A 144,179-nucleotide genomic window follows, 5' to 3' on the forward strand; every position below is an offset into this window, starting at 1 on the left:
GGTTAAACATTTCTTAGTAATACCATGTGAAAATAATATAGGAAACTAAAAAGCATAAGATAGATGATAAACACAGAAATATTTAAGTTATTTCTTTTGCTGGTATGACTCAAAGCCATATGAAGTCAACAGTAAGCTTCCTTTGGTTTGAATAGGCCTTGCACCAAGTTGGGGTGCCTCACAGGGAATTACACCACAAGGATCTTGGGACCTTGATAGGTGCCTCTTCTGTGTTAGATGATCCCTAAGACAGATCAAAAGGCCTGCACTATGTGCAAAAACAAGTTTTGAAGATGCTGTGCAGGCACCTAAAAAAAAATCTCTAAAAATCTTCTATAAGGGCTTATGATCTAATTATATTTATCAATATTTGTTGGTATAAAGCATGAGAATAGCCTTAAATGTTCTTTTACCTAGCCAAAAGATTAACAGTCAGCTAAAAATCTGCATGTATCTCACTCATAATTGAAACTGTGTACAATTTTCAGTACATCTAGTCTTTTAGCAAAGGCTACCAAGGTTACCGAAACGGATTTGTAGCTGTGAATGAGAGCAGGGCATAAGGAAAACTGGTCTGACTGTATTACCTGCTGAGTATCCTTTCAAGCTCTCCTGTGAGTCACTTTGAAATGGGAAATCTGATACTAATTCTGATTTTCAGGTTACTTGGAACTTCTGTGTATAGTAATTCTCTGGTATTGACATGCTGTACCACATTTTGCACTGGCTTTCTGTTAACAAAGATATCTTCTCTGTTTGCTTCTATTTATTGTCATCCCGGCAAAGGACAGATGTTTGAAGCTGCCACCCAGTTGCAGTCACATCGTGAAGTGGCTGTAAAATTCATGGCCTTGTTCCTTCATCAAGATCCAATCAGTCAAACTCCATCTGCACATGTAGCCAGTTACGAGGTACAGATCCAAGTGACAGCAAGGTTGAGTTTGTGCTTCAAATTAAATCAGAGACTCTGATCTGCTGTAGGCAGCCCTTGTCCCAATCATCTTAACTTGTTCAGTACTGAACTATTTTTGTCTTACTAGCCTCAAGGCAGCTGAAGGGTAACCCTGTGCCTTGCCTATTTCTGATGCTTTATCTTACAGATAGGGACTTTTCTTTATCACTCAGTCAGTTCCAGATGTCTGGATGTTGATTTCAATCCCAGGCTGGGGCTTTGTTGCAAATCAGTGTGATGGCCAAGTGCAAAATAGATTTGCCTTGGCATAATTCAGGTGTCTAACTCCCTGAAACGAGCAATAACGCTATTAAGCACAGTATTTTGAACACTGTACAGATCACACTGCACAATCATTTTAAATAATATTCTGTGCCGAAATTGTTGGGAATATGGTTCCTACATAAACTTAATAAGTCAGAATAATAGTTAGGAGTTTATTTCTAGTATTCTAGTTTTCATGTAGAGGGGATTAAAGAGTAACTATCTATTTGAGCCCTGTTATTCTCAATTATGAGATCTTATTTTATGCTTAAGTTGAATAATTTAATCACTCCTGTCGTTGTATCGATTATAGTGAAACAAGTTACAGATCTCATGTCACATATACTTCTACTTTGTTCTGTACTGGTGAAAGTCCGGTATGTAATTTTCTGAAAATCACAGAATTACATTTAAACAATAATTTAGCTTGAGTCTTAACCTGCTGAATAAGTACCTGAATTTCCTGCTGGGGTCCCACTTCAATGCAGGATTTTCTGAATAGGTCAATCTTAAAAAAAACCAAACAAACCAAAACCAAACCAAACCCAAACAGATTCAGAGGTATTGTGGCTTTTCTCTGCAGTGTGAACATCCACAACAGGGTTGCTTACTCAGACCACTTTTCACAGACTGGTATAGACTACACTTCCGCTACGGAAAATGAAGTCTCAGCTACTCATGACTTCCTGAGAACTTGGAAGTGAGATATTAACTATTGTTACAGACCTCTCCTGTGATTCTTTGGGAACTTGTGGATGTGTTTTTCTTTCAAATATGTTTTGAGAAAGTGAGAAAGAAGAAATTCTGTATTAACTACAACAGCTGACAATCACCTAGTAACATGTGTGTGGAAATTCAGACTCAATTTTTTTCCTTGTTTTGACACAAGTGTAATACCGCCATCTCCTATCTAAAAAAAGATATTTCAGATCCTTATTCAAACCAGATTTGTAGTTCAGTCCATGCCTCTCTATAAAGCTATGCTTCCTGATTAGAAAATCAACGCTCTGCTATTCGAAAGACAGTAAAACCACATGTCTTAATGATGGCAATGAATCTATTTTCCGTTAGGATTCTGGTTAAACTGTAATCCTTGAGAGCAGGATCTTATTAGCTCTTGCCAAAATCCGTGTTTCTATAAGGATTCTCGCTCAGCAGACAAGCAAGCTGATGCTTTGGCTGGAACTGGCTGCAGTTAAACCCTAGATGTAAATGCAGAAAACGTGGCTAGCTCTTTAACCCTCACTGGTCAGTGAAGACTTGAGCACTGATTCTCTGAAGATTTGTCTAGAGTTTGACCAGCTTTGCAGTTTCCTGCTTCAGCAAAGAAAAGCCTTTTTTTCCAAATCTTCAGGCACAGGTCACTAAAACAATCACAGTACTGAAGGCAAAGACTTTCCTAACCATTGCTGTATTTATCAGAGCCGTCTGCATTAAACAAATGGGACACTGGCTTGTTTCTCCCAGAGACTGGGAGGAGGGATGGCAGCTGAGCATGTAGGGAAAAGTCCTTAGTTTAAAAGGCTGGATTTCTGAAATGACAACTACTACATGCCTCTGCTATCAAGAAAATCACTCTTTATTAGGTAGCAACTAAAACTTAACTAGCATTCCATTAAGGCAACATGAATACAAAAGATTGACTTAGAACTCCTGGGGGGGAAGAAGTGGGTGTTTCTATAAATGGTAAAATAATTATCTTGGGGTATACTGCTTTCATTTTAACAATACACATTTTCTTACACTTTTTTATATTCTGCATTGTGATTTATTAGATTCTAAATATAAAAAGGGATCATATTCTGTTAAAGTCAGAAAAGGCTTTAATTATGTTCTAAATTAATATGGGATAGAAGAAAATATGTAATTTATAGCCTGGTCTTGCCTATATATAATAAATACTAGAGTTTCTGGCCAGTAAAATGAAGCATCTCCACCCTATATCACATACATCATGGTTTTATTTTGATACAATATGGACTTCAGTAACAATGACCTGCTTTCACAACAATGTGGAACAAAGGTAGAGCAGATGGAGAAAATTTAGTATGGTTGTACTTATATCCAAAAATAAAACATGTACACTGAAAAGCAGCAGCCCCAAACCAGTTTTGCTTTGTTAGGTCACTGAAAGAAACACAGGAAAAAATGCAGGCAGAATTACCAGATTTATAAAGCTTTCCTAAGATGTATAGATGTTAGATATTAGACTTCCCAGATGTTATTAAACAAGTCCAGGCAACATTTGTTTATCGCCTAAGACATAGTCTTTATTACCAGACAAAAGGCAGAGTTCTGGAGTTTCCCTTGCCTTCCTTCACCACTCTAGTTCTCCCAAGGCTGGTCAGCTCCCAGGCCTTTAGTTTTATTAGAACATTTGTCTGAGACACCAATGTATTGGATGTTCTGACAGTAGAACTGAAAAGAGAACCTGCTGGGGAACTGGGCTTCACACGGGTTGCAGTTCCCTCTCACCCTAGAGCTAGCAAAATCCTTCCAGTCACTTTGATGGGAGTGCTAAATCTCCGTCCAAGAGAAATGCAGGACTCTTAAAAACTTTTTTATTCATTGAGATAACTAATGCACATCCATAAAGGACGACAAAGGCTCCAAATGTAAAACTTGGTTCCATATTTTGACTGCTATTCCTAAAGCTTATGTTGATCAGGTCCACCTTCTTTTGTGTGGTGAGTTTTTTTTTAAATTCTCACAAGGTTCACTCTTACACTTGTATTGATTATATCTGGCCCATAAGGAATATTAAATGTCAAGGAGCATTACAGAAAATGTGCTATCTTTCTCAATTTCAGCCAGCTGTTTGATGTATAGCATTGGCAATTCAGAGCTCCTGCTGAATTTTTAAACCATTTGGAAAATAAATCAGAGACTTCAGTGGGACTTCTCTGATTTACACCATCTGGGAATTCGACCCCGAGTCTCTTAGAACAGGCTAATTGCCAATCAATAGGAAAAACTTTCAGTTGGTATGTGAAAAATAGCATTCAACTGCCAGTTCTGTCCCTGGCTTTTCTGGTGGAATTTTTGTGAAGCAAATTGTCTCAACAGTTTTAGTGGCTGCCCAGGTAACAGTCAGAAGTTCTACTCAAAGCAGCTATTATGACCTCACATGCTTTTGGGGAAGGAGGGAAGGGAGTAGGAAGCACACGAAAGGGTAAGATGCAGATACAACCATATGGGACATGCTGGGATCATTTCTCTCAGCAGATGGGCAGGGAAAAGCTAAGAACTGACTATCAACATGGAGCCCAAGGAAGAAGCCTGGGTGACTGTGTCAAATATATCCCACACACACCATGGGAGCTGCTATGGATCAGAACATGTCTTACTTAGCATTACAGTCTGCCTAAAATTAGTACCAGTTCTCTGATGCTAACCAGATTCCTAAACAGACACAGGAAAGATGGTGCCAGCAAAGCATGATCTGTGTAGGATGTCAAGGTATTGATGGTCAAGTTGTGGACCAAGTATATTACCAATAAATAGCAAAAGTCAAATATTGAACTTGAACAAGTGCTCAGCACAAGTCTGGCCAACATCTGTCTCCACTGAGGGTCCACAGTAGCAGGCAAGTATGGGCTCCTATCAGAGATACTGACAACTGTAACACAAGTAACAGCCTTGAAAGCATTTCTAACATGCTATAAATGGTTATAGCATTTCCCCAGAGTCAAATCTCAGCAGCAAGCTGTAGCTTTTTTCTTGACTCTGCTGACTATAGTCCTAACAGTTTATCTTGCTGACTTGACAGATTAGGCCTGTGACTGCATGGTATTTTGGGTAAAGCAGAACATTCAAGACCAAACAGAAGACTTATGATAACCTTAGGCCTGGTTTTCTATTTTACCCCAATGTCTGTGTGTATGAGGCTGTTGGTGAGCTGCTATCGTCAGACACTCTAAAACTGATGTGGTAACACAGTACTATTGTTCATTTCATCTGATCTTGTAAATAATTTTTTAGTCATATGGAAGATGGATGAAAATGACCATCTGAAAGATGGTACATTGGCATCTCCCCATCTTGGATTCCTACCTCTCAGCAATTTGGCTTGTGCAGTAGGTCTTCTGTCCTTGGCTGAGTCTGGAACAGCAGGCATACAAATGGCCCAGGTGGAATTATCTATTTTTAAGCTGATTGGAATCAGTAGAATTAAGCAGAAAATGGAAGCTGATCTGTAACTCTAAAAGAGCATCAAATCTCTCATCATAACCATTCACATGCTGAGCTTACATCCCATTTCACTGAAGTTAAAGCTTTATTCAGAGAAATCAGCTCCACCTGCATGAAGTTTCTGAAATATGTATTCTTGAGTAACAGCTGGCATAGCACAGTGAAGGTAGAGAGTGCTACACAGGCAAATAATATGTGCTGCTATTAAGGCTACTAAAATGCCAACTGGCATTGTGGAAAAATTGTTGTCATTAAATACATATCAAATATATATCATGGCTTTCTAAGGAACTAACAGTCCTGTGCAATCTGGTAGACTGTGAGGAACATGTTCCCTAGGCAGCTCTGTATTGCCAGGACTGAATGCTGTGGAGAGAGTTGAAGCAAGGGCAGTGGAGAGCATCGCTGTGGGGACAGGCCTCAACTGGATGCAGACTGTGCTCCCCAGGGCTCCCTGCTACCCAAGACTGCCTGCACCCTGGCCCAACTCACTGCCACCCTCCACTTGTCACCAGGTTCTTGGGCTGGGAGAGGAATGGCCATGACATGCACCTGAGCTGTGTCTAGATGGAATGTCTGAGCTGTGCAAAGCATCAGAGGAAAGAAAGGTTGGGGTAAGAGGTGACCTGTGACTCTGGGATTCCCTCTGCTCTGCAGGAAGTTGAAGCCCTGGTAGGTGAGTTGCTGAGCTACTTGGTAGTTGGAGATAGCTCCTTGACTGGTGTATTGGCAGCCAGCTTGGCTAATTCCTGCACATTTACCATTGCTCTTCAATACCTGAAGGACTTCCTCCAGTGCTGGCTGACAAAACACGGGGTACAAGCTTGAAGCCGGCTGAGGGCTGAGGCAAGAAAAAGATGAGAGCTTCTGGATACCAAATAAATGTGCTACTACAAAAGTCAAAAGGTGAACAGAACCCTGCCTTACCACAAACTACTGCATCCTGCAAACGAAGACATCCTCAAGTACAGCACAGGGAGGGCTCAATGGACAAAAGGTCCTTTCTTTGCTTCAGGAATCTATATTATTTCCTTTGGGGTCTTCCTTATGCTTTTTTCAGTGCTTGCAGTTAAAAGCACTGGCATAGTTCTTGACAACTCAGTGTAGTTATGGCAGCATACATCTGCTGAACTCCAGATCCTGTCTGTTCTCAGCAAACGCAGCTAAATCTGAGGACTGGTGTCAGAAACGGCCTATGATCTAGCTGTACTGTGTGTTTTAATTAATGAATTAATTAGTTCATTCACTAAAAAAAAATCATCCCAAAATCCCAACCAGACTTTGCCTTTCAGCAGTTTATCTGTCTTAACTGGTTTGGCTAAAATAGATCATATCGTTTCTTGAATGCTTTTTAACTGGGAAAAAGTAGCTTTAATTCACTCTGTCTCCCTTTACTCTGAGTGACTTAAAGCAAGTTGAGCAAAGGCTTGTTGTGTTTTCTAAAAAAGTGCCACACTAAGGTTTTAATATAGTCAGCCCCACTCACTTTAAATGCATACCTTGATCTAGTCGAGAGTACCATTCTCAGCTCTCCCCATCCAACTGCTCCCAGTTCTAGCTGCTAAAGAGGGAAGCCCTAAATTGCTAACCCTGTACCTGTGGAAGCAAGCCTCAGAGGACTCTTAGGCTCAAGATCTAGAAATCAAGTTGAAACTCAACTGAAAAGCATTTCCAAACTCCCTGTAAAATGAGGAGCTGTGGTGACCTGCCTCACTGTCACTGTCTGTTTGCAGACCAGCTCTGCTCTTGTACAGCCCACTCTACAGAGCTGTGACCAAAGCCTCCCTGGACACACACCTTCAGACATATGGCATCACTGGGAGAAGAGCTACGAACCACCCATGTGGTGCCTGCTTAGTTTTATTTAATTCCCAGTAATCAAACCTGAGTTATACACATAAAAGCACTGGGAGAACTGCTTTGTCTACTTGCTGAAAATGTTATTGCATACACAGAAAACAACATAAAGAAGTTACAGTCTATGAAAAGGTACTTCCTTATGTAGCCACCAAATCTATGGAATAGAAGTCTCCTTTGGCTGTAGCAGATTAGCTTTACTTACATGGTTTGCCTGCTTGTTGAACATAATGTGGTACCTGAATTTTTATGTAAAATATTTACATTTTTACGTCTGTCCTTTTTCAGGATAGGTTAATGAATAATGCCAACAATTTGATTTTGTTATCTGAGTGGCTTGGTCTCTCTGACCAGATCAATCAAATCTTTTCAATAAAGCTTCAAGACAAGTGTTAATGAAGAAAAATGTAAAATTTACTTTTAAGATATTTTATCTCCTTTCAAACCCAATTGGCTGTTTCCTCAACAGGTCCTTTGAAGAAAACTTGGTCATTAAAATATTAATTGGAAACAGAGAGAAACAGGCCATGAACAGAGTCACATATCTATTGAAATCTGCCTAGAGGAACGTGATTACCTAGTTTCCCAAATAGACTTTGTAGCACTGATCAATTCATTGCATTGAAGAGCACAGAAAGATAACCTTTCTAATCTTTGCTCAGTAGAAGATTTGATGGTGTAGAATGAACAAATATAGCAACAGTTATGACTTTTTCATATTATCTCCTGGGAAAAGACCACTTCAAAATTAAGGTAAATCTTTCTGGTGATTGAAAATAGAAGAGTGACATTGTCTGTCCTTAATCCAGACTTCACTATTGAGTATATATTATTACACAATACAGTCCAAATCCTTTTCCACGATGACTCCAGAGATAGGAAGAAAGAAGATGGCTTTCCAACTGTATTTGCTTTGGTACCTCAGAGTGCCATTGCTGCTGACCAGGGCTCTGCTCTCTGAGCAGTTCCGAGGCCCTTCCTGTGCTGCGGGGCTGTGGGCAGGTGCCTGGGCAGCTGGTGATGTGGCACAGCAACAGGGTCAACAAACCAAACTCCTCCACACCATCAGCCCAGCCACACAGGCTGAGGGAATCAGAAATGCAGCCCGGTTACTCTGAAATCAGAAATACAGCCCGGTAGGCACCTGTTTGTTTTGCTCATCCTCAAGAGAAGCGGGATTTGTACATCTCCTTGGCAGCTCTGCCCTGCTTCTTCTGGATGGGCTTTCAGAGTAATCAGAAAAGAACATTTCTGGGTCTGCACCAGCATATTTGCACATGAGCAAGGCTTTCATAAACATGCTAGGACTGTGCAAGCATCCCCATAGCCTATTGGTACGTAGCATTGATTGGCTGTGAGTTACATCTTGCTTGACTGAGGAGGTCTGGTGCACTAGTTCAAGAAGAATCCAGTAAAAAGTACAAACACTTACCGCAAGCCTCCATCTGTCTCACATTTGAGACTTGTACTGACATTTCGGAAGCTTGCAGCTGGTTTTCACTCTCTTACATCTCTGATCAGGGAGTTTTTACAAAGCACCAAGTGCTTCACTCTGCATACCAAGAGCACTCACTCCTCCTGGTTTCAAGTGCTGGGAGGAGGTTGGAATCGCTTTGTTTACCGTGCCAAAGAGTACATGCTGTAACAAGTAAATGTGGGCATAAGTGGTGTGCCACAAACTTCACTTCATGCCACTTAAGGAAGGACTGGGAGAACTGGCTTTCTGCCAGCCAGTATAAAGGTAAGGTAGCCTGGGAACAGGTAGTTCTCATAGCTCTCTCCTGCAAAGCCTTGTAAGCAGCAGATTTCATCAGAAACAGGTAAAAAAAACACCCTACCTGAATTTGCTTTTTTGGTTTAAGCCTGCTTCTATTTGAGCTGAGTCATTCCTAAGTTAAGGGTGGGATTCAAGTATATCCCACCTGGCCTCCAGCTGCTGTCGTGGAGGGACGTGGGACTTCTGTGCATCCTGTGTCATACCTGCCAATCCAATGGAGATTCCTGGTAAAGAACAGGGCAGTTAGAATGTACTGTATATAGACAAGCAAATCATCACACAGCCTTTTTACAACTGTTTGCACTGGGATTTTGGGCATTTTAGTCTGCATAAATTTGTATTTAGAAAAGAAATATCTGTGTCCTAATGCACAGGGACATTTACAAAGGTGGTTTGTTTTGCTGTGCTTACTGGTAGCTGTGCACTGGTACCAACCATAGCAAGCTAGGATGCTTACACCTAGTATGCACCTAGATACACCTAGATATTTCCAAGCTCCTGAAGAACTTCTGCATAGGTATTTCCTGGTGCTCTAGACAGCTACACTCCTTTAGCACATCAGGCTTTCCTCGTAATGTCTCATCACCACCTGACCCTTCTTGCCACGGGGCTGCTTGGAGATCTATTTCACTTGTGATTTGGTGGCATTCTCTGGAAGTCTCATCTATCTGACTGACAGAAGTTGATTTGCTAAATGTCCTTAAAGCATATCTCCTGGACATCTGATGGAGAGACAGCCAATACTGGTAAAACCCAACTCTATCTCATTTTATTCAACAGGCTAGTATTGCAGGAAATGTGTTTGAAAGACCCGTTTCCTGTTCTTGTTTGGCAGCAGACGCTTAAACCTTGTTCTCCTGCATTTCTGATTAAGCTTAGTGGATCTTGAGATGGTGATGCAAAATACAAGAAGTACTTTTGTTGAAACATTACATTTTTGGGAAAAAAACAGGGAGGTTTCATTCTTTGCAAATGTGACTTGATTATTTTCTCAGAAGAGAAAGCCAAAGAGGGTATTGAGGCTGCAAAGACCAACTGCTACAGGAAGGATGGGCAGCTGGGAGCCATGGGTGACCACGGGACTGGCTATTGCCTCACCAAAAGGACAGTCCCATGTAGGCTGGACATGGCAGACAGAGCCAGTTGCTCATAACAGGGCCCACTAGCAGACCCAGATGAAGCCAGTCAGGAGCAGTAGGAGATAAGGCTGGAGATAAGGTGACAGTGTGGTCCCAAGGGATCCACCCAGGAGATAAGGCCAGAGATAGGCCTGGAGATAGGCACTCCTGCAACAGCTCTAGGGCAAGGACTGAGAGCCCTGCATTGAACTGAAATAAGGCTCCTGAGTCATGGGCTTCGATGGAGGGATGGAGGCTCCAGGGAAGGCTGGGCAGGGTGCCTTCAGGGACATGACAGAGAAGTATTTAAACCCCTTTTGTTGAACGGTCACCAAGATATGGAAGATAAGGGCTTCAGGCACCAAATGAGCCATATCCATGAGAAGCTTTGCACACTATGATGTAGGATCCTAACGTCTTGGTGCTACAGGGAAAAAGATCAAAAAGTAGGAAAAGACATGTGCCATAACTGTGTGTTTACTTTGAGAAATGTAGGGCAAGAGGGTTTTTTGAAGCCTGCAAGTAATACATTTAAAATCAGATCCCTCCTGTGAGGGCTTTGCAGGTCATGGATAAAGTGCTGGATTAAGGCCTCTTGGAACTGCTGCGGCTTCAAGTCCTTAATGTATTTTGTGGCCATGCGAAAGTCTATGATTGTTTTTCATCTTGAAAAGGTTTCTTTATTCATAATCTTCATGAGATCTGCTGTGGAAAGAACTAGCACCAATTATTCCTAGTACAATTTATTTTTCTGACTGGAATATACATATTTATTAAAGCACTGTCTGCCTCATTTAACATTAAGATTGAATAGAGAGAGGTCAGGAACGTTGAGAACTAGAAATACGAGGAAAATGGAAAACAGATTTGAGGGACCCTCCTTTAGTAACAAGGTAAATTGAGCAGAAGACTAGCTCTTCCACACAGATCCTCTGTTGACAAGCTTGGAAAATGCTCCAAATCACTTATCTTCTAAAAGTAATGAACTTTCATTTGCTTATGCACAGACCCTTTCTTTTTAGCACACTTCAGCATAAAGCTTCTAATATTCTAAGCAGTGAGAAAAAAAATCAAGAGCTTTATGCACAGACAAAGCAAGCAACTTCAAATATACTTGCTTCCTTTGGGAAAAAAAATAGCTGAATTGTGTGAAGACTATTAAAAGATGTTCTAGAGGACACTGAACACCATTTCACAAATGTATTGCTCAGTCTGTCAAATTTATTTACGCATACACAGACAGGCCTGTTATAAACATTACAACATTGGTTGCTGCTCTCAACAGTGAGCACTGATAACAAGGCTGTGCTTTTGAGTTTTATGTGTACATTAATTCTCACCGGTCTGGCATAGCATGCATGAAAATAGCCATTTAACAGACCATAAGTAAGGGATACAATATCAAAAATAACTCTTGGAATTGACATCTACTCAAGATGTTGTCTTCCTACTAAATTAATGACAATAATAATGCTAGCAAGATTTCAAAAAGTCACATTCTTCTCTTAGAGAGATACACTTAGGGTAAAACATGATGCTGGCAGGTAGACAAACTGTGTTGCTACAAAACGGTAAAGCCCATTAATCTTTGTCGGCTCATTGTGTTTGCACATGCTAATGACAATAAAGAAAATGCTATTAATTGGAAGTATTTATATGAAGGTACTAAATTTGTCTTTTGTGCAGTTGAGCAATATATGAAAAGAATAGCTTTTTGTCCTTGTTAACACTACCTGTTTTTGACGTAAGAAAACAGCTTACAGTCTGAGCAGGGACTGCTCTATCCCTGTTAATCGACGCTTGGGGAGGGTATAGTTTCTGATAAATCTGATTTTACCATTTGTTCAACTTGTAAGCAGCATAGAGTAGCCCATAAAACAAATCAACAAAACAAGACTTTAGAAGTGAGAATGCGAGGTGGGTTTTTCTAATTAAATCACAAATAAAATGTCACTTGTCAAAATATACCTCCTCCCTTTCTTCCTAGGAAGTAGAAAAAAGAGAAAGGTGCAACAAGTAGGGTAAAAATGAAGGCAATGGATTAGGAATTCAGTTCTGTTTCCCCCAGACTGATGCCGTGAAGGGAACAGCTCTGGCCATGGCATAACCCCAGCTCAGAGCACCCACCAGTCACAGAGAAGCAACCCAGAGGAGGAGATGAGGTGTCGGTACCTAGAGCCAGGTTTGACCTTCAGAGCCAGAGCAGTGCTAGGGCTTCAGAAAGAAATCCACAGGCAACATGCAAGTCTTGGGAAAAAAAAAAAGATTGGAACAACTATGAGAGATCGTCATTTCCAACTGTGTTTTCCAGCAGCTATGTCCTCTTATTTCCAAGGGATTCAGATAATGCAGCCCAGATGCTTCTCTGGCTATTACTTTAAAGACTCCATTTTTTTTTTCAGTCAGGAAATGAAAAAATCCTTTTATAGCTGTTTCATTTCAACAAATGATTTTGCCTTCAGCTTTTAAACTTACAAGTAAATACAAAATAAAAAGGAAAAGTAATTTAAAATGACAAACAAACTTTTTTCCCCATTATGTTGTTGCAACTTTCTCTCTGCTTTTTACTGAGATTTTATGTTGGAAAAAAAGTAAACAATTTAATACATCTCAGAAATATGTTTAATTAAAGTTAGTGCTCTTTTTAATGCAAACCAGCTTTTCTAGCTGCTGTGCCTCTTGCAATTTAAATACTAAAGTCAAACTACTCTTTAAAATATTTGTTCAATGAATTCTGCAGAATGCTAAATATCACTTGGTTATTTCCACCTGCGCAGAGAGCCTTTAACATCTCAAAGTCACGGCTGTATTTTTTCTAACATTTACACTGTGGAATCTATGATCTGTATTTAAGAATTTATTTTACCAACCAGAAAATGCTTGCATGATCCTGTGGGCTTTAAACTTACTCCCTATGGTGTAATTTATATTGATATTGGCAATTCGGGGATTACAATACTGAAAACAGGAGCAAGTAATATCACCCAAAATTGAATGAGAACTGGAGCTACAGAAGTGGGTTGACTAACAGTCACCTGCACCTTTCAGTGATCCTTGCCCAAAGCCTAAGAAAAAATAAGTTTGAACTCTTAGAAGAAAAAGAGAGCATCTTTTTTCAGCCTGTCATCACAATCCATGCTCCTTTCAATACTTTCATTTTAAACTGGAAATAAAAGTAGCAAAATTGCCACAAGAAATCCTACTCTGATGATCCTACAAAGATCAAAAACAGAGAAATAATGTAATTACATTATAAAGCCTCATCTAGGAAAGTTGCCTGGTTCAGGAAGTTTAGATGAGTTTCAATTAAAGCCAGACATCTTTTTGCAAGCTGTACAAAGCTTCCGAATGTTCAAGTCTCTGAATTTTGTTTTATTTATGAAAATATTGTTATTTATATTTATGTGCATGTCTATAAACATCAGATTTTATACTTTACCCAACAACTTGGGCAACATAGAAAGTCTAGCCAGTAAAAAAGTCACAAAACCAGACTGAGTTTACTGCTTTGGATAGTATTGAAGGCTTTTCCCTGTTGGGGCTTGAATGCTGTTGAGTTGTCACTCTGCAAATACCTCAAAAAAATTCTCCTCTAAGGATTCACAAGCCAGCTGTTCCTTCCTACCACATATAAGCTGCAAAACTAAACAAAACATTGCTATGCCCTGCTGCTGTTGCATTTGCTGTTGCTTCAGCAAAACTATTCTTCGTCTTCAATTTTCTGCTTTACTTCTGCAAGAATTCTCTATATCCCCTGTCAAGAGGTTACATCCAGCTGAATTCAGTGATAGGCATTCACCCATCGGCAAACACATCTGCTTCTGAAATTCTGCTTGGCTGAAATATATTCCTGTGAGGTGAGCAGGATAATAAGGTTTTCTTTCTTGTAGTGAAGCCTTTGCGTGAGTCTGTCCCATGTTACTCTACAGGACTAAGCTAGCTGAGAATACCAGCAACAGCCACAATAGCTAATGGGCTTTTAAGCTCATCTGCATAATGAAAAATCTGTATTAATGTTAAGTAATTCACTTGGAAAAAATAGTGTCTGAAAGAAAATTTATTCCTCCCTTTGGAAAATAGTAAAATATGTGGAAAGTTCACATGATCACTTTATTGCCAAAAAGACTGGGTATCAGGCTAAACGTGGAGTGGGGAGGAGGGGGAAATATTATTGATTTATGAAATGTATCAATACAAAAGAAAAGTGTGGGTCAAAAACTGAGAAACTTTGAAAATGGATCTAGTGAATTCCTTGTGCAGTAATTTTCAGACTTTTACTTTCTGTACAGATATGTCATAGATACAGTTATCAACTGTGCAGGGAATTCAGCTTATGTGGCACTGCAGGCTGGCGGGGTCAGATTTCTAAAGATGGAGAAAAAACAGACTGTGCAGTGGGGGCAGGAGAACAAAATGAATCTCTTGCACCAGGACACATGCCAGCCACTCAGTACCTAAATTTGGGGGATTTTGCACACAAATGCCCCATCACTTCCCTCCATAAATGTAAATCACACAGCGTTCAGCAGTGCAGTAATAGTTTCTATTAGTCTTGCAACTGTCCACAAGGACAAAGATGGAATAATGACAAAACTAGAAGGAGTGGAACAAGAAAGAAGGTGTTTAAGCAGGTTTGGAGTGGTCCCCTTCAAAATATCTTACACTTTTGACCCTGAAAGGGCAGGAATAAGCAGAGATTTTGTCTGATAGTCATGGGTCCTGGGTAGCCTCCTCATTGTGGCAAAGAATCTTCAAACAGCATCCTGTCTCCCCACTTAGATGAAGCTGGCGAAGTTGAACTATGAAAGATTCTTGAATGTTTGTGGCTTTAGGCATTTTACTGCTGACATCATACCTCTTACTGACTTAAATGCACATTTTTGCAGTTGCTTCAGGGTATTCAGACACCTGCTTCCACTTTGAAGATGGAAATGTTATAAATGTCAAATACCCCTGCGATTATTTACATGCAAATTTCTATCAGTCATTTGCATTAAGGCAATCAAAATGATAAGGTCAGAATTCAGCAAAAGGTCAAAAGTCAGCATCTTCAGCCTGAAAATAACATGTTACTGAAAAGATTTGACCAAATCTAAGCTGAGCTTAGGTAGAACAATTTTTTGATATCACACATTCTTTTCTTAGATATCGGTTGTGAAGCTTCCAAAACTACAATGAAGTTGTTACATACTGCCTTCCTGTGGCTCCTGAAAATATTTTCACTTCAAGTTTCACCATAAAATCGTATCACTGCAAAGCAGTTGATCCTGTGATCTGTTTACAAAGCAATCTCCTCCCTCAGTTCGTGGCAATTTAACAGCCTTATTCCACTAAATTCTTTACATTCTAAATCTTCAGGTAGCTCTAGAGCCTGGTCCTACTCATAGTACAGTCAACTAAAAAAAAGGATGTTAATTTTGTTGGTACACGATCAGGTCCCTGGGCAAGGCATTTTATCAGCTTTTATTATTAGAACTGGCAATAAATGCAGTAACTAAATATACTTACTTGACCTCCTTAGTTGATATACATTTATTCTGATTCTTTTATTCCTTTCTATTAGCAACCTGTAATTTTTTCTCATTTAGTTGTCTTTTTTACTTTCCCATCCTATTTCTGAATGTTCTTTAATTCTCCCTTGTATGGTCAAGTTTTCTTTCTCCTCTTTCATAGGAAAAGTTGTAGCATAAGAGGGTGCTGGTTCTTTTCAACCTATATTTTCATTCTGCAGTAGTTTAGTTTTACATTGCATGAACAAACTCGGAGTTATTCACAATTCAAAGCAAGAAAAGATCTATTTCTGCTTGATTTTCCCTTGGAGACAGGAAGAGCCACTGAATAAGTAAATTGTATTTGCTGGGAACCAGACTACATTTTCCAAGTTAGCAGCAGTTCTCAGGAAATTAATTGCAGTAAATTGCTCAAGCTTCACAGGCCAGGGGGCACAGGGTAGCAAACTTAGTAGTAGCAATGAGAGGAGGGAAAAAATCTTTCTCCCTCAAGGAAAGAAAGATAGTTGGAGAAAAATAATATAAAGCATTTGCTCAGTGGAAGAGTTATATCTAGGAAAAACAATGCTAACAGACAATAAGAAATATCCATAGCTGCTGAACTAGTGGCTTCATATAACTGTAAAAAACCTCAGCTTTTGGGTAATGTTGGGATGTCATGAAGCAGGATCCCTGCATTTGCAATATTGCACACTCATCTGAGCAGGATCTTACCTCAAAAATACGTTAAAGCATGATAAGCAATTTAGGGAAAGAAAACATGAACCATAACTGAAGAGACCACCAAATGCATTAACAAGAAGATAAAAATGACTGAGTACACAACGATTCATGGTAAAAGAGAATAAAACCATAAGCTCTAATAAAAAATGATGTAGATACAAGGAAAGTGAGGATCTACCTTGTGTGATATCAAAGGCTCTAAATAAAAACTGTAGACTAAACCTAGGAAAAGAGGGAAAGTCTGATGAATATTAGGGTAAAAGGAAAGTTGTTAAGATTCTTTTGTTGTATGGAAAGTATTTGAAAAGAGTATATAAATTATCAAGGAATAGACCAGGTGATCTATTCAACTTTACCTCACTTGTAAGATTCTGACAGCTGTATTCAGAGAATTAAAGGTCATCAACCTCAATATTAAGGATACTTCCAATAAAAGAAGTTAATCTGGCACCTTGTCTCTGCATAAGAAAAATATAAAATATTTTATTGAATATGTAAATTACTATTGCCTGAAATATTTTAGAGGAGAAATAAAAGAACTGAAGCATTTTAGGCCATCACAACTCATTCAGTGTTTTTCTAATCCCTGCAGTGAGATGCAGAGATATTCACTTGAAACTCTAGTATTATTATCTGAAAAAAAAAAAAGGTCTGGTTGATTCACATCATCCATCTGAATTCTCCCATCTTCCCTTTGGAGAACTAATGGGGACAATGATGTTTATTGCCAAACACACTTCCATGTGCTGGGCCAAAGTCAATTACACAGAATTTAGGCTGTCTTAGCCTTGTTTAGGATCCAGCATGGATCCTATGCTGGGAAATGAACAATGAGCACTACCCTACTGATGCATGATGTAACTATTAACCCAAGTGCAGGCACAGAGAAAGCTATAAAGGAGATAAAATCAGTAGAGCATAGACACTATTTGCTAAGTGCCAGCTGTTAATCCAGGGTAGTGAGTTAATTTTTAAAAGAAGAGTTTTCTATAAGAGAGTGATGCATGTCCCTACAGCTCCCAGATGGACTGCACCTTGCTGGGACATGGAACCCACTCTGGGAGCAATGGTGAGGATGGTGCAATCAATTTTTCTTCCTATGCTTGTCTGTTGTCATTACCTATTTTGCTACATTTTATAACTCCCGCTTCCAGATGGCAATTTATAGCTTAGCTGAATGAAAAAAACCCCAAGGGTCATTTTCCTCCCTGGTTTGTAGATTTACTCTTTCATTGTTCTGTACAATGTGTCTTGCAGCAGCAAAAGTGTATTGTGTTTCCAATGCTAGTGAAAAGGCATGGGCAGTATGGCAGGGTGATTTTTCCCAGGCACACTTTTACCTTGGGTGTAGTGCAGAGAAGAGACTGAAGAAATATCACCTCTTTTCTTGCCCCCTCCCACTTTATGACTGGCTGATACAACAAAGAGACACACATCATATGGGAGGACAGCCATCCTATGTAGAACAAGATGCTATCTGCCACTGGGTTTCTATGGGACAGTTCTTTTCCTTTGCTTTGCTTTAGTGTCAGTTTCTGAAAGTAAATTAAGACAATTGTTCCTCTACTTGTGAAGTATTTGAGGCCAATCTTTGGGTAATAAATCTGTAACACAACCTATTTTTGAGTTGTTTCTTTGGGTTTTACCGTGGGGAGAATGAATGAGTGCTTGGCCATGGCACTCCAGAGGCACTTAGGATCTGACAGCATTCCTGATTTTCTAAAACTAGATTTCCAGCCCCACTACTGTAACTCTGAAAGCCAAAGGGTTTGAATGTGTGTGCGCTTGTATGGATGAACTTCTTAAGCTACTGGTGTCTGCATTCATTTTCATTGAGCCATTACATAATTTTATTGAAAATTAGGTTAAACACTAAGTATTCAGTTATGTAGTGTCTTGGACACAATGTAGATGAGCCTTTAGCCCAGATGGTCGCTGCCGCAGTGGATCCCTAGCACACCTTCAGACTGTGCACTGACTCTCAGAGTCATTTTGCGTGATGATATTCACATTGTCCTTTATCACATCCTGAGTAATGCAACATAGTGCAGAAACTGCTTCCATCTCCTAGGGAGTGAAATGGCTTTTCATTTTCTGTGCAAATAACTGACTATTTAGGTCTTGAATTCATCTACATGCCTTTCCTGTTATGCGCTAGAGACCTGCTCTCATTAGGTACCATCTGCAGGCAACGGAGAGAGACAGGCACTTCTGCAGGGTGATTCCTCCCCCCTCACTCACCCTTCAGGATTTGAAATGAACTTGGGAGGTTCCTGCAGAGCGAGTCCTGCATTCCTAAAGTAGGCACCTCAGCTAAATGGCTGGAGTTACCTGCGTAAACTGCACTGTGGCAATCAGTTCTTAGAACTTTAACCATTTATGTGTTTGATCTGTGGATCCAGGTACGTGTCCATGATTTACTCAGCCATTAGAAGGAGAAGGTCTCTCCTGGCAAAGATGAATCTACAGGATAGATGTACATAGATGGGATGAGTCATGCTCTAGGGCTTTCTGTCTCTTCCTGTCAATGATAAAGTGTGTCTGGAATAACTAGCTTGGGGCAGGGACCTAATTTAAATGGCTGAGAGAAATTCCATTCTAAGTGATAAAGAAAAGTATCAATTTAGCAGCTTAATAGTAATCTTTTAGCTTATCCAGTAGGATAAAATTGGCAGCAGGATGCAAACTTCACTGTAATGTTGTGTGAGTATCATCCAGAGTTATTAGGCTCTGATTTGCCTGGAGAGTGGATAAATAGCTCAGCCTTCATTGTCATTAATTCAATTTATTACAGCTGTACTGCAAATTTTGTGACAGTCTGAACAGTCACTATATGATTTTTATGTTGTGCAGTAGGTAGCTAAGATACAAACTGGATAGGCTGGAAGTGAACTTTCAACTTAATTGTAGTGCCATCATCGAGGAAAAAAATAAATGTAACTGTAGATCCTTTGAATCCATTAAGAGAGGAGATGAATAAAGGACCAGTATTCTTTACATCTAGGATAAAGACTGTAGTTTTCAGAAATCACAGAATCACAGTATCTTAAGGGCTGGAAGAGACTTTGAAAGATCATCTAGTCCAACCCCCCTGCCAGAGCAGGACCACCTAGAGTAGGTCATCCAGGTGGGTTTTCAATGTCTCTAGAGGAGGAGACTCAACAACCCATCTGGGCAGCCTGTTCCAGTGCTCCATCACCCTCACAGTGAAGAAATTCTTCCTTGTGTTTCTCTGGAACCTCTTATGCTCCAGCTTGTACCCATTGCCCCTTGTCGTATCACTGGACATCACCGAGAACAGCCTGGCTCCATCCTCCTGACACCTGCCCTTTACATATTTGTGAACATTAATGAGATCACTCCTCAGTCTCCTCCAAGCTAAAGAGCCCCAGCTCCCTCAGCCTTTCATCGTAAGGGAGATGGCTCCAGGCTCCACTACATCATCTTTGTGACCCTGCACTTAGTTTTTTGGGTCTTATGTTTCCAGAGTTTAAAATCCTGTCAAAGTCCTAATAATTCTGTAATCATATTGTGTGCAAAGGTGTATAACTGGCTGCTATACTGAAAAATTTGTTATAAGGCTACACAGAACAGCCTTGGACAAGTTGTGTAGTCTTGGATGAGTTCATTTAGACAACCAGAAAAAAACCCCAACAGCCTATATTTTTAAAGATAATTCTGAGTGGTGTAATGTCTAAGTACTTATCTTGAGACGCTACCATTTAAATTTCTGAATTAGCTTTATACTAGGGCATTGTAACCAGCTTTTAATGCTTCTGAAGACAGATATGTGGCACCAGAGATGCTTGAATTACAATGTTGTCTGATATATCTGCAGCCAAGAGGTATTATGTATTTACATATCAACTGAAGTAAAGAAAAGAATTCTAAGTCAGAGATGTTTGAATACTGCAGAATTCAAAGAATGCAATCATGAACAGGTCCTCTGGAAATCATCAGCAGTAGCTATAACTTCCTTGAAAGATTTTCTCAGCTCCTCTAGGCAAAGTATTTTACTTTTTATCTACCTGCTCTTACTGCTACAGTTTTCTAATAATCAATTTAAGACTTTGTTAATGTGACTGAGATTCATTAGTCCTTGTCTAATCCCTAGTAGACATGGAGAAAGTAAGCATTCCTTCATCCCTTATAATCTTTTTCCCATTTAATGCCTATAAAAAGTATTACAGTATTTTCCTAACCATCTCTTTTAAATAAATTCTCTTCATTCCTTCAGTTCTACTATGTCGTGTTTCCTAGCATTGATTCCCACAGTCTTCCGAACCTTTGGTATTTTACTCAGTTGATTTCTTCCATCTCAATATAAATCTGGCCTAGATGAATCAGTTGCTCTGGAGAAGTTCTTTCAAAATGGCCACAAGGCAAAACTCAGCTTTATCTCTCTGCTATAAATCGGTACTGCATGTTTTAGCATTAGTCATGAAACACTTCTTCCTGTTCGAAGCAGGATCAGAGCAAGTTGTTAATTAATTGACTCTAAATCTATTCCTGAGATACTCAGCAGTGGTTTACAGATAATTACATGTTAGAAAGCTGTTTGAAGTATAAAAGGTGATGTACTGAAAATGGCTGTGTATCCTATGGTAATTAGAAGTGATTGGCTTCTTTGAAAATTGATTTTGAAAACAAATTATTGTTTCCCTAAGCATTCCTTGAAAAATTACTGATAAAATCTCACTTTAAGAAATAGGAAATTAACGATTGTCTAATCCATTATTAAATTCCTCTTTCATCTGGGTGTACATGAATTCAGAAGTAATAAAACAAGAGAGAAAAATATACTTCTTAACAGGTTTTTTTCATTGCAAATATAATACTCAGAGTGGAATTCCTACACTTTTAGGATTTCCCCAGTTTGCAAGATCTGTTTTTTCAGTAAACTGATCATTTCCTTTATGTTTAGGGAAAAGCCATGAATGTCTTAGGTGAGTCACTCTAAGTTTGTTCAACGTACAAGGAAGAAAATAGCAAAGATCCCACAATCTAAAACAAACCTACATAAAACTTTTGAACTGTTTATCTTGTTCTCACTTTCCGTTTGCTTCAAATCGATTTGATTATAGGTGGCTTTGTTAGCAAGTTCAAGTACCCACAGTTAGGGTCTGAAAGATGGAATTGGAAAGAAATAATTCTCTCTGTTTTATTCAGGCATTCCAGAAGTTTTTATATCATCTTTATATAGACAGTTTCCAAGTAAAGTCAAGCATAGAAGAAACTGTAATGGTTTTCAATTGACTAGTTGGAGAGCATAAAAAATACCCTCCAGAAATTATATTTCTATATTGCAAAGAAACTATTGAAAATCAAATGTATTCTAGACATGAAATTTTTATGGAAATTGCCATTTCTCAAAGTTATTCCTTTAGGGCCTAAAAATACTGGGTAGTGCCATGTTGAAGTGTCATGTTATTTTTATAATGCACAACAACATTTTAAGGATGTGTAAGATAAATAACTCATGAACATTGACGCTGCTACCCTGAATCACCATTTCACTTGCCACGAGTCTTCCTGAACTTATTTTGGCACCGGTGTGTATGACTCAAAATGGTTCTTTTATGTCTTTAGTATGTAGATTGCTGGCCTGGGAAGCCACTTACCTTTTTGTACTGCTTTGCAATCCAAATTAACTGTTACCTCTGCAGCTTTCAGAAGTCATTTAAATTCGTTTCACAACCAGGTGAAGCAGTTCAGAGGCAGTTTAGAATGCAAATTTTCTTTATGACCACATTCCAGCTGTGTTAGGTGTGCAAACTCATCTGTATGAGAGCTGGCTGGTAAGCAACTTCCAATCTCAGCCCAACCCCTCCACCTCCCATGAAAAGCCTTGGCTTTTTGTTTGTAATTCAAATTCATGTAGTAATCTTCAAACAGAATGATTATGATCTACTTTAATTAGCATTTTTCTTAGAAGGCTTGATAAATTGGACTCTTATTTTTTTAAGGTAACAAACAGTGAGATCTTTTTTTTCAAGCATTTATTTAACTGTGTTATTGTTCTTAATACGGAAATCACAAGTTAAATTCCCTGGGTCTGAGTTCTGTCACTCTGGCAGAACGAAATAAAGAATATCCTCTGGTACTTTGTGCAAGAAGGACAGACTATTTCTGATAGATCTAGCTAGAAAGAAGTATCAATCTATTTCTGATTTCTGCAGAAGTGGTATGTGAGCCAGTAACAGGTAAACAAAAAAACCCAAGAGAGGCCTCTGGAGCCCTTGAACTTCTTTTAGATCAGTGCAAAAATTCATCATAATCTTTTAGTTCCTACATTTCAGAACTTCTTTCCAAAGAAAAACCTATCAATCAAACACAATGTAAAGTACTGCTGGATGGGAACTGTTTGATAAAACTTTTTTTTTTTGACAGAAAAGGCCAATATTATTTTAAAAGCCCCCCCTCCCAAAAGAAAAAAAGGCCCAAAGTGAAACTAGTAGGGAATATAGGGTTCTCAAAAAAGGTCCACATTGACTAGTCAAATACTGTTTCCCATAGTTGGAAATGTGTAGTGTCCAGGTAAGATATAGCTGAAGCTGATTTTGACTGAGAGACGCTGCCTGCATCCATGTTACCTGTCCTCTCTGCACATGTAGGGAGCTTCCAGTTGAGAGACAGGAGGGCTGGAGAGAGCTGTAACACCTTCAGTCACCCCAGAGAGAGCTTTGGGAGCTTATTTCCAGGCTATATCATTCCTTCTCTCCTGCTCTCTTGTCTTCCTCCTTTTACACAAATACACAACCTGTTGCAAAGCAATAGCCAGGAAACAAAGCCTCCTCCCTTGTGAGACATGCATGGATCTTTGCTTGGAGCAATGATATGCTTCTGTGTTTGGGGTGAAGGCCAAGATTATTTAACAGATAGTTTATTCTTGATAAGTATCATATGCCTTGCTTTCTACTGTGCATTATTCTCAGTGACTATGATTAATAAAACCACTAGCATTTTATTAAAAATGGGGATATGGAACATTAGGATGGATTTTGCATGTCTGCCACATGCATGACGTTCGGGTGGATTATATTTCCATAACAGAAAAACAAGGTGCTGACTCATAAAATACGCTCTGGCACAAAAAGAAAAAAAAAAAGTAGTCTGGCAGCTGAGAACAAGAAGACAGATTTGCTGGGATCCAGTGGTCCTGGCACATCAAACATCAAGAATTTAGGAGTACAAAGATGACTGGTAAGTGCTCCTTGTGCTCTCCAGTATTTCCAATGGCAAAGTGGCAGGGTGGTTTGTTTTCTTTTCTATGCTCTTATGGTGAGGATGTGTGCTTCTCTCCCTTCTCCCCAAATGAGTCTGAACCTGTTCATGTGGAAAGGGTTCTTCTCCCTTTTGCTAAAAGGCCCTATACCAAATGTCTGCTGTATTAATGAATGTTGGCTCAGTGGTATAAATTTGCATTGATGCACTAGAGCTACCTGAACTGCAGGGATTTCCATCAGGGAGAAACTGGGACTTAGATAAGCTTCAAAAGCATCCTGTGCTATTGCTGTTGACTTAAGATGAAGTTTAGTTCCCAAACCTTTTTGCACTTGAGCTGGGTGAAGGAAGGCTGTCTCTCTCTTTACTTCTTTATTAAAGCTGCTGCTTTCAATATGTGCACATGACACACAGGAATATATCTTTGTTGACACATACATTTCACTCAGTTTGCTTTTAGCTTTCACATTTGAAGATGTAACTTGAAAGTGCCTTGGCATAGACTGACATAAAAGACAATGAGACATGAAAGGCAATCAGGTAAATAAGAATATTCTTATTTACTAATTTTTTTTAAGTGTCTGTTGTCACAGCAGCTTGGCAAGGGATTAGAAAGATTTAAATGTAAATTAGATCTGTCATTCCCAAAACTGAGTTTGTTACTCAAGACTGTAAGGGAAAAAAAAAAAAAGGGCCTTTAAGAGCCTAGATCTGAGTCCTGGAAAGCACTGAGTGCAAGACAAATTGTAGGAGGCTGCCCATTGTAGGATTTCTTTGACCTACACAGAAAAGCACAAGTCAGAGGTAGCTTTGCATATGCAAATGTGCTGGAAGAGGAAAAATCATAACTAAAGGATTGTGGTGCTGTGTCGAAACTAAAACCTCTGCATGGAGAGCAACAGCTCAGCTGCTCTGCAAAACTGGGTATGGGGTGCTTTTGGGCTCAGAAGGTGCACTGCAGAACTGTCCCACAAAGAGACAAGCTCAGGCTCTAAAAGTAGTCCAGACAAACTAAAAATGTCCTGTGCCAGATAAATCTGTAGCAGTTTTTAATGCTTAACCATTTTTCAGATACAGGCTGATGTCTCTGCATTTCATTGTACCATGCGGGTAAACTGCTTTGTTTGGAAATAAAAGGAATCTTGTCTTAGGGCTCCATTATGTGACACAGACATGCCCACAGAGTAAAGAGCCACACTGGTCAGTGGGAGTTTTCAGAATGACTCGAACTGCTGTAATACAATACAATACAGGGATTTGGTGCATTCAGGAGATACTTCCACCTGGGAAGTTTGTGCATGCACTCTGTTCCAGATGCGAACTCTGGGTAAAGCCATAACTCTACAAAAAGCAGTTTGAATTCTTTAGGCTGGAGATGACAAAGTACTGTGGAAAAGATCTAGAAAATCTTGATTAAATAAGAAAGTGGTAAATCATGACAAAGACGTGATAAAGTCATGTCTAAAAGCGAAAGCAAATCCCAGGTGCACACAAGACACGGCGAACATGCAGGGTGCTAACCAAAACCACCTGAGCCCCCACAGCTCACTGCAACACTTGCAATGCTGCCTGGGTCTGCCTGTGGGGGAGGGCAATGCATGCCAATAGCATGAACCTTGAGAGTGAGTGAGGGAAGTCAGCCCCATAGTGTGAAAAGCTGCAGGAAAAGCATCCCAAGGGATGGAAATTGGAGGGCAGGCTCTGCCCCATGAGCACAGTGGGTGAGCACACTATCAAATAGGTCCTTCTGCCTAGAGGATATGGAGGTTAAAGTGAGCACTTTGGAAGAATGAAGGTTGGGGACGGAGGTGTCACAAGCTGTGCTGGAATAGAGGATGAGAAGATGTCAGTGAAGGGCAGGCTTAGGAGAAGGGGACTCCTGTGTGTGCAGGGTAGGACCTGTGTGTGACTGTGGCTCAGAGGACAGTTTCTGAGAGTCATTAGGAGTGCCTTAATGCCTCACTCTGCTGAGAGATGAAAAAGTGGTAGGAAGGCAGGATTCATCTCAGTGGAATCAGACTGGCAGGAGAGCAGCAGATGTGTGGAAATAATGGGAGTGAGATACCACAGTTTAAGCTCAGCCTCATTTTTTGCCTACATTTAGAAGCTTTGGGCCACCTCTGCCTTTGCACATTACACACCCTATTTTTATTTTTTCTTTGTAGTGTTCAGTGATATAAACTAGGTGCTATTTGCACATCTTCACCAGCTCCTCTTCCCATCTGGGAGGACATCTCTTCTCTTATTAGCTGCCAGGTGTGGTTTTTCTATTTTTTCATCTTCTCCTGCTGCCCCACAGCCATCAGGAACATCTTCCAATTTGTGTTATATCAAAGTGTAATCAGGAGCCACGCAACAGCCATACTGTTACGATTTGGAGGAGCACAGAAACATTTGGCACCAGGTTATTGGGTTGAATCCAGCTCATTCAGTAGCAACCAGAAATTGTTAGGGTCTGCTGACAGGCTGGCAGCTGTGAGGCATGACACTGGTGGCTCTTCTCCAGTTGCTAATGGACAGATGTCCACATCATAAAACCACAAAATTAACGCTTTTTCTGTCAGCCTCAGCAGGGCACACATTCAACAGGGAGCAAAGCTGTTCTTAATGCTGAGGAGTGCCCACAGAGAAATCTCGGAGTACTGGAGTGAGTAATTTTCAGACCAGTTCCCTGTTGGGCTTGTTTTGGGGATGAAAACCTGTATCAGCAACTGTGAGTTTTGTTTTGAAATAAATTGTTTGATGATAAAAGCCAGAGATGTTGCTGGACATCTGAGACAAACTAGTAGGTCAATGAGGTGTGAAGAATGATTTGGTCATAGTTCTTTGCACTTCTCCTTTTTCTTTTGTTTCCCACACCTCTGCAGACTCATTTCCATATCTCCTCAGGCTCCTTGACTTTGTTCTATTTCACACTATCACTTCCACCAAGCATAGTAATGCTTCCTTCAAATGTTGAGGTTTATTTCACCTATTTATTTAATACTGCAACCAGCAGGAGCTGGCTTCTTCTGCAAGGGAGCTCGCATTTGGATAGGGAAATGAGCATCAGGCCACACACAACATGAGCAGTAAAGATGCTGGATGGGCTTCTGACTGTAAAGGTGCTGTGGTGTGGATCCTGTAGCATAAAGATGCAACGTTACAGGAGAGGAAACTTCTGCTGCAGATAAAGTGTAAAAGCCCTGTAGTCTACAGCCAGGGCTGAAATAGCAATGGGTTTTCCTACCATGAGTCTCCCAACAATAATTTGACCTCCATAGTCTCCTTACTGTTTGTTATTATCCTTCTTCTGTCACGGAAAGCTGTCTCTGCATTTTCCATGAAAAAGTATGGTATTCTCTTTTACAAAAATAACAGGTAGGTGAATTCCACTCAGACAAACCCACATCTTAGCATTAACAATTAAAATCCCCAAGCTTTATTTATTTTTTTTCTAGGCTGCCAATTGATATTGTTTTAAGACTCTTGCATAAGATACAGTAGCCTGTTACTGAGGAATGATAATGTGAAAATACATATTTTGAAAAACTCTGTTCCATCTTCTTTCTTCATCATGGCAAACTGCTTTGGAGTATTTTTTCTCATAATTTTAAAACAGCTTTATAAATTCTTATTTGTAATGCCATTTCTTCTCATTAGTTTTATTCTAAAAACGATTTATCCTCATATATACATATAAGAAGAACATGTCACAAAGTACCAAAGACTTAGTAAAAATATTACACAAAGAAAACATGACATGTGACATTTAAAATGACAGAAGTGTTTCTATACTGAAATGAAAGTCTTGAGGCTGAAATTGATTCCAAAGACAAAATTGGTTTTATATGCTGAGGGAGAAGAGAAACAGTTTTTAAATTGCCATATTCTAAGTATAACAGAGGGTCTACAGCTCAAGGAGCTCTAACCGTGGTGCTGGCTGCGACTTCATTGCTGAGGGAAGCCCTCAACTCAAAGTGCTGTCTGAGCAGAATGAGAGCGAGGAGTTTAACCACAGATAGTAGAAAGCTGTTTAATTCTCCTTATGTGGGTGTTAACATACCCTGCACCTGAGGAGGGGCTCTGTGTTCTGACAATGCGGAACGTGGGCTTGCTCCCTCCTACCCCATTTCTGCATAGCCATCAAAAAACATATCACCTCTATTGGTCAAATCACTGTTGCATCAACAAGCAAAATCAAGTCACATTATACAGTATTTATTACTTTAGAAAAAAAGGGAAATCTTTCGAAGCATTTGTTTAGTAGACTATAAAACATGGTGTAAGATCTCTCACAGGCAATGTGCTGTTGACAGGAGACACCTTTCATCAACTACCCTATAATTATTCATTTGTTATTCACCAAATGACAAATTCCAATTGGCTAGGCCAGAGCCCTGCCTTTCCAGACAAGGCTAATTATTTCGTCCACTCACCCTTCCATTCATTCCAGAAAGCCCTGACCTGCAGAATCATGTAGGTGAGTATTTACTGCTTATTTTTACATTGCTTAAATGCTTACTATTTTGAAACTTAAATCTGAGAGAGGGAAGACAAATTCTGGTAGAACTTTCCATAAAGATTGTCAGGAATTGTAAGGTGTAACAACTGCTGTTATGATCCATGTCTGATCACCTGTTTCTCTCTTAGCATATTTGAACTTTTCTTTTCAATGCAAGTGATTCACTGAACTATTACAGACACAAAAGACTCGTTATAAACTGCAAATTTATAGCTGTCATAGATATTGAATAAAACGCACATCTCCCTACCAACAAAAGCACTAAAGTAACCTTGCTTCAAATAATACTTGTTATTTTAGCTTTTTAGGTTAAGTTGTAAGTCCAGGGATTTTTTCTCAGGAGATGGGAATAGGTTTCATTTACAGGTAAGAGCAGGCTAACAGGAATTCTTGTTTCTTTGGGAGTCTATTGGATAAATATGCATTGGGAAGTTTAATATGAAGTTATTTGTCCCTAGTGAAGGCTTCTAGTCAGAGGTGAAAGAAAAGACACTTGAATGTTTTCAGCCCTTCAACTCAGTTAAATGATATGGTGCAGTGTAATAGTTATTTTTTATATGAAGCCACAGATGGGCAAGGCAACTGCCAAGATATCCGAGGCAAGAGGTTTGAGTCAGAGTTGCTTATAAACAATAGAATGTACACTGGGCAGTCCCTGCAGAGGTGTGGGTTGGCATGGGTCTCTACTGAAGCTTCCAAGGAGGAGAAATCTGAGAGAAGGTGAGCATGTGGGCAGCGAGAGTCAGCCCTGAATGGCACATGTTGCCTAAGTCCCAGCTCCCGTGGCATGTGGTTCAAACTTACTCTCTCAACACACTAGACGTTAAGGTCTTTTACCTTTAAAAATTCATTGTGTCTCAGCTTCGTTGTTCAGTCAAACTTTGTAGGGGTTGGCCAGTTACTTAGGTTAGAAATGGTGATGAGGTCAGGTGTCCTGGCTGTTTGTTGGCAAGGATGGCACCAGTTTTGACGCCTTAGCTGTTTAGTTAGAGCCTCTTTCAGCTTCAGCTCCCTCACTGTAAATCCTTTCCCTAGGCTTTCTCCAAGGGTTATGCTAATATGCATGCTCAGGCAGGTTCAACTGCCTCTTTCTTCTTTTCAGTTGAAACTGTTGGTTCTTTGCATAGCCATTTCCCAAAACAGTGCTCGATAATGCTAATGTCTCCTTTATAAATCACCAGTGCTCTGCATAGCTTTGAACTTTGAGCTTTGTTTTGAGACTTTGACATCTGCTTTCCCATCTCTTTCACTTATCTCCAGGGATGGATAGCAATTACACTGGCTCCTCGGTATTAGCAGGTTTATCAAAATACAAAAGACAATGAGGATGGTGAAGAAACAGCAGGTGAAAAGGGACACAATAGGAAAGAAATATTATCTTGAGAGATGGTTCATTTCTTTACTGCAGTTTCATATTTTCCTCAGATTGTACTTATTTATATGCAGTCATGTGGGAGAAAGGAATATGGAATGAATTATAGTCCCAGGGGAGGTCTTTTAAAAAAGAGAGCATTCAGGTATAGCACAAAAGAGCTTGAAACTGCATACTGTGAAGACAGATGTTAATATATAAAGTGGTACTGAGGTTAATAATACATATTTATTTCCAAGAATAACACACTCTGAGGACCCCCTTACCTCTGCCTCCCGTTGCTATAGCTATGAAGTGTTGCTACTGAAAATCCAGGAACAATTTCATCCAGGCAGGTTGGGTTTCCTCCAGGGGTATATCTGCTCCCCTGCTTTTAAAAGGGAACACCACTATCAGCTTTCCTGAGAGATCCTATTTTTCCAAAAAAAGAGGACATAAATTTGTGGCTGAAACAGTTTCACGTTCAGAACTGGCTGCTGTGTTAATTTGAATGCCAAATTACTTCCAAGAATTAAGCAAAAACCTGTCCCATCTCTTCCGCAGTTGTTCTCCAGAGCCATCATCTCATCTCTTTCAATGACACAGCTACTTTTGCACAGTGTAGACCATTTTTTAAATATTAATCCCTAGACCAGGGTAATGATTTGCTGGGTGAAAAAACATTTTTAACACAGATGGGAAATGCTATCTTCTTTGTCCAAAAAAATGTATTGCAGTTACTCCTGTGCCACGTGAAGGCTTAGAAAGAAAGAACATTCCACATTTTTACGTTCAGTTCAGACTTCTGGTTTTCAAAATAATGCTCCTATGGGAGGTGATGGTCATATGTGTTTATTAGCAGTGTATTATGATCGTCCATATTACGGGCTTTTTTTGATACTGCCTGTAACCTTAGTGAGATGGAATACTTTGCAAAGTGACAAGTGATGGACTCTCTGTCTTGTCCCTGATTCCTCCATAATGGATACTGTCATTGGAGAATCTGAGTTCTCATGAGCCTAATTATATACAATACAGCAAAGGAAATTTTCCAATACTCTTGGAAATGTGTTCAGACAGTTTATTTGGCTAACTCACTAAAAACCAAACTAGAACACCAATAAATGGGCTGTTAGGATATTAGGATTATTTACAAAATTGAGAATTAGAACTTGCAAGAGAGAAAAAAAAAGAGAATGAAGAGGAAAGACTTTTTCCTACCATTTGAAATTAATCATGGAACACTGCAGTAGTCATAGTAAGTCTATAAAAAGTAATTGGGACATATTACTAAAAACACATAGCGGACTCACATTTAAATAACTGAAGAGTGGTTTGACTAAATCTTTTGTACAAGGGGGGCTGTCTACAACCTGGGCACTCAGCCCCTGAACTGTACATCATTGGCATATTTTGATTTTATCCACAGGCAACAGTCAGGAACGTCAGCACAGAAATTTGTTTCGAGGTTCTCCTCGGGCTCCATTTGTCCTCATGCACTCATTACTTTGTATTTAGAAACAGAACTCAAGAATGGAAGTATGCAATGATGAGTGAGATAGTTTGGTGGTTCTTGATGATGTCAGCCACCACACTGGGGTGTAGTTTGACAGGCATTTTTAAAATCAGACATGCTGGCTAAACTAGCCAGTTTTGCCAGTTTGTGTACTTAGTCATAAAAACACCTTCCTCTTTTCTTTTGGCAGGGGTATTTCTAACCCAAACAATTCATTATGTGGCTTCATAGTTGCCCTAACCCAATTGAGAAGATTATACTGTAGCGAGAGTGTTAGAAACCACTGTCAAAATAAGTGCTTACCAAATTTTCTGACTTTACAGACAAGTGCAGCTTAACACATTCATAACAACAAGGCTACATCCTATGCAAAGACCAGACTTCACACTTAATGTTTGATACATTGGACTTGCCATCAACTGTGCAGCACAGATGGTTCATACTTCCAGAGGTGGACCTTCATTCTCAGCAGCTTCTTATTCATCACCAGTGATAATGTTGTCCTCACCATACTTGCATGTGTTTATGTTAATTGACTGCCACTGCCTTCTCTTTTAGAAACACCAAAATGATCCAAGTGGCCAATGCAATATAACTACAAGGTTGTTCATCCCCTTCTTCTATGGCTGTTTCATGACTCTGACACGTGTTTTTAGTTAATAAACAGCCTCTAGCCTAAGCACCATTAAAAAGAGCAGAAGCATTTAAATCTGTTCTCTTGTTCATTACGAGTCTATTACATTGATGATCTCAGGCTTAGAAGGGTTCTTATGTGCTGTTTTTCAACTAGATACCACAGCTCAGTAATACTCATTTTCTCCCTTAGAAGTCATGAAGAGCATCCTGCTTTTTCAGTGTTCATAGTAAAAAAACAGGGGAAGTGTGAGATTTTATGGACTTTTGCTTGAAATTCGAGAAGTGTGTTTAAGCCTTGTTAACAGAAGAATGTCAGGTACTGCTTGTGCTTACTGGCTTAAGTTTATTTTTAATGCTAGCAGATCTGACTTGACTAAGTGAAAGTGGAATTCTTCTAACATTTAGTGGCACTTCTTGAACATAAGGCAAAAAGCATAATCAATGGTTTTTGATGAGACACGCCACCTGGTTGTGGCACGTAACATTAGTGTGAAGTTCAAGGGTACAGAAAGTACTCCTCTACTCTTTCTTGTCTACTTGTCTTTGGCCAAGTGAGGCTTTTTTTTTTTCATGGTCACAAGGCACAGCCCAGACCTATGAATGTGTAGTTACCAAAACACAGGACAACGCTTGCATTTTCAGTCATGTGTGTTTCTGCAGTCCAGTTTTTGCTGTGAAAAACAAGGTAATAATTAAACCAAGAAAATTCATATGATTTCCTCTAATACCTAACCTTTAGAAATGCCAAATTTGGGAACATGTAAAGCAGAAGCTGCTTCCCTAGCTAAGGGCATTTATATCCATCAGTATCTACTCCTAGTCAGGTAGCCCCAGAGCAATTAGTGTTAATATATTGTAAAGATATTGACTTTTTGACAAAGACAAGGGCAGCTTTATGACTCATTCCACTTAGACTGACGTTCAAGGAGACTGAAAAGAGTAACATTTATCAGAGCTGTCATTGTTCGGCTGGGCCAAAGACAATCATTTTAACTGGAATCCATTACATAAAACAATTTATTAACTTATACCCAGCAGAGCACAGCTAAATTTCCAAGAGAACCATTTGCCAACAATCAGTTGAAACAAACTTTGCAAGATTACCCAACAATAAATGAGTTCCAGCTAAACTGGCAAATATAGTATTCAAAACAATGCTTTCCTCTTTTCCTCTACATCAAATCAGCCTATTACTGAAATCCACTTACAAAAAAAGTTTGCAGGAACAAAGAATAAAATTCGCCCCCTGTACTTTTCTGAGGGTAAGAAATCTTTTAGAGCCAGAGGCATATTAAAAGTTCAACTCCTATAACTCCTTTCTGAGGTGATTCCACTTGTTATGCCAAAGTCAATTACATTGCTGTCCTTGAAAATTCCAGTGTATCTCAGCTCTTGATATGTGATAATTTTATTTCATCTTAATAAGCTGCGTTTGCGTAAATTACAAATATTTCCCCCCCAGAATTTCTGTATTGAGTTATTTTAGTTAGTCCTGAAAGTTTCAGTCTGTACCATCTCAGGGAATATCACTTTGGATATACGTAGGCACCAGCAAGAGGGGGGGATGCTCTGTTGCACCTCATAGTTACAACAGGGAAGGTGAAGGCTGGGGTCAGCCTTGGCTGCAGTGATTATGAGATTGTGGAGTTCAGGATCCTGAAAGATGGAACAAGGCAAATGGCAGGATCACAACTTCTGACTTCTGGATAGTATGCTTTGGTGTCTTCAGGCATCAGTTTGATAGGAGACAGCCTTGGAGAATAGGGTTCCAGGAGCTGGTTGATTTTCAAGAGTCATCTTTTCCAAGCTGAAAAACAGTCCAGCTTCAAATGCAGGAAATCAAGCAAAGGCAGGAGGAGCTCCTGACAAAACTCAGACACAAAAAGGAAGTGCACATTAGGTGGAACCAGGGACAACTGAACTGGGAGGAATACAGAGACACTGTCTGAGGTGTAAGGATGGGGTTAAGAAAGTCAAAGCCCACTTGGAGCTGAATCTGTTAAGAGATGTGAAGGAAACAGGAGGGGCTTCTACAGAACTACTGGCAGCAGAAGACAAGGGAAAATGTAGGCCCAGTGCTGAATGGGGCAGGCAGGAGATCCTATGGTGAAGGACATGCAAGAGACAGAGGTACTCAATGGCTTTTACACCTCAGTCTTTACTGGGAAGACTGGCCTTTTGGGATCCCAGGCTCCTTAGACCCTGGGAAAGACTGTAGGAAGAAGAGTTACCTTCAGCAGAGGAGGCTCAGGTTAGGAAACACTTGGACATGCACAAGTCTATGGGGCACAATGGTATGTGCCCAGAAGAATGTGCTGAAGAAGGTGGCTGATGTCATTGTAAGGCCACTCTTGCTAATCTTTGAATGGTCATGGTGATTGGGCAGGGTTCTGAGTACCATAAGAAAGCAAATATCACTTCTGTCTTAAAAAAGGAGATAAACTGACAGTGAAACAGAAAACTGTCTGAACTGCCAGGCTCAAAGAGTTGTGATTAATGCCAGGAAGTCCAGCTGGAAGCCTGTTTCTAGCAATGTATGCTAAGGGTTTGTATTGGGTCCAATACTATTTAACATCTTGATTAATTATCTGAACAATGGGACAGAGTACTCCCTTGGCAAGTTTGCAAACAATGCAAACTTGGAAGGAGTGGTTGATATCCCAGAGGACCATACTACCATTTAGAGGAACCTCCACAGGCTGGAGAAACAGGCTGACAGAAACCTCATGAAGTTTTGAAGATGGAAGGGGATAAAACTGGGCCTGTTATGAATAAGTCCAAAGGAAACATGCCAGGGCTCATAGGATGGTGTGATAGTGAAGACTCTGCTTTCTCAGTGGATACAAGGGATAGACATATAATTAGAAATGAAGAGGCAAGGGTTGTTGATGATTTAGAAGTCAGAGAAACACCTGAGAAACATCTGGTAGGAAATGGCCCACACATTCTACAAAGAGGTGTTGAGATCATTATCTCATCTGAAGTGCATCTATACCAATGTATGGAGTATAAGCAACAAACAGGGGGAGCCTGAAGCCATGACGCAGCATGAAAGCTATGACATATTGGCCATCACAGAAACAGTGGGATACCTCCCACGACTGGAGTGCCACAATTGATGGCTAAAATCTTTGGGAGGGACAGACAAGGAAGGAGAGGGACTGTGGTGGTCCTTCATGTTAGAACTTAAGTATAGTGATGATGGGGTTGAGAGTATTTGGATCAGGTTAAGGGGCAAGGCCAATAAAGCTGATATTGCTGTGGGAGTCTGCTATAGACCTCCCAATCAGAGAAGTGAAGTAGATGAAACATTCTATAAACATTTGGAAGAAATCTCATGGTCACTTGCCATTGTTCTTGTTGGGGACTTCAACTTCCCAGGTATCTGCTGCAAATACAACACAGCAGAGAGGGAACAAAAGAGGAGTTTCCTGGAATGAGTGGAGGATAACTTCCTCACACAGTTAAGTGAACTGACCAGGGAGGGTGCCCTGCTGGACCGCTTGTTGGTGAAAAGAGAAAGTCTTGTAGTGGATATGGTAGTTGGAGGCTTTCTGGGGAACAGTGATCATGACATTATTAAGTTCTCTATACATAGAGATGTTAGGAGATGGGGCAACAAAACTGACACTTTGGACTTTCAAAGGGCAGACTTTGACCTGTTTAAGAAGTTATTTGACAGAATCAGGAGTCAGTTTTGAAGAGCATAGGAGTCCAGAAAGGCTGGATACTTTTTAAGAAAGAAATCTTAAAGGCCCAGCAACAAGCCATCCCCATGTGCCATAAGATGAGCTGGAGGCAAAGAAGATTGGCTTGGGTGAATAGGGAGATTTGGATTAAAATCAGGGAAAAGAAGTGAGTTTATGGCCTCTGGAAGAAGGGGCAGACCACTCACAATAAGTACAAAAACACTGTTAGGTTATGTAGGGAGATAATCAAAAGGTCAAAAGCCCAGCTAGAAGTCAAACTGGCTCTAGAGGTAAAAGGTAATAAGAAAAGTTTCTATAAATACATTAACAATAAAAGAAAGACCAGGAAGAGTCTCTTTTCCTTATTAGATCCAGAAAGAAATTTGGTATTAGAAGAAGAGGATGAGGTTGAGGTGCTTAATACCTTCTTTGCCTCAGTCTTCAGTAATAGCAGTGTTTCCACTGCCCCCCAAGTCAAGAGACAGGGGCGAGGAGCAAAATGTCCTCCCTGCAATTCAGTAGGAGATGGCCAGTGACCTGCTGCTTCACACTGATGTGCACAAATCTATGGGGCCAGATGGGGTACGTCCTAGAGTGTTGAGGGAACTGGCAGGGGTGCTCGCCATCTTTATTAACAATCTGGATGAGGGGACAGAGTGCATCCTTAGTAAGTTTGCAGATGACACCAAGCTGGGTGGAAGTGTTGACCTGCTTGAGTGTAGGGAAGCTCTACAGAGAGATCTAGATAGGCTGGATGGCAGGGCCAAGGCCAATGCCAATGCAATGAGTTTCAATAAGGCTGAGTGCTGGGTCCTGCACTTGGGCCACACAAGCCCCAGCAGTACTACAGGTTTGGGGAGAAGTGGCTGAAAAGCTGCCAGGCAGAGAGAGACCTGGGAGTGTGGATTGACAACGGCTGACCATGAGCCAGCAGTGTTCCCAGGTGGCCAAGAAGGCCAACGCATCCTGACCTCTAACAGGAACAGTGTTGTCAGCAGAAGGAGAGAGGTGATCATTCCCCTCTACTTGGCTTTGGTGAGGCCGCACCTTGAATACTGTGTCCAGTTTTGAGCCCCTCTGTACAAGAAGGACACTGAGGTGCTGGAGACGATCCAGAGGCAGGCTACCAAGCTAGTAAAGGATTTGGAGGACATCTCATATGAGAAATGGCTGAGAGATCTGGGTCTGTTTAGCCTGGAGAAAAGAAGGCTGAGGGGAGACCTATCACTTTCTACAACTACCTGAAAGGAAGATGTAGGGAGGAAGGGGTTGGTCTGTTCTCCCTAGTGATGAGCAATAGAACAAGAGGAAATGGCCTCAAGTTGCACCAGGGGAGGTTCAGGCTGGATATTAGAAGGGATTTCTTTACTGAAAGGTTTGTTAGGCATTGGAACGGGCTGCCCAGGGAGGTGGTGGAGTCACCATTCCTGGAGGTGTTCAAGAGATGGGTGGACGTTGCACTTAGGGAAATAGTCTAGTGATTGACAGGCTGGACTCTATGATCTCAAAGGTCTCTTCCAGCTGAAACAATTCTATGATTCTATGATTCATATAAAGCAATTGCAGAGCCTGCATCTTCAGAGGAATAACTCCATGCACCAGTACAGGCTTGTGAGTCAATTAGCTGGAAAGCAGTTGCAGAAGGTAGTAGGTCATGGTGGACACCAAGTTGTCTAGAGTGAGCAATGCATCTTTGCAGCAATGAAGACCAACAGGCTCCTGGGTACTATTAACAAGAGTATTCATCAACAACAGGGCAACAATAGGTTTATTCCCCTCTATTTAGCACTGATGGTGAAATACCTGGATTGCTGTATCGCTTTCTGGGCTCCCCAGTACAAGAAAGAAATGGACATACTGGAGCAAGCCCAGCAAACTGCTACAAAGGTTAATAAGGGATTATAACGTTTGTCATATGAGGAAAGGCTGAGGGAGCTGAGACTGTTTAGCTCAGAGGAGTGATGGCTTTTTCCTGCTGTCATATCTGGGAAGCTGGAGAAGGAACATGAAGCCCCATTTTCTACAAGTCTTATCAAGCAGATGCCATGCAAATAAGGCACTGCTCTTGGAGCAATTTACATGAGTAGAGGCATACCTTCTTTCCTGTGACTGGAGCTATGATCTAAGTCTAGCTTATAAAACTGCTTCTTGGCACGGTTTCTTTAGTTATCACATCAGCAGCTGGGGAATTATAAAATATCTGTATGAATGTTTATATATCAGTCCATCTGCTGCTTTTATATCAAGATCTTGTTTTCCTAGTGTGACTGAAGGCTTTTGGAGGATAACAGTAAAATGGACAACTGAAGACTAGGTGAGGGAATTCAAAACAGAACCAAAGAGCTAGAAAATGAAAGAAGATCAAACTTAAAAAAAAAAAATGAAAGCAATAAGCAGTCATCATACATATCTCTTGATCCTACGGTCTCAGGTATCTATGATTTCACCATTTGTTAACAGCTCTTGCCCTTTTAGACTGGTAGTTTAGTCTTCAAACCATTGGTTTCCATTTCTTCAAACTTGTTCATTGAAGAAAGAATAAAGAGCTTTCCTGGAAAGGAGGAAAAAAAAAAAAAACTAAACTAAACAAAAAAGTGAAGAACTGCATTAAAGCAGAGCTCAGCTATCTGTGAAAGGAGATGGAGAACTCTGCGGATATGCACATTGCACTGTGGACACAGTGTGGCACAAAAAGTATTTGTTGAGGGAAAGGATGACAAAGCCAAAATCTTAGATGAAAGTTAGTGCTGATCTGTGGAAGAGGTGCTGATGACATTCCTGGTGAGAATGAAGAATGTGCTTTAAGTTCCTTGACTTATAGTCAGAAATTGGACTCTGACAGAAGTGCTGTCATGCTTGTCAGAGAAAACTATTTCAATTCTAGCTGTGTTGTACATTGTTCCTCACCACCTATGCTACACTTCACTGCTTACTTGTCTTTCCTATATCTGCAGGTGACATCTGAAGGAATATCTGATACTGCACAGATGTACTTCAGGCTCCTTCTACTTGCACTTCCTATTCCAGAACTATAAGCTTCTGTTTTGAAGACAAATTTCTCCCCTGCTGCTAAACCTTCTTCCAAGAATCCTTGCTATTGCTGCTTTCTTGCCAGTCTTTCAGCTGTGCATGCTTGTGTCTTTGAGTAGCTGGTTTCCTTGACATGCACTGGCACCTCTAATCCAGTAAAACTGAACTGGCTGTTGTTCCCTCCTGAGCTAGGCTGGGATCTGGCAAAAGGAATGGCTCGCAGCTCTATGCTTCTCCACTTGACACAATGACCAAGAGCTGGTGACATGCCCAGGGAGAAACAGAATGAAAGGGAAAATATCCCTACTGTCTGTTGGAATCAGAAATGATGGATGAGGAAGAAACAAATTGGGGTCTGCAAAACAGACTTGCTGATCTGGGAATCTAAGTGAGTTCTGGTATTTCTTGAAGATCCCTGTAATGCAATACCCTTCTCTGGAGAACTTGACTCTTATCGAGATCTCCTCTTTCAGTGTAGCTTTTCCATTTGTCCTTCATTTCTCAGAAGAGACAAATTGCCCTCAAATGAAGACTTCCAGAGTCATTTTTAGAGAGTGTGACATCTGTGACCAGTGGCAGGATCTAGTCCATGTATTGACATAGCTTCCCTTCATTGTTTTGATCCCTCACAGGTCCAGATTTCAGTCACACTGCTCTGTCTCCCCTCCCCCCTCCATGGTAGTTCCTTTCATCGTGTTTTCCTTCCATAATCAAAGCAAATCTGGAGTTTCCAGTAGATTCAGATGTGATTAAACTCAGTGAGCACACAAAGGGAAATTCATTGTACTACTTCTACGAGAATCTCTGCTGTGAATCTGGCTTGAGGCTTGAATTAGGAAGATTAAAGTCTCCATCAACTTCTCATTATACTGTCAAATTGTTCTGGGTATGTAACAATGTAATGGATGGAGGAGTTTGGCCATTTGATTGAAACAAAAGTATAATCATTCAACCATAGAGATGATGTAAAAAATGCAAATGGATAATAACTGCAACCTTTTGTCTGTATGCACTGTTGGTGGAAGAGAGGACTACAATTCTGTTCCCACATAGCTTATAAATCTTACACTAAGTAGTCACAGAAAAGACAGAGGGAGAGAGATAATTCAAGTTGCAGGGAATGTGGTTTACACTCCCAGCTGAATTCACTAAATGCAAAGCAAAATCTTGTTTGCTTTTTTAAATCTGTCCTCAGAGATTTTACATTGCCAGCCACCCTGTGGCTCACTTCATGATGACATTTTTGTGCAAACTCTTATATCCTCCTCAGATGTATCTATCTACGGCCTTATCATGAGGCCCGTATGGAAAGTGACAGATATAGGTTGGAACCATTTCAAAATTTGGGGGAAAATGCATTCAAATGAGTTACCAGAGGAATGCTTTAGCTACTGGGCTACTATATAAATGTTTATGACTGCATGGTTTCTACCACCACTACCTACAGTATGTTCTTGAGTAAATGTGTGACTACTCACTGTGAGTGTATGGACAACCTCATCTTTCCTCATGAATTATTTTACTGGGCAGAACTGGACTCTGGGATCACTGAATCTGTAGATGACAAATGGCTTCAAGCAGCATACAGATGGTCACATACCAAAATGATATGCAGCTTTGGAGCCTGTTTAAAAGACCTCTGGAACATATAGTATCTATACCTCACCGAATTAAATGAGGAGTGTACATGGATTATTTTCTTGCATGTGTATAACAGTCTAGGTTCTATTTTTGTGCTATTTTGTATCTTCCCTCCAGTGCTCTGTAAAATTCATGAATTAGACCTAGAACTTTATGAAGAACATAAAGTTCTTGTGAGAAACATTACATACAGATTAGTGTTGATTAAGAGAAGACACTGTGAGATTGCCCATATTTACATATGTCACTGGCACAATCAGCACTACAAGTGAGCACACTCATTCTGATCCATGACTCCCTGGATACCATTCCACTGTCACTTTTAGTAACTACTTTTAAATATATACAATTTAATATATATAGTTTATTTCCTCTATGATTTCACATTGTGCTTTTCCTTCAAAGGGGAATTTTACTCAAATATTATGATATATTCAAAATCACAAATGGTATTTGTTTCATGGTTAGAAATGAAATATTTATCATCTCTTACTTTATCTACATTTGCCTCTTTTTCTGCATTAGGTCCCAGAAGCTGTGAAAAAGTCTCCTGCAGCCTGAAACAACAGAGAACATCCTATAAAGGACACTCCTATTTTATACCTAAGGAATATTGCTTAATAGGTGTTAATCTGAGGAAATATATTACATGGTAAAACTTTTGACAAGCCTTCTGAGCACCTAGAGAACATTTAATTTTTTTGTCTGATCAGAAGCACCTATGTCACTGCATATGCTGCAATGGAAACTTTAGGACAAATTCAAAGTTTTGGTATCCGTGTTACCTGTATGTATCCTAAAGCATTTGGTATAGTGTTTGCCAGTCTTCTAGTTTCTTCCTGCTCATCTCTGAACATAAGAGCTCGTCCACTTGTTTCCAATTCACCTTTCCTTTCTATTTGGAATGCTCCTACAGAACTTTGTACTGAAAAGACTGGAGTGCAGTTGGACATGAAGTTTTTTTCTCTCATTGGAAGCACACTGAAGACATCAATTGGGCAAAACATCACTCTTTTCTACCCAGACAGACTTGGCTATTATCCTTACAAAAATGAGGTCACAGGAGAGGCATTCAATGGAGGACTCCCTCAACTCTTGCTACTGGAGAAACATTTAAGAAAAGCCAAAGAGGACATCCAGTTCTATATTCCTTCAGATGAACAGTTTGGATTGGCCGTCATTGACTGGGAAAACTGGAGACCTGTGTGGATACGGAACTGGGGATCAAAAGACATTTATAGACAAGAATCCATCGAACTGGTTCAGCAGAGAGACCTCAGTCTATCAGAAGCTGAAGCCAGGACTATAGCTAAAATGGAATTTGAGGCTGCAGCAAAATCAATTATGTTAGAATCTTTAAATCTGGGCATAAAAATGAGGCCAAAACGTCTGTGGGGATACTACCTTTATCCAGACTGTTATAACTATGATTACAAACAAAACCCACATAATTATACAGGAACCTGTTTAGATATTGAAATAGAAAGAAATAATGAGCTTAACTGGTTGTGGGAGAAAAGCACAGCACTTTATCCATCTGTCTATCTAGAGACAGCCTTAAGGTCTTCCAGAAATGCCCAGCTCTTTGTTCGCAACAGAATTCAAGAAGCCATTAGAATTTCACATGTCTCTAATTCTACTCATCCCCTTCCAGTTTTTGTATATACACGTCCAGTATTCACAGATGTCTACGAGGAATATCTCTCCCAGGTAAGTGGAACTAGAGGTTAAATATTTCATATTTAAGTGGGAAGAGATTACCAGGTGACACTTATTTAACCAGTACACTAACTTGTATCCGAAAAAAAAGGTCTATACATTTTGTACAAAAAATTAAATTAATCCATTAAAGAAATTGGATTGAATGGAACACTGAGGTCTATTTTCCAATCCTCTCATGACATTTGTCAAAGAATGTTTTATTTTCTGAGTAGTCCTCACATGTAGCAAAATATTACAAAGCTAGAGAGCATATTTAGTACATTAAGTCTTCGGAGAGAAATACAAGTAACCTCTTCCAAAGAGAATCAGTAAAACTGGGCTGGCCCTAATGTCAGCTCTTCAGGTTATAAGAAAAAATTATAAAAGGGAGCCTTTCTTCTCCTTAAGAAAGAGTTTAAAAAGCAGTAAGAAAATTATGTCCTTAGTTTTACTCAAGTAGCTTTCTAAGTGGTATTTCAGTATCTCATGGGTTAGTCAAAATTAGACTCTGCTTCAGGTCTAATCAATCTTATCATACTTCTGGTTACACTTACCCCTTCACCTTTTTATATGCACTCACCCTATCAGAGATACAATCAATCTGGGGAATCTATTCCTGGTCATTCAGGTGATAAGGAAGAGGAAGTGAGAGTTTGTGGTCTTGGTGACTGAATTCTAGCTGGTGTCCTCCTGCATTCTGGGCAGAGTATCACCAGGCATTGTCCCCAGCTCTGTGGATACCTTCAGGGAGCAAGGAGTGCTGTCAGGGTCCCTGCTGGGTTCCTAGTTAATCATTTCAAGTCTGTAACCTTCACATTCTTCCTTTTCATGTGTTGTGCCCCGCAGTAAGTTGGGGTTTTCTTCCTTGTTCTTTTTCTACCCATAGTCCTATCCTATTCCAGAAAGGGCCTTAAGATTTTTTTAGGCCTGGGCTAACAGTTGACCCTCAAAGGAGAACTGAAGAGAAGCAAATTTCCCAAACCAAACTCCGTAAAATGACAGATAAATTCTCTGGAGAAAAGAGATTCCTGTAGGTGAAAGCTCTTTCTCTTGCTACTTTTCTGCTTTAGCAGTTTTAGCACTTTCTGGTAATCGAAACTAAGTTTAAAAAAACAAAACAAAACAGATCAAAAAGCTGTGGTTTCCAGCATTTGCTTCTGGGAGCACTACTGAAATCAGTTACTACCAACTCTGAGCTGCCAGAACTCAATGCAGCAAAATAAAACTTAAAATGGTAGAGGAGTTGTATGTCACATGCCTAACCACTGGCTTAGTTTCACAGCCTTGTTTCTCTAACCAGATGACATATATAAATTGGATATAGTTGGCAACATTTCCTGGCATCACATGTGCAACCCAATCCCAGAATAAAATAGCGTAATTGAGAGGAGAATGTTTTCATCGTGTTTAATTGCTTGCTGCCTTCAAAACATTTTGGATATGTAATTTACTATATGCATCACACCTTTTGTCCTTATGTTATATCTTACTTATATTAGTTTGATTATTTGCACATTTCCCCTCAGGATGACCTGGTTAATACCATTGGAGAATCTGCTGCACTGGGTGTTTCTGGAATTGTGATCTGGGGCGATATGAATCTAACACAAAATAAGGTATGCCAAATTAATTACTACAAGACAGTTCTAAAGAGCAATAAAGTGAAAGGGATATAAAGCATTATTATTACATACATCATATATTCTACTTTTAAAATGATGACTCCATATTGCCAGCAGTCTTCCCTAATAAAAAAAAAACAAGCACATTTGAGGCTTATGAAAATTGTCATTGACCACAGAACACCAGTTTAATCTTTCAAAGTACCAGGGTTGGCTCTGAGTAACTGGACAAGCTACCATGGTAACTGCAGGCAAGTTATCACTTGTTTAGATAATTTAATGAAAGAATTCCTATGTCTTTATTACACTACAGACACAAGGTAAAAAAAAATGGCTTGTGCTTGCCCAGGACAATTTTTAAAAGACCCTTTTGCTTTTTAGAGTGGTCCTCTTAGCAATAATATTTAAAGTATTAGGAGTGAGTGTGAATTTCAGCTCCAGGCTGTTCTATGTGTTCTAAGTAATACTTTCATTGTAAGAAAGATCTGAGTCAGAAGAGGAAAAAAAATCCAATTTATCTTAGAAAGTCAAATACATCCTTTCAGAAACATTGTTAGAGGCTGTTTAAATAAATCTTTTGAACTAGCTCATTCATATCTAGGCAAGCTAGATATAATAAACTACTGTATGAGAAGACTCTTCTGAAGTCTTCTAAGAGCAAAGAACTGAAACTCTTTAGCACTGCTGGGCCTCCTGTCACAGAAAGCGTGGCCAAACAAACCTCAACAGCTCTGTATGAGTCAAATTCTCAAAAGCATTCCACGCTGAGTTTTCATATGTACCTGCCTTTGAGAAAAGGTATCAGTTGCACCTGAGGCTTTTTTGCCCACTACCTATATACCACAACATATATGAGCAATGACTTTTATTGCTTGATTTTTGAGATTCATATGAGCATATAGAACTCTCTGCAGCCCAGTCAGGCTATATATTTGTGCAGTAATTGCACCTTTTTTTAACAGCTATCACAGTCAATAGCTTTTCAGCAAGGAAATGTTACTGTGAGCCTCACTTCTGCAAGAATTGCACCAACCAAAATTTCTAGGCAGGTTTTCTCTTTTATATATGTAAAACTAAAACCAAAAAACCTACATATACCTCAGATTCACTGAAGTGATCTCCATGGGTGTAAATATTAGTTGTACCTGTAGGCGGTATTAGGCAAATGCCCTAAGGAGACACAGCATCTGAAACAAAGAGTTCTCAAAGCCTCCGGTTATTAAACTGCACCAACCATATAGAGAATGTACGCCAGCTTCATGGTAAGTTGGAATGATCAATTCTTTTAGCATACTTTCAGCATACTTTCAGTTTGACCATCCTCCTCAAATGCTTTCTATTCAAAACCACTGCAAAAGCTCTCTACTTCAGCAGGCTAGCCATTCAGGTCAGAGGAAAATTGAAGAGTCTCACAAAGATGATTTGATAGAAACATAATTTGTTCAGGTTGAAGAAGTGAGGGGTTTTTTTCCTCAAGATCCTTTCAAACCGTTCAACACATAAAAAGAAACTTTGATCCTTCATATAACTTCTTTAAATGCATCTGATTCAAAATGCTACACGAAATATACAGATAAAATGAAAGCCTGAAGTCTGAAGTCTGCTTTCTGATATCAGTGCTTTTCATAATATTTCCAGCAACTACACACCATAAATCTGCTTGAACTACATAGCATCTTCTCAGATAAACTTGCTTCCAACAGTTATTATAAGCAACAAACTATTAGCTATAACTATGAGCAAAACCTAAGGAGAAACATGTATAGATACCCATTATGGTACCATTATTAGAACAACAGCATTTTAACGGTTTCTGTACTAAACTATGCAGGTATGATGTTCTTTTCACAGAACACGTGTAGAACTCTGGACAACTACCTTAGAAGTACTTTGATCCCATATCTCATCAATGTCACAATGGCAGCCAGAATCTGTAGTCAAGTGTTATGTCAAGACTCTGGTGCCTGTGCACGGAAAAAATGGAACTCTAGTGACTATCTTCACTTGAACCCTGAGAATATTGTCATTCAAATGACAAAGGATGGAAAATACACTCTACAAGGGCAACCAGCATTTCAGGATCTGCAAACATTCATAGAAAAATTTGATTGCCACTGTTATGCAGGGCGGAGTTGTGAACCCAGAGCTGATATAAATGACATCCATTACCTTCATGCTTGCATTTCTGAAGATATTTGCATTCAGATATCCTCAAATTCACTTTCTAATATAGAAGCCTCTGAAGAAAAGATCCTGTCTAACAGAACTGTATTTTCAATAACCTCTCAGAGTAAGGCGACATTATCTACACATCCTGAAACAGAAGATTTCCAATCTACCTTTGAAAATAATATGCTCAACGCAACATCTGCAGAATATAACACTGTCACAGCTGCCACTAGATATGATTTCGAAGCAAATGATACTCGTACTTTCATAAGTTCTTCATGCCATCAGACAAGGATGTTTAATCTATTCTGTTTAATTCTAATTTTGAGAATCTTAATATAAATGACCCACAAAAATGAGAATATTATTTTCCCCCACTGTGTTTGAAATTTTAAAGGTTTTATTTACAAAGAAAAATAACATCTTAAAGGCATATGTCTTATCTGTATCAGGTAGCATTTTTTATTCCATAGGTGACACTTCAGCTTGAATGTATATCCTCAGTTTAGTTCTATAAACTACTATTTGTGCCAAAGATATACTGGTCTGTATATATCAATTATACCATATGAAAGGATAATTCTGAATAATGAACACTTTTTTACAGTTTACATTTTTAATAGTTATATTTGGAAAAAAACAACAAAAAATATTGATAATGACATTTTGCATACTTCAAGTTAAGCCAGTTCAATATATCTCAACCCATATTCCATCAAGTCTCAGTAGTCAACAGGTTTGATCCTCTATGCAGGAATTAATTTCATTCCATGTGAAAATTAGCTCTTAATTTGGCTTTACTTTAGATCTGTGGGACTTTGCAGCATAAAATTTATCTAATTAATGTACCGTTTCTCCACTTTTCACAGTATTTACAGGGATACCATGGTTTTAATTAAATATATTAATAACTCTTCAAAAGGTTGTAGATTTAATATAAACATTGACTTCAAATATTACAGCTTCATTATTAAAAATTTAACTTCATAGAATCATAGAATGGTAGGAGTTGGAAAGGACCTTCAGAGATCATCTAGTCCAACCACCCTGCAGATGCAAGTTCACCTAGATCAGGTCACATAGGAACACGTCCAGGCGGGTCTTCAAGACCTCCAAGGAAGGAGACTCCACAACCCCTCTGGGCAGCCTGTGCCAGGGCTCTGTCACCCTCACAGTGAAATAGTTTTTTCTTATATTTAAATGGAACTTTTTGTGTTCCAGCTTCATCCCATTACTCCTTGTCCTGTTGCTAGATACCATTGAAGAAAGGGATGTCCCAACCTCCTGACACCCATCCTTTAGATATTTGTAAATGTTAAGATCCCCCTCAGTCTCCTCTTCTCCAAATTAAACAGCCCCAGTTCCCACAGCTTTTTCTCGTATGAAAAACGTTCCAGTCCCCTGATCATCTTGGTGGCCCTGTGCTGGACTCTCTCCAGAAGTTCTCTGTCCTTCTTGAGCTGAAGAACCCAGAATTGGACACTACTCCAGATGAGGCCTCACCAGGGTAGGTGGCTATAGTAGTTTATCCTTCCTTTTTCTCTTCTTTCCCCCAAGCCCTCTCTATTTCAGATGTCATTTCCTTGGCTTTGAGTTATTTTGTCTGGCCAGTACTCACATCTCATCTGATCTGCCTCTGTGCAGATCTGCCTCTAAGTATAGGCACTGGTCCCCAGTCCTAGTTTCTCCATCCAGACAGCCGTGGTAACTGGACAGGGCTGTCCATGCCATTTGGACAAAAGCCTGTAAGCACTGGGCTTGCTCTATGCATGACGATGTCCTGAGCAGTCTCTTTGGTGGAAACCAGCCTGCTCCTTAGCAAAACCTAGGAGTACGGGTGCAAGATGAAGGACCCGAGATGCCCTTTCTTCACTTCAGTGCTCATGATCTCAAATCCCAGGATCACCTTTTTGATTCAGTCTGCTGACAGAACTAAGACTCAATATTATTCCATTGAGAAAAGCAGTGTGAAAGTAGAAGTACCTCAGAAGAAAACTACTTCCAGTATCGTATCTGGAGTATTGTCAGTTTATGCATTTAGAAGCAATTAACTGCAGTATATTTGATAAAATAACCTTTTCAAATAGTTAGATCGATACTTAATAAGCAGCTGGACTTCTGATGGGTGAAGAGTGGCTGCTGGCATGGATACATTAAAGTTTCCCTAGAGCTAGGCATGATCTGAATAAATAAATCACCATCTCCCACAGATAGTACCTGTCTCACTAACAGAAATATTTGGCATTTTAATATAGTAGCCCTTTATTTACAGAAAGTTCATGCCTTACTCTTGCAGAAAACACATATCAATTGCCTCTGAATTTTCAGGTTGTTAGTCATAACAGATGCGCAGAAAACCAGATGAAGTCTTTATGGAGAAATGGAGAAATAATGTTTTATGGCTTTTGGACAGTGAGTTATCAAGAGGAAGTGACAATTTTCTCATCACAGTTACAGTGTTGAGTCCACAAGTCAAAGGAACTTTTGCCATTAATGTTCTAAGTATAATCATCAATAAAAACATATATTTAGCAGACTGTACAGCAAAAAGAAGGCCATCTAGTTTTGATCACTTCTGTAAAAATATGTTTGTTTTTGTTGCAGCTTTAATATTGATTCATTGATCTTTGATAAACAAAAGACATGGTATCCTAATTCCTATGCCACAGGTCTCTCTTCTTCACCCTGCAATTGTGATAACTATCAAAAGATTTCTAAAATCTAGAAACATTACTAGTAATACCTTAGCATATGTGGTATGACTTACGTGAAGTTTTATTTTTTCAGTAGAATGGTTTAACATGGCTAAAATTTTAAGTTGGCACACAGAGTTCTAGTTGAAAGGCAACACACCGCTTTGTTAAACATTTGGCATTTTCTTGAGGTTAGGTTCGTTTTTATCTAGTGCTCTGAAAGACAATGAATTGGCAGCACTTTGTGATAAGAGAGAGTTTGCAAGTTCACAAAATCTACAAGTCTTGCCATAAATATTTTTGGCTATCAGTCAAGTAATAGCAAGCAGAGAATTTGTGATGGGGAAAGTGTGAAATCACTAGACAAGGAAGAATGACAAGAAATGAACTGCAGAAGTGGAAGAGTGAAGCAGTGGGGAATGTGGCAGACCAGTCTCTTCCCATTCAACAGTTTTTAGCCACTTGGCATTTAATACTGATAAACCTTTCCCCTAAGGCCACTGTAAAGATAAAACAACATAGTAACAGACATGTTAGATGAGACCTATCCATCTGGTCCCATCACTTTTTTCTTGAGAGCAGCCAGGGCCAGAAAAGTAAAAGGAAGGTGAGAGGAACACAGACTATTACAATAAACTGTCTACAGAAATGTCTTCCTAAGCTTCATGCATAAACAGCAAGTTGCCTTGTGCTCCAATGCACAAGGCTTTACCAATCACCTTTTGAATGTTCATTTGGGATATCTGTTACCTACATGTATCTGCAATTCATGCTTTAAATCCTACAAACTTCTTGCCATAGCGAGATTCAGGCCAGCTACATGCTGTGTAAAATCACAACATTTTCCAAATATATTATTTTGCTCGGTATTATATTTGGCTTGCCTATATTCTATGCCAAAGAGTCACGATGGAATCAGCAAGTGTCTGTGGAGCAAGGAAGGAGAAAAAAGAAGGAAATGCCTTGCATTGCTGGTGACTATGTTCAAAGACAAACTTGTATTCTCCTAAAGCAGACTCCCCCAAATATTCACTTTCCACTCACTATTTCAAGTAATCACTAGTTGTACAGTTTTAGTTTCTTATGTTCTTGTATTTTCCAAAAGATTAAATACTACAGGCATGTTCATTTGACATAGCTTGCCATTTGTTATTTTGTATTTCTCCCTTCGAGGTAGAATTCAGGCTGGCAATACTTAGGAAGCGAGAAATGATAAAATGGGTTTGATTAAATGGTTCAAATGAAAGTCTTTAACTACCTCAAGTGCCCTCCTTCAATGTCTACAAAATTTTGTTAAAATTGTAATTGAATTTCTGCTTCTCTATCTGAAGAATCTGGATCTGGTTTATTGTGTTGCTTATTCTGGGACACCCAAAGATTTTGGCACTTACAGAATCGGAACAAAAGTGAAGTCATGGTCTAGTCCCTGCCTTGCAATTTCTTGCTTCTCTATATTAAAAATAACACCGTGGTGAGAGATTTTGAGACACAGGCTAACAAAACCACTTTGTAGACAGCCTAGGATGTGACTAGCATCCTATGGAGCCCATTAAAAATTGCTTTAATGCCTGCATCACACTGTTGTAAATATATCAGCAAAGAATTGTGTGGAAGATTTCAGACCTGTGCAAGATGCGCTAGACAACTTCCAGACACAGATTAGATTTGTACATGTACCTATCCATCACTTTTCAATACAAGCAACAAGACAGCAAAGGCAGTGACATAATTTTAAAACATATTCTGTTAAGGAACACTGATGACCTTTTTTAAGAAGATAACTAAATTCTGTCCTTCAGGCATGCACACTTACAGTTTCCTTGAAAAGTTTTTCACAGTGTGCTTATGCAAGCCCCTTTGCACTGGCAGATAAGCATTCTGCCAATACAAACCCATGTTGATTGTATGGCTTAAAAAAAACACTCCAAAAGTACTGCTTTATTTAACAATGACTTCATCTTTCTTAAAGGTATCTTGGCTTTTTTTTTTTCCTGTCCTACTTGCATATGTGGCTGGAAACAGATTCAAAAAAATTATTGGTCAAACTTCACCCCTTAACACTTCTAAATGTTTCCCAATGCATGGCTATCCCAGACCCTTCTGCCTGTTTTTCAGGAAAGACTCCACTGAAATATAACCCGGCATCATGGTATTTTTCTTTATGATGGTCATGTAAAGCTACAGTACTTGAGATCAATCCTAAGTTTTTTTATCAGTCAAGGATTGGGGGCTTTAGAGAATAGTTCTTTTGTAAAGGTGTTCTACATGTTTTGCAGCCACTTTTCACTGTTGGTAGCACTCAGGACTGCAAAATCTTCCTGCATTTGCTGTCCTCTTGTTACATATGAGAAAGTAAAGGGCAATGAGATAAAGGGTACCTATCAATACTAGCATCCTTAAGGAAATAACTTCAGATTTTGTTATGTTCACTAATGCATTACCACCATAATGTTGTATTGATTATAGTTCTCCTTGGACGGTAGTAATTAGATGACATTTTTCAGTGTATGCTTGTATAACCCTTAGTTTATAACTGGTAAGTTATTTATTGATTAGTAATCAGACACAAACAGACAGTATGAAAAGGAATTGTGAATCACTACTTTATATATTCAGCTTTCTGTGCACACAATTCCAGAGTGTCTTGTTTGGTGTTACATATCTGTGCACACCAGACAACATGCAGTCATGCCTTTGTTTTCATCTCAGAAAATATATTTATTCAACAGAACTTCCAAGATCCTGCAGGAGAAACATACCATATGCTGTCAGTCTCCTAGAGCACGCTGCTCCCTGAGGCTACTAGCAAGTTCAGACAAGATGATAGCTTGCCAGCGTTAAGTGATGATTTCCTGAGGCAGGGACCTAACAACCACCCATTTAAAGGGAGGCTAAGGGCATCCTGTAGTCCTGTAACAATAATACTGTTAATGTCATAACGAAGCACATAGTACCTTACTGCTGGGACAGTCAGTAATTAAGGGCACCAGAATAATTACAGACTTAGGCTGCCTGTAAATTCTATGCATTGTTTCAGTCTGTGCTGCAAAGTATCAAAATTAAGTATCCAAAATACAGAGTTCTTGAGTTAAAAATCTTAATCTGCCTCACTCTGCCAGTGTAACAGTCTTCGCAGAAATCCTTTTTCACCTCCTCCTTCCGCTGGAGCGTGACAGATTTAAGATCCACGCTACCATGTCTCCGAGGCTGCAGCCGGCAGAGGGCACAGACAAGGCACAGACGCCGGCGGTTCCACCAACGCTTTGACTGAAAACGTTCAACAGTCTTTCAAACCAGCAAACCAGCTGCTCGACTCTGGCCTGCAGACAGAAAAGACAACTAGTCTCTCGCTAATGCAGTGCCTCATTAGCAGAAAAGATGTACAGCTTGTTCTACAGGGTTTTCTTCCCAAACATCTGGTATATCAGAACAGACCTGAAAATACCAGAGCGAGACATCCATCACCTCTTCTCATGCTCTCTGGAGGTTTCATTCAGCTGAAGGCTTCTCATTCAGATCTTCAGCTGTTACTAAAATCCACGTTTAAACTATAGACCACAGAATTATAGAATGGTAGGGCTTGGAAGGGTCCTCTGAAGACCATCTAGTCCAACCCTGCTGCCAAAGCAGGTCCACGTAGATCAGGTGACACAGGAATGTGTTCAGGTGGGTTTTGAAAACCTCCAGAGAAGAAGCCTCCGCAACTTCCCTGGGCAGCCTGTGCCAGTTATCTCTTTGCCAGTACTCTGAACTAGAGGTGTTGATTCCAAACATCTTTTGCTGACCGTATATTTATAGCATCATCACCCTCGCTATCAGAAATGTAAGATCGATTGGTACTTTTTTTATGGCATAAACAATTCTCTGTGATGGAGTAACCTGCTTTACTATCACTTCAGAGACAGAGCACATGGGGGACTCAATATACTGGGTGCTTCATGGCCCTGTTACATTGCTAAACTGGTCCTCACGTGAGTAAATATCAATAGACAAGACGGAAAAGTGAAATACTTTGTCAGTGGTTGAATGTTCCCCTGAAAGATTATGTGGCTTGTCTACGGTCACACAGGATAATGAACAGTGGCCTTCTGTGCCCTAGCTCAGGCTTTGAGCTACAGGAGCAGATGTCCTCTGAGCTGCTAATTGTAGTAAGGTACCAGTATATTTACATTCAATATTCTATTACCAAACTGTCTGCAAAATAAAGAATTGCCTTTCATAATCTTATAGCTTTGCAAAAGGTACAACAGATTTTGGAACAATGTAACAGATCTTGAACTGGACAAACCCTCCAAGTCTGTTTAATATCTTCTGACCCCTAGACACCGTAAAAGTCTTCAGTCAGTGTAAAGCCAAATCAATGGTTTAGAATTTACCTGCCCATGCTCTATTGGCCTTTTATGAAGATATGACTGAAATGTAACTTTTCAGAATATGTTATGGTCTCTGCAGTGTATTGTTTCTTTAAGCTTCCATTGCTATGAGCCTTAAGCACTACTACAAAATTAAAAAATTCTCACAAAAACAGAGACTGCTCAATTTTATGTGATTTTCCCCTCCATGCTGTAATCAGAACTTCACTCCCAGAAATCACTCTCACAAACAGGACTGTTTTTATTCCACATAATGCCAGCAGGGTGATATGCAGAGATGGGAGAAATTATTGTATTTTTTAGTTTTAAGGCAGCCAGAAACACTCAAAACTTAGTAATTGCTTTGGCTTAAGCAAGATTTTAAAAACAGGAAGATACACAGCAGAAAAAGAATAGTGTTGTACCTGTGAATTATTTCTTGGTCCTTTATTCATCCAACTAGGATAATCCATTTCTTCATCAACTTTTCCACTTTTGTGTCCAGTCATCATCCCATTAATTTTAGCATAAATGGTGACTGGCTGGTAAATTTGTGACTGCTGGTGAGGTGAGAATGTAGGTATGTATTGAATGACCAGGAAGCTGCTAAGAGGCAAGTAAAGCAGCAGAGTTCTGCTACACTGTCCCTCAATGCAGGACCTGATCAGGTTCCCATCTATCACCATGCCACCAATTTTCAAGAAACTTAGAGAGTCGTGCTACACTTTGAAACTGCTAAAAGGACCACTACTCCCTCATTTTTAAGAGTGGCATCCAAAATTATGACTAACCGAAAACATCAATACTAGAGAATCACATTAGGAGAAATGGACTACCTATATGAAGGGCAGCACCTTGTATTACTGGGGAAAGGAATCTTTTTGTTTGTCACTGACCACTTAAATCTCTCTGTATTCCTTCATATTTTATACTAGGAGAAGCAATGAAAAACAATTCCCTAACGTTACCATTCAATAGCAAGACCAGCTTGAGAGTCCAATTTCCTTCTGTAAATGTTCAATTACATTTACAAGAGTAAATAAATGAGTATCTGTAAAACAATCTTAGAATTACACTGAGTCATGTTTACTGTATCTATAATCAGGGCATGAAAAAGCATAAATGTTTTCACCTTTATAGAGCTAGCCCACAACCAATTTACAGCTAGACAACTGCTCTTGATGGCATAGTCACAAGAACTTACAGTTTTTGTGGTCTGACTGACGTAACCAGGGACGTTTGTCACAAATTGCATTCACTGAAATCAGTAACATCTCTAGAAAGTGCAAGAAAGGGAAATTTCAAAATGTTTTGATGAATTTGGTACATTTCAACAGTAGAAGCACCCGTAATATGTTTTTGAAGTGTTTTGTTTCTACCTGTATGAAAGTCCCACATCAACCAGTACTACCAGCATTGTAACCCACACTATGTATGATTTCAGTGCCAATTTCAGAGACTCTGGGATCCAGGTTAAGTGTTAGCTCTGTATTTATGAGGAAAACTAGCTTTTTTCTGTGTGGTAAGACTACATAGATTCCTGGCCGAGTGGCATATCCCGTCATTGCCCACTATACAACACCATCGTCACAAGCATCCCTTGTTGAGGAAAGGAAGCATGCTAGAAGAGTCTCTGCAAAACTGTCACGAGAGGAACCCACATAAAACCACAGTAAGCCCTGGGTGAAAGCCTGTCCCTGCACGATGAACAATTCGGGAAGTTTCATGGGAAGAGCCTAGGTCCTACGGGCAGAAGTGCATTACTAGAGGTGGAACACTGATCCTATCATGGAGACCAAGCCCACCAACTGTAACAGGCCAGTGCTGCAAACGCGGCCCTCAGCTATCCTGTGTGGGGTGCGGGACGGCCAGCTACCAGCGGCACAACTCCAGCGGAGACTCCATTCTGACACAGTGCCGCCGGTGACCCTCCCGTCTGTCGCGGAGCCCGGAGCGGCCCCGCAGCTCTCGCTGTCAGTGCCTACACGTGCCCGCCTCAGGCCCCTAGGTCTCGGGGCCGCCCCCCGCCCGGCCCCGCCTACCCCGTCGCACGACAGCCGCCCCGCGCGCCCCTCGCTGCGGCCGCGGCTCCATCACCTAACAGGATCGACCCCACCCGGGCCCGCCCCGGCCCTGCTGCCTCCCGCAGCGCATCCCCGCCGAGCCCCCGCCCGCAGCCGAGCCCAAACCCCTCCCCCGTCTGCAGCAAGTGGCTGCGGGAGAAGGGCGGCGGCGCCGTCACGTGAGAGCCGCGCCTGGCGCTCGGCTCCCCGCGCAGCCTCGTTGCCGCCGACCCCCGGCCCCGTCCCGAGCCCCGCCGCCTCGTCTCGCCGCGCCCGCCGCTCCCATGCCCAGCAGCGAGGCGGTGCCGCTGGGGCTGGGCGCCTGCCGTAGATCGGGGGCGCTGGGCGGGATGCTGGCGCTGGTGGCGCGGCTGCTGGAGTGGCTGCGCTCGCTTTTCTGGAAGGAGGAGATGGAGCTCACCCTGGTGGGGCTGCAGTACTCGGGCAAGACCACGCTGCTCACCGTGCTGGCGGTACGCTGCCGCGGCCCGGCTCGGCTCGGCTCGGGGCAGGGGCAGGGCAGGGGGCGCTTAGGCCGGCGGGGCTCGGGGGATGCCGCACGGCGGTGAGGCGGGGGCGGCCCGGCCGTCCGGCGTGGCCAGGGAGGGCCGCTTCCCCCGGCAACAAGTGCGGGCTTTGCCTCCGCGGCCTGTGGCAGAGCCGCCGCCTGTCTGCGGAGGGAGGGGGCGGGGGGCGTGAGCCGCCAGCTCTTGCACCGTTTGCAACCCGGGGGATTTCACAGCGGCCTCAGATGGGTGTGACATTCTCTGAAGAGAGAGAAAGGTCTCCCGTGCCTGACTGCAACTCAGAGGAGGTTCCTGGGCACGTCAGGAGTTGGCTTTTCACAGCCCGTGCATCCCTGAATAATTCAGAATATGTTGTGCATCCTCCAAGGCCACAATTCCTCTGTCACAGAATTCTCTCCTCCTATCAGTTCCATCAACATTAACACTTACCACAGTTCCTTGATGGTTCTTTCCCAGCATTCAAGTCTGATTTTTGGCATTCCCTTCCCGTTGTAGTGATGGCCTTTCAGCCTTCTTCCTCTCCCATGCTGATACCTACCAGGATGTTTTCCATTTTGTTGTCATGCTGAAATACGTTTCTCATCTTTGCTGTGTTCTCTGCCCTTTGACTTTTGGGTCCATCCCAAATATCTGTTTTCCATTGTAAGATGGAAACAGGTACATTTGTTAAATATGGTTACTACAAATCATGAAGGGCACATGCCCTTTTCAGCAAGGTGATCACTGTTGCGGTGTATTGCATCTTCACCTGCCGCAAAATAAAGGTTTCCAGATGTTCTTTAGTACTTATCTTGAGGTTACTAGTTCAGAAATGGAAAACAGACTGGATGATGTATGGCCCCAATCAAAGAGATTGAGGCCACGATGGCACGAGTGTGTGGTATTATTTGCTTTTGTATATGATTATGAATTAGTGGAAAAATGAAGGTTATGAATTCACAAGTGGAGAGAAAACAGGACAAAAAGGAATGGGATAGTGAAAGGGAACAATAGAAGTGTGTTTTGTGGGATATCAGCAATCAATAAAGAGAAAATACCTGTAACTAGTCTTTTAATTAGCTTGTTAGGCTCCCAGGCAGTCTTGGTGATACGGGCCTCAGGACTCTTCCTGCCTACTGGAAGTGTTATCTCCCAAGGGTGGGGTTTGCTTGAGGAAGAAGGAAAAGACGTGACAAATTGTATTGCTTCTTGGATCTATTTCATTAACAGAGCAAAGAAGAAAACAGCATTTCAGTAACAGTGGTGTGAACTACAGTCCATAGTTACAGGACTGCATCTAACTGTCGATTCACCCTACAGCACCAATGGAGTAGCATCATCCATGTTTGTCCCTCTCCTGCTAAAGTCTTGGATACCAGAGCACTGCTGTTACTGCAGACCTGGTTTTGCCAGCAACTCTTTTGCTTAAGAGTATTCCACAAAACATCCATGTTTTCTGACTTAGGGGGTGGCACAAATTGCAGATTTTGTAGCTTTTGCATCTTTTAGTCTGGAGATGAGATGCCATGATAATCACCAAGAAGAGTGCTTGGAGAATTTATGAGTAAAGAATTTGGATAAAGCAATGGATAGTAGCTTACTCTTGAATACAATTGATATGGGAATGGCAGGTAGATTGGCAACTCTTATGTGTGTTTGTGTGTATTGGTTGAAATGTGAAAAGGGGAAATAACAATTACAAAATAGTAAGTACTTAAATGCAAACTGCAATGGATCATAAAAACAAATAATAGGAAATTACTGTTTTTCCACTTGGAGTAGTATTCAGAGACCTTATCATGCTAACACTGAATATATACTCTTTGACACAGTCTCTTGTATTTAGTCCTCTGCTAGCAGTGGAAACCTTGAGTATGGATGTACGCTGATGCTATGGAGTAGAATCTGGCCCATGGTTATTGATATGGTAGGGCGTAATTACAGTGTTCATTGTCAGATCAATATTCAGCACCATTTCAGGAGGACATTGCAAACTTTTTAGGTCAGTTGTTTTCATCTGCGTCAGAATGTAATCTCTTTTTTTACTGAGATGTGACAATAAACTTGTTTGCACGTCTTGAATATTCACAAAAATAGGTAATTTGTCATGTAAAACTTCCTGAGCAAGCAAAATGGAACAGATTCTTTATGGTGCTTATAGCACTTGGAACGAAACACAGCAATCAGAGTTTTTGAGCTAATGTATGCAAAAGATTCGACATACTGCTTTCTTTTCTTCATTGTGTGGGAAAATAAAGAGCTGTAAGCATAATACTTTCTCTGTAGCTGGTTCCATTCAACCAGAATGGAAAATTTTTTAGAGTAAAGACTAAAGACCAATAAAAGGAACACTAATTCTTTGTGTTCTGTCCCCAATAGCAGAGCAGTTATGATGAATGCTTTTGATTTTTGTCTTCCAGTTTAACATATTACATATGGTGTATAATTTGCTGATAAAAGTGGGGTCCTACCTTTCTATGAGTTTATTTAAACAGTAGGCTCCTGAGTATGCTGGCTACTTTTCCAGGCATTCCTGTTCTTGAATAATGATGCTTCATTCTTAGGGTTTGTGTGTCCCTATGTGTTCTGTTCTCCACAAACAGATGTACTGCATATTTTAACAAATTAGTCCAGTGCTTGCTACAGGAGATGGCTGCTGCTTGGCTTTGTCTTACTCCATCCAATTAAAAACTTCTGTCACTGCTGAGTACCCGTATCTGTAAGAGACTGCAGGTCTCTTGTCTTCACCGTTTTTTCCTACTGCTGTTGACAAGTCACCGAAGCAAGGAAAAAGGAGGAAGGAAAGAGACTTTCAGAAAAAAATGATGGGGAAGATGTATAGTACACAATTTAGCAAGAAGATTCCTCTAAGTCACATTAAACAAGTAATTGATGGAAGTTGTTTCTTGCCTAAGGGATCTAATTCCAAACCTCAGAATCTCGTGAGAAGATCAAGTAAGTGTATGCTTTTAAAGTCACAAATTAAAAAGAATTAATACAAACTGAAGGCACAGCGTATTCTCACTCTGCTGTGAAGAGGAAAGTTGCAGAAACCATAGAGAGACTACCAGCAATAGCACAAGGGGTCGTTGTTGGCTATGTCTGCACTATGAGGGCACGTAGCTACTCCAACGCACCCTGAAGCTCTGATCATCCGTTTCTCAGATGGCAGTGACCTCTTGGAGCATGCCTGCCACCCTCCTTCTCCACATACCTGGATTTTCTTCCAAAAACCCCCAGGTCACATGGGATGATGAGCTGGGTGAAAGGAATATGGCAGGTAGATTTGGAAGAGCAATGGCAAGTCGAGGAGGTCCTGCTCTCCTTTCTGGATGACTGGAAAACAAGGACGGCTAGTATGTTGCAGAGAGCACCCAGCCTGGGGTGTTAACATCACTGTTAAATAGTCCTCTGCATATCTTAATGCACCACACCTGGGAGACAGGGTGTCTTGTTAATGATACTTTTGAAAAGGTGGTTATCTACTTTGATCTTAGTTTCACCTTTCGTCTCAAAAGCTGTCCTCTAGTGGGTAGATGTAAGGTTCCTGTTGGCATGGTGACAGGCATCTGTTGTGTAAAAATATTCCTCTAAACTGGGAAAGGTGGTAGCACTTTAGGTTTATGGTGTGCTGAGTTAGTACCTTGTGTTTTTCTGTCTTAAAGGCATTCTCTTAGATTCCACAGCAGGAATCCTGTCATCTTCTCAGAAGGAAAGGGTCTGTGTGTAGTACTCTGTATGAGTGCTCCTTCATCATTTACTGTATTTAGAGTTATGTGTAGAGTAGTGGTAGTGAGAAACTTAGAGGAGAAATCCTGGTATACTCAGTTTTATCATATTGGGAGTTGGACTAGATGGGCTTTAAAGGTCCCTTCTAATCCAAACTGGTCTGTGACTGTGTGTTTTGAACATGCTGGTTTTTGGTTTACTGAAGGATCACGTGAAGGCTTGTTGAAGTCTCGTGGTTTCTGGGGTGATCTTTGTCGTTGAGGAGGATAAAAGATCATTTAAAGAGGCTGAAACCAACAGTCTTCCTTGGCGTGACAAGGCGTTAATTGAAGTGCTAGCCAGTGCTCTTGCAGAAAATATATGTGATTGTACAATTAAAAAACCTTGTAAAATAAAAAATTTAAATTGTAAACAATAAACTTACCTGCTGTGTATCAACTTTTTAATAATAAATATGTATTTTTTTTTGTATCCTAGTCAGGGCAGTTCACAGAAGATATGATTCCTACAGTAGGCTTCAATATGAGGAAAATAACAAAAGGAAACGTTACCATAAAGGTAGGTGTGCATGTTTGAATTAATACAGAGTGAATAACTAATACACCAAGTGAAGCTGGGAATGTGAAAGCATAGGAAATTTCCTTTAAGATGATAAGATCATTTATCTTTTATTCTAGCTAAATTTCAGCTTTTTAAAAACCTGTGGTCATGTATTTCTCTGTTACATTAATCAGTTTTATTTCATTATGTCTGTGCCAGGCAGAAGCTTTGTTGTACTCTTCTCAGTTACAAAGGTCATAAAATTCAGAGCTATTACGGAAGCTGAGTTGGTTCCTGGAGATGCCTCTCTTTTCCTCTCCTTTGGTTGATTAGTCTAGATTGAATTAATAACTTCTGTCTAGAATTAAGGGAGTGTAGGGTTTTCTTTTACCTTAACTTTTCCCTCATTTTCCTTCATTTTCTCTCTTTTTGGCCTCAGTTCTAAAGATATTGTTTTTTATCTGCTTTTATGTGACTCCTAAACCTATGGAGGATTTTCTGAAATGACTTGTGCATATATGCAGTTATTAACTGACTACCCATTCTCTCCAAACAGTGATCAGATAATTGACTTCTGTGGTTTGGAAGATGTTCAAACTGAAAAAAAACCTCTAAACCTACAATGACCATAGTTGTATTAAATACTGTCTGTCTGTTTCTAGGCTTTGTGTTTTACTGTAATTTTTCAGAATTTCACGTGAACATAGGGCCTTCAACTGTACATTTCACTTCTGTATCTATTTCAGTGTTACAAGCTTGCAGAATAATCAATAAGTTCTTTCCACAGCTGTTTCTATGTTACGGTGCCTAATAAGCCATTTTTTTAAAAAAATATTGAAATAGAAAGTCTAATGTCAGCCAACTATTTCCTTGTATCACCTCAGCCTTCCTTCTTGTATACCCTCTTGAAATTCATGTGAGGTTGGGCTGAAATCAAAACTTTTGATGTTATCCGTGATTTGTTCAAATTTTAATTTCATAGGAAATTGTGGCAGATTGTCAAAAATAACTGATGGTCAGTACCTTAAAACTAGGTCCACAGTAGAGATTAAAAAAGGGCTTGAAAAGGAAAATGGAGTGAAATGTAAAATGGCAGGGTTGGAAGTGACCTTGAAAGGTCATCTAGCCCAACCTCTGCAAAAAAATGGGATCACCTAGATCAGGTCACACAGGAATGTGTCCAGGCGGGTCTTCAAGACCTCCAGAGGACACTCCACAACCTGCCTGGGCAGCCTGGGCCAGTGCTCCCTCACTCTCATAGTGAAATAGTGTTTCCTTAAGTTTAAATGTAAAAGGAAAGTAGAAGAGAATCATTATTGCCTTGTTAACCTCAGCTTCTTTACTTCTGTGTGATCGTTATAAGAACATGATTAGAGCCTACTGTGGGAGACAAATCAGACCTCACTCTTATCACAGAGCAGGTGAGCGAGGAAATGTTTTCAATTCACCCATTTCCTGAAAGGTAAATGATTAATAGAAGCCTAAACTTCTTTTTCAGTATAGGTGAGGTGCATGTGTTTGTAAGTTTTAAATAAAACCCAAACTGTCACATGATGCAGTGCTGAATGCAAGATGTCCAAGCTCTTCTTTGAAGTAAAAAGTCAAGACTAACATTACTTTACACAGTGAGTAGCTCTCTGAAAACACGTGAGAATTTATATGATGGTATGAATAAATCTGCATCAGTTGGACTTTATCTGAGGAAAACATAGTTGACCAGAATCAAAAGCCTCTCAGCACTAATTCTTTCAGCCAACCCTGTATGATCAGTTTATTTTTGAGACCCAGGACTGGGAGGAGTGAAAGGTAACTGGACTGGTCTTTCAGGAGACAGAGGTAGTGCATAAGGTGCATATGAGTAACAGTTATGCAGCTTTTTCTTGTAAATGGAAGCTATTATTTCATGATGCTTTCTTTTACTCCCTAATGCCATGTTTGAAACTGGTGAAAAAAGATGGATTTCACTGATGAGATTTCAATTCTTGTCCCTTCTTCACCTGTATTCTCAGTATATACAAGATCATGTTCTGCTGGTTCTTTTCTCTGTGGCCAGCTCTGCTTGCAGTAGTGTGTACACTGTGTGGAAGGTAAGGCTGGGCAGTGTTCATGTTGCATAATAAGCTGTATGTATTGGCAAAAAGCTATTTCCTCTCTTACATTGCTATGGAGTTTACTTCCAACTCTTCTCAAGCCCATTAGTGTCTCCTCATCAAACATGTTTCCCACTTCCACTGCCTAGTTTCTTTTTGCCTCATACATTTGCATATAGACAGAAAGGCCAAACCCTCAAGACCTTATTCATCAAAATACTTGCTCCTGTTCCTTACAGAGGAAGCAACAAATGTCCTTGCTTAGTCCATGAGTGAATTTGTCAGCAAATGAGATAAAGAAAAAAAATAAAAAGATTCTAGTCTTGGGTGCCTGTGTTGAATGTGTCTCAACAATGATCCACGTGTTGCTTAACAAAGGGTTCAACTTTGCTATAGAAAGGACATTTTTTCAGCCTAACAGTAGCTTGGTACATTTCCTGTTTATCTTTTTCCAGAAGAGTGCCTTTTTAATCAAAAGCAGGATTTCTGAATATTTTTTCATTTCGGGTCCAGATTCCACTTTCCAAACAGAATCTTTCCTATAAAGGGAAATAAAACCCTCTTTAAAAATGTCACAAAATAAGCTTTTAATATATCTACTTCTCTGCCTGTGGTAGTGCTTCTAAACCTCAGTGGGATGTTACTCCTGAGAGACAAACTAGACTTAGCATTGGGGAAACCTAAAGGGGAGTCAGGCCAGCCTAGTGGCAGTTGCAGACATTAAAGATTGGCTTCTACAGTCAGCTTAAGTAGATCGTGGTGTCAGGTTTTACCCTCTGCTTTAATCCTGGCATTGCACTCTTGCATTCCTTTTCTGTCAGCAGTGGTGAGGACATGGCGAAGCGGTAGTGCCAGCACAGTGTGGGAAAGCAGTATATAGACAGGCAAAATGATGCATTTCAGGGGCAGCCTGGATAGATTGTCTTTGGTAGCTGCAAAAACCACCACACTTAGAGCACAAAATCTAGGAGAAAGCAGTGTTTCTGTTTGGTGAGAAAAACAGAGTTTTCCTTCATCCTTCTGCTCTTGTAGCTGCAAACTTTTAAGCACAAAAACACTGCCTGTTGCTGGAAGGCTGCTAGAATTAAGTGTTCAATACGCACACATAGACTGCTTGTGGATTCAGATGGATCAGTGGCAATATTTGAAACAAATAAATGTTTAATGCCATGTTGTTAGGATTTATGAACTTTAGATGGTGTTTTCTAGTCCTTAGGATTAATTTGTGATTCATGTTACTTATGAAAGAATTTATGAAGAAGTCAATGGGTGTTGATACCAAAACAGTCTGATTGATGTGCTAATTGTATAGATTCTTTTCTCCCCTAAGATTCTGTTTATTATACTCAAATTAACATGTACAATAGCTTTGTCAGCACATCAAATCATGTATTTACAAGAATATCGGAGACACTGCCTTGCAACTGTGAATGCATCCTAAGGCCATCCCACACTTTCTTGACCACTTACACATAAATGTCACTGGTCCCATGCTCATACACATCTGTCAAAATTGTGATTAGCAGTGTGAAATGAAGTAGCAAATGCAGACTCACAGGCAAAAGCTATTTATTTTAGTTTAAGTAGTCAAACTCTCCTATGTTTTCACTTATTCAGATATGTTTTTTTTCCCCCCTTACTGTTCCTTCAGGCATGCAGGTGGTCTTAGTCCTTCTGCCTGGGCCTTCCCATCTCTTTCAGAACAGTACATTTGTACTGAAAGAGTACTGTCCACTTGAGCTTTAGCAATGCTTTGTAATTCATCCAGGAGAGGATTCTGTTTTAACTATTTCTAAATGTCAGTTTCATATGTTTCACATCTGCCTTGATATACCACCAAAGTCCATGAATAAAAAAGTCACTGCATTCAACCATATTTCATAAATAATTGCCAGGAATAGTTCCTTTTTTTTTCTGTTTTTTGCACAGACGCTATAAGGCCGTGATTAAGAGTTTGTATAGAGAAGCATAGGGATAATTGGAGTGCTATACCAATGCTGCTCAGGATTGTAAAACATGGAAGATAAGCAAGCTGTTGATGGTTCATTCAACTAGACAAACAAACTGTTTACAAGCGTACAGAGTCTTTAAATTATTTTTAGAGACAAAGTAGTTCAACTAAGTTAAGGAAATGACTGTAAGTTTGTACTTAAGTTGTCTGTACAAATGATTCTGCAAGATCAAGTTCATGCAGGGAGCAGGTCTGTGAGTTTCTGTGGAATTGTGCCTTGTTTTACACTTCTGTCTCTAAAGTCATGTTATATATATAGTTGTTATAATAGAGTTTTTAAGGATAAGGAGATAATGCTCAAATTGTGGATTAGTTTATTAGTTTCAAAAATGATACTTGGTTTGGAAGCCAGTCTGCCCAGGAAACTATTTTTCCAACAGCAGTATATATAATGTACCCTAACTTTAGTGAAAATTATTTTGATAAAATTCACAACAAAACTGATGGTTATCACTTTTTTGCTGACAAGGAGACCCTGACTATATTAATCTGGGGGTTTAATTCCAAGTCATTTTTTTTTTTTTCAGTGATTTGACTTTTTGGAATTTCTCTGATTTTTGGATCAGCTCAGTATTAGTAGTCTTTTTGCTTTGGTGAGATTCACTGTCCAGTAAGCTAGACAGAAGCTAAAAAATTCATTTTAACAACCCAAATTTTGAGAGCCTCAGAGGACACTGCAACTTCAAATATTTGTGAAGCTCCAACTGGTCAGCCTTCAAATCTTGTAGTTACAGTCATAGAGTAGTCTCAGATATAAAACAGGAGAGCAGTCCAAGACATGCATACTCACAGGCAATGCAGCACTGTCATTTTCCTTTCTCTTGCACTTCATTGTCTTACAAATAGCACTGTCAGCCAGTTTCTAACCCTCTCTCTCACTGGATCTTGCAGTCGAGAGGGAGCAGGGGGCAGGCAACTCTTGGGGCCGGGAGCTTCGGGGCTGGGCTGTGGCCACGCCGGCTGTGACCACTAGAGGCCAGCGTCCTTCCACAGGAGCTGGAGGGCGAAGCCAGCTTCTTGCTACTTGCTCTGATGCGGCAAAGAGAGGGAGGATCCCGGCTCTGTACATTCCTCTTCCAGCCTCTTTCATTGCAGCACTCCTCTCTCCTCTTGATACTCGAGTTTGCAAGTCTCCAAACATCCTCACAGAAACAGAATCCTTCTGCTTTGTAGTGCTTAATTCTGTTAGACACCGGCAGTTAAAAGCCATCTTACCTGTCACGTCATTATCTGTATGAGCTTATACAACCTGATTTTGATAGTAAGGGGGCTCTTTTTCAAAAGAGCTGCTAGAAGTTTCCCCAGAATCTGCTTGGGCCAGTGCTAATTGGTTCTAAAGGTGGACCCACCTCTGACTAAGGCTGAGCCAATTAGCGATGGAGGTAACGTCTCTGTGATTAATGTATTTAGAAGGGGTAGAAGTTGCTGTGCAGATGCTAAACTGCAGCAGAGTAAGGGGGCATGAATGTGAGAACAACATCTCTGCAGGCACCCAGGTCAGTGTTGAAGGAGGGGGAGGACATGCCCAGGCACCTGAGCAGAGATTCCCCTGCAGCCTGTGGTGCAGCCCATGGTGCGGCACTGCCCCTGCAGCTGTGGAGGCCACGGGGGAGCAGAGATCCCCCTGCAGTCTGAGGAGGACCTCATACTGGAGCTGGTAGATGACTGAAGGAGACTGTGACCCTATGGTAAGCCCACACTGGAACAAGCTCCTGACAAGACCTGGGAAGTGAGGGAGAGAGGAGCCCTCGCCAGAGCAAGTTTGCTGTCAGGATTTGTGATCCTGTGAGGGACCCAGGCTGGAGCAGTCTGTTCCTGAAGGACCATCTTCCCTGTGGATGAGGCCCATGCTGGAGCAGTTCATGAGGAACTGTAGCCCATGGGAAGGACCCACATTGGAGAAGTTTGTGGAGAACTCTCTCCCATGGAGGGGACTCCACACTGTACCAAGGTAAGTATGAGGGGTCCTCCCCACGAGAGGAAGGAACGTCAGAGACCATCTGTCCATAACTCCGTTGTGCTGCTGGGGAGATGGAGGTAGAAACCTGCAAAGGATTTGAAGCATGTCTCGTGAAGAACAGCTGAGGGATCTGGGGCTGTTTAGCCTGGAGAAAAGAAGGCTGAGGGGAGACCTTACCGCTCTTTACCTGAAAGAAGGTTGTAGTGAGGAGGGGTTTGGTCTGTTCTCCCTAGTGACAAACAACAGAACAAGAGGAAACAGCCTCAAGTTGCACCAGGGGAGGTTCAGGCTGGATATTAGGAGGAATTTCTTTACTGAAAGGGTTGTCAGGCTCTGGAACAGCCTGCCCGTGGAGGTGGTAGAATCACTGTCCCTGGAGGTGTTCAAGAGATAGTTGGATGTTGCACTTAGGGAAATGGTCTAATGGTTGATAGGGCTGGGACAAAGGCTGGAGTCGATGATGTTAAAGTTCTCTTCCAACTGAAACGATCCTGTGATTCAGGACCAATATAGGAACCTCACTGACACTGAGAACAGGGCGGTAGATACTCCCAAAATCACACATGTGATGCTTCTGCTAATACATGAAGATTTAAGATTTGCAGCACTGTAGAGACACATTTAGTTTGTGAACTACTCAGGCTTTTTGACTTGCATCTCTACCTGTTTATTATCCATTTTATGCTGTGCTTTTAGTTCGCTCTATCCAAACAATAGTATTCTGAACTTGTGTGTGTGAAATTTCAACTGCATTGTTTCAGACCATCCGTCTAGTTGATCTGAATATATTAGGACTCTAATCTTTTCTTTTTATCCATTCACAGCTTGAAGTTATCTGTTGCTTATATAAACATATGTTTTATTCCAACATTCTGTTGGGACACCTGGGAACCATAAGTGCTGTCCCTGGTTAGCTCTCTCATCGGCAGCTTTGCCTCACTGCTAGATACTGGTAATCCATCAGGTTTGCTCATACTTGAGAGATAGAGGGCAAGGGGGACACATGAGGAGAGTGCTGGAGGGCAACAATATGGGGTTAAATCTGTCATGAGATAATGTCTGTTTCTTATCTAATCTACCAGTATTAGATTACTTTTTTTCCCAGCATACACACTGTTACACATCCTCCTTGCTTTTCTGTGTTGAGCAGATGCTGGTTTTGCTTTCATGGTTGTATGTTCTTCAAGGAAAGCAAATTAATAATCACTACAGTAGTTACTGATCAGCTGTTTTGAGCTATCAGTGGCCTTGTGTCTTGTCTCCTTGCCTTCAGTCTTCCAAAGACAAGTTCTGCCTACAACTTACAACTTCTGTATGCCTACCTTCACAAGAATCTCTCGGGTTTTGATATCTAGAGACTGATTCATGATCATGCGAAAAGAAGGTACAAAGGGTTCGACGTAGTCATGCAGAATCAGGGCTTTCATAGACTCAGTACAGATGCTTAATCCCTTCCCTAGTCCTGCTGGCCACACTATTTCTGACACAAGTCAGGATGCTGTTGGCAACTTGGGCACACTGCTGACTCGTGTTCAGCCATCTTTAAGTCAAGACTTCCATTTCAGGGAGGACACAATATTGAGGCTAGGCTAGACTGGATTGGTTTCATCTGTTTAGAGGTGTGTTATGTCTTGATTGAGAAGTTTACAGTCTTGTCTCTAAAGCTGGGTTCAGTGATACTCTGCTGCCCTAAAACATGATGTGGAGGTAAGCAGCACAAGGTTCTGAGAACAGATTTTGTCCTGTGTTCTTCAGTGATTAAATGAAATAATTATAAACTGTGAAGTGTGTATATAGTGTTTTTTCTGTCTGACATGAGTAAAATACGATACCTAGTTGCAAAAAAAAAAAAATCTGGAATTTGTTGCCAGTAAGGAGCGGCAGCAGGGTTTTTGGAAGGACCAAGACTAATTTCAAAGAACATAATGTCCTGCAAAGTGTTGCCTGCAGAAACTGTAGCCATGTGGCATATATTTTTTGGCTTTAGGAGTAACTGTAAGGGCATTTACAAAATACAGGGTAATAGGTAGTAACGTATTCTGGCTTCCATAATAGATTGCATGACTGATAAGTAAGACTCTATGGTTTTGTATCCACAGGGCAATTCATGAAAAAGTTTAAGGTTATTTGATTTAGCTCTTTTTATTATTCTTGTTTATTAGATGGCTAAGCTTAACATTACTTGTTGAAGATTCTAGTCTAGAACAGGTGACTATTTAGGTTTTGTCTCCCCTGAGCTTAGTTGTGTGCAAAGGAGGAAGCCAGCCTGAACCAATTGTCTAGACTCATTGGAGAGCAGTGAGTGCTTGGCAAGAATGATTCACCTGGTTGGCAAGGTAGGTAAGACTATTACCTGTTGTGGATGCCTTCTGAGCTCTTCAGTACCCATGAGAGATTTCAGTCACTTGGATTAGATGCCTAAATTTTAGGCAACTGGAGGGAAATGAATCCCATGTTTTCCAGTTACTCCCTGTCATTATACATTGAGTGAGCTGTGAATGTCATGGCTGTGTTTACTCTGTGTGTGTGTACATGAGCTCATTAGATCTCGGTGGACAGTGTACAGTGTAGCTGTGTACAGTGTGGTGTTGGATGTTACTGGTGCTACCTTATTCTGCCTAAATGTGGTTTTTTATGTTTAGAATTTCCTCACCTCTTTGTTCAGGTTAGGTTTTATGGCTGATATTTTCTGTTTCCAACCAGAAAGATATATTTCTGTGTCCAGGTGTTGTAGTGTTGGATTCAGCTTGCAAATTAGGATGCCTGAATGTGAACAGTTATATGTCTGCAGTGAGGGTTAAGCTTCTTTTATAACACTCAGAGGAACTCTCCTTGGTACCATCAAGCCTAGAGTATAATTCTGTCTTTGTAAAGAAGAAGTTACATATGGTTAATGGAGTAGCGGTCTAGGCTTTGTGCACCCACATCAAGATACAAATGTGTCATCGTACATACCTCTGTCCACAGGAAACACCCTACCCAGCATGTCTGGGAAAAAAACCAAACCATAAAACCCCACTAAAAACCAGTATCTTGAAAATACTACTTTTCTCGTCCTGCAGCCCTCGTATTAACTGTCAAGGCCTCCCACAATATAAGCTAATTAAAAGAAGTGCAACAAGAGTGTTAATGAGCCTTTCTGTAACTGAAAGCTTTGAAAAAGCTTTGAAAATATTCAGCTGCGTTTTTGCTCAACTGTCATGGTACCTCTGTGCAAAGGAAAAAAGATTTGCTTCTTAAACATAGCTGGTAGCTGCAGTGTTAAGAAGGAGCCTTAGAGCAACATGAAGTATGGAAATGGAACAAGATATATCCAGAGAGATTCCTGGTTTAGAATATTTTGATTTAACAGGTATGGTAAACGATGATTCTAAAGTATAGTGATTAGTTCAGTTTACAAATTAAAACACTGCATTATTTTATGAGTCTAGACCTGCAAGCACTATAAGAATTACTACTCTATAACAGTAGACAGGAGCGAATAAAACAGTGATTTATAAAATGCAGTACGAATAAGATGCATGCCTTTGAGCCTAAACAACTCCTTGAGATTTAAGTCTCTGAGGCAATGGTATGGGCCATTGCTGAAACTTCTCTGTTTGATTTGATCATTCAGTATGCAGTTTTCTGATTCTTATGATCAACTGGCCTTCTGAAGATAAAATTACCTCTTAAATATTGAAAAAGTTTTCATCCCGAGGGACTGAAAGCCATGGGAACAATTAAATCATGTCTCTTTTTAAAAGCACCCAGACAAAACAAACTTTTCCTAACTAGCTGTATATTCTGCTGTTAAGGTGTAGTCTCTTAACCTCTCCCATTTCACACCAAAAGTATACTTTTTACCTGCTTATTATAGAGGAGGATACAAAAATAGGTGATGTACAAAACATACAAGACAGGAAAACTTCTTTCATAGTAAGACCCCTTTTCTTCCTGGATGCTTCTGGTATTCCCACAGTGCTGTCTATTCAGTCATTTACAGTGGAAATGATTTGGGGCAGAGATCTGCATTTTGAATAAAGTGGTTAACTCTTGCCATTGGCTATTAAATGTGATAAAAAGTATTAGTTACTGTTAGTGCCATTTTAATTTCATAGGCAAAGAGGGGAGGATTGTTTAAAAAAAATATTTAATGTGTTTCTTTTCTCTCTCAATTTCAGGCAATTACAACCTAATATGCTGACATAAACTGAGTTCCCAAGCACTGTTAAAAACACCTAATATGTCTTGGGTCCTTCATATTGTACTTTAATGAATAGCTGTAAGCTTTATTAGGGAAACTGACTGGAAGTGACATACCTTTCCATAGTTTCACGGTGACTCTTTGCTAATGAGAATAATGCTTGTTCCCTAGTGCAGTTTTATATAATACAGTATATCATCAAATAAGGACAAACCCAGTAATTCTTTATCTTTTATCACTTATTTTGTGAGTAGTCCAGGCTACATCATCTTGCAGAGTTTTCCAGCAACGAGGAATTGTTGGTCTCTGTTGAAAAAGGTAAAAAATTAGAAAAGGGAAAATTAGAAAAAAATTGAAATTGGAAAAGGTAAAAAAAGTTTGAAGATTGTTGGAATCTGTTGTTCTCCAATAATCTAATCTCACCGTTGGACTTCCCTGTCCTCTTTCCCATTTTATCTTCTCTGATCTACCAAGAAAATAATTTGGTTTCTTTTTCCAGGCATACAGTTGTACACTAGATGGTTACTGATAGTTTCAAAGTCTTGATGAATTATTGGAATAATCCAACTGTAATACTGAACTGTGTACTCATGTCTTTCAAGCTTTTAAAGTAAAAGGTTTCTTTTATTAAGACTTTGGAAATATGTCACTGCAGATAATAACTATTTCCTAGTTCATGGTCAGAGGTTCACCCAACTCTTTAACGAGTGAAAATTTTGGTCTTATAAAGGGAATCAAAGATAATCTAAATTGAAGTGGTACACTAATTTCATACTAGAAGGATCAGTACGATGTCAATCAGGGAATGATTTTAATGGTGAATTGGGAATTATTTCTTTCTGAAATATGAACATAAAGTGTTGGAAGATTACAGAGAAATTGGTATGTAAATATGGTTTATGGATTGTGGAATTAAAAATACCATTCACAGTAGTTGAAAAACTCCTTATCCCAAGAGTCTATTAAATCTTGCTCGTTTGTGCATGTCTTTGTTGACATGGCAGGTTTAATATGTTTGAATTCGTAAAATATAAATATGAAAAAACATAAGAAAATTTTGCTTCTGTGTAAGCTACTTTCAAATTTACTTTGTGCTGTAATGGATATGCCTCCTAGATCTGGTGTATAATGCCCATTGTTTTGATACAAAATCTGATTACAGTAAGAAATAAATACTTGTCTTTGACGTAGAAACAGATCCATTCCTTTTATTTTTCAGTTTTCATTACTATTTTGGTAGGTGTATCACTTGTAACACAGCTTCTTTGGTTGCAGCTGCAACAGCTGCATCATCACACAGCCCTTGCCTGCGTAGTGTAGATCCTCTCCCTGGTATTTTGATCTTGGAACAGGTTTGAAACAAGATTGTTGTCATCTACCACAAATACAAAATTTTTGCAAGTAAATTAGAATAACTAGCACCTACACAGGACATAATGTGCCAGCCTTTTAGTGATAAGGAATTCAGTGGAATTGATGGAGAGTAATAGCATTTATAGGTATTTGTAGGATTGGAGCTTTATAAAATCCCAAGCAGAATGTGGTCTTCCTTAAGATTCACTGAGTATTTGCTTCAGACCTACCCTACACTACTGTTTTCTTTCTGGTTCTGAGCAGTTAATCCATCTATGTTTTAAAGCATGTTTGCTGAACAAGCATGTTAATGGAGCTCACTAGATTGTATCATTCTTTTGTTGGACTCAATCTACTCTCTGTCCAGCTTGTTACTTAGTATTCGTATTTATCCTGCTGAAGGCCTGATGTGTTCTTCATTCAGATCTCCCTGGCCCAATTAAACATGCGACTTCATAACTGTTTTCATAGAATCATTTTGATTGGAAAAGACCTTTAAGATCATCAGATCCAACCAATAACCTAGCACTGCCAAGCAGTAATGCTATTCTTTCTGTGCTTTAGGCTCTGTGTTTGCATAATTCACTTTGATATCTGAATAAGACTTTTCTTGCAGTGAGCGAGAAGGGGTAGAGTTCACCGCTAAGGTGACAGGACTGGCGTGGCCTGTGGATGTTCTTGTCCTCTTCCATTGACTGAAGGGGGCTGAGAAGACCAGTCTTTTGAGGAAGGTCACTTAAACTGCCTACATCTAAGCATTTTCAATACAATCTGCATGCTGCAAATGAGAGTTCTTCTGTTTTATTAGTACTGTGTAGTTAAAAAATGTTTTAGGGTGGTATATTCTTACCTTTTCCAGGTATGGGACATTGGAGGGCAGCCAAGGTTTCGAAGCATGTGGGAGCGTTATTGCAGAGGAGTCAATGCAGTTGTGTAAGTTTTCTTGTGTATTGCCCACAGAAAATGTGTTTTGAAGTATTTATTATTAATACAGATACACTTTTCTTTGTGTCCACATCCATCACATAAGAAGACGAGACACGACAGAAATAATGTGTTTTACACAGCCATCAGCCCAGCTATATAAGTAATTGCACCTTTCAGGCCATTTTTTCCCCATAGCCTTTATTTAATTCTGTATCTTCTTGTGGTAATAACTGCAGGGCTTATACAACTCAGGACTATTTTAGTGCTGTTGTCAATGTGAACACTTTTGTCACATTTCAGATGTTTTAATGCAACTCTCTACAAGTAATAGACAACACCATGAATAACTGTATTTCCATTTCAGTTACATGGTGGATGCAGCAGACTTAGAAAAAGTAGAAGCTTCCAAGAATGAGCTACACAGTTTGATAGATAAACCACAATTGCATGGAATTCCGGTAAGTGTTTTTGTTATTATTCTTACCTAAATGTAGACAAGATGACTGAAATCCTCATGAATTGGTTCCTCTGGACTCTTGAAAAACACCAGCTTAAATATGGCACAGCCTTGATGCACTGAGTGCTCTTACAAAAATTATTGTGACATTTTTTCATGTTACTTAATATCAGTGTTACAGTGTGTTTGTACATTTCCTAGTCTAAAGGTCAGAAGAGATTCAAGAAAAAAATTTTCATGTGTGGCATTATCAGATAGTAATTATTTCTAGTCAGTCCCCTTGTTGACTGGGTTTAAACCAGAGACCCAGGTACGTTTCTGGCAGTGTCTGAAGGTGCGTGATATTTATCCTTCTGAAGGTTGGCAGATACTAACATCAAATCGTGTCCTCTACTTCCAGAGATTGTGGAAGAGGTTGATTTTTGCTGTATCCCAACTTTTTCTTGACTTTTTAGTTCTCCAAACTAAACTGTATGGAAAAAATGCAAATATGCATCTGTTCTCCAGTAGGAAGTGTCAAAGAACAGTATATTCTAATGAATTTCTAGTGAGGTATATGGAGGTGGAGACTAATCTTATTTAATTAAATGTAATGTGCCAATTTTAGAAGTAATAGAAATCCATCAGATTAGCATTGATCTAGCTGACATCACTGGGCAAGAGTTCTTACTTTTGATCATAAGAAAGAAAACAATGGCATGTAAAAACTAGGAGGAAGTTACAACTTTTTAGCTCTTGCTTGGCCCCTTTTTTGTAAGTGAATTTTTGGGCACTTGGCAAGTGATCAAATCTACAACTCTACAGTCATGTTATTCACGGTAAGTGACGTTGTCTGCCCTTTGTAGTCTTCACATCCTATTTTACTTTGCATTTTTCCTTCCTGAAATAATAGGTCTCTCATATCTTCAGAAGTATTTGATTAAATTCCTGTTATAATATCAGATTTCAGTTGCCCAACGTGATAAGCAGAGTAATTTCCAAGGTGCAGCAACATATTTTTTACTTATTTTTGTTTCATGGGCAATAGCTAGTATTGAATTTCCTTCAATTTATTATACTCAGACTTTGATGTTACAGACTTTAAGGTGGCTTTATTACTCTGAAACTGCAAGTAATGAGTTTTAATGTGTTCCAGATTCATGGGAAATAATGGGACAGTCTTGACTCAGAATAGTAATGCATCTGGAAAACAATAATGGAGCCATAATTAGAAAAAACCTTCCATGGCTTACTTTGTTTTAGAAATGTGCTCAACCTATTAATCTCACCTTAATTTATACTTGAAGCCTTAAGTATTGCATAGGAGCTCTTAAGGTACAGCATCTATTCAGTAAATTTTCTGCTCTTCTCAGATTTAATTCCTAATCATTTCCCTTCTGATTTCTACCGTGGGTGCTCAAAGGGGAGGGAGAGGAATCAAGACATTGATTTGCACTTGAGTGATACATGGTTGGAATGCCTGGCTGTTCAGCGTATCAGTGTTAAGAAGCAGGGGAGCAAAACTGTAGAGAAAATTATGTCAGTATCTTAGGACCCAGTCACTACTTCTGGGACTCTACTTTTGATTAATATTACTCTGATCCTGTAGGTTGAATGTCCATTGTTGGCTTGAATGCATCTGATGCATGGTGTCCTGCAGGTTTAATTGCATGCAAATTAACTTGGTGTAGTCTGGCATCATCCCATAATGCTATTTAGAATGGAGAGATTCATTCCAGAGGAGACTTCTGGTACACTCAGAAATAGTTATACCCAGTTTTCAGAGGATGCACATCCAGAATCTGATCCTGTCTAGAAGCAGGATCTCATGATGCTCCCACAGTCATTGGTCATTTTGAGCATATCTGCTATTGTGTTCAAAATACTTGGCTGCAAGATCCAAAATGAGGCCAACAAATGGTTAAAACCAAAAAACCTCTTCTGTTAACGTGAATATGAATTATTTCTTTCAGGTGTTAGTCCTTGGAAATAAAAGAGACCTCCCAGGTGCACTGGATGAGAAGCAGTTAATTGAGAAATTGTAAGTAGCTGATCTCTGTAAAAAGCTGAAACACTGTAAAATTTGATATGTAAGAGAAAGTGTTTAGTAGTTTATGGCAATAGGAAGCTATAACATTGCATTTTACATTCTCAGATACTCCACTTTGAGCTCTGCTGGCAGTTGAAATTGCAATCTAGGCTGATAACTGACTGCAGTAGATTTGAGCCTCTCGATTATTATTTCAGTTGTATAAAGTTGTTTCAGGTAATCCTGTTTTCCTATTGCTGAAGATCTAACTGCTATAGATAGTAATAGGCTCACTTAAACTTTTCAGAGTATGTTGCAGTGGCAGTTTAATGCTTGAATAGCATTAGAACAGAACCTTTTCAAGGTGCTGTCTGTAAATTTAAGCATTTCAGATATTTTGGCATGTATTCAAAGCATGTGCTTATGGATTACTGAAACTAACTTAAATTGATACGGTGTAATGGTGATTGTAAAGAAAATGTAAAGTTTTATAAAACTGGCCAGTATACCAGTAATTTTTCAGAATAGGATTCTGCATATCAAATCACATAATTTTAATCAATAGGAAGTGAAGAAGTGGAGTGAGTTTTGGTAAAGAAGGATGTTGCAAAGGCTAAGCAACTAAACTGGGACTTAGGAAACAGAGTCAGAGAATGGCTGAAGTTGGAAAGGATCTCTGAAAGTCATCTTGTCTACACATCTGCTCAACCAGAGCCACCTGGAGCAAGTTGCCCTGGACCATGTCCATGTGGCCTTTGCATATCTCTTAAGTGTGGAGACACGGCAACCTCTCTTGGGCAGCCTGTGCTAGTGTCAGTCACCCTCAGAGGTTAAAAGTGTCTTGTTATATTCAGAGGTGACCTCCTGTGTTTCAGTTTGTACTTACTGCCTCTTGTCCTGTCACTGAGCACCATGTTCTTTACAGCTGCTGCACAGATACTTGAGCACATTAATAAGATCCCCCCTGAGCCTTTTCTACTTCAGGCTGAGTACTCCTGTCTCTGTTTCTTAAAATGTGAGATGCTCCAGTTCCTTAATAATTTTAGTGGCTCTTTGCTGATTTCTCTCCAATAGCTCCACATCTCTATTGTACTGGGGAGCTCAGAACCAGACACAACACTCCAGATGCGGCCTAACAGGCCAGGCCTGAGTAGAGGGGAAGGATCACCTCCATCAGCCATCTGGCAACACTCCTCCTGATGCTGTAATGGATACCATTACTCTTTTTTGCCACACTGCTAGTGTGTCAGCCACTCCCCCTAGTTTAGTATCATCAATGAACTTGCTGACAGTGCCCTCTGTTCCCTCATCAAGGTCATTAATGAATATATTGAACAGCTACAATCCTAGCACCAATCCCTGAAGGACTCCACTAGACCCTGCCTCATTGATCACAAGTCTCTGCCTTCTTTCCTTCAACCAGTTAACAACCCACCTCACTACCTGATCATCCAGCCCACACTTTCTCAGTTTTGCTGCAAGGATGCTGTGGGAGATGGTGTCAAATGCTTTACTGAAATCTAGATAAACCACATCCATTGCACTGCCACCATCTGTCCACCTGGTTACATCTTCATAAAAGACTATCAGGTTGGTCAAACATGACTTCCCATTGGTTAAACCATGTTGACTGCTCCCAGTTACCCTCTTGTCTTTCAAATGCCTGGAGATAGCACCCAGGATAAGTCGTTCCATCATCTTTCCAGGGATGGAGGTGAGGCTGACTGGTCTGTAGTTGCCTGGTTCCTTCTTGCCCCTTTTGAAGGTTGGAGTGACATTTGCTTTCTTCTGTTCCTCAGACACTTCCATTCTCCATGACTTAGTGAAGATGATGGAGAGTGGTTTATTAAGCAGTGACTTCCACCAGCTCCCACGGTACCCACAGATGCATCCCATCAGGGCCCATGGATTTGTGTACATCCAGACTGCTCAACTGATCCTTAACACAGTCTTCATCAACCAGACAAAACTCCTCTGGTAACCTGACTTCCTCTGGAGTCTGGGGCTCCTGAGGAGAGTTTCCAGCAGTATAGAGAGAGGCAAAGAAGGCATTCAGTAACTCTGCCTTCTCTATATCCTCTGTCACCAGGACGTCTGCCTCATTCAATAGTGGGCTTACATTGCCTCTAGTGTTAGTTTTATCTGCAATGTATTTGAAGAAGCCATTCTTGTTAACCTTGATCTCCCGTGCAAGGTACAACTCCAACGAGGCTTTAGCTTTCCTAGTTGCCTCCCTACATAACAGTCTTATATTCATCCCTAGTAACCATCCCTTCTTTCCATGATTTATAGACTCTCTTTCACTTGAGTTTGTCCAGCAGTTCCCTATTTAACCATGTGGGTCTCCTGGTTCCCTTTCTTGCTTGATTTCCTATCCACTAGGATGCTCTGATCCTGAGCTTGGAAAAAATGATCCTTGAATATAGACCAACCATCCTGGGCCCCTTTATCCTCTAATACCCTGTCTCACAAGATGTCCCTTAGGAATAGCTTGAGAAGGCCAAAGTTGGCCCTGCTAAAGTCAAAGGTTGTGATCCTGCTTGATATTCAATTCCTACCACAAGATCCTGAACTCCAGCATCTCATGGTTGCTGCAGCCAAGGCTGCCCTCAACCTTCACTGCTTCAAGCAGACTCTACTTGTTTGTGAGTACAGAATCCAGTAGTGCTCCTCACCTAGTTGGCATATCCACCATTTGCATCAAGAAGTTATCATCGATGCACTGCAGGAACCTCCCAGACTGTAAGTGGCTAGCTGTGTAGGTCTTCCAGCAGATGCCTGGGTAGTTGAAATTCCCCATAAGAACCAAGGCCTGTGATTTTGAGGCTGCTCTCAGCTGCTTGTAGAAGGCCTCATCAACTTCCCGAGCCAAATTTTAGCTTTGTGAATCCACGCTGCCTACTCCTGATCACCTTCTTGTCTGTTGCATGATTGGAAATAGTTCCCAGGATTAGTTACTCCATCACTTTCCCAGGGATCAAGGTGAAGACTGATTGGCCTGTGATTTCCTGGGTCCTCTTTTCTGCTTTTTCTGAATATAGAAGTGACATTTGCCTTACTCCATTCTTCAGGCACCTCTCTCAGTTGCCAGGATCATTGGAAGGTTATAGAATGACTTGACAATGACATCAGCTGGTTTCTTCATCACTTATAGGTGCATCCCATCAGAAAAAAACTGTGGAGTTTTCTATGTCCAGTTTGCTTTAGTGTCCCCAGACCTATTCCATCAAGGGTACAACTTCCTTGTACTCTAGACATTCACCCTGGTCTCTGGGGCCTGGCATTCCTGAAGGTTGGCCTTGGTAGTAAAGACAGAAGCAAAGGTGTGGCATTGAGCACTTCTGTCTTTTCCATTCCCTGTGTAACCATGTCCCCTGTCTCACTGAGCTGTGCTCACATTTGTGCCTCTCATTTGTCACTTATGTACTTACAGAAGCCTTAATGCCTCTGACATCCCTGATGAGATCCAGTTGGGCTTTGGCTGTCCTGTGTCTCTACAAGCTTGGACGGTGTTTCAGTATTCCTCCCAGGCTACCTGTCCCTGTGTCCACCTTCTGTAGCTTCCTTTTTGCAACTGGGTTTTGCCAGAAGCTTGACATTCATCCACTTAGGCCTCCTGGCTTCTTTTTCCACACACATTAGGATGGGCTGCTCTTCAGCTTAAAGTTGATGCTTGAATATTAACTGTCTTTCTTGAGCCCTTCTTTGCTACAAGACCTTATCCCATGGGACTCTTCCAAGCAGATACCTAAACAAGCCAAGTCTGCTCTCCTGAAGTCTGGGGAAGTCACCATTTGGTTCTGTTCTTTGTTAGAGTTTCTTGTGTCATCTCAAGACTCTTTCCTTCTTGGTGCCTCCACTCCCCATCTGCTCCAGGAACATAGTTTGTTTCCTGTGTGTCTGTTTCGCTTGTGTGAGGATTGGTAAATGGAAAACTTAACAAAGTGCACAGAAACTCTGATGAGGATTGAGAAATTCTCAAACAGAAGCCAATTAAGAATCATTTTATTCCCAAATGTAGAGGCTTCCTTTCAGTAGGAATGAGATCTGATATATAGGAGTATATTTAAGTGTGATACAGTAAAAATACTGAAGATTAATGGTGTGATCATTTGAGTACTGTTATTTGATTCTAAGAGTTATTAGAGTTATTAGAGACAAAACCTCTGAATTCTAAGTGTAAAAGGCAAATGCTAAGACACGGTAACTTTACTTGGTTGCTACTGCAAAATGTCATTTTCAGCTCATGTATTTCTCTGATTTTGTTTCTCACAATTACATCGACTTAATGAGGGAATCTGAATTTTTGTGAAATGAATTTATAATTTTTTATTCTTTATGGTTTAAGAAATAGTGGTGTTTCTTGTATGCAGTGCCATATTTTAATAAATAATACCTGATAGAATCTAACCCAACCCATCTAAAAAGGCAGAAAACATAATTTATTGGAAGTTTCTGTTGTCAATTTTTATGGAGTTATAACACTACATATTTTACTTTTTTTTTTTCTGTAGAAACCTTTCAGCTATTCAAGACAGAGAAATCTGTTGCTATTCTATTTCCTGTAAAGAGAAGGATAACATTGGTAAGCTTATTTTTCTTACGGTATCATCAAAATATACTTTACTTTGTATCAGATGTTAAAAATGTTAATGAGATTTGAGTATCTAACATATAACTGAAAATCTCAATGCACTTACAAAGATTTTCTTACAAATATAGCAAGAAATTGTATTTCTTTTAATACAGAATTATGTGTAATTTAAAAGTCAGTTGTAGAATTATATAGTTCTGTGAAAATGGTAAGAAATTCATTTGACAGGGGCCTTGGAAAACAATATTTAAAACCCAGAGTAATTTAATCCTTCTCAAAAACTATGTGTTGCTTTTGAAAAATAGTAACTGGATAGGAAGACCTTCCAATTTTACAGGTGATGTTTAAAACCTTGAGTCTCTATACATGATTTTACTTTGTAAGCAGTTCTTAAATACATGGGGCTGTATGGTGGTGTTCCTCAAACTGAGGCCCTCATGCTTGTATCCTGCTGGAGATGCACAGTGTAGCCTGAAGTCAACGCGAACCTACAAATACCCCATTAAATTGCCTCCCATCTGCCTTTGCTTTTGGCCCCTCTCTCTCTCTCTCTCCCCCCCCCTCGCCCTTTTTTCCACTTTGGTGTCTCATTCCTCTGTTACATTCTCCCTTCTCTTCCCTTCATGGAGTGGGAGAGAGGGGGAAGCACAGGCGGCGCCAGCAGCAGCAGCTGCCTGTGACACCCTTCTTCCCTGCACACTGCTGAGACAAGTATCCCTCCTGCTGGGAGGGATACAGCCTGGGTGGATATTTATAGCTGTTTCTTCAGGAAACCAGCCTCATTAGAAGAACTGGACAGCTCTGTAGGGTCAGCTGCATGAGAGACACAGGGAGCAGGAGGAAAGCCAGTTTATCCCAGCAGCAGGGGAAATTTCCATCCTAGGCAGAGAAGACTAGGTAGTGGAGGTGGTGAGGAGACACCTGGGCTTCAGGAGGCTGGGGGAGATGTCAGCTGAATGCAGGGACGTATTAGACAGCGAGCACTTCTCTTGGAAGTGGTGTACAGCTTTTGAGTACGTTGGTTTGAGGGAGGCCAGACCCAGATATGCTGCAGCTTTTGGTGCAACAGCTGCCTGAGTGAGGGAAATACACAGAATGTGCTGTTACACTAGGGAAGATTACACTTTGAGATACAAGGACTGAGGAAGACAACATGGTCATGGTTCCCGCATAGGGGAAAGGCAGTTAAAGTGACTGAGATTTTAGAAATCCAGTGCTTGATTCTCATCAAATTGGCAAGGTTGCAGTGAAGGATCTCAGAAGTGGTATTGTGACTAGAAACTGGTAAAACCAGCTTAATTTCTGAAATGATTCTGGAGAAAATTGGTTACCTTATATGGATACCTTGAAGGAAAAGAGGATACAAAAAAAAAAGCATGTTAAAATTTCCAAATGGCAAAATAATGAAAATAATGTTCACTACTGCAGAACCATGTAGATCACTTGTGAGAGTCTTGGGAATAATGATGAAAAACACTCAAATCTGTATCTTCCAGTGTGAAATTGCACCTAGTAAGGGAAACCTGATTCCTAAATATTTGCCCAAAGAAATAACAAATGGAAACAGACTCCATATATGATCTGTGTTTGACGTGACTGTGCAGGCATTACTGGAGCACTGCATGCCATGTTTTGAGAAACTGAAAAGAGGCTGGGCACAAACCTAGGGAGGTCAAAGGACTAGAAGATATAATTTATAATTAAATACTATAATGAAAATATATTTAGCTTATTAAAGTGATGAAACTACTAGGCAGTTAAGGAGAAAACTGGGAGCTGTCTTCTTCCTCTGCATTTTTGATTGATGTCAATGCAGTTGAATTAGATGATAGTCATTTTTCAGTGCAAACTGCAGCCTAGCTATCTGGTCTCATCAGGAAGTGTGGGTGTAAGGCTGCCAGTTTCTGTGTCCTGAGACTGTGGATGATTAGTATATAGTTATTAGCTTTATTTTAGATGCCGTGGGATGCTTTTGTCTGCAGTTTCAGTGCCTAAGCACGTCTGTCAGGGATATTCATGACATACTGTGTTGAACCTTAGGACAGATATGGCAACAAATTTAAATTCGAGGGCTAGAGCTGTTGCTGCTCCCTGACAACCTTCTTACCTCCCTGACAGACGTTACTGGCTTGATGCAAAACCATATGGTCTGCTTAAGAGCTGCTGCAGTTTGCAGGTCAATGCATTAGATTGTATCAGGAGAGGTACCAATTTCAGCTATCAAATTTTAGTCTAGTGTTGCCTGTCTTTCGGAGACCTTGGACTCCTATACTCTACCTATCTGGCATCTTAATGCTTTGTCAGCTGTTTTTCCTTCTGGCCCCGTATTTCTGCCTTTGTTCTCACATTGCATTTCATTCCATTCTGGATTTTACGGTTCATCTTAAATATTTGCTTTTCCAACACTTCTTCATCTAGGGCTTGGGGAATTTGATATGGGTCATCATATTTCAAGAATACAGTGCACATAGTTTTACAACAAGCAAAAAATAACAGGAAAAAGTCCCACTTGGAGTCTTAAGTACTGAAGTTTTAATTAGGTGGGAATGAGAACCTATGGTTTCTGGGTTTTGTTTGAGGTTTTTTATTTGTATTTACCTGCTAGTGTTCTGCTGTTCCTTTACATTCTGAAAACATCCCGTTGAGCTTTTAATTTTGTTTTATCTGTCCCGGCAGACATAACATTACAATGGCTTATTCAGCACTCCAAGTCAAGACACTGTTGAAGAAAACTTTTGCTGAAGATAACTCTTTCCCAATCACTTAAGTCTCCCATCAGCTATACACAAGTGGAAAGATAAAGAATGCAACTGCAAACTACCAGGACTCACTTTGATTGTATGTTAACAGAAGTAAAACTGAGTTATATCTTGTCTGTCTATCTTGGTTCTTTTTTAAAAAAGTCCAGATACTTGTCTGCCTAGGTGAAATTCCTGAACGCCTTAATACAAGACTGAAAGAAATCAATACTTTTTGGGGCTGAAATATGTTAAGTTTGTGCATGTGAATTGTCAAATACTTAGTAATTTTTTTCTAATTTGAAACTGAATAAACTGCACAGTAGGAACAGATATGGCTGGGGTTTTTTAACTGTATCACATAATTTTTCATACAGAGTGTTTTCCCTGCAAACACCTGCATTTATTTATCATTAATCAATTAAAACCATAATTCAAAACATCCTATTTGAACAAAATGCTGTTAATCACAGTGCTTTCAAATACTCAGATTGGTGAGATGTTATTTCCAAAGTCATATATCTGTAGTTACTTATTTTTTTCCAATCACTGATGTAGATGATTCATACCAATATTCTTTGGGAATTCAAAAATAAAGCAAATTCTATACAATCCCATCTGTCCCTGTTGAGAGGGGACAGAATCTGGAATTGCAGTGGATGCTTTTTTGTCTTAAACAGAGGAAGAGGCAGAGAGAGAGAGAGCACAAGATCATGTGCATCTTTTCTGACGTGCTCATGCCCCAAATTCGTGGATTTCCTAAGCATTTTTATTGTGAATGAAATAATTTTCACAGTGTTTCTGGACTACTCCTTCCATTCCTGAACCTTCAGATTTTTCAAATACATAGCATAATATAGTGGGGCTCTGAAGTAGGATTCTTTCTTTTTGACCAGATTAAAGGAACAATTAACTTTTTGAATTTTGATGAGTTTGGAAATTCTATTAAATATGAAGAGTTTATGTCAAGAAATAGTAGATAGATCATAGAATCATGAAGTCACAGAATGGTAGGGATTGTTCTGTATTCCATCTTATGCCCATTACCCCTAGTCATGTTGCTGGACATGACAGAAAAACGTGTTGCCCCTTCCTCTTGACACTCACCCTTTAGATACTTACAAGTGTTGATGAGGTCCACCCTCTGTCTTCTCCAGGCTAAACAATCCCAGGTTCTACAGTCTTTTCTTGTAAGAGAGAAGTTCCAGTCCCCTGATCATCCTGGTAGCCTTCCACTGGAGCCTCCTGAGAAGTTTCCTGTCCCTCTTGAGCTGGGGAGCCCAGAACTGGATACTGTACTCCAGATGAGGCCTCACCAGGGCAGAGTAGAGGAGAACCTCCCTCAACCTGCTGGACACACTCTTCTTAACGCATTGCAGAATGTCATTGGCCTTCTTGGCATGTTCTTAAATGTTCAGTGGCTAAGTGTTTGAAGGACACTTGCAGATCTAGGAGGGATAATTCTGGAATGGTGGTCTAAAGCTGTGGTAAATTAACCGATTGGGATCTCTAAAGGTCCCTTCCAACCCTACCATTCTATGAGTGTATGAAATGAACCAATTGCTATAGTATTAAAAAGTCTATAAGTAGTTTATGCAGTTCATGTAATTAAGTGTGTGAACTGTAAAAATAGCAACGTATTTTGTCAGGTCTGTTTGAGGATACTTTTCAGCTAGCAGCTCTGAAAAGCTTCTTAAAATATGCTGAACAGACTTGATAAAATCTCAAGTGGCACAGGAATGCTACTATAAGCATGATAGGTAGATTATAGCACTTGTTCATGAATGTTTGTGGTATGACCTGCAAAAGTCTGGCCAGAGGGCCTAGTTTTTCTATGGTTACATGAAAGTAATTTGACTATGCATTACGTCTTGAATGCTCATAAATAAATAAATAGTGGATATTCTAGAAATAAGATGTTGGAAATAACCTTCCAAAATGTGATATGAAATCCATCTGGTGACATTTTCTTTGCTGAGAACCCACCATTAGGTGGCTAACGTGGTGAATTTTGAACAATAATGTTGCTCATGGACATTTGAAGTAGCAGAGCCTTTGTGAAAGGCATGGGAATTCCAGTCCTGATGCACATGACACAAGAGAACAGCCACTTCTGTACCAGTGGTCTTGTTATCTCTCCTGGAGTTGTGCTTTTTGACAGTACTGCCTTATCCTTCTGAGCTCCTACTACGGCATGCAAGACCATGCTTCTGGCATAGGAGCTCCGTATCAGATATTAGTGCATCCCTTCTTAATCTGGACCTCATTTGTCCCTTTTCTGCAGGCAGTTTGTAGGGGTGGATGCAGCCTGATGAGAACCAGCCTGTTTTCCAAGACCACTGGTGAAGAAAGCAGGGCTGGTTCCTATTCTCCTCTTACTTTGCTTGGTGTAGTATTTCCCTGGGAGATGACCAAAGAAGTTAACTTCCTATATGTGGTATGCACATCACCAAGTACCAATGCTAGTAAAAGACAACCTGTGCAGGGAAAAGGTTAGGCTCCAAGTAGGCTGAATGAATCTCTATGAATAAAAGGTAAGAATGAGCAATTTTGTTATTAAAATCATCCTATTATGCAGCATACACTTTTTTTCCCCTTCTCTTTGTGACCTTGTATCCAAACCTAAGGCAAATCAGCAGACTGGCCTCGCTGTTCCCATTTGAAACAGCCTGTTTTTCAACAGCTTGCCTTCAAGTAATTTTTCAGAACGGGCTTAGCTCAAGATGAGTGTTTACTGTCACACTCAATAGCTTTGTGGGAAAGATGAATTGCAGCTGACTGGCAACTCTGCCATCCTATTTCTGAGACTGCATATGGCTATGAAGTGTTACAGAGGTCTACACCACTGCAGACAGTATTGCAGCAATGTTATTTGGACACGTCACAAGCTGTCTCTGCAGAGGAGCCTCTGTGCAGGAAATGTCCCTTTGCTCAGATGGCAATATGTAATGTGGTGCCTTGCATGGTCCCATATTACATGTGCTTCAGAAGCAGGGAGGGCATGGAAGTGTGTGGAGTGACCACACGGGTTGATTTCTACTTATCGGTGTTCCTGAGAAGCTGACTGCAAGAAGTGCAGCAAAAGCTGCAGCTGTGCTCTGGCTTTGCTGGGAGATGGCGAGTGCCATGGTGTGCTCAGTGGTCCTGAGCCCTAGGCCTGCGTGATGGTGGTAATCTGGTGTACATGCACAACAACCTCCATACTGTGGGAAGAGGGCAGCATTGGGAGATGTGGACAGTTGAACTAGGACTAACGTTCAGTTCAGGCGCAGCTTGTAAACCCGAGACCCCACAACATCAAGAGCCCTAAAACAGCATGAGTGCAACAGTGATACACATGTTCCCTTCCATTTTTTCCCCTTCTCTTGAGCACAGGGACAGCTTAACTGTCACCAAGGGCTGTACAGACCACCAGGTGCCAACCATCTGTTTCACTTCCAGCGCATTTCATTTATTTATTTATTTTCCTGCTGGAGATGTAATTTTCCCTGTATTTCTTTTCCATTTGCATTGCACATTGTGGAAAGCAATCAAAAAAATACAAATCAAAGTCGAGATTTTTATCAAATGCACTATAAAACTGTCTAGGGTTATTGCAAAGAGCAGTGACACGTACATAATTTGTCCCTGAATGAGCTATTTTGTAAAACGTTGGTATTTTAGTCCCCTGAGCAGCATGCTGAGCTGAATGCCTCTGTTCTGGGACTTAGGACAGGGTGTATGTACCGACTGTCACAAGACTTTTGAGCAGGCTGATGGAAGGTATACAAAAATTGTGTGTAGTGACTGCAAAACGGTGAAGCTTGTGAAACAACAGACTGTACCTTGAGTGACATCTGCTACAAGGCTCTTCTGCCTCTTGTTACGACCCAGAGTGGTCTGTAACACACACACACCGTGATTCTGCAAGGGCCTACATGACAAACTGCCTAGCTTAAACCATAATGTCATGCCTAAAAAGCATGTAAGGGAATATGGGACATGGGCCAAGTCTGGCTGTTGGTCTGCACCACCATTTCCAGACCAGTTGATTCCTTGGAGCCAATATGTGGCAGTGTATGCAGTACGTCTATGCAGCACTTCTGCCTATGGATTTGTCTATTCAAATGTCTTGGAAGAAGCAGACATGTTTATACTTTTCGCTTCAGAGATCCTGGGGCACACTGGCAGAAGCGGTGGGATCTCTGTATTTATGTGTCAGGTCTAAGACACTGGCACCTTTTATGGGGACTCCCTGCAAATCTAGTGTAGAGGCAGGATCATCAGCATGAGGTGATGCAGGACAGGCTATGTCCTTACATCTTCCTTACTTATGGGGAAAGGATACTTATGGACAGCGAATGAGAACAATATCATGTGTTGTCAAATGTGATATGATCAAATTTTATCCCCTGACACAAGATGGTATTGCATTATGGTCTGAATCAAATGATTCATGTCATTATGCAGTCAGGCTAGAGGCATAGTCTGACCATTACTAGTAAACAATGAAAACAATGTTACAGATTCTCAGAAGCTATAGTCATCTAAAAGCCACCAGGACATGGGACAGGGTGAGAGAACTTCCTTCACTGCAGAAGACACTGAAATGGGACACCTATGAGGGGTAACACACTGCTCCCTTAGCATGGACACATCCATGAGAGATGGAGTCTCCCATGGGCTCCATGACAGACTGTTAAGACTGGACAGAGATCTTCCAACACAAGCCTTTCCAGATTGTGTGTGACTTACTGGCAGTGGTATTGCCCTCAAAAATACTAATCTCTGCCTTTCGTGGTTGGCCTTCTGCCAAGACAGCCATCAAGACTTGTAACTTAAGCAAGTGACCTCATACTTGTCTGTCCTGGCTTTAACCCTTGTCCAGGAGCTGTTTGCAGTACGAGCAGGATTTAGCACCTTTCACATGGCTTGGCATGTGTGAGAGCCAGATTCAGACTTAGTGAATTACAAGGTAGGTCTGCGAAGGTCTTGCATTCATTTTTGTGCTTTTTTTTTGCACAAAATGAACAGTCTATTCTGTTGTTTCCATTCTCTCTGCACTTAACTGTTTCCTGACAAAATGGACATAGTCCATAGAGCCTTCTCAGTGCAAAAGTCACCTTGAAAGAAAACATCACGTCCTACTTCTTGAATGCACTCTGTCTTCATTGTGACATCACATATAGGATGCCAAGAAAGAAAGGGAGTTAGGAACTGAGCTAACAAGTAATGCTGAAAAGGAAATGCAATCCGAGTGCTATGTGCATGTGAGAAAAAATGAGCTTGTGGTACACCATCAGAGACAGTCCCTTCACCAGCACCAGGTCTGTCAAGGCTATTGATATGCCTCATGGCATAGCCTGAAGCATTTTTGTTCTCTCTCAGAATGTGAGCATTATGCTGGAAAGGTTGCTATATAAGTGCTTTGCAGATATATCACATTCTGCCATGGAAGAATGTGAAGATTGAGCAGGCAACAGATCCTGTTTTAGTAGCACTACTTTGACACAGCAATCTCAAAATGGATAAATGAGCTTCACAGCTGACCCATGGAATGAGCTGATGATATTGATGTTCTCAGCCTGAATAGAGAGAGCACTTCTTTCTCTCTTTTGCTTTGTCTGCATGATCAGTTGAGTGAGAGCTGCCCATGTAACATAAGCATTTGCAAGATGATTAGCAAAATGCTTCTTGGAAAGCAGACTTTCCATGGAGGAAGGCCCTCATAAACCAGCCTGGGAATGTGGATAAGCCAGGTGGGAGGTAGGTGCATGGCAACAGGCAGTTGAGATTAAGAGGTGCCTTATACTGGCTCCCATCACCTGAGTTCCTCTGAAAAGGTCTTCAAGCCGTCTCCTGATGACCCAAACTATTCTGCCCTCTGTTTTTGATGTGGTCTGAAGTAATCAGCACTTGGAGTGAAAGTGGAACACTTCTATGGGGATTGTTCATGGTCATGGTCTCTGTAGCCTGTGTCCAGCATGCCAGGAAGTTTGGCCTGAAGGAGAAGAGTGAGAGCAGAGTGAGAAGAGCAGACTGAGAGCTGGGGCAGAGCCAAGCAGCAGGCAATGACACTGCTGCATGCAGTGTCCAAACCCACCACTTTCCTTAGCGTTTTCTCTACCTGTATGATTGTGTCTCCTATGCCAGCTGGCTCTGGCAAATGCTTCCTCTCTTGCTGGTGATGTGGCTGCTGAGCAGGTCTCTACTGGTCAGTGAGAAAGGGAAGAAGACTGATGCCAGCATAGCCATGTGGCAGCTAAGAGGACTGGGGTCAGCCAGCCTTTCAAGGCTCAACACTTGCTGAGCCTTGCAGGCCTGCCGACTGGAAAGGCAAAAGGGCAGGAGATGTGCAGCTTGTTAGCAACCATCTGTGGATCTGATTTTCACTTGAGAGGGAGAGAACAGGATGAGGAAGGCTATTGCCCTACTGTATGGTCTCCCTCAGAGTGCCAGACTCTTCATGGTATGCTTTGGCAAGTCTCCTTGCAGAGGCCTGTTGCTGACATGGGAGCCTGCTCTGGCTGGTGAAGGAAGGGTCTGGAACCACTGCTTGAGTCTGAGAGATTTTGCAGAAGCACAGCTTTTAAAATGGTGGACAGGTATCCCACAGCATCCAACAGTACAGGCTCTGCTGTGCTGGTGTTGAGTATGGACTATGGCTTCAGCCCCTCTGGAGGGAGCTGTATCACCATAAACATTTGAATTTGCATTGAAAAAAACATTCAGAAGGGTTATCCACCTCTGCATAGATTTTGCCAATGGCTCTCCAGGGCCATGATAATGTAGAAAAGAAATGAGACCTTCTAGCAATTAAAATATTTCTTTGGATGCTTAAGCCCTCATTTGAAAACTGCTCCTCTGGTTGTGTCTGCTTTTCATGTGCTGCAGTGTCCAGCACATCCTGTGATGGAGTCAAAGATTTGCACTCAGAGGTGAGGAAAGAGGGAGGTGATTTTTCTGTCATCCCTGAATACCTAATCTGTGCTGCCACAGACAACTCATCCCTGGAGCTCACAGGAAGGCATTTAGAAAACGCTTTTGGTTTTTGACTGAGTGGACCAGATTGCACCTTGTGCACATAATTTTTCAAAATGGTCCCCAAGGAGGGTAGCTCATCTGCCTTCCAGTGTCAAAAACAGAAGCGATGTGATACATCTATATAGGTGGTATACTTTTTCAGGAATAAAGTATTTACAGATAAGTGCACTTAAAGTAAGTGGGCTTGTTAAGCAGCATTGCCTGACTCTTTCATTCATTATCTATAGATTACATGGAAAGTGTTTTCGCTGAAGTGGAAAACAAGTCAATACATTTCCCTAATATGTCCTTCAATGTAAAAGCAGGCACATGCACTGCTGGCATTTAAAGCTATTTATCAAATAAAGGACAAGGAATAGGAGTTTGCAGAGTGCCACTTGATGTGAAGGCTGTATGGTACAGACATACTGGACCAAGAGCCTTGTTACAGAGATTCAAGAATAAAAGACCTTCCATGTTTTGGATCAGACTGTTCCCCGCTAATGCTGATAGCTTTACAAGTAATCCCTAAGCAATGTTCTCCCCCTTAGATGCTATGCAGAGGTTGTCCTCCAATCTGAAAAACAGACTGGAGTAGAGCCCAAGACAGCCAAGACCACTGATGCAGCATCTTGTACCCTCACTCCACCGTTGTCTTCTCCCCCAGGTTTGTGGCAGTAGAACTTGAATGGAATATTTTAAAACACTCAAGTAGCTGTATTTTGGTTTTGGCAGGTGTAGCAAAGCCTAGTTGAGAGATACTGTGTGTTTCCTCTTCTTTTTTTTGCTCACATATGGACACATAAATCCTCGGGGTAAGTAGATTTCACATAAGATAAAGAGCTACTTCTGTGCCCAGAAGCACAGTTTTTTGGCTAACAAAGAGGTGATATGATGTCTCTTCAGTTCAGAAGACAGCACAGAAAGGTGTATATTAGTGCATGATGTGACAGACTATAGATTAGTTACAGGCAAAAAGGATTTATTGACATCCGTTGGTCAATATGTTGGTCAATGTGTAAGTGTATTCTTAAAAATATAGCTAAAATGAGACCTTTAGGAAAACAGTCATTCACTTTCAGACTCAAGAGAGAAGCAAACTGGGTTTGAAGACCTTATTTTACCTTTATGTTTAAACATTTGACCCAAATCGAGGAACAAGCTGTCCAGAGGGGTTGTGGAGTCTCCTTCCTTGGAGGTCTTCAAGACCCACCTGGACATGCTCCTATGCGACCTGATCTGGGTGACCCTGCTTCTGCAGGGGGGTTGGACTAGATGATCTCTAAAGGTCCCTTCCAACCCTACCATTCTATGATTCTATGAAATCCACACTCTATGTTTTCATCCATACACAAACCCAAATGCACATGCAGCTACTTTGAATGTACAAGTGTACATCTATGTATTTTACATTAGATTGTACATGCAGGTGGCTAAGTGGCTACTTGCCTATTGGAATAAGGTAAAAATTAATCAGATTTTTTTAAAAGGATAAGTTGTCAGCCACGAGGAAGAAAAAGTCCAACATGTCCTGTCTTCTGTAGAGAGTAATGCAGATTAACTATTTTTGCTGTACTCATGCTCTGCGGAGGTCTTTGTAAGAGTTCCACAAAGAACCTTTCCAGATGGTCCAGGTACATTTCGAAATCTATGATACACTGTGCCACAAAATTTAGCTTCCAGATCACATTAATTAAGAACCTGTGATGCTACTCCACATCTGACAGCCTTCAATATGTGCCATCTTGGATCAAAGTCCCATTCCTTGGCACTCCAAAGCTCATCCCGTTTCTTCGCTCTGCCCATTTCTTTGGTGCTTGATACATGGCAGATGGAAGATGCCTTGAGCATCCTGGAGCTCAGTTTTAATCTGAAGACCGCCACATTAAAATATCTTTCATGGTTCTTCAATCTCAGCTTCCATAATGAGTGACAGAAAACAGTTTTATCATGTGCTTGTTTATCTGTCAGTGCTGTGCAGAAAACTCCACCAGTTTGCTAGAGGACCTCCTGAGGTGCAGAGAAATGGCCTGGTCAAAAAATCTAAGTTTTACTTGCCACGAGAAAATGCATCATTGAGAAAGCTGAATTGCTGACACAGTAAAGCAATTTTGCCATGAAATGAAATGAAAGGGAATAAAATATGTTGTATAATGAACTACTTAGGAGCACTGTCTTCTGTTTCCAGGACTTGAGAGTTTGATATTTTTTTTAGTTTTGCTTGTAAGGAAGCCAGATATTCCAGGCAGTAAGCCTTTTAACCTTTTTATTTCCTCAGGTCTTGCCTCTTTGACTCTCTACAGTTGTCCTTGCACTCTGAGATTTTCTCAATGTTTGTGACTGAATCAGTATTGAGCCTCTGAAACCTTATGAATTACAAGGTTCAACCTTAGGGTTTAGCAGCTGCATCTTTTGTAAATGTGCTAAATGAAAGGATGTGAAATAAAATATATGTGTTTGCAGATAGCTTTTAATTAATACAGTGATGCTTAAATATGTGTCTAGCACATAGAAGTGCCTTGAATTTTACCCACAGCTGTCAGAAAATGCACATGAGCTATTCTAGATATTATCCATATAGCTACTAATAAACTATTTGTTGGGCAATCTAGGAAGTAAAGGCATCTTATCCAACAAAAGATAAGGTTAGCATGTCCATGCTGGCTTGGAGGTAGACAAGCATAAATGTGTGTGTTGGAAGAGGGAAATCACCTAACATGTTCTTAACCTTCTTTAACATCTCAAATTATCTTCATTTTCAATTTTTTTCTTACAACTTGAAAGTCCTAAAGCCATCTTTCATGCATTTGACAAAACACAATCACATGCTTGATTTGCATCAATTACACAAAAATCAAAACTGAATGGTCTGTAAATGCAGGTAGAACTGTACCTTTAATGCTTCAAGGATGCAATATTTAACAAAGACTACTCAGAAATATTTATAGTGCTAGAACCAAGCATTCTTTCTGAAGATATTTTGGTTTGGAAATATAGGAACGGACAAAGAACATGGAATATGTTTAAGAATTACATTTTAAAGATACTGCTAAAGAGATTAGCAATGAATCCTATATACATTTGGAATTTTGTTGGTTTAAACCTCCTCCTGAGTTATTTGTTTCAAGACAAATTATAATAAGGTCATTAAAGCTCTTTTTGCCTTTATGCTTACATGATCATCGTGAAATATATTACAAGTGACTTTATAGGTCTCCATGGAAAATGAAAATTAGTAGAAAGTAGGGAACAAGGAAGCCTTTGAGAGGGTGACTATCATTCAAAAGGACTTTGTTTTTCTAACAATTTTCTTCCTAGTGTGTATGAATTGTTTTCTGTTGAGAATAAAGTCAAAGCCGTCACACTGTCTTACATGTATTGAAACAAAATTCAAAGTTGTCATTCAGTCTATGTTGAACTAAGCATAAAAGAGGGAAACACTAAGGAAATAACGTTGCAGTATTTGAACTGATTGCTAATTAAATCTAGCATAACTGTCAAAATAACCATGCAGTACATTTGAGAAATGAGACTTAGAAGTCACATGTAAGAAGTCTGAGCATCAGACTTTCTCAATTTACTGAACCTATAAACTAATAAATCAATGTCTTTAAAACAAGAGATGAAAGATGAAGGAACAGCAAGAGGTATTTTCACATTGTACAAAAAAAAGTGCATTGATGTAGTGGATAGTTTTAATTACATTTACTTGTTGTACTTTAAGACTTTAACAGAAGATTTTTAATGAGTGCAGTAAAATTTTGCCATTAGTTTTTAATGCAATTCAATGTGTGACGCTGAGCTGTTATAAATCAGTGAAACACCACTGAAGTCACTGGAGTCATAGACAACGATGCTAGAGGCTCAGGACCCTTATTTTGCATTAAGTGCAGCCAATCTGGTCTATCAGACAGTGTAAACAGCAAAACATGCTGTGTAAAACCTGAAGTGTGGGAGTGGCACCTTTTGGGGAGGAGAAGTGTAGGTCATTGTTGCTGGCTGGGCTTTGCTGGTCCAGGGGCTAATGAAAACTGACAGATTATTCCTCGGGAAAAAAAAAATCTCCTCACAAAAATAACAACCATGCAAATTAATGTGATATACAAAGGGGGTGAAGATTTATGTGGCTGTTTCCCTCATTCCTTTCATCTGACTTCCTTTTTTTTTATGCTGTTCCCTAATGATGCTCATTTGTCTACTTCACTTACCGCTCACTGCCCGCTCTTCCTCCGATCCCAGTGCTGTATGCCAGGGCTGTATTACACGGGGCTGCACCTTCCTGGCCTCTCAATCTCCACTGTTTTGGGGTTTTCTGGTGACAGTTGAGCTGTTGCACCTGAGGAACCTCTTTTACCTATCTTTTCATGCCACCTCTCTGCCAGAATTCGTCTCTTCCCACTGTAGGTGGTTGGATGCATGTTAGCCCTTCATTGCAGACTCAGTATTGCATTCAACAGAAACGAGTGGCAATTTAACATACCAGGCTGTGAAGTGGCAGACCCATGGGTCAACTGCCTTACTGCCTCCTCAGCTAGCCTCTGCTTGCCAGGCTTAAACCCAGCAGAAATGGTGAGGGCAGAGCTGGGCTGATTAGGCTTCAGCCCAGGTCTTTGGTCATCACTGAGAAAATTCCTACTGCTTTTAATGAAAACAAGATACTGACTTGAGATTATCCATAAGACTCAATTCTGCTGGGATAATTACAACAAATAAGAAGATCCACTTGAGCAGAACATGAGTCAAGCCCTCATTTCTGTCCCATCACGTTGTACACAAATCTCTGCTGAGAAACGATACAATCATCTTTCTCTACTTCTGTCTTCCTTCTTACAATCCTTCCCTGCCACCTTCTTTCTACTGCATCTGAAATGACATGCAGGCTTCTTAGAAAAAAGTCCCTGTCTTTCCATTTAGAGTGCAAGATGTTAGCTATTTTGAATAGCTGTGAGATGGTATGTCACGGAAGATGTGTTTTCTGCACTTAACTGGAGAGCAATTAATCCTAGAGCTCTCTCCTTCCTTCTGGGAATGGTACTATCAGCTACTTCCTGAGGATGAGAGGCAATTGGCAACAGGCAGCATATGTAATGAAGTGAGAGGGATGGTGAATTTCTCTGAAGATAATGATATTGAGCTGTGTCTGTTTGAGAAAAGAACAAAGCAGAAGGAAGAGAAAGGGTGGAGAACTGAGGAAAAGCAGGCAATTGTCCACTTGTCCCTCAAAGACAGCGTTCAGAGAACAGGTCACCCCAAATACTGTTCCAAAGTCGTTGGTTAAGGACCTATCTGCTCTCAGTCTAAAGTAGAAGAATATTTGTAAAAATTACATGTATGGGTGTACACACACACAACTGTACATATATACGTATATAGAGAGTACGATAGATGATGCACTTATCTAAATACAAGATATTACATATTAATGAGCTTCAGCCTGAAGTTTGAGCCTTTCACAACACAGTGTGAAGAGTTCTTGTGGTGAAAAACATCAGCATTTCATAACTTGCTAAATTATTTACTCAGATATGGAATAACTTACAATTAAATGCTCATTTATTTTAATTTCTGCACATTCATGGCTTTGTACTTTGAAAATAGCATTTTCTACTTTGTGTTTAGCAAAAAAACCCCACTTTAATTTGCTTTCACCTTAGCCTACCATGAAATAAAGCTATTTTTAAGGTCACTTTCAAATGTCAAGCTATCCTTTCCTTGCATATGTTACTTCCTTTTGAAGTAGGAGACTGGGAAACATAACAACTTCTTGACTCCTCAGAGCATTGCTCCAGATTGGGGAGTGTTTAAGAATGATGGACATGTTTCTGTATTGGCTGCACAAGTTGGTGTGAAAATTATTGGTGTGGGAGTCTGAGGGGAAGATGTGTCTTCCTGTGACAGGCAGAGTTCAGGGAAGCTGGCTGACCTATAGCAGAGTGTGAGGCATGCATGTGAAAGTGCAAGGGTTTTCAAGGTGTTAGAGCAATCACGCTAGTAGATGTCTGAGAAGGCTAGTGAAATCTCCTATTGCATAAACTTCAAGAATTTGTCTGCATTCACAAAAGATTTGGGAACGTGCAAATAATTCTAAGCAATTGTCATTACTACCTACAGTAAAGACCTCCAAACTCTTCCACAGACTTGTGTCCACTGTCTTTGCAAAGACTTCCATTAAGTGTTGGATGAGTGCAAAAAACCTCAACCTATCAGGTCACAGAAAGAAAAATCTTATTCATTAATCCCACCAAATCCACAGGATTTGGTTCTAGAAACAGAAACATTAACAATCCACATGTGTGGAATAACATTTACTTGGGTCCTTGGCAGGTCTGCCGCAGGGAAGATGACCAGAATCTGCAGGTTATAAAACCAGAACATGTGCACAAATTGCACAAGCTTTTTACAATTGAATACTATTTGATTTTGAAAGTGTCAGCAATGCAGCATAAACTGTTATGTACACCTTTGAGATTGTTATGTGACAGTTCCATGATTATTACCCACTTGATTCAATCTTTTTCAACATGTGATGATCCTTTCAACATACATATAACATGGGGGTGATTTAGCCAAGAAGTCTTTTCTGTCTGGTGGAAAAACTTGTTTTCATTGACTCTTAGAGATATTTGTTTTCTGCTCCATTTATTAAGTTTCTGGCCTAGATATTGCTAAAATAGGTAGCTTTGGGGTAACAAGGAAATATGTACCAAAGATATTTTATGTACCAAAGATATTTTATGTACCAAAGATATTTTTTACCACTCATTTGCTCTAGCTGGGGTTACACATGGTGACAGCAGATCAAAGAAAGCTTAGCAGAAATTATTTTTCAGCCACAGAGAAGTTAAATTTGCTTTGTAAGCCCATGGATTGCTAGTTTTATTGCTTATTTTTCTTTTCTACTTTATATTAGAAACTGAACATTTGAAAAATATAATGCAAAACTTAATCTGAAGAAATTCTCCTGATAAATGCGCTATACCAAAAGCAGTAAGCACTGCAATGTGTGCCTTCTTTTGAGAGGAGAACAATAAACTGAGCTGTTTTGAGATAGAGTTATATATATATGTGCCAAAACAGACTGCATCCTGCTCCTTATAACGCAGTCAGCATTAAGCATGGATACCATAGCTTTATGTTTGCAAACTATGAGAGTTGAGTGGCAGAAGGATAATTTGGTTATCCAGAAACATTTCTTTTTTCTGTTTGTCACCATCTGATGTACCTTCATCATTCTCCCCTGAGACTAATAGTGAGATTTGCCATGTCCTTTGTGTTTGTGAAAGACCCTGAGCTGAATTTCAGGTATTGCAACAGCATAAATCTGCTTAAAACAACATAAATCTCTGGCGAGGTTTAGGGCTACTTCTTTCTTTTTCTCTTTCTTTCTTTCTTTCTTTCTTTCTTTCTTTCTTTCTTTCTTTCTTTCTTTCTTTCTTTCTTTCTTTTTCTTTCCTTTCTTTCTTTCTTTCTTTCTTTCTTTCTTTCTTTCTTTCTTTCTTTCTTTCTTTCTTTCTTTCTTTCTTTCTTTCTTTCTTTCTTTCTTTCTTTCTTTTTCTCTTTTTTTTCTGTAGGCTTTCCTGGGCTCTGCTTGGCAGTTTGTTAGTGTGTATGCTATGTCCATTATTGAACATACCATTAAGTTTGCTGAAATGCCACCTCTTCAGTGAAAAGAACAGGAGCCAGCACTCTGTGGTCCTGTGTTTAAAATTTGGGAGAAACAGGGAAAAAAATTAACTCTTTATACTCGATGGAAAGTCTGCTCTTCGTTAACTGAACTGGATAAAATAGCAAAACCAGGGACTTCACTATTCCTTGAAAATATTAGATTATTTTTTAATACAGAATCATAGAATGATGGCTTTTATAAAATACCATTATAAAATGCAAGTTATCCCATCTTGCAACACTAACTAGGACCATGCAAACTCAAAGAAAGGGAAAGCGAATAGCTTTGATAGAGCTGACTTTGCAGTGTGACAGTGAAACACACTTTTGGTGTAGGATGTAACTGATTGCGAGACAGACTTTATAGAGCAGGTATCAGGCAGATCCTGCTGATGCTTCAGGCGTAATGAGATGAAAGAGCCCACAGGTTTAGGATGGATCGATGCTATCTCTGCTCACGCCATTTCAGACAAAGCAGTTAATCATTTATTTAGAATGCCTCTAGTACATTTTGGATAAACATAAATAAAAAATGTTGGGTGTCTCTTTTGTTGCCATTTTGCAGACTGTAATCATCAATGTATTCATACTAACAACCTTCCCTCCACCTGTTGTATCATGGTGACATTGACATCCTTTAGTCAGAAACAAGTTGGACAAAGATTCATTTTTCTGTACAGTTCCTACCTCAGCATCTTCTATTTTGGTTTGTTTGGGTTTTTTTTTTTGCTCCCCATAGGGATCTGTAAATTCTTTGAATAGCTATCAAGACTGCATTCAGGATTTTGGAGGCCATGGGCACAATATTCTTGAGATGCTTCCATCATCCCAGACAGGTACCCTGTATATGCACAGCATGATTATATACATGCACAGTAAAATCCACTCGGAGTCTTAGAACATATGGCATAGCAACATCTGTCTATCTGCACAGATGGAGCCAATGGGGTGATTTATCTGTTCATGTGCAGTGGCCTCTTCTGAGACGCACCAGTCAGTGTGGCCATGGAATTAGACGTAAGATGCTGGCTGGGATGAACAGCCGCTCCGGCAGTGATTAATGCATCCTGGTGACCGTTCTGAGCAGGCATTCAGCCTTATCCCAAAAGATAACATTAGCACTCTGTTTCTTGCATATAAGAAATCTAGCATAATAGGGACTCAGAGCCAGGTTAACAGATGTTAACACAATAGAGGGAAATACTGACATATTCAGACAGTCTTGAAAGTCACCTGGTGATAGGAATCTAGCCTAAATGTCTCTTTCTACAAGTCTTCTCCTGGGGATTATTGTTTTATTAAGAGACTGAAGAAGGGAGTGAAGTCAGCTGTCTTAAGAGTATTTCTTTTATTGCTTTAGTCAACTATCTTCCAACTGCCTTACTTGGTGATCTCTCATACATGCAGGGAGATTTTTCATGTCCTTATGGTTTTATCAGAATAGAAGTAAAAATTACATTATTAAGAATAATAATGGCTATTGCATTTCAGGAGATCAATATATATTCCAAATCTATTTGTTTCCAATGTGTTGAAAATCGGTGAAGGATATTAAATCTCAACGAAGTAAGAACAATAAGCATATAGGTGAATAATTGTTGCAGATTTAAATTCTAATACTTTTTCCTCTTACAGTCTTCCCAGTTGTGCAGATTCTCAAGAAGATGCAACGAAACCCAGCACTGTACTTGGGTTAAATAACTCTTGCCAATATTCTTTGTAATCCACAGCCTGAAAGCTTAACTCCTTCCAAACCTTTCTTCTTTACCTGAAATTATTACGGATATTCATATCAATTTTATAAATATTCATTAATTTCCTTAAGTTCAGCAAAGCCTTGTAAACTTAAGTTCCACAAACTAGTGTTGTGGGAGGGCCCTTAAAATCTGTGCATCTCTCTCCTATCATGGAGAGCTTTATCTGAAAAGCTACTGCATGGTTCAAAGACCTGGACTGCTGAGTAGGGGAGTAGGTTTATTTCTGATGGGAGAAATGAACAAGTTCAGTTTTACTATAAAGCTCCAGGCATTATAGACAGCCAGGTAATATCCTGACTCTGCTTAAATCACTGGCAAAGTGCCTGCTGACTTCAATAAGGCCAGGATTTCATCCACAGCATCTTTAATAATCTGTGTCAAAATTAGATCAATTCTTTGCTGTGGGTGGGAAGACGTGAGATTGTTTTAAAATGGAAAATGGACAAGATGCCAATAACTAAGAGACATCAGAGACTTGAGAAGCTTTCATTTGGGAAACGTCTTGAGATAGTCTTTCATATATATTAAAAATGTTTCCTCTTTCCTCAGCTAATTACTGGGAAAAAAAAATTCTCCTGGTAGCTATATTCAATGATCAGTCTATGAGACAAAATCAGGTAGTCTAGCACTAGTTTTGCCTGTGCTAGATTTTGGTAGCGGGGGAGCTACAGGAGTGGCATCCTTAAACAAAGAGCTGCCAGAAACTTCCCCTGTAGCTGATAGAACTAGGGCCAGTCAATTCTAAGATGAACCCACAGCTGACCCAGGCCTGGACAATTACTGACTGAGGTAATGCCTCTGTGAATAACGTATTTCAGAAGGAGGAGAAGTTGCTGTGCAGTTGCTAAACTACAACAACAACAGGGAGTGAGAATGTGAAAATACCTCTACAGACCCCAAGGTCAGTGGAGAAGGAGGCGGAGGAGGGTGCTTAGGCCCTGAAAGAAAGGCTCCCGTATGACCTGTGGTGAGGACCGTGGTGAGGCAGCTGTGTCCCTGCAGTCCATGGAGGCTACTGGGAAGCAGAGACCCACTCGCAGCCCATGGAGGAGCCCATACCGGAGCAGGTGGATGCCTGAAGGAGGCTGTGACTCCATGGGAAGCTCACCCTGGAGCAATTTCCTAGCTGGACCTGGGAGCCCATGGGGAGAGAGGAGCCCACACCAGAGCAGGTTTGCTGTCAGGACTTGTGATCCTGTGAGGGACTCAGGCTGGAGCAGTGGGTACCTGAAGGACTGTTCTCCCGATGACCCATGCTGGGACAGGGTGTGAGGAGCTGCCCCCCGTGGGAGGCCTCATGCTGGAGCAGTTCATGAGGAACTGTAGCCCATGGGGAGGACCCACGCTGGAGACGTTAATGAGGGACTGTCTCCCATGGGGAGGGACCCCACAGTGCAGCAGTGGGAAGTGTGAGGAGGCCTCCCCCTGAGAAGCAGCGGCAAAGTCCATCTGTAATAAACTGACAGTAATCCCCCACCCCCCATCCCTTGTGCTGCTGGAGAGGAGGAGGGAGAGACCCAGGAAGAAGGATTGTGAGGGAGGTGTTTTAAGATTGGATTTTATTTCTCATTTCCCTATTCTGCTTGATCATTAATAAATCAAACCATTCTGTGGTTCTGTGATCCCCAAGTTGAGTCTGGTTTGCCTGTGATGCTAATTGCAATCTCCCTGTCCTTATCTCAGCTTGTGAACCTTTGTTTTACTTCTCTGTCTCCCCTATGTAGTTTAAGAGGAATGATAGAATGACTTGGTGGACACGTGGCACCCAGCCAGGGCCAAACCACCACAGTCTGAAACACTGCTGGAATTTTGACTTGTATTGAAGTATAATCGTGCCCCCTTTTTCATTAATCTGTATATCATGATGTATGCATTGAAGCAAAACCTGAACTGGTATTTAGAATTAATTCATACAATCTAATATTATGGAAAGACTTTTTATAGGATAAATAAGGTTAGCAAGTAGAACTCGAATCCTCCTAGGTTTCCAATAAATTGAACTCAAATCCAGAAAATACAGTATTTACTACTACCAATTTTGGTCCACATGAAGTGTCAGTGAAGTACTATAGGCGTTATTTGATATTTTAAAGTCTTGTGAGAAAGGAATTAACTTTTCTGCCTTCTCCAAGAAATCAATAGCACTAAGTAAATATTGCAAGAGGGGACAAATCTAATTTCAAGAATGTATGCATCAAAGTTCACAGTTTTGCCATTAATTATGTAAACTAATATCATTAAAGAACAACAAGGAAGTTGTTGCCATTCCGTAGACTACTAAATACAGATATATTAACCTCAAAGTTAAAATATGCTGACTATGTGTGAAAAGCAACCAGATTCATTTTCAGCTTATAGTCAAGATTTGGCCAGAAAGTTTTACTTTGTATCTTTACTTTTTAAGCAATGACTGGTTATCCATCTGTGCTTCACTGCAATAATCACAACTGGTTTTAAAAATCTGTTTAATAGCAGAAATCATAAGGAAGTAACTGTTTCCTTTATCAAAGTGGCTTTCTTTTCAAATCCTTCTTTAGTGGAGCTTCTAAAGAAGCCAAGTCAAATGCTCCTGCATGAAGGAAGTGTTTCCAGGGATGCATTATAGGTATAGGTTAAACAGAGAACCTCATCTGCTGAAACTGGAGTCCTTCTGTAGCAATATAGTGTGTAAAAAAAGTATGTGGGGAAATCTCTTCAGGAACAGAACCACAATGTTTGGAAGTGGAAAAATGGTGTTTCCTCCCACTAGTTTCATAATAGCTGCCAATATTAAAAAAAAATTAAAGTCATGCAAGACAGAACCTTTACATCATCTACTATGGTTTGCAAAGCCAAGGTTTCTTCAATCCCATCAGAGCTTTATGACCTGTCTGGTCTTGCTGTACCATAACAGGGACAAAGAAAGATATTATTTAGACACACACACCCAGATACTGAAAATACATAACTGAGGAAAGAATGTCACATGTCAAGGAAAGTCACGTTCTCCAATTGTCAGGCAGAAGCAATTGGATGCATAAGGTTACTTCATGCATATGCTTACAGCTCAGTCATACCTACCCATACAAGTGTTTATGTATCTGACATCTTAAGGACAAAAGCAGAAATAACCCAGAGTACAAGATATCACATGATTTTGCCATCTTGTAATAAGAGCGTAATCCTCTGGGTAAGAATCAGACTCTCTCAAGCTGCCATTCTCCTGTCCCAAGTCTTATGCTCCCCATATTTATCGTGGTCTGGAGTGAGTAGGGAGTTAGAGGAGTGTTCCCCCCATAAATACCTCATCTTCCAATGCGTGAGTACCCTCCCCAGACCAAGGAGTTCAGGCAAAAAGTCTTCCAGGCTACAAGCAGCCCAGACTGAAAGCTCGCCTGTGCTTGGCAAGGGTCCCTGGGCAACAGACTGCCATGCAGGGAGATGGGCAGTGGCACTACTGCAGTGCATATGGGTAAGAGAAGGGCCAAGGGCCTCTGCTTAGTTTTTGCTATTGATTATCTCTCTCTAGATGCCTGCTCAGCCATGCAGGGACAAGTGGCACTTTGAGCCTTTGTGTACACTGAGAAGCTGAGACATGCAGACTCCTAATTTAGACTCCCTAAATTGCTCTGTGGAGGTGTTCAGAACTGTCTTGTTCTGTCTGTTGTGCATTTGAAGCAGTTAGGCATGTTTTCTGCACAGTTTGCATTAAATTTAAAAAGATGGTTCCCTAATTTGAAGGTGAACTTAATTTGGACATAGGGTTGGGGTGGGGGGCAATCCAATTAAGGTTTACTGTGACTGTGTTCTCCACCTATAAGATGGAAATTATAACACTGCATGAAAGTTGTAGTAGTTTGTATAGCTTTGTATACATTAGGAAACTGAGGTGCCTCTGATTATGCTAATGTCCATATTGATCATGCTGATGTCTACAACTGAGAGACTGAATCCCTTCACACCTCTAGCTCTGGCTTTCTGTTAATCCTAATGCCCAAAGCAGTTTTGTCCAACTATATCTTTTCTCTACCTATAATGAAACCTAACTGGAATATGTTTGCAAATCTATGGCTACTAGTGAAATGTGAAATTTGTGGAAAGGAAGCACTATATTCATATTGTATTCACTGCAATATTTTCCATGAGAAACATCACATATGTCACTTAGCAATTGCTAATAGGAACCAGAAGCCTAATTGGCAGTTCACCAAAGGAACAAAGAATGTAAAAGGATATCTTTTCCCCAAGCATATGTCTAGATATAAAGGAATAAGAATACACATTCTGTAACTCTGTTTCATAATTACTGAATTTGTAGCTAAATTAAGCAGTTTCATGTGGTCAGTAGCACCGCAATGCAGGGCTCAAGTAGCAGTTACAGCACACATTCTTACACATCACAGAGTTATAGCACACATTCTTGCATTCCACTGTAGCACTGAGTTGCACTGTGCCACACTGTAAGGATGGACACAACATAACCACACATAACTACACTTGTGTAATAATGAGCAGGGTTCCTGGTTTTGCTTTTTCTTCTGCTTGTTATTTAAGAATATGCTCTGATAGAGAGACAGATCACCTAGAAGTATTTAAGACTCAAGCTAATGTTACAAGTAATTAGGACTCCAGATGGATAATAAAAAACTAATAAAAGGCTAAGGGTCAAACATTATAACTGTTAAGAAATGGTCTTCATTTCAATACATGACAGTCTCTGAGATTATGTTTTATCTCTCTCCCGACACTGATGGAGTCTCTCTTGTATTTGACTTTGGTTTATATTAGTCTGTGTATGCTTTCAAAAACATATGGCAATCTTTTCAAGGTCTGGTGTATTCAGTTTACAAAAACTAATATTTTTTTTGTTTTTTAAGGACAGACATTCAAAGAAGCTAGGCAGTAAAGTCCAAAAGGGCTTGGGAGAGTGACTATTTTTAAGAAGAGGTGAAAGTACCAATGATAAGTAAACTCATAATTGTGTGTTGTTTTAGGAAGGGCCTTACTTTATCATAGTGAATGAAGGAATGAATGTTGAGTGTGGACAATTTCCCCTCAGATTTAGTGTAGTGCAAAACTGTTGGTGTGCCTAGTAAATATCTCTCTTCTGGAAAATGTATATCTGCTACCCATTTCACTTCATGCTAATTAAATACACCTAGCAGAAGCTACAGTTGTTTTGTTACCAAGGTAATCTTCAAAATCCTTGTGTCACTATTCATTGTTTAGTATCTTACACGAAAACTGACAGATTCCAGCTGGGTCTAGGTTTACGCTTTTCTTCCCTTCTTCCATAACCATGCAGACATGGTGAGTGCTGTTATTACAGGACAGTAGAGCTCAGAGGCCTCAGTCTGCAAGCCCTGCTGTGATAATGTGCACTGTAGATCACACCAGAAACCAAGGTGAATGCTTACATCCTGCTAATATGTAAACTGACTTTGTCTCAGCTATGTAAACTGAAGGAAAAACTCGATGACGTATTTGTGCTGAAGAATGAATGACCTGCCATAGTTTGCATTACATTTTGGAGAAGATTTAAAGCAGTCAGTCAAAAAATATTATTGCATGAAAGAATGTAAATAAAATAAAATAAAGGAAATTGATTAGTTCTGGCACAGCTTAAAACACCCTTATCATACATGGCAGGTGGCTGTGTGCACACAATGTGGCAGTCGGTGATGGTATCAGCACACAGCCCATCCTTCTTACATGTCATCCTTTGTTCAACTTTATTATTCAAAACGTTCCTATTCTTTAACAGGTGCCCAATGTTAAAATGCCAGAAGGCCCACAATAAATGTCCTTGTTATTATGTTGGTGGTGTATATCTGCATCTTCTTTCATTTTCCATGAAGACGTTTCCAGTGAAAGATGGAGGATAGGCTTCCTACCACAGCTGATGGATGAAGATAGATGGAGAGTCTCTGGGAGTAGTTTTTAACATAAGGTGTCAGAAATTTGTTATTGAAATCCAGTCAGCCTGGTGCTAAGATCAGAGACTTGGTCCTGCATTGTAACTCAAAGAAATAAGGGACCATGTGGATCACCTTCAACTAGCAGAGGTAGCACTTCTCTCATCTTCACAGGGAAATGGACTCAGGCTTCCTCTATCTGCTTTAGCTGACAGAGCACCATCTCTTCCAGATGCTGCTTGCTGACAGATTGTATTTGCAACAAGATGTGTCATCTCGGTATTCTATTTATGAATACATTTAATTAAAATCCATTCATGCAGATGTAAAAGTATTTACCATTTAAGGAGGGTATGGCAAGGACATAGTGAGGACTTCTATTTCTGTAACTTCTCTGCCCTTTACTTTGGGCTGAGAGGCTATCCCTATCTGAATTTTTCAGGATATTCTTAGATTACCTGTTTGACTAAAGAGCCTTTCAAATATAGATGCTACAAATGGAAATGCTCACAGAGAAACCATTCAATAATCAAAGTCTTTCATTTCCCATCTCTGAGCTATCTGATGTTTTTGAAACGCAGCCTCATGATTCTGACAAGGGTTCCATGCTTAATTGCCAAGATTGAAATTGGCGCACCTGCTGCAAAAACTAAACCACCACTTCACTGAACATGTAAAGATATTTAAATAATCCCAGCATCTCACAAAAAAACTGCCCACCACAAGTATCTCATCTGAATTAGATCTAATCACACAAGACAACTCAATACTCCAGTAGCATTAAGCTACAAAACTAAGCATTCCAAAGTGACTGGTGTCAAGGATACCTATACACTCCCAGTTGTTCAGGAATGTCATGATTTAGTGTTTGCTTACAGGAGCACGTACTATTTTTAGAGGGCCTTTATGCACACTGTGCTGGGAATGGCTTGCAATGCCTGGATCTGTTGATCTTTCTCATGCCAGAGATATCCCCATGGTATTAACGATGCAGAAGGCCAGGAGGATGGAAAGGGATGTCTGCACAATATCTGCAGACAGCTGCAGATTATTCTTCAATGATACCAAAGCTGTTTGAATGTCTTTCCCTTCCTGCATCCAGATAGGGCCAAATATAAGCACAAATTATTAGATTTGAGTAGATGAGCAGTGGTAGCTTTTATTTGTGCTTGGTTAGGAGTGGAGGGCATGACACAGAGGAGCTGATGATGAGCAGCAGAGTGGCTCGAGGAGTTTCTTGAGTTTCTCATCTGAAAGAAGAAGGGAAGCTTACCTTCAGTGAGCTCCACTCAAGGGCGTGCCAGGTGAGAACTTTTTTGCTAGATAAAATGTCACCGAAGCAAGTTCCATTTAAGCCAAAAACTTTCACAGAAGTGTAGAAGTGCAATCAAAAATTTCTTGAGAGACTCTGTGCTTGGTGATTTGGGCATTAGAGGAAGAGAGGTGAGAATTCTTTTAATTTCCTAGCCTCTCTGCTTGAAAGTGATCAGGGCAGTAAAGGAAGAATTATTCTGAATCAATGTCATGGCTACGTGACTATGTCTGACATATTCTGTCTCACGGGATAAATCAATACAATTTCCTTTTTAGCAAAATATTTTCAAGATTTTATGTTATTCTTGTATTAAATAAAACCACCTTTCACATTTTGGAAGCTAAAAACCAGATTATCATCCCCCAGGGACCTCTGCTGAGGGCCCTCTGTCTAACACCAGATGTGAAGTTAATAAGCCTCTGGCGGAGACCAGTTGTAGAGGCTGTACTCTGAAGTCTGTATATTCCAGACATGCAGATAGGCTACTTGGGGCTGTGTAACAGATAGCAGATGTGTGATGTATAGGAAAGCTTCCCAAGTGTGCACCAGATCTTCAGCAAATTAGAAAAAAGTTTAGAACTGCAAAACATTTTAGAGACTTGACTGATTTATCATGCCCACTAGCTTCACTATTTGGTATAGAGTGGCTTCAGTGGGCAGCTATGAAGAGAACATTTTTGTAATGTATAATACAGTTTAAGACTGAGTTCTGATCTGATAGTAACAAAGATTAAAAAAAAGAACCAACAAACAAACCACCTTATATCAGTCTGATTCACTGGAATATGCTCAAATGTACAGAGTAAGTAATTATTTGATTAAAATTAAGCATATCTGCCTCCGAATGCCTACACTGTGGGCATGAACAGTCAGGTACAGAGGAAAAAGCTGCAGTTCTTTAATCTGAAAGGAAGAGGTGGCATCTAGCTCTTCTACTGCCACAGTTCCAAAAACACAGGAAAAAAAAGTCAAAGAAGGTCAAAAAAGTCCTTGAAACCAAGATGAAAAACATTTGGGATTCAGTAGCAAAACAGATAATGGCATTAAAGAAACGTAAAGCTGTCTGGAATAATAGCAATTTGGTACTGCTGCTGTTGAGTAGACACAACAGATTCTTCTGCCTGTGACAGTTCTGCCATTAGCACAAGAGAATCATTCATACCACAGCACTGAAGAAAACAAACAGAGATCTGTACTTTATTTGCAGTGAAACCCTGAGACAGTAGCCTCAAGAAGATGAGGACAAAGGACCTTGAGAACACTCTCCACAAGCTGCACCTCTACTAGGAGTGAAAAGAATGCATGTGCTCAGAAAATCAATGAAACAGTGTAGGGATCTGAAAGAAAGAAATAAAGAAACTGTCAACCAAAAGCAGAGGATGTAGAGCAGTTGTGTGCTGAGTGAGCTCATAGCATTTTCAGGGCAGAGGAGACAAAGCATTCCTAAGACTGGGGAAAAGTTGCAAGACACAAGGTACACTGCAGAAGATAGAAGGTAGAATAATCTGAAGAATTATCAGAGGAAATCAGATTGAAGAGGATATAGAGAGGTCACTAAATCCACCCACTATATCAAGGCACAATCAAGCTTTCTTCCTGTTGTCTTCCAGAACAAAGAAAGAAATCCTTATTTTAGTGGGTGCAAGGATACTGGAACACACATGAACTCCCCACTCCTTCATTGAATGAAGTGGGAACATTTTGCATTACTGTGGAGGCTAGTTGGTATTTTAAAATGTCAGACAACTACTGCAGTCCCTGTCTTCATTAAGACCTTTCGCTTCGTGAATTATCAATTCAACTCCAGTCCCGAGGTCAGAGAAAATAACTGCTTATCAAACAGATGTCTGTTCCCAACATGGGCAAGCCCATGTGCACAGCCCCACTGTGACTGACAGCAGCCAATTCCTCCTGCCAGAGGACCTTGCAAGCTGTCACAGGACAAACTGTTCACCTTGGGTGAGCTCTCCACCAAACTGCAACTCAGACTGAAAGGGCAGAGCAGGGAAAACACTGTGTGTCACATCTTCTTCTTCTGGAAAAATAAGACTTTACTTACCAAAGCTGGCAAGTTGGCAGTTTTGACAACCACTTGAATTCATCTATGAAAATGTAAGGTATTAGTGACACTGATGTCAGAACTGCTGGGGCTGTTTTTTTCTCATGGACTAGCTAGTCACTAATGAGCAATGGATGTTTTGCTGCTTGTCTGGGATTAATTGCTGTATCTACAGTTACTCTGGTATATAAGGGCTGTCTAAAGGAAAGTACTGAGGGAAGTCAGGATTTGAGATGGAAGACAATGAAAACTCAATCAGTGACTGGAAGTGAATGTAATGATTTTTACCTGAATATTGCTGGGTGGAGATTCATTTGATTAGAAAAATATCTGTTTCTAATCACTCTGCTGCCAACTACGAGTGTGTAGTAAAAAGCTAGAAATTAACCGTTTTGCTCTAACCAAAATCTGAGAGTTACAGTGAAGATTCAATTGCAAGAAAAGTCTTTTGACAGTAAATAAAATTTTATAGCACATGTAAATAACAGTTCAAGTGACTCAATTTAGCAGTGACAAAAGCTGTTTTCAATGCAGAGTAATTGTTAAAATTGCCCCCTTTCACAAAAAAAAGCAGTTTAAATGAGCCAATTTATGTAGCATTGACAAGAATTGTTTTCAACTGTAGGCATTCTCTTAAAGCTGTTTAAAATTAAGTAGATGGTTGCCAAATTGATGCAATTACTTAGACATCATAAAAAGGGTTTTAAACTATAAATGCATCTGCTAACAGTATTAAATTGAGGCAATTAGCCAACAGGAGTTTTAACCTTCGTCTAGCCACCAGGAATCTATTTGGACATGAGAAGTTCTTTCATATATATCTTGCTGTATTTTATATTGGTTATTAAGGAAGGGAATTACCTGGTAATAAATCACCAGTATGAGCTTCCAGAGGTGTGCCCATCTGCAGCCATCATTAAACTATGTGTTTCAGATGCTATGTTCACATTAATTGGTGCTGCATGGACTGTACTGATATTATTCACCATTATGTTTCATGCATACACATTTTCTTATTGAGTCAATAAGTCTCACACTGGAAAGCATCTTGAAGCAAACCAGCCCCATTAGTGGAGAGCAATTGTCTGAAATGAGGCCTGTGAAATTCCTCCAGTTGTTTCCATCCCTGGTGCCGTACAGACTGGAACTCAGAAGTGCATATTTAAGTCACTAAGATTCAGAAACCCCTGTAGTCCTGCTCTGGCAGGTCTCATCCCAAACCACTGGAGTCTTTTGGTTGAGGAGGGCATCAAATCCATGTCTCCCTCTTCTTACATGTAGGAAGAAATCATTGCTTAAAAGAAAATTCCAGATCCAAACCACTGTTCTGGCATAGATACTCTGGTCTGAAGGGATTTTGAGTCCTTGTCCTGGGCTTGGAGATAGAAAGTAGGACAGAGTTGGAAATCCTTCTATTTCGCATTTCCTAATGACTGTCTTAGGCAGCCCCTCAGATACATTATTCAGTATAATGTGTCTTATCAACCCTATTTGGAGATGCTTTACTTTCCCCACATCCTGCTTAGGCACTTCTAAGCAACAAAGTTCTGTCTGGAATCCAGGCAGCTTGCAAGGGCCTTTCAGTTTTCAGCATTACAACACCTAAGCCCATTGCCAGATAGTTATCTTAGTTCCCATCTGTTGGAAAAACAGTATTGTTTTATCTTAGAGAAGTAGTGTCAGATGAGTAAAAAAGGATATCTGGTTGTCAGATGTTGTAGTAAAGGATGGCATATGAAACAAAAGGAAAAGGGAAAATTAAGTGATCACCCAAGCTCCCTTCCAGTATTGTTTTCTATAGTTCTTCACCCAAGATATCCGCAGCAAAAAGTTCAGGCAAGAAGTCTTTCAGCCTCAGATGATGCTGCCCAAATGTTAAACTGTTTGGACTCTTCTTGTACTGATCATCACCTTCCAGCTTCAAAAGAAACTCGACTTTGCTAACAGCCTAATTACTTTATTTCCTCCATTTCTACCATTGATTGGTTACTGCTGTTTGATTCAGCAAAAGGCATATACAACTCTGCAGGAAAAATATCTGTGGAGTTCACAGGCTTTCAATTTACCAGAGTATGTTCAGATCAATGGACAGAATGCAAGAAAACCTATTTTCTCCTAGCCTTTCCTTTTTAATCTTTTTCCGCTTTCACCCCTTGTGGTATCACAGTTCAATGCATTTTTTATGAAGGTTTATTCTGACTTTTTGTCTCTAGAGCCTGCTCTTGCATTCCTCAGGCAGGCAAGTTGAGCCACTAGGGTTTCACAACATAATGTTTTGCCAATTTCTTCTCTTCTGGAAAGCAACAGCTTGTTGCCTTCTTGCCTTCCTGGCTTCCTTTTCTGTGCATTCATTTTGTTGTCGTCCTTTCTCAGTCTGGGGAGATCATTAAATGAGGCAGTGGTATGTCAGCTGGTGTGCAATTCACAATGGAATTTCTTGTGTCTTGACAGTACAAATGATTACCAATGTCAATTTAAACAATCAGCTTTTACAAAAATAATTTCTAGACAATTTTTCAGTCTGACTGCTCATCACTGGACTCTCTCTAATTTGTCTGTGACTTTCTCGTGCTCAGGAGTAGTGCAAGCCAGACAGAGTGCTCTGTCTGAGATCTTAGATGATAGTGCCTTTCATTTTTTAAAAAGAACTACATTAGTAGTGTGTTTGGGTTTGTTTGTGTTTTCTTCCCCCCCAAAATTAAAATTTGTAGACATTCAAGTTTTAAGGTTCTTAAAGGGGAAATTTCTGACTGTTGACTTTTTTTTTTTTTTAAATAGGAAATTAAAATCAAAACTCTTTCTATTTAATAGATCACAGAACTCAAAATTTTATAACTCTGCAGCTTTATAATGCTTGAACAAAATATTATTTCATTTCATTTTGCCAAGCCTGGTTGTATCATACTTTGGTAAGGATGTTTTTTAATTTATTTACTTTTACATTCCTCTTTATATTGTAAGCTCTACAGTGAAGCAATTGTCTTCTGTATCTGTGCTATGTCTACCATAGTGGGAGTATTTTCTATTTCAAGCCTTGAGAACTTACTGTACTATAGATAATGAATGAAACCAGACCATGATAGTTGCATGACCCAGATATAACGTAAAATACAACCATGGAAATGACAAAAGCTCTTTTTCTGAGCTTTAGTATTCTACTGTGCAATAAAACCTCATATTAATATGAGTTTCAAAGGAAGAAGAATGGTATTCTACTACTGATATTTTAATTCATGATATTCACTGATCTGTAAAGATCCAAAAGGTGACATAGAGGAGTAATAGTCCCTGGAAATGTAAAAAACTATGTTTTCATAGAATCACAGAATCTCAACGATTGGAAGGGATCTCAAAAGATCATCTAATCCAACTCCCCTGCCAGAGCAGGACCACCTAGAGTAGGTCACATAGGAACTCGTCTAGTGCTCCATCACCCTCAAGAAATTATTCCTTATGTTTCTTTGGAGCCTCTTATGTTCCAGCTTATACCCAGTGCCCCTTATCCTATCATTGAACACCGAGAACAGCCTGACTCCATTCTCCTGACACCTGCCCTTTACATATTTGTAAACATTAATGAGATCAACCCTCATCTCCTCCAAACTAGAGCTCCAGCTCCCTCAGCCTTCCATCATAAGGGAGGTGCTCCGCTCACTTCATCATCTTGGTGACCCTGTGCTGAACTCTCTCTAGGGGCCCAGAACTGGATACCATATTCTAGATGCAGTCTCATAAGGGCAGAGTAGAGGGGGAGGACAATCTCTCTCGACCTACTGCCCACACCCCTTCTAATACACCCCAGAATGCCATTGGCCTTCTTGGCCACAAGGGCATGTTGCTGGCTCGTGGTCATCCTGTCCACCAAGACTCCCAGGTCCCTTTCTCCTACACTATTCTCTAACTTGTTCATGGGGTTATTCTTTCCCAGATGCAAGACTTTACACTTGCCCTTGTTGAATGTCATTAGATTTCTCCCCGTCCAACTCTCCAGCCTGTTCAAGTCTCATTGAATGGCAGCACAGCCTTCTGGTGTGTCAGCCAGTAAACTTGATGACAGTGCCCTCTGTTCCCTCATCAAGGTCATTAATGAATATATTGAACAGTACCAGTCCCAGCACCCGCTTCTGAGGGACTCCACTAGACACAGGCCTTCAACTAGACCCTGCCTCATTGATCACAACTCTGCATTCTTCCCTTCTACTACTTAACAACCCACCACACTACCTGATCACCCAGTCCACACTGTCTCAGTTTTTCTGTGAGGATACTGTGGGAGACAGTGTCAAATGCTTTACTGAAATCAAGATAAACCACATCCACTGCACTACCACCATCTATCCACCTGGTTACATCTTCACAAAAGACTATCAGGTTGGTCAAACGTCTTCCCTTTGGAAGGCTGACTGGTCTGTAGTTACCCAGCTCCTCCTTCTTGCCCTCATTGAAGACTGGAAAGACATTTGCTTTCCTCCAGGCCTCAGACACCTCTCCTGTTCCCCACAACTTCTTGAAGATGATGGTATATGGTCTAGCAATGGCTTCCACCAACTCCCTCAGCATTTGCAGGTGCATCCCAAATAAATAGCTAAGAGACAGCTGATAATGCAGTTTTCTCATAATACCTGGTGCTGCTCTAATTTTGTGGCATCATGACATCCATTGTGCATAGATGTCACTGTGATTTAAGTCTATTGTATACCAATGTCTGTGAATTCCTCAAACATTTCTGTGTTATTTTTCTGCTAGTGATTAAAATCTTGGACTTGTGCCTGTCATTCATTATTCAACATGGAAAAAAGTTTGGTCACAGGCAGAAAACAAGAACAATACAAACAGGCTTGAGCAACACAGTGTATAATTAAAATGAATAATTTGAGTAAAAAAATTAAAAATGTAGTCCCTTATTAATGCTTCCAAAGAAGCTATAGGTGCTGAAGAAAGAGTGCACTGCAAATTTTTAGCAAATTGAAAATAAAGGGTGGAATAAGATGCAACATTCTTTTATAAGCATGTAACTTAACAATTTAGTTCTCTATTTGTATTTCTCAGCCTTTGTATTGTTGGGGCTGTGGCAGGCTTATGGAACAGATTCAACAACTGAGAACATTAATATTTTCCTTTCCAACAGCCACGAGTCTATGTAACTGCCCAACTATTGTATTTCTGACAGTTTTTGAAGAGACAGTTAAAATTGCCATTTTCAGCTCTTTGATGTTGCAGACATTGTACCATTCAGTACAATGCAAAGGTGCAAGAAGTTCCCTAAAAAAGAAAGAAGGAATCACAACTCAGTGATTCCATTAACTTTGAACTTTTAGGAAAGATATTGCCTAGAATGAAAACTCCCATTGACAGACTTAAATGAAGAAAACTTACTCCTTTTGAATGCTGAAGGATCATATATTAATTTCATACCTTTACTTGAAAATTCAATGTTAGAATTCAAAACACAAGTAACTTTGATGCTCTATTGCTTTAAGTCATGAAGCTGTCACTGAGAGAATATCTTTGTATACTGACCTACTTTTATACCCTATTACCCAGAAGCATCCCTTACTTTTAGCATACTAATGTCCTAAGCAAAATGCAGCTACAGACATGATCTGGACAAGTTTGATAAAAAACAGACTGACATTTAGCTTCTCTGAACCTCTCCTGAATGCAATTTAAAAAAATAATTTAAAAAATCATCTTTTCTGAGATGAATCAAACAGATTTTTTACTTTTGATGATCCCAATCGTGCAGCAGTTCATAAGTTATAAATTCAGATTACATCACATAAAATGCAGGTAACTGCAATGAAGGCCAAAACTTTGATAGCTGACTAGAAAAGAAGATCTGAAATGAATGTGAATAGTAATTGTACTAACAGTACAATACTGTTTGCTCCACAATTTGGGTGAACAGAAAATAAAATCTATATTATAAGCTTTCCAGCTCACGTCAGAAGTAGAGTATTGTGGAAATAGCTTTGCAATCTTTGTTTCTATTCAAACTGGTTTTTAGATTGTTAAAAATCTAAAATAGTTTAGCCCTTTCCCTCAAAACCCACTTGTAAAATCCAGCAAGTTTTCTGCAGAAGTTAACTCTAGCCATCAAAAACCAAACTTGTCAGTTGAATTTATTAATTATTCTTTTATTTGGGATTTATGAGGTCTGTTGTGACTTAACTCTCCAGCTAGACTGACCACTGTAGCTCACATTGGTGTGTCACAAGGAAGAGATGCTACCTTTCTGAATAGTCTCTCATTGGGCTAGAGCAGCCACTGTCATTGATATGGTAATGGGAGGATTCATCTGCCTTAAATTAGTAATCTAACAAACAGCCAGACTTGTATATCTGAATTTGTCAGATACTAACTTCCCTCTAGGAAGACAGGATACATGAATCATGTCCTGAAAGCTCTTTCACTGTATTGACTACCCAGAGCCAAGGGTGATATAGGAAGACTTGGGCATGGAACTGCTACAAGACTTCAGTTAGAAGGGATGAATCCCACCCAAAGTTTTCTTCTTAACTACTAAATTTGTATTAGAGACTTCATCTCTGCTGGAGAACTATCAACAGGAGTTTTCTTGGCAGACTTAATCTGTATATGTACTGGATTGCTACATTTTGCTTTGGGTTGTATTGCTGAGTGTTTTACTCTAAGTGATACCCCTCTGAAAGAAATTACTTAAGGAGTAAAATTCCTCACAATTTGCATAAGGAGAGAAAACTAAGAAGTGATATCAGCACTCACAAAAGCAGCTGAGAGGGGAACATCCCCATTTCCCTCCAGCTGATACCACCATGTCCCTGAGTCAACAAATTCATTTCCACTTTTTTGTATAAATATGCAGATAAAAGTATACAGATAACTTATGAGGCTTTCTAGCTCTGTCTTCTTTATCTAAGCAGCTTTCTGTGACTGCCGAATTTGAGATAGTTTTGTATTTTATACTTCAAACAAACAAAAACTGCAGGCTTATCTGTTTTGAGGTACCAATTACTGAGAAAGTCTAGAGGGCCACATAGAATGGTAAGGTTGGAAGGGACCTTTAGAAATCATCTAGTCCAACCCCCTTGCAGGAGCAGGTGCACCTAGATCAGGTCACATAGGAACATGTCCAGGTGGGTCTTGAAGACCTCCAAAGGGTAAGAAAGTTAGGAACAGGAGGAATTGTCTGGTTACAGCCCTGGATTGCATTTTGTGATCAAAACAAAACCCAGAAAAGTGACAGGAATACAAGAAAGTTTTGCTTTTTATGTGTGTTTTTTTTTTTTTTTTAAGAAATCTAACCATAACACATACTGATATCAACATGTTTAACTCAAGAATTCTTGAACAGAACTGTTTCAGTTCTCTTATCTTTATGATCAAAACTATTTGCTAATTAAGTCCTAATCCACTGCTCCCATTTATCTGAATCTTTTTTCAACAAATTATCAATCCAGGAAATGTTGCCTAGCTTTTCTTCTGAAAGTCCAGATTTAGTCATTGTCCATTTCAGCTTTTCACATGAGGTAAATCATTTAAACTCAGGACCTGATCTTGTACGTTTCATTGACTGATTTGAACTGTGAACCAAGTAGGATGTATGTGATTTTCCAAAGTCTAAAAGCTTCAGCAAGCACATCCATGCACAGACAATTGCAGGGCTATAGTCTTATTAATTAAATGAATCCCAGAACACTTCTCCTGTGTTACTCAGCTGTCATGTTTGGCTTCCTGAATATATCATAACACAATCTGGTGAATAGTGAAGCTAAATCTCTAGTGCCTTTGGTCATATTTGTATGTTTACAACTATATGAGGTAGAGTAAGCACTATCTAATCAGAAGAGTACCACTTTGCATCAGCACATTTGTCTGCAGGGTTGCAAGACAATCGGGAATTCAAATAGGAGCTGAAAAGATGATACGAAAGAGGCAGTAAACTATTGGAAAATTCATCGTGACTTTGCTGTGACAAATCGCAGGAGCTTTCATATTGCTTAAAACGCATCCATGGACCCTTTTTAAAGGCTTTAACTGGAAGGTTTTTCTTTAATTAACAAGTAAAAGGATAGAACAAATTGCAAAAGGATAGTGTTTAGAGTAGTTGATACATTTGTCATGGTCATTAATTGAAATAGATTTCCCAAGTAGAAACGGTTTCAGAAAGTGACCTGTCAAATTATACACTCACTAGTTCAGGCATAAATATTTTTTTCCTTTTAATATTGAGAAACTTTTGGTACTACTGAAAGAATTTTTCTAACCTACCGGAAGATTTGACTGTTTTTCTGTAGATGCACTTTTAGCTCAAGTGTTCTATTTTAAATATTTGAATTTAATATTTCCTTTAAAAGTTCAGTCTTTGATTGGCAAGAATTATTCACTTTGTTTTTATAGGTTAGCATGGCTACCCTACAGAATCTCAAATTTTAAGACAGCATATGGCTTAATGAACTCAGTGACTTCAGCTAGAGTAAGAGACTTGCAAAATATGTCCTCTAAATTTGCCTTGCCAAAGTTATTGTGCTGAAGGGCATTACTTGTCAGTACATCCTTACTTGATCTTCAGACACAAACATATTCCGCTTTAGGAATACTCCTAATATCAGCAGTGCTGTCTTAGGTGATGATTGAAAGTCAGGTTCAATATTAACAAACAGCTGTAGTGAACAAGTGCTTGACAGAATTTAATGAATATGTTATGACTCTGAATCTTTCACCTTGACTTTGAGTTTCTTCTCACGGCTTGCAATATCCCTGAAAAGACAGTAAATGATAGAATCTTACTTCGTTATTTTTTTTCCCTCTTCTATTATAGTTTAAGACACTATTTGTTTTGCTCTTATTTCTCTGCAGAGAAGAATTTGGGGTTCATACTAAGAGTAAAAATCAAAGGCAAGCCAATTGCTCCAGGGAGACTGCTGAGTTGCTCCCTTTTAACACTAGAGGGAAGTGTATGTAAAGACACCAAGGACTGTACAGCAGGGACTTGGGTAGTTTGTTAGCTGAATGGAATTTCCTTTGAAACAGATAGGGCTGGGAACACTAATGGTGGGAGACAAACTGTATAACGTATGGGACAGTGGTGTAGGATTGAGGAAACCTGAATTCTGTGATTTCTGGACAGGCACTTACCTCTCTTTTATTTGTTTAGAGTTCCAGTTCTTTCAGGGCAGCAGTTCTAACAAATTTAATAGTTGACAGAGGCCAATATGCAGTCCCAGAAGCAAAAGCCTACAACTGTCTTGAGAATAAGAAACAATCTGAAAACAAAAAAGAATGAAAACATTTATAGCTCATCAGATGCAGTTCCTATAGCTGTCAGGTTATGGCAGAATGGCCAGTTTTATGCACTGATACTGTGAGCAGCCCAGCAGTCAGTCCAGAGATTTTCCAGCAGCATTAAGAACTTCAGTGGTTTTCCAGCTCTATTTTGGTGGAGGGACCAAAGGGAAGCTGGAAACTCTAGGGACACTCTAGCCCCCACTAGGGACAGTCAAAAGACCTTTCAAATAGAAGGGAAAGATTACCAGCTGAGAATGTCATATGGATGTTTACCCCATGGTATTTATGATGGATTAGATGTACTCTCCCTGTTAACAACAAACAGAACTACTTAATCTCCTTAGTGGAGAGTGCTTTCCTGCATAAGTGCTATTCTTCACTTCTGTTGACAGTTCATGAGGTAGGAGTCTACAGGATCCCTTGGTGAGTTTTGTGCTGATCCATGTGAATCCTGGTCCAATGTCCACTTCAGCCTGAGGAGAGGGTCCCATGACTTCTCAGAACTTTAAATATGTACATTGATATACATAATCATACTGTTCAAGTATCAGATAAAGCTGAAGAATGAAAGGAAATCAGAAGAGGCTTAGGAAGAGGAATTGCAGAGGAAGCCCAAGATTGGTGTATCCCAAGTAGAAAATCAGGAAAAGGAGGCAAGAAGCCTACATGGATGAGAAAAGAACTACTAGATCTACTCAAGGAGAAGAAAGAAATCTGTGGAAGGTGGAAAAAAGGCCTGGTTCCTTGGGAAGGGTATGGGAACATCACCAGCATATGCAGGGATGAAACCAGGACGACCAAAGCCCTTTTGGAATTAAACCTGGCCAGGAAAGTAAAGGAAAACAAGAAGGGTTTTTCAGGTACATCAGCAGCAAAAGGAAGATTGGGGAGAATGTGAACTCACTGATGAACAAGGAGGGTGCCCTGGTGACAGAGGATGCAGAGAAGGTGGAACTACTGAATGTCTTCTTTTCTTCAGTCTTCTCTGATAAGGCTGGCCCTTGGGAAGCCTAGTCCTTGGAGGATAGTAGGACAGGCTGGAGAATTAAAGACTTTCCCTTGGTAGATGAGAGTGGGGTTAGAGACCTTGTTGAGTGAGCTTAACATCCATAAATCTATGGGACCTGATGGAATGCATCCACAAATGCTAAGGGAGCTGGCTGATGTTACTGCTGAGCTACTTTCCATCACTCTTGAACAATTGTGGAGGACTGGTGAGACACCTGAGGATTGGAGGAAGGCCAGTGTCACTCCAACCTTCAAAAAGGGCAAGAAGGAGAACCTGGGAAACTACAGTGCAGTCAGTCTAACTTCCATCCCTGGAAAGGTGATTGAACAATACATCCTGTATGCCATCTCTTCACATGAAGGAGAAGATAGTTAATAGGGTTGACTCAGCATGGATTCACCAAGGAGAAATCCTTCTTGCCCAATCTAATAGCCTTCTACGAGGGCATAACTGTCTGGCTAGATGAGGGGAGAGCAGCGGGTGTCATCTACCTTGATTTCACCGGGGCTTTTACACCATCTTCATACTCACCAGAAAGCTCAGGAAGTGTGGGTTGGATGAGTGGATAGTGAGGTGGATCAAGACGAATTACTGGTTGAATGACAGAGCCCAGAGAGTGGTGATCAATGGTACAGAATTGAGTTGGAGGCCTGTGACCAGTGGAGTTCCACCGGGATCCATTCTGGGGCCAGTCTTGTTCAACATCTTCATCAGCGACCTAGATGAGGGAACTGAGGATACCCTCAGAAAGCTGGCTGATGATTGACGTACTGAAGAGCAGCTCTGCAGAGAGAGACCTGGGAATTAATAATAAACTAACCATGAGCCAGCAATGTGCCCTCGTGACCAAGAAGACCAATGGCATCCTGGGGTGCATCAAGAAGAGTGTGGCCAGCAGGTTGAGAGAGCTTCTGCTGTCCCTCTACTGTGCCCTGGTAAGGCCTCATCTGGAGTCCTATATCCAGTTCTGGGCTCCTCAGCTCAAGAGGGACAGAGAACTTCTGGAGAGAGTCCAGCACAGTACCATGATCAAGGGACTGGAGCATCTTTCATAAGAGGAAAGGCTGCGGGAATTGGGACTGTTCAGCCTGGAGGAGATTGAACCTTTTCTCTCATTAACTGAGCAGAAATTCGGACAATTATTTAAGGAGGGTTGGAAAACAGCTCCTCCTCTCCCTCTCATCCAGGCCAACATGAAGCCATATTGAAAGTCAAGACATGAACTGTTCAAATGGGATCTTACTCCTAATTTTTACTTCCTGACTCTAAGGTCTAATGTAGAAATGGTACTTCAGACAACAAGGTCATCTTCTGCCGGCTCCTGCTCTATCAGAATGTGCCATCTGGTGCTAAGTTGGTACACTAGTACCAACTCAGCCACAGAAGTATAGAGAAAGATGGATGTGTTGTATGAACTTTGTCATGATTTCACAGAATAGAATATCTTCCTCGAACACAAGGAAAATAGTATGTAACGGAACTAGCCCAGTTATTTGTTTTTCTAGCTTCAAGGAAAGCTCTTTAATATAGGGAGATCTAAGAAACTTGTTTTGTCCAGACTTGTAACAAAACAAAAAAAACCCCAAAACAACAAAAAAAGGAAAAAACAATTTCTTCTTTCTCATAGCAGTTAATATTCACTTGCAGCCTTTTTCTGCACAGTTGGTAGCTTTTTTTTCCCAGTCAAAATGACCTGACTGCCTAATGCTGAGCACTCAGATTTCAATGCACAGCTTTTGATATAGCCCTGCTTAAGTAATGACATAGCTCCTGGGAAACACGTACACTTGTTGTATCAGAGGGAACATCTGTAGATAATCCTTTCAAGTAAAGTCTTGCTTTTTATCTACCATAACAAGGAAATAAACTATACGAACTGTATAGTCTGCCAGATGTGTGTAGTTGTGATAAATTGGTGCCACAGCTGATTCAGCTGTAGAACATAACCTTAGCACTTCCTAGACTTCTGATTTGTTAAGAAGAAAATCCCTTAGAGACAAAGCAAAAATTGATTGTATGAAGCACATAGCACCGAGAGTTTATTTTTATCGTCATTTCTATCCTTCACGTATGTCGTTCCATTTTTTCCTAGTCTCTTATAAATATTGTAGTGAATAGTAGTAATAATGAATTCCGATGAACGTTTTCATCTAGCTGTAAGTTGAATTATTTCAGGAAATTAATTCTTAACCTAGTTGCAAGTATATTAGATTGTTTGATCATACACATTTTTAGCTGTGTTGTAGTATGCTTGATCAGGAATTACATTAGAGTACAACAGTTGATGGATTTAAAAAGGATAGACTGTCAAATTGACAACTTTCATGCTTTAAACGTTGAAATAACTCAAAAGTAATAAATCAAAGAAGTAAATCCTTAAGGTTGCACTTCTCCACTCTCCTATTTGGAATTCAATATTCAGCTATCATCCTTGGTGTCTAAGCTCTGATATATCATTCTAATATAAAGGTTACAACCAACTAAAATAAAAAATTTGTGTTAGGAATAACTCCTTCAGTCAAACTATTCCATCTTCTTGTACTGTTCTCAGAACAGGTCTGAATGATGCTTTTGTTTTTCTGAAATTGGATTTGGTTTATATCTATAAACCAGATTGACATCTGCAAGTCGCTCACACTTGATCAGAATCTTTCTCTATTGTATTCCTCATTTACCAAAGCAGAAATAAAGTATTTATGTAATAACCAGGAATCCTCCACAAACCTCTGTTTGGCTTTGCATTTAATCTTGAATATATTTGATTGAAGAGAGTATATTTACTTAGGCTAGAGTGAAACCTGCAGGATCATCTTTCTGCAGAAGTGGGGTCTGGGGAGGATGGTTTGGTTTTGTGCCAAATGGGAAATTATCACCAGATTGAGCAGAGAGCCTTTGGTTAGTCACTTGCTATCCCAGGAACAAACTCACCAAGATGGCCTGTGGGTAATGAAAGGGGAAGGTAGAGTGTATAAGATTGAAAAAAAGCAAGGCAAAACTTCAGAAGGATGAAGCATAAGGGTAAAAGACCAGGAAGTAAAGTAGAATCAAGAGTAAGTGATATTGCTGGCTCTAAGCCTATAGGCAAAAGGTGTCTTGATGAGTAGTAAGATGAGATGAAGGCCAAAAATATTAATCATCGTGATAGTTCAGATCATATTTTCAGATTTCTTTCTGAGTTGTCTTTTCTCTTTCCTCCTCTTGTGCTCTCAAATAAGCTTAGTTGGAAGAGCTGAGCATAAAAAGTCAGTGAGGTGAAACTGGAAGACCTGGAAGTTAGAGTTCGTAAAAGTATAAATGAAGAATTATATGTCAGCACAGTATATATATAATGTGCTCAAAGAGATTGTCCATTGCTATGGAAAGATCAGCATCTGCAGAATAGTTTTCTGCACATTTATCTCAATTCTTTATACTTTTTTTTTCTATTCTGCTTCTCATAAGTAATGAACTTTAGCAACTGCAACGTTTGCTTTGAAAGAGTTTGTAAGCAGTCATTCCTTGGAAAGAGAAAATAATACTGACAAGGAATGAATCTTATTGACTGCTGTTGATGCCAGGACTGACTTCTGTAATACTTAAAAGCTCCACAAAACTTTTAATAGTTCTTTGCAGTGGTGTCAAAATATTCTCTGTAGTGGGATGAAAGCTAAGATGATTATATGTCACTGGGACTCCTAAGCCAAAGTAACCTTTGGTCTATTTTTACCTTTCAACAGATTTTATTTGTTTATTTTATAAAGAACTGACTTAGCTGCGTGATATAAAAACGTCAATAGAATTTTCTCAGTATAGAGATATTAAACATTGAGTTCATTCTATCATTTATTCATTTATTACTGCAGAAGAGATCCACTGCATACAAAGGAATACATAAAAATACATTATGACATTTGGAACTGTTTAGATTTTTGTTCTCCATATAATCCAATGTTTTGTGCAGCATGTCATTAATTTAAATACAGCCATGCCAGGTACTCGTGAATTTTTTTAATGAATGTGTAAGAATATAAATATGGCCAGATCTCAAAGCCTTAAATGCAGTAATGACTTCAAAACTGTAATACCGATTAGAGATAGGCTTAATTCATTTAAAAACCATATGGAATTCAGCTTAAATAGCATTAGTTCTTTAAAGGTCTAAGTAAATCACCTAGATCCTCTTTGTAATTGTAGCCAAGAGAAAGTGTTGAAGCAAAAAGACTTTCTTTTTAACTGCTGCTCTTGCTCATTAACTACAGTGGGAACAATGAAACTCGCTCAGACTAAATGAATTGACGGTAGATCGAAATGCTACATGATCTTAAGAAAAAATAATATGTCAAATACCTATCAGCAATCAACTTAGATATATTCTTGCAAGACAGTGAGATAATACTCCGAAGGGACTTGTATGACCCTTAGGATCCAAGTTTAGCCAAGGATTACAGTAATTTGGAATTTAAGCAAGAGTGTTCATGCTGAATTCAGTTAGATGTTTGTGAAAATGATTGCAAAATAGAGATGTGACAGAATAAGAAGCAAAAAGGGAATAAGTTGGGTTGTCTTGGGCTTTCATTTAAGCCTAATTTGTAACAGAATGACTTGAAGCAGGACTGAAAGAAAAATCAAAGACTTTTTTCAAGTTGCAAGATACAATTGCTTTAGAACTAGACAGCACATAGTACTTTGTCAGAGAGATTTTTGAGGACTTCCAGTCTTCCTATTCTTTTCCCATTGATATCCTCAGCTGCAGGTGACTAAGTGGTAAAGGGGATAAACTCTCCAGATCTAAAACTGGAAACATTTTATCTCCCCATCTCCTGCTGCCCAGATAGGCCACACTGGGCAGCTTCTCTTTGGTAACAGCCCGTTCAGTTCTAACAATCAACTATGTCACAGAGCCAGCAAACCTGCTTAGGCTAAAAAAAGCTTTGAACAAGCAAATACAGAGCTATTGCCAAAAGTTATTCCCTATATTGATATTAGGAAATGCACTGCTCTTAGGTGCTCCTGCTTATGTAAGGCAACAAGAATTAAATCCTAAAGTGAAATATATGTATTTTTACTAGTAGAGGAAAAATTCAATCCAATCAATCTTCCTTCACCCAGAAAAGAAAATAAGGGAAATGGGCACTAAGTAGAACTTTGCACAGTTATAGCTGCAGGGAACAGAAATTGATTGCCCTCTCAGTAATTAAAATCCCATAATAAGCTTTCAATCACCACCAATGCAACTATTCAAACTTCAGCAAGTGCACTTTAAAGGCTTGATAAAGTTTTTAGGCGACAATTGAAAGCAGTGCTAAGGATTCTTTCCCCCTAAAATTGATGCAATTAAAGATCTCTGAGTATGTACTTTCTCTTCACCAGCTGAATAAAATAATAAATGAAAATTCATTCATTTCAAACAAATTTTATATTTTGGAGGTTTTCTTGTCTTTGCCAAACCAGAAAAAAAAATTGAAAAATAGTCATGTGTTTACTGAAGCATTACATTGAACAATCACAGAATATTTGAATTTCAGACACTTTAGGACAAGCATGAAATGAAGAGCTAGAAGTAATGGTAGTTTAGTCATTGACCTTTTTTATCTAATTTCTAGGGGTTAGCAAAATCCTCAGGAAAGCCAAATGCTTGTGTTCATTTCTGTGATTTGGTTGAGCAGACTTGAGCCACCATACCTCAGGAAGTTTCCTTAAATACATACCATGCTGGTATAAATACCATCATCCTACAGTGAGTGTCCTTCCTCCGTCTTGTTGGTCATATACTGTTTCATATTAATATTAAAAGACTCATTGAAACAGGGACTAGAATTGGGATGTCCTACATCCTATGAGAATAGCCAGCTGATCAAGCTAGGTGTGAAACATTTCACTCCTTCACCTGATCATTCAATGAATTTTAAATAGTTTACGTTAAGCACAGCAGCTCTAACAGGTTGATAGTACCTTATTGGTGTGTGGCAGATATGAGTTCAGATCCCTTCAGGCAGAAAGGCTTGATCCCTGGTCTCTCATGCAGTGAATAAATGCCTAAGCTTACGGATAAAAAGGAATAGCAATAACACCATTCCTTCGAATACATTTGTTTGGCTACAAATATTTGGAGAAATTGGACCAAGTTCATGGAGAATTTCTGGTTGAGAGGAGTAATTTCTTCAATGCATAAGATTTAAAAGCAAACATGAAGCACTAAATTACATACAGTATCTCTAATTTTTTCTCTGTTAAAAAATGTTTAGTTTCAGGGGTATATCTTGCTAAAGGATTCACATTGTTCAATACAAGTCTTCCTTTCTTCAATCTAAAAGATCACTCCCTCAGTGTTGCACACTGTATCAGCAATTACTGTCCCGTGCAGAACTCCTGAGTCATATACTTCTCTGATAAAAAGCCCTGTGAGATTCTCACCTCAGCATCCATAGATTCCTGTACCTGGATGCCATTTAAATTCTTGCTGGTGGCCTGAAAACTGTTCTCCAAGTGGATAGATTCCCATAAGACAAACATTTCTCACCAGGACCTGATCAGCTAGACACTTAAACACAGAGGAAAAAGACAGACTATACCCAGCTGTGTTTCCTGCATTTCATCTCTGAACCATACAGATGAAGAAGTAGAAGAGAATCTGTGCTGTTGTTAACCATGTCATGAAAATTTTTTCCTTCTGTCTCCGCTATTGTCACTTTGATCTCATAAAATTATGTGGAGAAGCATCAAAATGAAGATCTAAAACTCCACAGGCTTGTTATTCTACTATTGTTAATTCTGCTGTTGTTAATATGCCAAAGTGCAGAAGAGAGACAATAGGTAAGATTTAAATGCTTTTTTCTGGTGCATGTGCAAACACCTCTAACATCACTTTTTCTCCTGTGAAGGGACTTTTCTGGTGTTGGGCTCATTCAAAGTCTGACATGTCTGCATAGTGTCACTGAAATAAAAAGATGCTATTGCATTGGGTTTCCATTTCTGGTATCAGGGAAAGGGCTACCACCTTATAGATGGCCCCTATAAGAAGTTACTCTAAAGTTCCCTTGACTCTGAGTTGGACACATGTCTGGGGCTGAGTCAATTAGACACCTCTGAGATCATTCTTTGAGGAGAAGAAACTGAAAGAAGAGGGGTTGGAGGTTGTGGAAGGGGTGGGACGAGAGAGAAATGACCATGCAGACCCCAAAGTCAGTGATGGAAGAGAGAAGGAGGTGTGCTGGAGCAGAGACCTGCCTGCACTCTGTGGTGAGATGGCAGCTGTGCCCCTGACACCCATGCAGGGCAATGGTGGAGCTGAGATCTGCCAGAAACTTGTGAAGGACTACACAGCAGATGGGGTGGCTGTGCCCAGAAGGGCTGTGACTCTTTGGGGACGCTGTGTTGGAGCAGAATGTTCCTGGAGTTCTGCTGCCACAGAGGAGACCAATGCTTGGAGAAGTCTGTGAGGAGCTGCAGCCCTCACACCAGAGAAGTTCTTTAGGGACTGTATCCCAATGCAGTGACCCAGTGTTGGAGCATCAAAAAGAATGAGAGTAGTCCTGCTCCTCTGAGGAGGAAGGAGTGAGAGAGACCATCTGTGAGGGACTGACCATAACTGCCATTCCCTGTCCCCTTGCACAGCTGAAGGGAATGAGGTAGAGATATCCAGAGCAGAGAGCTGAGCCCAGGAAAAGGAGAGAGATGGAGGGAAGGATGTCTTAAAGGGTTAGTTGTATTTTTCTCATCATCCTACTGCTTCTACTTCCTGTTCTGTTTCTAGTTGGTAGTGGATCGAACTGATTTTGTTTTCTCCTCTAAGTTGAGTCTGCTTTGCCTTGAACTATGATTGGCAGTGAGATCTCCCTGCCCTTGTCTTTATTCACAAGGGCCTTGATTATCTTTTCTACCACAAGGTAGGGGGAAGTGGGTAAGCAAATGCCTACTTGGTGCTTCATTGCTGGCTGGGATGAAATTAAAACACTTATACAAGAGACAAGATTGTTTTAAAGTCACAGGCATAATGATATTTCTTTGTTTCCTTATCTTTTTTTCTCTTTTTTTTTCTTTCTTTTTTTTTTTTTTCTATTTACCTGGGGCCATGCAGCATAACTGTAAAATCCCAGAGACTCATAAGGTCTGTGAAAATATATCCAAACTGACAGGAGACATGGCTTTGCCTTCTGGGGCTTTCTAGCTTTGTCACCGTGCTACAATGGAAATAAAGGGTAAATAAGAGTGAGCTTTTAAATTTTAAATTAGAGTTTGGCATGCCCACTGGGAACTCTCACCATGTTATCATGTGTGATAAAAGCAAGTTATCTGGTTACTTCAAGAGTTTTACTATTTGATATAGAAGCAGAGAACCCAGCTACCAAGACAGAAATTACTCCAGAATAGGTGAAAGCTCATTTCTGTTGACTGTCCATATCACATTCACTGAATGACAATGATGGAATGAGCAAGGTGTGTATTGGGTGTTTGTCTAAATTACAGTGGTACATTTAATATGTTTTCACTGAAGTTATCATTAGAAGTCTTTATTTTTTATATTTTTAATAAGCAGTCAAAGCAAAAACCCTTAATATCAGAGTTTCTCTGACAGGTTAATTTTTGTAATGCATTTTCTCAAATTGTAGAATATGATAGTTTTCATTGCTTAAAGAAATAGTGTCCATAGAAGAAATTAAAAGGGAAAATAAGTTTAAGCAGATTTTAACCTCCTTTTGACATGTATACCCTTACTGGTAAAGGTCCACAGGGCTGTATATTCCTCCTTCACACTTTTCAGTCTCAGAACTGGCAGATGATGGAGATGCTCGACATTGCTGTCCCTTTTAATACCTGGATTGCATCCTGTTTCTGATTCTCCATGCAGGTACTTGATCCACAGAACAGCAGAAAGGAGTGCTACCATTCTCCACTCGCTGTGCCTCATGCTGATTCCCTGCAGATGTTGGACATCTGTCTGTCCTGCTGGCACTGAAAATGGGCAGGCTGGAGCCCAAAATGCCCTGAGGTAGGCAGAACTGCTGCCTTCATCATGGAGCTGTGAGCAGAAAGAAAACATATGGGGGGCTACAGTCCTCAAAATTGATCCCAAAAGGAAATTAATTTTGACAAACTATTTGGTGCAAGATATACTGAATGGTTGGTTACTAATTCAAATGAAAACAAGTGGAGGTACGGGAGTGTACATAAATTGTACACCAGTGCAGACCTGTGTAGTAGAAAATTTGCATATAGCAAACCCAAGGACAGTAGCTGTTCTGGAGCCAAGGAAAGACCTCCCTTTTGATGCAGTCCTTGGTTATATTAATCAAAGGTGCAAGGACCCTACTCATTGGTTGCTGTGGAAAACGACATGTTGGTCCTGCCTCTGGAGCTGCAGGAACAAGGAATGAGTCCTCAATGCATCTCAAGCCTCCACAAAGGTCAGGAAATAGAAGAGAGAAAGTGCCACTGACTTTAGCCTGAAAGACCTTTCTGAAAATCAGTACCATGATAGATTTTACACATAACCTCTACATGCATTTGCCCAGCAGGATGGTCTAAGAGTGGGAGGGGAAAGCATCTAGCTGTGTGTTGGCTCCAGGTTCATCAACACTTGGCCCTGCCTCACCCACGTACCATGTAAATGCTGCCTTGGCAAGTAAATGATGAACACAGAGCTCTGCTCCCTATGCTGCTCACACCTCTGTGCAGAACAGATCTGATTTCTTTGGTAAGTTTTAAATGAACAAATACTTAGGGCTCAGACCAACATATGCATTTATATGCTGTGTATGATATACTGGTTTATCATTCAGGGTTTCTTAGTTAAAAAAATCTGGACAACAGTATTTGCCATGGATAAGAATTATTGACTGCAATATGACCACTTATTGAAGTTTTCATGTGGGAGCTTGGCCAGATTTCAAGGTGTGTTTATATAGTACTCTCTGCATATGACATGTTGTCATATACTACAAAAAACAGATGGTCCATGGTGTTAATACCTTTATAGTTTTTAAAGATAGATGAAAAAAATGTTTTGAAGGACAAGCATGATATTTTCCACTGTATCACTTAAGAGATATGTTGCCCAGCACACAACTTCCTAGCTTTATTCCCTAAAAATAGCAATGCTACTCTTTGGATCAAACAAAAAAACCACAAAAAACACAAAAAACTTGCAGAATTGTGAAAATTACTGTGTTTTATGTGAGGTAAATTCTGTCTGTTCTGAGAGATAAAGTCTCATTTTCAGTTGAATTATAGTATTTTACAAATGCTATAAATGTGAATATGCTGAAAGCAGGGAAGTTTAAACTACCATTGTATACTTAAGTGATAAACAATTGTGGCAAACCTGCCAGGGGCCAACACTTCAGAGTAGCTAGATAGCATTAACCAAAGCCAAAGCAATAAAGACAAATGCTCCATACTGATACTTCAGACTTTATATGCATTTATATCAGCACATAGAGAACAACATCTCATCCGTAGTAATGAATCCAAAAAAAAACAAGTGTTCCAGAAACCTACACTGGATGCAAGTGATACTTTAAAATACAGTAATAAAAATTATAACCTAAACAAAATCCTACCTGTCCACAGAGACAGAAAAGATGACAACTGTTATAGGATTACTAAATTAATAGATGATTCCAGTTTTTCATTGCCGATGTTTCATTCTCCCTTGCTATCCCTCTCTTGCTTACTATCAGCAGAGCAGTCAGGCCAGGAAGGCAAAGTCTTCTTTGCAAGAAATTGAGCTGGGCTGTGAAAGCATCACATAAATCTGAACACTTGCTTCTTTGATAAACTCAAAAGAGCTGATATTTTCTCTGATTTCACAAAAAAGTATTTGTTTTTTTTTTCCTCTGAATTTCTTTATAGAGGAGAAACTCTTGTTTTTTTTAAAATAGTAAATTTACATACCATACAATTCAGTGAGGGGAAAATCTCTAAAACCATGCCTTGGTAGAGATAAGAAGGCATAGCACAGTATTGTTTTCTTCCACACAAAGGTATACAAGTCTCCACTCAGTAATATCCAGGAGAGTGAAAGCAATATTCAATGAGCCAAAGAGCTGAAAACATGCAGATGAATTCTTCTGCACAAGTGCTGGCAGTCTATGTTCTTTGGTAGTCCGCCAATACAGTCATCTCAGGTTTGATAACATATCATGATTTGAGTGGACAACTAAAAATTGTATGGCACACTTGATTAGGATTGGTCAGCTCTACTGGTAAAGCAATGTTTATTTTGCATGAGAAAATAACAGGCTTAATGGATTAGCTGAAGGCAGGCTTCAGACATTGTGTCCTCTAAAGGATTTCAGATCAGCTTACAGACTTTGCTAGGCAAGGTCCATTTTGAAAGGCCTCACAAGGGATGAGAAATATGAGAAAGTCCAGTTACAACAGAGTCTCAATCCCCCACTGTCAGTGCTATTAAAGCCCGATTGTTAATTATTTTATGGATTTGCTATAGGCTGTAATAGGCCACATTGCTCTTCTAATCCTTAGTCTATACCATCCCTATCTGTTGCTTATTGCACAGTCTTTGGCAAGCTGGGACTCGATTTTTCTTGTGTTATCTGTCAGATGGCGATAACTGTATTTGCCCTCTTGTTTGCTAGATGTTATGAAGATAAATGGATGTCCATGCAGTGCTTTCAGTATACAAGCCTCCTAGGAGTTATTGCTATTGCCCATTTTGAATGCCTTATGTATAGTACACTAGTTCCAGGTAATAGGCACTATTTCATTTTTATTTATCATGTTATTATCTCCCTTTCAAATGTTCTGAAATTTAAAACATTCAGCAATATAGAAAATTTTGTGTATTACTGACTGTTCAATAAACCTGAAGGTTTCTTTGTCTAGTAGTTAAAGATATGCGAGACTTTGTCAGACTGTAGTTAGAAATGCCTTTATTTGAAACCCTAAATTTCCTATTGGGTTCAGTGACTCTTATTAAAGCTTTACATGAAGAAGGAAATGTTTGCATGTCTTTTCTTTGCTGTGACTTTAAGTTAAATGTATTTTAGAGTATAAAATTAAAATGATAATTTCTGTGGAGGAATCTTGGGAAGTGACTTCTATTGAGAAGTGTTATTTGTGGTCTTCTTCTCTAAGAAGGAAATAAAGACCAAAAAAGGATATTAACTGTGATGCACAAGTCACACCTACAAGTGTCTTAGTGAGAGATGACCAATTCAAGAACAGCTTTTAGAGAGACTAATTTAGAAATGCACAGTAGACAAAAAAAGCAAGAACTTTAGCCTAGGAAAATTTCATTTCCATTAACTCCCATTCACTTCCTTAAGCTATTAATCTTCATAGTAATGGAGATGATTATTAAAAAGAAAAGAGAGGCTTTACTTTTTTCTTCCTCTCATGGAAACATGATCTTTAGCATGATAGTCAGCTGCTTACTAAACTTTAGTGCTTACAGCAGAAGTGACATTAAAGTAGCTCTTGGAGTTGCATAGGTGGTAACAGCAAGTTTTGTTCTCTGTTTGACAAGGAATACCCTTGAAAAAATCCTTGATGTTGAATCTTCTCTTTTTCACCAGTAACAACCTCTGATGCATCATTTGGCTTTTAATACAAAAATATATCATAAGAATAGCTGCAATAAATCCAAGCAAAGGTCCATCTTGCCCTTTGTTTTGCCTCTGAAAATAGCTAACAGAAGACCAATGAGGAATGACAAAACAGGAGAGACATATAGTAATGCTTTTCAGGAGTCTCCACAGACCAGGGACCTGTGCTTAGGGTAACTCTAAGACAACAGTCTTAGTGTTGTCTTTAGTGTGTGTCAGTTGAATTCGTGTGACCATGTCTATAACCCCTGACTACACTGAACTAAACTAATTTTAATAGTCCTGACAAGATTAACTTGACACCTCAGAGTAAATGTTTCTTCACTGGTTATCTACTTGCTGTATGACACAAGGGATTCTTTCAATCTGCTGATTCTGTAATGCTAATTCAGCATTAAACATTAATTAAAGATCTAGATAGATCACAGCAGGCCCAGATTAATGAAAAGGCAGGCTGATGTATGATTTTCATCACAAAAATGAGGAATCTTCTATGAAGTGTTGAAAACTAAATACTGCAGAAGAAAAATAGATGAACAGAATGAGTTTAATCTTATTAATTTATTAGTAAACATGAAATGAACATATTTTGATTGATTCTTTATCCATTTGACTTACGTATTATGTAATTTTCTCACTTTTGTGAAAGTCGTCTTGAAAAATTAGATCAAAATTAATATTATTAATTAAAAGAATTAAAAATATTAGCCTTTTGTTCTGTGACCCCATAACCCTTTTGGATCTTTAGTTTTCACAATGTACAAAAAGTAAACATTCAGAAGTATACATTTAACAGTAAAAGGTCGTTGTGGTCTTCTACTTTGTATATTCATCTTTGCATAAACAGTTTGATGATGTTTCTACTTCAATAAACAACAGGATTGGTCCTAAAATATTTCAACTACTTTTTCCCCTCTTGTTTAATTTTGTGATCCAAGTACAACTCTGAAGACAGAACTACAGAAGAAAGCAAATATTAGATTTTAGATAAATTTATTCTCTATCCAGCTCAAGTAAATTTAAACTGTCAAGATTAACTAAATTGTAAACAATCTGTGTTCTTGGTAATGGACGTGAAATGCTATTCATCAGTTTCTGTGGTGCCAAAATGAGGTGCAATGCCAAAAAGGGTGTAAATATTGCCATTTGTAGTGCCATTAAAATGGAAATAAAGGAATCAATCATGGTTTGTTGTACAATTCATAATTTAGGTGAAGCTTGTGGTACTGTTTAATGCTGCAGATTCAGATTTGACAGTCTGGAGACGATAGCACACCATTTTTAATCAAATATTGTTAGGTCATGATGCTGTAAGTGGAATTTACAAGGCATATTTTAAAGTGTGTTGAAAGGTAGACATGCCCTAGATAGTCACTGATCACTTACATAGGCATTAAATAGCATTCTTGGCCATTTGGGATAGTTTTGTAGTTCCATCTTTATAAGTCTCAGGACTTTATAGTAATTGATTAAGCAACATGATAACCGTCTGTTTCACATAGTTAATTCTCTTCCTTATCCTCTCATGCATATAGTATCAGCACTGATTTTTGATAGAAGGGTTTTTTTTCATGTATACATCCAACAATCTATCCTGCAGCTGAAGTATGTGCCTTGTCTTTGGAGGACATGAACATAAGAACATCGGTTCTGCTGGTCAAAAACGTGAGAATGAAATAAATGTTAAACTGCAGAATTTTATAACTGTGCTTGTTATTAGACCTGATACCTAAAAGACTTGGTCAGATGTCTAAAAAAATATTACACTTCTCATTAAAGCAAAAACACATGGGAAAACACCTGAGAAAAGAAAGGTATGAAAATTATGTTTAATTACATTTCTTTCCCAAAGAGTAATGTTCATTCTTACTATATAGTCTTTTTAGTCAGAATTTTTCTTCAGTAGTGCTAATATTTTAGGAAAAAAAAAACCCACATTTTCTCTCCTCAGACTTTCAGGTAGATTTATCACTTGCTGCATAATTCCATGTTGTCTTCTATAGTAACATGGGGAAAATGATTAAACAGTTTAATAGAAGATAAGTTCCATTTTTTTTATCTGAATGTTAGAAATCTTCTAATTTCCAAAAATATATGTGCTGGTTTTGGCAGGGGTAGAGTATGTTTTGGATTTGTGCAGAAATCAGTGTTGGTAACAGAGGGATGTCTTCATTATTGTTGAGCAGTGCTTATACAGAGTCATGGAGTTTCCTGCTTCTCATCCCACCTCACCAGTGAGTGGACAGGCAGAACACAAGTGGCTGGGGGGGATACAGCTAAAACAAAGTTGCCCCCAACTGATCCAAGAGATATTCCAGGCCATATGGCAGCATACTCAGCATATAAAACTGAGGAGAAGAAGAGGAAAGAGGGGGTGACATTTGGAGCAATGGTGTTTGTCTTCCCAAGTAACTGTTACACATGATGGATCCCTGCTTTCCTGGAGATGTCTGAACATGTACCTGCCCATGGGAAGTGATGAGTGAATTCCTTGTTTTGCTTTGCTTCTCCATGCAGCTTTTGCTTATCTATTAAACTCTTTGTCTCAACCCATGAGTTTTCTCACTTTTATCTCTCTTTTTCTCCTCGCTATCTCACTAGGGAAGTGAGTGAACTGCTGTATGGTTGTGGTTTAAACTCATTTGGCAACCAAGCATCACACAGCTGCTTCTTCCCCTCTCCCTGTGCCTCCAGGATAGGGAGGAGAATCAAAATAGAAACCAAAACTCATAGGTTGAGATGAGAACAGTGTAATAACTAAAATATAACAACAATAAGAAGAATAAAATATAAAAATAATATAATAATAATAGTGATTGAGACAAATTAAACCCTAGAAAAGAGGCAATTATCTATCCACATGACCTAAGTTCTATAAGGTTTTCCTCTCTTGTCGTTGTGACAATTTCTAGTTTCAAATATGCATTCTCATTATCTGTTTTCATTTTACATTAGTTTTCTGCATTGTCAGTCTTGGAAGCTAATCTATATATACTTATCTTTGGACTCCATCAACATTGGCTTACTTGTTACCTCTTCAGTATTCTTGTGTCCCGGCTCTGTAATAATTTGTTTATATGGTTAGACAAATTTTCACTCTACCGTCTTTCAGAAAGCTGAATTCAGTTTGATTTTGGGTTTTTTTTGTCGTTATCACAGCGAACTTTGTCTGACTTGACATTCAACACTCAGATGTCTGTACTTTTGTATATTATTTCCTTGTTTTTTTCCTTCTTATTCTCAGACTTCTTTTCCTCTAAATATTCCAGTGGATCAGATAGTTCTTTCTCCAAGGTTTTCATTCATTGAAGAATAGAGACTCCTGATCATATTAGATTTGTTGATATTAAGTCTGTTTTCAAAGTTTTTTGTGCCTTCATCCATCTAATTTTTCTTTGTAATGAAGGAATCTGATGACTATTACACCAAGGAAAATATCTTCCAACCTCTTTCCACCAACATCCTGTATAGAACAATTGTGTGTAATAACTTTGTCTCAACATTACAAATTTGCTATCCATATCTAAAACACACTGAAACCCTCTCTGCCAGATGTCGGCATCAGTCCAGGGGAAGCTGCTTTACCATCTTTGTTTTATGTACTGGTAGAAAAATATACCTTAGGAGATAAAATGTGAAACAATTTTATTTCCACTTAAGGAACTTTTGCCTGAGTGGAATTCATTATTTAGTTTTGGGATGCCAAATGAAGCTTTGACTAACTCTAGAATCTGCATCTCAGTGCAAAATGATCAATTTTACATCCATTTTAGATATTTCGTGTCTGAAATAGGCTGCTACAGTGGGAGCAGAGAATGCATCCTGTATCTTGGCAGTAATGACAGGCAGGTACCTGTTTTCTCTCACGTTACTGGAGTAATATGGTAACTTGAAGCTCAGTGCAGTGATGATGAATAACAATCTTGAGGGACACCCCATCATTCTTAGTTGGTCAAATCCGAGGATTTTAATAAGTGTTTGCATACAGAAGAGATGCAGAAATTTCCTTTGCATTTTAATAAACCAAGAACAATTCTGTAAGTGACTGTTTAATGAGTGGGAAGATCAGAATGCATTTGGGAGTGAGAATGAGAGAAAACAAACATAAATAACACTGAACTTTATATTACTGGTTGCCTGATATTGAGCCCTCACAGCATGTGATGCAATATTTGTGTCTCATGTAATTAAAGATGAATCAAAACAAAAAAATATTTTCTTAGTCATCTGAAAACATTCATTTTACAACCAATTACTCTCCTTTAAAGTTGAATTTTTCCATTAATTTTTCTTATGTTGAAGTTATACTGGAAGTTTAAGTTGATCTGAGTTCATTCTACCACCAAGGACTGGCCCCTGCCCACACCTACTAAAACCTAACCACATACCATCAGCTGTAGCCTTATGGCCTTATTAATGCACATGAATTCTGGATGGACCTTTTCCAGCTGAAATATCCTTCCCTCAGTAAGCTATGATTAATTCTGAAGTCCCTTAATGGGGGACCCATCTCATGCTCACTTGCATAGTAGAGTCAGTAACTCCTAGTTGGCATCTGAGAAAAGGTGTGGATTAGCTTAGTCTGATCTTGCAAATGCCTTTTTTGAAAAGAATTGCACAAAAGTAGGATACTTCTATTTCTGCTGTAGTCTTGTGTTAACTATTAAGTCTAATCTAACATGCTATAAACTTGTGCACATACAGTTCCTGGTGAGGGTTATATTTGCCTAACTGTGATCGAGCTGCTTTAAAGCGAGATTCTCTGCCATCCAAATTTGTGAACACACAGATAATTTACATACTGTAACATCTGTGATGCATGAAGATACTGTGAAGCACCAGTTTCCCAAAACTCCCACAACTGAACAAGGGCTGCTTATATCTTTATGCCATCAGGCTTATAAACCAAACCAATTCTAAGTGTGTAACCACTACCTCCTGCTAAAATATGTATTTTGCAAGACTTATACTCTCTCCATCAGGAAATAAATTGAGTAAAAAAATACAGGCAGCACTAGATAAACTTTCTTTTGACCTTTGTTGCCAAAGTAGGAGATTACATACAAAAAATTGTTTTCTGCCCACTATAGAGAACATTGTGGATTTAAGGTGTGTTTCTGGAACTGCTATTGGCTACTACAAGCGACTGATCTTGTCCTTGAACTCTCAAGGGTTTTTGGTTTTTTTTGTATCAGTTGTTTTTTCTGTCTGTTAGATGTTAGGAAGAAGAATGTCTCCAGAGACAGGAATAGTTTTCTTTCTTAACTGGTTCTATTTAAAAAAGTTTTCCTGCAGCAAAGGGAGGAAGAGATTTAGGAGGCAGCATTGCAATATAAAATAGCGGATAAGTCTAGATCTTATATGATCTATTTACACAGAAATATTTTACACCTGAGGTAGTTTGTTGTTTGCTATAGTTCTGCTAACTTGAAGCATAGCTGTATTCTACTGGGGGTATTTGTTCTCTATTCAAGTACATGTTGAAGGGAAAGCTCTTACAACCTCTAAAGGAGGTCATACCCACTGCTGGAAACAAATGAGGGCACCTAAATGCAAGGACTTTCCTCCTGCTGCAAGGAATTAGATTTAGCAATGCATATATATGTAAACGTCTTGTAGAACCAGCATTTGTGCTTGAATGACTTCTTGCCCATTGTTTCCATTTAGTGACTTGGGTAAGCATTTTGATTTCCTAAGAAGCTTTACAAGCATCACACTTGTTTAGCATTGACACAAATGCGTGCAGGCTTTAGTGGGGGATTGCTGGGTTCCTAGTTACTATTGTTTGTAAATAGCCATCACAACTAAAAAATTACCTTTATTGCTCTCTGCATTTCTTTAGGTGAGTATGGCTGGCACAGGTTGTTTCTTTTTGACTGGAATATTGAATGGAGATATCATAGAAATTTGATTCAGTGAGGTACACCTGTCAGTAAATTTCATTCTTATGAACACCTCAGGACAGTGTAGCACACAAATGAAACTGAGCTAGGAGCCCTAGTTTGGGAGGGACAACCTCAGTGCTTTGAGAACTGGGGCAGATCTGAGAAAGCCATTCTAGCTTTGAGCCACTTTCAGTTCACATTGAATATAAGCAGGGTATATTGAGATGTCTTTTACACATGCATAAAAACACGTGCATAAAATCCTTGTTTTTCTGGAACTGTTGGTGCTTGAAATGCAGGGAGGGATGTCTTCCTGTTACTGCAAAAGAATTAACAGACTTTATTATAGGAATCTGAGGCACTTCACAGTTAATTAATATCAAGGAATGTACAGAGATCAATAAAGCAGTTTTTTTGTTAAAACCATCTATTTTTTTTCACCTGGATGAGCAAGTCAAAAGTCTGCACTGTCTTATTGGTATCCTGGCTGATCCAGTCACCACTACAATAAAACACCTGAGAGTCCATGGGGATGCTCATGCCTTGAGCATTTGTCATCTTGAGAGTAGTTTCTGTTTAGTGGGGTGGAGGTTCCCTCTGTCTGACCCTGCAAGTCCCGAGGAGATGTGAAAAGAAATGAACTAAAGATTTACTGTTGCTCTAGCATGCCAAAGCTACAGTGAAAAATAATGCAGAAGGGGTAGCTGGAGCTGCCTGATAACTCATACAGATTCATGGGGAGTCTGAAGCCAATGAATTTAATCTCTTCGTTTGTGGGTGGTGAGGAGCAGAGCCAGGATAGCATGCAATGTCATGCAATGTGGCAAGAGAAGGAAGGAGAAAAACCATATGAATCTGTAAGATGTTTTGTTTTTTTCTGAAAATAGGTAGGGGAGTAGGGGTGGGCTTTTTTTTTGTTATTTAGGGTTATTTTAATCTGGGCTTACATTTTGTGAGTTTCCAGGCAAGCTGAGAGGGTAGGTTATGTTATTATGCCCCATCCAAATGCACAAACTCAGTTTGTATGGGTTAAGATAACTTTATAAGCCATGTTGCCACGTTCCTCTCCTCCCTGTGTAGCTCTGTATTTTGCCTGTGTTTTGGAAGCACAGTCTTCAATCACATGCATACTCACTGCAGAGATAAAAGATGATTCATCTGAAAAAGGGGAGAAAATGAACTGCTACCAGTTTTAAATTTTCTAGTCATTGTTTTCATCCATCTCTTTCCTCTTTCGTCAGGGCAACAATATCCTCCAGGTATGAAGGAAGGGATAAGATTCCAGGCTGCCAAAATTCAAATGCATGGTATCATCCTGAGTACATACAGGTGCTCAGAGGCATGTCCCAAAGCTCTCCTCTATTAAACTGCAGAATTCAACACAATTCTGTCTCTTTCGTTGCACTCAAAAACACAAAGTAGACAATCTCAAGGGTGAGAGTTATATTAAAGACCTACAGATGACCCAAAGTGGATTAACAATTTAAAGAGAGAAAGCTACAAAAGTGAGTCATGTGAACAAAGTTTGACTGGCTTATTGACTGTTACTGTAGTGCTACTACTGGGCTGCAAGGAACAATACCATAATTTTAATACCTAGGGAAGAGGAATGTTCTAAATCACTTAAGCAGGGAGTCCAGAAAACGTGATAGGTATCATGATCCAGACCTTAGAGCTTGATGTTTCAGAGGACAATCGACAATAACCTCCCTGAGGAGGAAACAAGTAACTGGGTATGTTCATGGAAGAGGTAGCTGCTAACCAGGACATGAAATTCTATAGACCTCCCCTTGTCAAGGACTGCTAGGAATAATTACTGCTGGGAATAATTACAAGGATGACATTGGAAGAAGGAAGACACTGAAACTTGCTTTCCCTATTGCCTTCTTGTACTGTGAAGTCATTATGTTAAATGATGTGACTCTACCTCTAGCTTGACTGTGAACAAGATGGTACCCACCACTTCACTCTGTGCTGAAAACTAAGACTGCCTGAAGATCCTTTGAAAATTGGGATGGAATAAGCCATGGAGAGGAGTCAGGTGGGATGGTATTTGGATTTTGCCCTCTTGGTCTGAAGCAGGTGGTAGGTTGCCCAGCTATGCCCATACTGAGATACTTCTAACTCTGCTAAAAAACAAAGTGTGTCTCAATCACTGTAGGCATCCTTCAGAGGTGTAGGAAAGGATAATTTCCAGACAGCAGCAATACAAACTATTTTAGACGTCTCCTTTAGACACTTGTCTCTCAGATACAAAATTTCTATGTGACGCATTTAATTTATTTCTGAATAAATTCAGGACTCTTTGAAAATTATTCCTGACAGTGTTCTTGAAAACTTGGATAAGAGATACGTGGAAAAAAGCATGACCAGTTTTGGTCTGCTGCATTTAATGACACGTGACTCTAGAGGTGAAATGGAACATTCTTGTCATCTAAGTACTTGAGAGTTAAAACAAATTTAATCACTTCACATAAAAGGTGGTTTTAATTTTTAGAAGGTTTTATTGTAAGAAAATTTCTTTCTTTTTTTTCTTTCTTTTTAAGAAAAAGAAATTTATTGTTTCTAAAAAAAATCTGGTTTTATTCTATGTAAACATAAGAGGTTTTTCTATATGTTTTTTTTCCACAGGAAATGAATCTACTTTCCAAAGTTCCCATCATGAGACAGAGTCTATCCTTATCTACATCCACCCAGATCTGTTGGTTCTTTACTACAGGGATAGCTGCAGACATGGTTTAGCCCTCAGATTTCGAGTTAAGTCAGAGTCAGTATCAAAGACATGATCAAAATCTCCTTTCAGTTATGTTCACACATGCCTCCCCCTTCACAGAATAAATGATTTTTATTGCTTTGTGGGTTTTGCCAAGCCCTGAGAATTCTTGTGCGGTGGGTTTTATACTTTGAAATAGGTTACAGGGTAAGAAATCATAAATATTCATTCTCCAGCAACATCCTCTGAACAGCTTCCTCACTGCTGCTGTCTGGGGGTCTGCCCATAATCGCATGCCGTCAGGCTCCATGCCCTTTGCCCTTCTTGCAGAATCAGGGCGGGAAATAAGGCAAAATAATGAAGCAAGGGCTTTTAAATGTTGATTTCTGTGCATGGGGCACACCATGTGGTATTGCTCTCAGGAAAAAGATCTCTGATAGAGGTGTTTTCAAACGATAAAATGTCATAGGTAAACCATGGAAAAAAGCAATTGCTTGCTGTGTGTTCCTAGAACAAAGAATATGCTGAAATACACCATGGCATACTGATGGGAAAAAACACCAAATATACAATTGGTGTCTACAAAAAGACATTTCTCACGAAGAATTTAAAGATAACTTGCTGATAGGGTGCAGTAATTAACCTCTAACCATGCTTTGTATTCAAATATAGATGGAATAGTCTGAAGGACAAGTAGATGGTATTTGAACATACAGAGAAGCCTCTCGTTGATCTTCTAACCATTTGAGGATATATAATATTTACATGCCCAAAGTAAGTTGTTTTTGAAAGAAAAGGGAAAGCTCTTGGCTGTAATGAAACACTTTCTAAACTGCTTTGCTGAAGTCATCCTTTCTCCTGTTTAGTAAAGGGTTAACTCCCCATCAGTGGTGCTGGAAAGGAGAACTGCAAAAGCACATATCACGTTTACGGCAAACTACTCTGAAACATCCCTGTGAAGTACTACATGCTAAACGTAAGCCTCATGAAAGCAGTGTTCTCTGCTGTTTGCAACATTTTTTGGTTGCTGTGGGCTTGACTGTTTAAGGCATTTTGCCTAACTGTGCCCTGCACCAGTCTCTGTCTAGCTTGTAAGAGATGGACTTTATTGAATTTCTGTGGAGCTATAGAAAGAAAAGGTAAAAAGCATGAACTAATGCAAAAAATAGAAATGTCTAAAGTTTCTTTAAAGCTGGAGAACTTGAGGGCATTTTTTTCTACACTTTGAAATGTGACTTTTGCCATGTCACAGGCAGAAAAGTAAACCCAGAGGCCTCTTCTGTGCAGAACTTCTAGATGGAATCGCCTTCAAAAGAGAGCAGTGCATAAAGATAATTCTTCCTTCTCCTGATGTGTTTTGTGCAACCAGAAGATTTTCTTTGTCTTTTAAGTTTTGTAAATTCAGACTGACCTTCAAGTCTCTTCCTTTTCCCATTTGAGTTGTGAAAATACCTCTTAACACTGTGTTCCCCAATGCAGTGTATAAATGATTATAATCTTGATAAGTCACATTTAGTTCAAGTACAAGAGCATTCTCTCTGTCTCTCTATACTCCTCATTTCTTTCCCAGGATTTTTCTCATTTAAAACAGTATCAAAAAAAAAACCCAACAAAGCAATTCAACAACTCCCACATAAGACAGGACTCTGGAACTGACTGCTGCAATTTCAGACCTGATATCAAAACAAGAATTTTTATTGTTTTTATTGTTTCAAGTTTCACACATTCCTTTGAAGTCTCCAAATACAATTAACACTATAACATACTCCATGGCTACTTGTCTATGTCAATGAAATGAATGAAGAGTCCATTTCAGAGATGTTTTCCATTTCTAAAAACCTGTACTGAGTCATGATGACTGTTGTTCTTCTGAATAGATCATCATTTCAATAAATGGTAAAGCAGAAACAGAGAATCCACAGAGCTATTAAAGAAAATACTGACTCACGCATTTGCTGTGAAAATTGTAACAGTGTTACAACAAATTGTAAAACCTTGTAAAAATAGTCCTTATGAGAGCTGCCTCCTTGGAGTCAGTGTGGTGATTCACCTGAGAAGGAGTTTGCAGGAGTTCACTGAAGATGGTAGTTGCTAGAATTATTTCTAGAATCATTATTCCCAAGTATTATTTCTGTTAGCTCTGCATGCAAAATCACATTGCAGAAGTACTGTAAACTGACTATACACACCAGGAAATAGAAATACATATTTAATTAAGAGGATGACAGTATATTCCCCCTTTATACTGTCTTCTATTTCATATACTGACAGAATGCATGAGATTTCTGAAGTTGTTAGCAGTGCTTGGTATACAGTCCTCCCTGCTCTGCTGTAATTGTGTGAACCCTAAATGAGATATTGAATTTGCTTTGTTAGCAGGTACATGGCCTCAGTAAAAGTCAAGAATGTTGCATACCTAGTTGTATATCTTGGCAGTTGTACAATACCACTTTTATCTTAGGAAGTACTGGTAGACTGAGTAGGATCTTGATCTGCAGTGCTTTGCTGCTAAATCCCTGCTCTGAAGAGGAGAGATGCTTCCTGTATTTTTCATCTATTTTTTTAAATACAATGTGTACATGTTACTGAGGCCCCACTGTTTGTGCTTTCCAGCACATCAAAAGCGAATACCAACAATAAGACTATGCCTTGGACAAGTTCCAGAAGCTGAAACTTTCGTTTGACCACAGCTTCCTACTGGCTTAGCATCACTACCCTTCTCCACCTGAGTATCTCACTGGTTTTCAACGTTTAGCACATCAGGTAGTTTCTCCCTCTAAGTTTTAACCATTTGGCATGTATGTGCATTATCCAAAGTCCTTTAAGGCCTTCTTGGTACTATAGGCATTGACACATTGTCTACAGCACACCTACGTAATTGGTCTTGCATTGCCTCAGGACTACATATTCTCTAATTAGTATCCTACCCTGCATCTCTATCTCTCTCTATAGCCTCGGGGACTTGCGTTGTAATACACTGCAGAATTCCTCATATCACTACATTTAGGATCTGTTTTGCCCTCTAAATATAATTATAGTAAAGCAATTATCATATTATTTCTAAATTACAGGATATTCATGACTAATTACTTCACTAAGTGAATGACTATCATCCCCCAAATCTTTCAGAATAATTTTGAAGAAGGAAACGCACTGGTTAATATGTTTTCGAAAATACATATTTCAGTTTCTAGAAAAAAGAAATATGCAAATAATTGCTCAAAGTGCTGACATTGATTAAAAAAAGAAAGATGACTGCACATCAGAATTAGCAATCAACAAACTGCTCTAATCATTAAGAAACATTTTTTTAATATACATGTTAGGATATGCCAGATCACTGTAGAAGGGCAGTAAAAATAAGTAAATGATGATGTGCTTTCAAACAAAGCTTATTTCAGAAGATTTGGATTTTGAAATTCTTTATCTAGACTGATTAAATGTGAGCGTTGAAGTTCAAAATCTGTAGGAACGTTTGAGTTTAAAATATGTGTAATTTTCCCTTTTCAGATTTTAGTTTCACATTGATCATCCTTAAATAATAAAAACACTTCTCTACTATAAGGAATATCATGGAGAAAATAAAAAACAATCATTAAAAAAATAGCATGTAGATCCAGTCTCTGTGTTACAGTTATCATTAAAGATGAGGTAGTGCTGTAACGAATCTCCCGCACTGCTAAAATACAGGTGGTGATACAGCAAATGGGTCCCTGTGTAGCAAAAATGAGCATAAGAAGTCATAGTAAACTGACTTCAGTATGGAAGGTTACCTTGGGAAGGTTTATTCTCTGCTCTTATGGACAGGATGGGTGCATCAGATGTCCTTTACTGCATTTTAGATTGCATTTTTGATGTGTGACTTTGTAATAAATAATACTCATTTAAAAAAAAGACCCTGATATTTTTTGCCAGTGAAACTTCTGGTGTACATGAAAAGAGTGTAGATAGTGTCAAAACTTTTGACTCTGGAAGTTCTTAGAGACAGGCAAGGAAGCGCTCTCTGATATTTTTGAAATAAATTGGTCTGTTACTTATTTCTAAACTGGTGATCTTTACGTTGGAGGGAACTTAAGGTTGCTCAGCATGAAAAATGAACATAGATGGGAAGCAGAAATATAATGACTCCCACTGTTCTTATTTCTATGTATCCTGGACAAAAAAGTTGGGATTTATCTCAAGAAGATATGACAACATATCTGTCCACAGCTAAACGAGTTATATATAAAAAAATTCCTATACAGACCTTTTCTCCACTGAAAAAGGAGAAGACATTTTACACTGAAATGTGTTTCCTCAAAAGTAGGTCTAGTGCTTAGCTTAGATGATTCACTTTAAAAATAGCCCTTTCTTTACATTGGGTATAAGAGGAAGGCAGGTGTCCAACTCATTGATGGTCCCTGACATCTGAGAGAGAGTTCATATAAAGGACCAGAAGTTCAGTGGAGCCATGTAGGTTCCTGGATACAGGGCACCTAGAGTGCCAGTTTGCACACTTAGAATGTATGCTGTGTCAATATAAACCACACAGAAAGCTCTTATTTTAGCAGCAGCTTCTTCATCTTTCACTGTGTTTTTATTAACAGAAGAGTTCACCAATGTAAACATAGGTGGCTTATCTACAAGTAAGGTAGCATAAACATCTCAGTAAACTAAACAGGACATGCAAGACCATGGTGTTTTTCACCAGTGCAACCTTTTCATCAGTGCTACTGTAACTTCCAAAAACTGGAAAAAAGATCAAGGCTATTGAAATTATTAAGAGAGATTTCTCAATTCCTCCTCAATTATCAATATCATCTTGTGTTGTAAAAGGACATTTAAAGCTATAGAGGCATTATCACCACTACTAACACATGGTTCAACAGAAGTCTATGTTCAAAATGATTATTCTGCCATGACTGGCTTCTTTGCTCGCTGCTCTGTCCCACCCTAACACTAGTTGCTTGTGCCCTATCCAGTCCCTTGCTGTGTGGTTGCATCTTGTCTGTGGCAGGTTAATTGAAAATACAGAGTTAAATTTATGGACAGTGGGGCATTCAATGACTTTGATCATATGAAAAATTAATTCACTTTGTCAATACATGTAATTTTCAATCAGGGTGAGTTTTAACAAGGCATTTGACCCCAGTAGCAAACTTCTTCAAAGCATGCATTCTCCAAAGAAATGTTTTTTCCTTCAGTACAAGTCTGAGCAAGCTATATTTTTATATCAATGAAAGCTTTAACAAGTCACTTTTGTCAGTAAAAACCTAGTAAAAAATTGCCTTGCAGGAAAGAGCCATCCCTATGTAATGAATACTCATTCTACTACCACTGTCATTGTCTTAACTTCAAACAGACCTGAAATTCATCAATGACAAAGCAAATGTACAGTCTGTACAAA

The 144,179-nt window shown here is 39.7% G+C and overlaps 1 protein-coding gene across 4 annotated transcripts; it reads left to right on the forward strand.

The window, feature by feature from the left end:
- The first annotated feature begins 8,937 nt into the window (after positions 1-8,937).
- LOC104551417 (ADP-ribosylation factor-like protein 8B) lies at positions 8,938-82,015 on the forward strand. 4 transcript variants are annotated; one of them, XM_062018013.1, is made up of 9 exons: positions 9,010-9,084; positions 40,509-41,693; positions 43,211-43,300; positions 59,296-59,376; positions 71,818-71,891; positions 72,250-72,343; positions 74,295-74,362; positions 78,865-78,935; positions 81,621-82,015. In XM_062018013.1, the coding sequence occupies exons 2-9, from the start codon at positions 40,725-40,727 to the stop codon at positions 81,668-81,670; spliced, it is 1,497 nt and encodes a 498-aa protein (XP_061873997.1). In that variant the 5' UTR covers positions 9,010-9,084; positions 40,509-40,724; the 3' UTR covers positions 81,671-82,015. The 4 variants fall into 4 exon arrangements, with proteins under 4 accessions (XP_061873987.1, XP_061873997.1, XP_061873979.1 ...); XM_062018022.1 differs by lacking the exons at positions 9,010-9,084; positions 40,509-41,693; positions 43,211-43,300 and adding an exon at positions 54,750-55,056; XM_062018003.1 differs by lacking the exons at positions 9,010-9,084; positions 59,296-59,376; positions 71,818-71,891; ... (2 more) ...; positions 78,865-78,935; positions 81,621-82,015 and adding exons at positions 8,938-9,005; positions 45,158-46,064.
- The last annotated feature ends 62,164 nt before the right edge of the window (positions 82,016-144,179 follow it).

This window comes from Colius striatus, chromosome 1, assembly GCF_028858725.1.
Source record: "Colius striatus isolate bColStr4 chromosome 1, bColStr4.1.hap1, whole genome shotgun sequence".
Classification (NCBI taxonomy): Eukaryota; Metazoa; Chordata; class Aves; order Coliiformes; family Coliidae; genus Colius; species Colius striatus.

What these genes read in the sequence shown, in the direction of transcription:
- LOC104551417 (XM_062018003.1), top strand. Translation starts at nt 40,725, where the DNA reads ATGGAAACTTTAGGACAAATTCAAAGTTTTGGTATCCGTGTTACCTGT. An exon ending in ACGAGGAATATCTCTCCCAG is followed by an intron (nt 41,694 to 43,210) that starts GTAAGTGGAACT and finishes ATTTCCCCTCAG; the next exon opens with GATGACCTGGTTAATACCAT. An exon ending in TGAATCTAACACAAAATAAG is followed by an intron (nt 43,301 to 45,157) that starts GTATGCCAAATT and finishes TTCTTTTCACAG; the next exon opens with AACACGTGTAGAACTCTGGA.